Raw genomic sequence first — 144,179 nt, 5'->3', positions numbered from 1 at the left:
GTTATTACAAAAAGAAGGTTAATTTTGGACATCCAATTCCCTTTTCTACCAGTAGGGGTAAAAAGAAAGGGTATGAAAAATGTCCACTCTCTCCTTCTATTGATTGACAGTGGTTTCATGTCTCTGTCACCCTGCTGTAGAAAGTTATTACAAAAAGAAGGTTAAATTTGGACATGCAATTCTATTTTCTACCAGTAAGGGTAAAAAAAAAGGTTGTGAAAAATGTCCACTCTCTCGTTCTATTGATTGACACTGGTTTCATGTCTCTGTCTCACTGCTATAGAAAGTTATTACAAAAAGGAAGTTAATTTTGGACATGCAATTCCCTTTTCTACCAGTAGGGGCAAAAAGCAAGCTTGTGAAAAATGTCCACTGTCCCCCTTTATTGATTGACACAGATTTCATGTCTCTGTCTCACTGCTGTAGAAAGTTATTACAAAAAGAAGGTTAAATTTGAACATGCAATTCCCTTTTCTACCAGTAGGGGTAAAAAGCAAGGTTGTGAAAAATGTCCACTGGTCCCCTTTATAGATTGACACAGGTTTCATGTCTCTGTCTCACTGCTGTAGAAAGTTATTACAAAAAGAAGGTTAAATTGGACATGCGATTCCCTTTTTTACCAGTAGGAGTAAAAAGAAAGGTTGTGAAAAATGTCCACTGTCCCCCTCTATTGATTGACACTAGTTTCATGTCTCTGTCTCCCTGCTGTAGAAAGTTATTACAAAAAGAAAGTTAATTTTGGACATCCAATTCCCCTTTCTACCAGTAGGGGTAAAAAGAAAGGTTGTGAAAAATGTCCACTCTCTCGTTCTATTGATTGACAGTGGTTTCATGTCTCTGTCTCCCTGCTGTAGAAAGTTATTACAAAAAGAAGGTTAATTTTGGACATGCAGTTCCCTTTTGTACCAGCAGGGGTAAAAAGAAAGGTTGTGAAAAATGCCCACTGTCCCCGTCTATTGATTGACACTGGTTTCATGTATCTGTCTTACTGCTGTAGAAAGTTATTACAAAAAGAAGGTTAAATTTGTACATGCAATTCCCTTTTCTACCAGTAGGTGTAAAAAGAAAGGATGTGAAAAATGTCCACTCTCTCCTTTTATTGATTGACAGTGGTTTCATGTCTCTGTCTCCCTGCTATAGAAAGTTATTACAAAAAGAAGGTTAATTTTGGACATGCAGTTCCCTTTTCTACCAGCAGGGGTAAAAAGAAAGGTTGTGAAAAATGTCCACTGTCCCCGTCTATTGATTGACACTGGTTTCATGTATCTGTCTCCCTGCTGTAGAAAGTTATTACAAAAAGAAGGTTAAATTTGGACATGTAATTCCCTTTTCTACCAGTAGGGGTATAAAGAAAGGTTGTGAAAAATGTCCACTGTCCCCCTCTATTGATTGACACTGGTTTCATGTCTCTGACTCACTGCTGTAGAAAGTTATTACAAAAAGAAGGTTAATTTTGGACATGCAGTTCCCTATTCAGCCACTTGGGGTAAAATGAAAGGTTGTGAAAAATGTCCACTGTCTCCCTCTATTGATAGACACTGGTTTCATGTCTCTGTCTCCCTGTTGTAGAAAGTTATTACAAAAAGAAGGTAAATTTTGGACATCCAATTCCCTTTTCTACCAGTAGGTGTAAAAAGAAAGGTTGTGAAAAATGTCCACTCTCTCCTTCTATTGATTGACAGTGGTTTCATGTCTCTGTCTCCCTGCTGTAGGAAGTTATTACAAAAAGAAAGTTAAATTTGGACATGCAATTCTATTTTCTACCAGTAAGGGTAAAAAAAAGGTTGTGAAAAATGTCCACTCTCTCCCTCTATTGATTGACACAGGTTTCATGTCTCTGTCTCCCTGCTGTAGAAAGTTATTACAAAAAGAAGGTTAATTTTGGACATCCAATTCCCTTTTCTACCAGTAGGGGTAAAAAGAAAGGTTGTGAAAAATGTCCACTCTCTCCTTTTATTGATTGACAGTGGTTTCATGTCTCTGTCTCCCTGCTGTAGAAAGTTATTACAAAAAGAAAGTTACAGTTGGACGTGCAATTCCCTTTTCTACCGGTAGGTGTAAAAAAAAGGTTGTGAAAAATGTCCACTGTCCCCCTCTATTGATTCACACTGGTTTCATGTCTCTGTCTCACTGCTATAGAAATTTATTACAAAAAGGAAGTTAATTTTGGACATGCAATTCCCTTTTCTACCAGTAGGGGCAAAAAGCAAGCTTGTGAAAAATGTCCACTGTCCCCCTTTATTGATTGACACAGATTTCATGTCTCTGTCTCACTGCTGTAGAAAGTTATTACAAAAAGAAGGTTAAATTTGAACATGCAATTCCCTTTTCTACCAGTAGGGGTAAAAAGAAAGGTTGTGAAAAATGTCCACTGTCCCCCTCTATTGATTGACACTGGTTTCGAGTCTCTGTCTCCCTGCTGTAGAAAGTTATTACAAAAAGAAGGTTAATTTTGGACATGCAATTCCCTCTTCTAACAGTAGGGGTAAAAAGAAAGGTTGTGAAAAATGTCCTCTCTCTCCCTCTATTGATTTGAACTGGTTTCATGTCTCTGTGTCCTTGCTGTAGAACGTTATTACAAAAAGAAGGTTAATTTTGGACATGCAATTCCCTTTTCTGCCAGTAGGGGTAAAAAGAAAGGTTGTGAAAAGGGTCCACTCTCTCCCTCTATTGATTTGAACTGGTTTCATGTCTCTGTGTCCCTGCTGGAGAATGTTATTACAAAAATAAGGTTAATTTTGGACACTCAATTCCCTTTTCTACCAGTAGGGGTAAAAAGGTTGTGAAAAATGTCCACTCTCTCTCTCCACTGATTTGACTCTGGATTCATGTCTCTGTCTCCCTGCTGTAGAAAGTTATTACAAAAAGGATATTTTGGACATGCAATTCCCTAATCAGCCACTTGGGGTAAAATGAAATGAAGTGAAAAATTTCCACTCTCTCTCTCTACTGATTCGCACTGGTTTCATGTCTCTGTCTCCCTGCTTAAGAAAGTTATTACAAAAAGGCAGTTAATTTTGGACATGCAATTCCCTAATCAGCCACTAGGGGTAAAATTAAAGGTTGTTAAAAATGTCCACTCTCTCCCTTTATTGATTTGAACTGGTTTCATGTCTCTGTGTCCCTGCTGTAGAACGTTATTACAAAAATAAGGTTAATTTTGGACATGGAATTCCCTATTCTACCAGTAGGGGTAAAAGGAAAGGTTCTGAAAAATGTCCACTGTCCCTCACTATTGATTGACACTGGTTTCATGTCTCTGTCTCGCTGCTGTAGAAAGTTATTACAAAAAGAAGGTTAATTTTGGACATGCAGTTCCCTAATCAGCCACTTGGGGTAAAATGAAAGGTTGTGAAAAATGTCCACTCTCTCCCTGTATTGATTGACAGTGGTTTCATGTCTCTGTCTCCCTGCTGTAGAAAGATATTACAAAAAGAAGGTTAAATTTGGACATGCAATTCCATTTTCTACCAGTAGGGGTAAAAAGAAAGGTTGTGAAAAATGTCCACTGTCCCCCTCTATTGATTGACACTGGTTTCATGTCTCTGTCTCACTGCTGTAGAAAGTTATTACAAAAAGAAGGTTAATTTTGGACATGCAGTTCCCTAATCAGCCACTTGGGGTAAAATTAAAGGTTGTGAAAAATTTCCACTCTCTCCCTCTATTGATTGACAGTAGTTTCATATCTCTGTCTCCCTGCTGTAGAAAGTTATTACAAAAAGAAGGTTAAATTTGGACATGCAATTCCCTTTTCTACCAGTAGGGGCAAAAAAGAGGTTGTGAAAAACGTCCACGGTTCCCCACTATTGATTGACACTGTTATCATGTCTATATGCCCTTTAACTAAAAAAACTATTACAAAAACACCGCCTACTGAGCTATAGCAAAAAACGAAGAAAGTTTGCACTTTCCCCACGGTCCCTAACTGAGGGCTCTGCTGAGAGCGTTCTCTCCCGGCTTTCTGCACATTGCGACGGCTTGCACGGGGCCGTGCTTATTATATCGAGGGAAAATATAGAAAAAGAAGGCTGTGAAACGTGATCAGCTTTGCCCTTTTGGCGGTCACACTGTTTAGATTTTTTTAGGGCAATTCGTTTTGGAGTTATTGGCGTTTACCGCTGAATGTGTCACGAATATCGAAAACAAAACCAACTTAACCGCGCTCGGTCGCATGTCATCCAATTTTGTCCCAGTTCAGAAAAGTACCGAATGATTATAACATTGACTGTTATTCCTCGTAAATGATAAATTCTGGCAGCTTATTTATTATTATGGAATGCAATGGTTACTTTTCTGAAATGAGGCAGCCGTAGGCGGCCGATAAGCGACATCTGGAGGGCGCAGCCTTCGAAACGAAACCGAAATCGTTACTTATCTCCACAAAAGTTGGAATAGCCTACTAAAATAGAGTGGTACTCCCCATAGTTTTACCTAGTTGAAACATTAATTGAAACAGTAGCCTAACAACAACAATAGGCTATAGATTTCCTGTATTTTACTGATATGGCTTGCGAAGTCTCGCAGGGTAAGTGACTGTGTTTTTGTCCTCTTAACGTTGTTAGATGTTTGTTACTTATGTTTCTCTTCGCTCTACAGATGACCAGATTGGAGAAGCACTCTTAATCGGGTATGTTTCTTTTTTACATTTATGACGTCGTTTTAGGTTATCTCGTAATTTATATTCATTTTAAACTTAATGTTTCTGTTAGACTATAGTCTATAGTTTAACCCCCAGGCAGTAGGCTCATGACCGTAAATTTAGGTGGGACAGAGTCTGGGTCTTAGCACTAATATATGGAAAACATTTTGTAAACTTTATCTTCTAATCTCTGAACACATGCGGAAGATTTGTTTTTGGCAGAGATGTGCATTATCCTGTGGGTGGCGCTCGGAGAACAGCATAAAATGCTGTATTATAAATGCTTTAAAGGCGTCAAGTCATATGATGTTGTTAAAAATAACATTATTTTGTGTAATACAATGTGTTTATGTGGTTTAATATAATATAACAATCAAAAATTATTTTACACATAATGTACATTGTTGTTTCTCCTCTGTGCTCCGTCTTTCTGAAACTCGTTGATTTTTACAAAGCTCATCGGTCAGAAAAGTGAGGTGTGCTCAGAGCCTTTTCTCAATTGATCTGGATGTGCTCTGATTGGCCTTGGCCAGCTATCCAGTGTGATGTGATTGGCCCAATGCCTCAATCATGTGACGAAAATGTTACGCCCCTTAAACAATTTTAGAAGTCAAACAATTAACATACTGTGTGTCCCAGCCTGTTTTTATAGACAAATTTTAGGTTTGTAAACATTCAGGATGCGCTCGCATCATGGCTGCAGAAAACCCGGGAGCGAATAGCCTTTACGGATAGAGAATTACACGGATAATGTATAAAATTGCTGATTATATTGATTTGATGTAATTTTCAAAATGTTCTCTGCATACTACAAGAGTTTGTCACTCAGCGATAAGCACTGTTATTCACTGAAATTGACGTTAGATAGTCTTACAGATCCGAAACAGGGATGACGTTTTTTTCTGTGTTTGTCAGAATTGACAAACTCAACTCAAACTATTTTTGAGTTAAGTTGAGTTATAAAGTCTGAATTTGAATCTATAAACTTGCATTTGCGAGGAAAAAAAGTCAGAATTGTGAGATAAATTAATGTTATGTAAAAATGTTAATAGTAAGGTTTGTAGGGCTAATACAATACATTATTGAACAGCAAATGTGAATATTATGTAGACCTACTGTTTAAATCAAATGTATGCTTTAAAAGTAGAGTAATCATAGCAGTTTTCATCCAAAATATGTCCATTTAAACTAGGGATGGGCGTTTTCCACAAATATCACATTCGAATATTTTAGCTCACAAAAAACGAATATTCGAATATTCGTTTATTTAAATTAAGTTTAATGAGTCAGACGTTATTTTTCAGCAACATTTGTTTTCGTCATTTTGAACAAGCTTACAATAAGCTTGAACATTACACATCGTGTTTTGTAGCTGAAAACCTTTAACAATGCATGCAAACAAACAAAAGTACAGATTAAAAGCAAAAAAAAAAAAAGTGAACAAAGAAAAAACGTAAAGCAGCCTGCAGCAATTAGGCTATTGTACAGAATGTAGCTTACATTTAACTTTTAAACTGTCAGCAAATCTTTTTTTCTATTGTTTCAAATGTTCTTGTTAAGAAATACGGGCATGTAAACATGATTGGGGGAAAGTCGGCTCCTTAGTCTGTTAACAATAAGGCCGGCCGTGGAGAAAACGCGCTCTGACGACACAGACGTTGGCGGGACTCACAAATAACGGTGTGCTAAGCGAATACTTTTTGTGAAGCGCTTCGTGTTTTCGTTTCACCACTGAATGGGATCCTCATCTGGTGGAATACATGGCTCCAGCAAGAACCGTTTCCACTCGTCTCGGCTGGACTCTCTGTAATCATCGCTGAAGAACTGGCTCAGCCTTTTCCGACAAGTGGGCATTGCATCTTCTTCATCGTGGCGTCTGCATCTGCACCACTCGCATCAAGGAAAATGTTCTGATAATGTTCAAAAAAGTTTTTTTTTCTTACTTCTCTCATGTTTTCATCGAGAAACCTGAGATGTTTGTGCCGAGGGTCTAGGGCAGACGCGAGAAGAGGAGTTTTCACTGCATTCTCCAAGTTAGCGGTGTTTATTCGTTGCTTAAGAGATGCTGCAACAATGTTCTTGGATCACTTTCTGTGATTCTCCACGGCATATTTGAAGTACTGTAGAAGACAGCAGTTCTTTTAGGGGGCGTTCACATATCGCGTCTTTTGCATGCTCAAGTTCGTTATGTCCAATGTAGGCGCGCGTTATGCGCGCTCATAATGGAAGCGACGCGGTGCGACGCGGTCCCGTTTTTTCCAGGCGCGTCCGCACAGCATCGAGTTAAAAACATCTCAACTTTCAGAATGCCACAAGCGCACCGCAGGTCATGTGACAAGAACTAAACATTCAGCTTCATCCTTTCCTGTAACAACGTTGAAAGCTCAGCCAAGATGAAGGAACAGCTGATCATAGCTGTATATGGATTGCCATTTTGAAATAAATTTAGTAGCAGAGCTACTGAAAGCGATTTTTTTTGTGCTGCAAATCCATTTATCCTTTGCTGAAATTTCCGCGTCTTCATGGAGAGAACGCGTCGCCTCAGGAGCGCTTCTGCCCGAGCGCTTTGGAAAGAAGGAGAAAGCGGCGCGCATAGCCTTTTCCACGCCTTATTAGGCACGATATGTGAATGGCCCCTTAATCATTCATTAATTATTTTTTGCTTGCATACACCTTCAAATATGCCGTAGAGAATCACAGAAAGTGACCAAATTAGGTTTTATTGTGAACTTTTTTTTTTTTTTGCGAAATTCGAATATCATTTTTATTTATCGAATAATTAGAGCAGAACGAATATTCGAATGTTCGACTATCCGTGCACATCCCTAATTTAAACATCAGCCTTTAGCTTCAAATGGCGCCTTTGACGACAGTATCCTATAAAATTTATTTGCATTCGATTTTGACATCAAAAGGCACATAAATATATATATTTTTCTCTTATCCATGGATTTTACCCATTTACCTCCACTTGTTCAGTGTTTTTTTGCAACCACTATGCGTGCACGTAACTGTGACGTCTACTCTGAATGGGTCTATACAGTCTACGTTCCCAGCAAGATGAGACAAAACCAATAAAACCCATTACAAAGGGGCTTTTTTGTTGCATCCAGTAGGGCCATCATTACTGATTATAATGACTTATACTGTATTTTTACAAGTTGCGCTGCATGAATTGGGTGCTGTGCGGTGCCGAATGGTTTACGGGCCAGTTACAAATGGAAGTGATCTTCCCGTCCCGTTGGATTGGGGACTTTGGAGTGAGCAGGCTATAGGTAATATATAAAACTTTCCAAAATATAACATTTATATAGTTTTTATGTCTGTGTCCATCAACAAATCTGTTTGACAGACTACGTGTTGCGTTGTCACAGGAACATCTCAGCTGAAGATGAGGAGGAAATTATGTCACTCCTTTTGCCAAGTGCAGTCCTAAGGACTTTATAATGACATGCACGTGCCCTGCGCACTCCAAAGTCCCCACTTTAAGGGGACAGGGATGATCACTTCCATTTGGAATTTGTCCGTGAATCATTCGGTACCGATACTCATACTCGCACACCCCTAGCATTAACATAAAACCATGTCTGCATTTGTGATGGAAGAAACAACAAACAACAAGCTTTACCAGTTACTCTACAATGTAACTTCTCTTTTGGAAGGCCAAACAATGTAGCTTTATTTTCACAACGAAGCACACAGCGATAATAAAAATTATGCCATCTTTCTTTGGGGGAAGATTTTCATAACGGCACCCAAATGTTCACGCAAAGAAAAAAAGCATAACTTTTATTCTCGCTGTGTGTTAGTGATGTAGACATTGGGGTTAAAACCATCCACTTGTTAAGTCTGACGTCACATGTCACCGCTTCCGAGTCCAAGCGCTCTATCAGATACCACGAGAAAACAACAAAAGGTGCTAATATGCACTCACAATGTGATATAATGCTACCAAAAAAATTATAATCCTAACCTTTAACTCCATACTGAAGTCTCAGATATCCAGACAATGAAAATATAAATATTGGAAAAAATTGTGTTTGGGACGCTGTGAGCACGCTGTGAGCATAAGTTTGAAAGTTTTTAGCTTCAATGATTAATATGAATAAACAGTGCTCATAAACGACTGCTGAGGTAGTATTCTCAAGTGAAGCGAGATGAGGCTTGGACCAGGTATTGTGCCCAATTTTGACCCCTGCCAAATTATTACCCCCCCTTGTTCAAATTGCTACCTGATTGCTTAATCCTAACCCCACCCCTAATCCTAACCCCTCCCCCAAACCTACCAATACTAGGGGGATAATAATTTGGCAGGGGTCAGAATTGTGCACAACACCGGAAACAGCGCTTCTTAGCTATGCTATGTTAGCAAAGATGACGTTAACTTGTTTGACACTCTCTCTGTTACACTAATAGTAGTAAGGCTTTCTTCTGTGTAAACTTTTCCTTACAAATACAATTTTAGCTGTATTATTTGTGTCCCGTTCAAAACTTTTATGTTTATTGCTCTTATATCGGTATCTAAGAACTGGCAGATAACATACAATAGTTGACAATAGACCACCACTGAAGAAAATAACATAGCCTGTGATATTGGTCGCATGTTAACTAAACTACATGTAATCTACACTAGTAGGGATGGGACGGTATGAAAATTTAATATCATGATTATAGTGACTAAAATTATCACGATTATCAATATTATCACAGTTTTGTTGAAACGAGATGAAAGTGTTCAAAAATAGTTGATGCTCACACTGAAAACATTTCAGCAAGTTTTATATTTAATAATCAACAAACAACTAATAAAACAAGCAACTCTATGCACTTAATTTAAAGAAAGATTAAATTCTGTGGCATTTCCTTCCTTACAATGAAAAGTGTAGAAGCATAGAAAAGCATAGAAAAGTCACTGACTTTCGCCATTCCTTCTCGAAAAAAAACAAAAAAAACATTGTGCGCTGCGCTTGCGTCAGACTGTTGCTGGCTGGACATGATTTAATAGTGAGTTATTAAAACCGCGATAATCAAACACGGTTTTAATGATAATTCATTTTTAAACGATATTACTAACCTTCAGCACATTTTATCACGGTTATCAATAAAACCGGTTATCGTCCCATCCCTATACACTAGTCAACATATGAAGTGGATCAAAACTTTTCATCAAAGTTTTCCTAAAACCTAAAAACCAAAATGTGTTCTTGTTTTAGGGCTACTTTTAAGGGATTTTATGATCCACTTCAAATGTTGACTACTATATTTTTTTGGTTGCAGGGGTTGTTCCATTAGTAACATATTTGACAGAACTTTTGACAAAATAAGAAAAAAAAAAATAAAATTTTAAGAAAATTGTATTTAAACTCAAGGGTTTCAATTAAAAAACACTTAATAAAAATAATGCTGACTGTAACATTTCTATGTATTCATTATTTAGAACTTGAACCCACTCACTAAAACTGACACTACAAAAACTGTAATTTTTCATGACTAATATGCAGTCAACAAATAAATGTCTTTCAGGGTGGTAAGAGATGAGGTGATGAGGGTAGCAGCCGAGGTACATGCAGCCCCGCCAGGCCTTCCTGAAGCTCGTCCAGTAAGCAACAGCCAGGACCAGAAGCTTGTTGAACAGCTGGCGGAGACCATCAAAGCGATCGGTGATAGACTCGATCAAGATAAAGCATTCAATGAGTCAGTCTGAGATCTGAATCTTTACTAAACATCAGTGTTGCTCTCTATATTGGTTTTAAAACACCAGGTTTCACCTTATGTTTTTCTGACCTCACAGCATGATTGATGGCTTAGTAAAAGTGGCTGATAAGAAAAGTTTCTGGGAACTTGTGGAAAAGGTTTTCACAGATGACCAGATCAACTGGGGGAGAATTATAGTGCTGTTCTATTCAATTGGAAAGCTGTCTGCAAAGGTATTGGATTAGTTAGACCCTGCATGTTTCTGTTGTCTTTTGAAAGGGGTCATGAAATGCCTTTTGTACTGTTCTCTGACATTCACTTAAAATGTTACATCTTTATTGCTTGGTTTCTGTGTAGAGATGCGTTTTTTCTCTCGTCATTTACACTACATGTGTAAATTGGTGGCCATGGCTAAACAGGCAGTGATATAGAAGCAGGCGTTGATCTTCGGTGGAGGCAGAGTTTAGCCACACTATTACATCATAGAGTGGCACATTCCACAGCCTGTCGTTTTGGAAGATCGGCTTCAATATAAGCTGTTTTTAGACTAATGACAAAGTTTTGAGTTCTGAAAATTACAGGATGTCTTTATAGCACAATGACCTCTTATATATCAAAAGATCACAGGAATGTTTTATTTTTTAAGTTCATGACCCCTTTAAAATTTATGTTAATGTGTCTGTTGTTTGTAGACATATAACTTATAGCTCTTTCCTTTCAGATGGTCCTTGCATGCTTACCCACAATTGTTTCAGACATTTTGACCTTAAGTCTGGATTTCTTCAGGAGGACTCTGTTGGAATGGATTCGCAAAATGGGAGGATGGGTAAGAAACAATGAAGACACATTTTTACACTGAGCTACATTGTTATCTCAAATAGCCTACTGGAATATGAAGAAGCATTTGACGTTTGTTTAATCTTGTTCTAATGTTGTTAGGAGATGTGTTGAATAGTATTGATTTCCTTTGTTTGTACTCATTAATACAGATGCACAGTATCCCTGCGCTGGCCTGTTTCTCCTTTGAGCAGTTTTCTGGTTCTTCACTTAGTAAATATTTTTCTTATTTTGGAGTTGCATTGGGCTTCACTGGTGGCCTACTGCTAGGTGGCTTCATCGTCTCGAAATTTCCAAGAAAAAGCTAAGAGGAAGAAAATGAAGATGTTGCAACAGAAGTGTCCATAATGTTGAACTTGAGCAAAACATTGTACTGTATATTACATCTGGATTTAGTAATTTGCCCCCCTTTTTATTGTAATATGCCTTTATTTTATATGTATTTATACTGTTTTGTAGAAAACATATTGTATATGGTCATATTGATTTAAAGAAGGGTACATGTTTATTCAGGATCAGGACATATTGTTGCGATAAATCTGAGCCAGCTTTTTATTGATAATTGACACATTTACACATTTGAATATAATTTAATAATAATAAGTTATCATTTGTATGTCAAAACGTTTATATATATATATATATATATATATATATATATATTAGTGTTGTCACGGTACCAAAATTTCAGTATTCGGTACCGATACCAGTGAAAATCCACGGTTCTCGGTACCAATTTCGGTACCAAAGCAAAACACAAAAATATGCTAATTTAAAAAAAAATAACTTTTTAGCACTTAAAATAAAACCAATGCCATACTTTATACTTATTTACAATTGTGTTTAAAGTTTTTCTACAAGTTATATAATTATGAAAAACGGTAAACAAGTTTCACCCAAATTTAATTTGTCTTTTAATTTATGAAATTTAAACATTTTATTTTTGGTAAATAAAGGGGATTTGCTATTAAAATTAAAACATCGAAGAAATATTGTGATTTATTTCTTTAAAAAATAAAGTTTTATAAATGTTTTCAACAGTAGTAGCAGTATCACATACATTTTACTAAATAATAGTAATATTTCTAGCACAATGCCTTTATGTAAAAATTAACTGCGCTGGCCTGTTTCTCCTTTGAGCAGTTTTTTGGTTCTTCACTTAAATAGTAAATATTTTTCTTATTTTGGAGTTGCATTGGGCTTCACTGGTGGCCTACTGCTAGGTGGCTTCATCGTCTCGAAATTTCCAAGAAAAAGCTGAGGGGAAGAAAATGAAGATGTTGCAACAGAAGTGTCCATAATGTTGAACTTGAGCAAAACATTGTACTGTATTTGTACATCTGGATTTAGTAATTTGCCCCCCTTTTTATTGTAATATGCCTTTATTTTATATGTATTTATACTGTTTTGTAGAAAACATATTGTATATGGTCATATTGATTTAAAGAAGGGTACATGTTTATTCAGGATCAGGACATATTGTTGCAATAAATCTGAGCCAGCTTTTGATAATTGACACATTTACACATTTGAATATAATTTAATAATAATAAGTGATCATTTGTATGTCAAAACGTTTATATATATATATATATATATATATATATATATACATATATATATACATATATATATACATATATATATACATATATATATATATATATATATATATATATACATATATATATATATATATATATATACACACACACACATAAATACACATAGATAGATAGAGAGATGAACATATATTACAGTGCATTTTTACGCCTGACGGTTCTGTAATAAAATATAAAGTAAATTATAGGCATTTGTACAGAGTTTTTTTTTTTTTTTTTTTTGAGAGAGAGAGAGAAATAGTCTTTTTCTGAGCTACATTATAGTTTGAGGATGGCTGCTAATAAATCTAGATTTGTTTTGGGTGGAGAAATGCAAGGGAATTAAGCAAACCAATCTTGTTTGTTTCGCTTTTATTTTCCCTTAGCCTTGTGATCGACTACGCTAGCTGCGAAGATACGGAACTGACAACAGTTTTATTATATCGGATTTGGACAGCAAGATTTATTAAACCTGTTAGGTCTGCGATATATCCATATCATGGCACTGACGTAAAGGCAGAGGCCACACATAGATACAGTTTCAGTGTGGTTTGTGAAGTGGCCATCAAATCAATAGGACCGGAGGAAGAAAAAAAGTGCTCATGGAATTATTAGGTATGACCAGGGCCGTCGCTAGTGGGGTGAAAGGTGGTGACGATTATAGGGGCCCACGGCTGAGGGGGGCCCCCGGCGATCTCAACCGTCTGGATGAGGCCAGCCTAAAAAGACGCTCAGGACAGTTGACAGACCACTGCTGCTTGTGTTCACGAAAGCTTATAATTTTCACGTGTTTTTAAGCCTTGCCACTTGTCGATTTAAACATTCAAAAGAGTTTAAAGCATTAAAACACAAGACGAGGAAAAGCTCAACTGAGAAGCTGTTACTCGCGCGCTCTATTTGGTTGCGCACGCGGAGAGAGAACCGCGTTTTGACAGCAACACTGAATTGGGTCAGGGTATATTCTGGCAAACCGTTTACCAATCACTCAATTGTTCTCAATCGGCAAAGCAATCTGTGGTACACGCCTCTACCAACACACGATGCGAAGCACAATGTTCCTCCGTGTTTTCTCAGCACTATATCATCATAGAAAATACGAGGTTTGAGAAGAAGGTGGGGCAACATTTAAAATATTTCAAAGTTAAAGTTCATGCAAACAGATTTTAAGTTTCAGTCAAATATTTATGATTTATGCCTATAACAAAACCCAGTGTTAAAGCAGAGCGCAAACAATTATATCTGGAACATTATATACTGTAGACCAGAGCCATAGAGAGAGAGAGTTGCGACAACGGAAGTTCGAAATGTTTGGTTGTCACGTGATTCATGTAGACTTCAGATAGTTCCAGGAAGTGCGTTGGCGGCCATTCAAACTGATAAGAGTAGAGTGACAAAACTGCGATTTCTGATAATAAGGAGTCAATAAATGCATTTATTTTATATATTTATACAACACACCGACATATGTATGTAGCATGAATATGTAGTCATAGCGATGTTGTTTTTAAAATATCAAATCAGGTAATTTTTGAGGATTAGTGTTCAATTACCGTTATTTTAAAAAGTTATTTCAGGCTAACGTTAAGTTGTATAAACACGGGTTGCGGTTGCCTTTTTACGTTACATATTGTTCTTTTTTTCACTGATCTCATGTTAACTAATGTCATATTGATGACTTTCAGATAGTACAGAGACAGGCTGGTGACAGTTGATTTTCAGCTTGCACTGCACTATACTGTTAGCAGCAGTAATTAGCATTTTAGGTAAATGTAAAATGAAGCTTATTGTTTACAATTCTTACAATTACATATATTAATATAATTATGTACTTATTCATATACACAATATATTCAGGCATACTCGTATACAAACATGTACACTGCCATTCAAAAGTAATGATGCTGAAAATTCAGCTTGGCATCACATGAGTATATTACATTTTAAAATAGAAAACAGTTATTTTAAATTGTAATTATATATTACGAGATGACTTTTTCTTTGTATTTTTATTGAAATAAATGCAATTAACTATTTACAGCAATTCATTAATACATTTTTAATACATTTAATAGCATTCCAAGCATTTTGTATGTGTCCTTTCTTTCATGTTGTCCTTGCATAGTCTCCACCATGGTTTGCTGTGCTGCATGGGGATGCTCCACTCAGTCAAAGGAAGATGTGCAAATGTATGGCTTCCCCGCTGACATGGAGAGGAGAAAATAATGGTTGGATCAAGTCAGCAGCAGCAATCTAAATATAAATAAAAATTACAACAACAACAAAAAATTGTTAGGTAATTATAATTAAATTTATTTAAACCCAGGGAGCTGAGACATTGCAGGGAGTCATCAGTGTTACCTATAACTGTGCATTTAATATGTGGGTAGACAAAAAAAAAAAAAAAAAGTTGTGTGTTGAAACTAAACTCAAATCACTCTGCAGGCACATTTTGAGGAAAACCAATTTGTCATGACCCAAAAAATGAAAGACTAGGCTGAGACCAGGTGCTATTCCAACAATCTTTGTGGTCAAAAAGAGGAGGGCCCTGCTCCACGATGCACCCCTAAACCTGTAAACATACAGAAAATCGCTGCTGATTACAGCTATATTATTTCAGGTGATACATATATAATAAGTACAAACTCATATTAGTTGAAGTAATATTTCTAATTTTGAAGTGATGTGATATTTTCAATATTTAAAATTAGCAAATCCATGAATTCTGCCTCTATCAGTTTCAAAGGTTGTGGAAAAAATGAATGAGGACACTTAGAAAAGGGAAAGTGACAGTGAAGAAATAGAGGACATGGCTAGAGAGGAGAGACAGGGACAGCTGACACTACTCAGTCAGCCAGCAGCAAGTCAGTCAGCAGCCAGTCAGCATTCCAGTGAACCATCAGCCAGTTACCTGGGTCTATTAAAAAAATTAAAGAGACAAGAAAAGAAAAAAATCAAACAATGCAAAGGCAGCACTAAGAAAAATAAAGAATGAAAATGCAGCTTTAAAAAAAAAAATGGTCCCCTCAGCACTCCTGACCTGCATCATCACTGATGCTCCATCACAGAACAGTCCAGTGGCACCACTAATCCTCCACCTACCAGCACCCACAGAATGTTACAGTATGTTACTTTTATACACTAACAAGTTTAAGTATATGATACAGTAGTATTATAATATAGATAAGTTATATAATATAGACAGGTAATAGTCAATGAATCACAATGACTAAAAACACTCCACCCATGTTTTTGCAACTCAATTCACTCTAAATTTACATCAATAGGGTGCATTTTATTATTAAGGAATTTAATTATTTAATACGTGTAATAAGGAACAAACTTTATAACCTCATTTTACCACTTCCAGTTACTGCTGTCACATGGCTGTCAAACGTTAATATTGAGCTATGTAACTTTAGCTAACTTTCCCCACCCAGCAAAAAAAAAAAATGTTTAGACTCCTTTTCTCTAATTCCAAACACGATGGATGAAACTGAATTAAGAGAACAGATTTTAAAATTAATAGGGTGTTCATTACTAACTTTACTCAGCTACAATCCTAGCCTAATCTGTTAGTTATCTGATAACATCCCTTAAATCTACTCATTTAACGAGTAATAATCTACTAGAAGGTTTTAACTTAAAGTTTATTGTTATTAAGATGTACTAATAATTTACAATCGTATTATTTAAACGTCTTACCTTTTAAAAGTGCGTCGAAAACGGTTTGTTTTGCTTCATCTCCACGGCGCGGCATCGGTTTGCTGCTACTTCCGGGAACTATTTAGAGGCTCCACGAGCCGCCATCGCTGTAAAAAAAGCGTTCCATTGGAGTCAACGGAGTTGTCGCAACTCTCTCTCTATATGGCTCTGCTGTAGACTATTCAATATACGCTCACTTCAGCGTATTCATCGCGGGGATAAAGAACACGTTTTTTTTAACGATCATGCATAGTTACAGTATGTCCAATAACAATACAACACGATATAATAAAACTCAGAGATGGTTTAAATGTCCTTTGAAATCACGCTAACCGTTTTGGTATGTGGGGCATTTTAAGTAGATCAATTATTAAATAGGCTACTATCTATATCTATCTATCTATCTATCTATCTATCTATCTATCTATCTCTCTCTCTCTCTCTCTCTATATATATATATATATAGATATAGATATATACAGTATATATATATATATACACACAGTGGCGTAGCCAGGGGAGGGGCCAGTGCCCCCATGGCCCCTCCCCTGGCTACGCCCCTGTGTGTATATATATATATATATATCCTGAAAACTGATTGGCCCCCCAGTGTGCCCCCACCCTTCTACTTGTCTGTCACTCACAAATTCAAATCATAATCTTTCAGTTTAGTAAATAACTCATGGTTGCGTCGTGATGCTTCTCAACGAGGACCAAGAATAGCGAGCTGCTGTTTTCCAAAAAAGCACACGGTAAGGTGATCTATTTTATATAGTTTATGTTTTTCGATTAGCGAGTTGTTGCAGTGCAAGAAGTGTTTGGTACTAAACGTTAACGTCTTTCGGTGTTAGACAGACCAGGTTCGATGACGATGTTATCTCCTAGAGCAGACCAAGATGCTAATCATTATATTTACTATGCTCCTCTGATGCTAAATGTAAAAGGGGTTTACTGCGTTACGATTTATTTATTTTTCGGCCGAACGCGCCGATATAGGCAACAACGCAATTTAAAGCAATGGTTTAAAAAAAGTATAATTGCAATTCTAATAAAGTCATTATTGAATCATGCAGTCGATTAGCGACTTTTTTCACTTAAGTGAGGTGACGAAACAAATCGTATGATGTTTATCTAACGCTCCACACTTGAGACTTTTTTTTACAGTCTATGGGTGAGACACATGCAAAAACATCGTTTTTTTTACTGGTCAATTTTGAGATTTGGGGCTGTTTGTCTTCAATAACATGTCTTCTTTCATACTTGTGGTGAAAAAAAGTCCAAAATACACATATAGGTCTTTATTTTACTACACCTTTAGTCTATTTGCGTCTGTAGATTTCTCATAAATTCAGCTGGCGTTCTAAATCACCATGGTGCTCCGCGATTTGCTGTCTGCACCCTGGAAAGCTCTCTCTCTAGCTCTCTCTCCCGTACAATGTTCTTGGATCCAAATATGGCCATTTCCTTTTCATCAGCAACCAATTGTGAAAGTACAATGGGGTATTTAACACTAAAAGTGAATCTCATTGGCTGATGCCAATTTCCGACAACGTGATTCGTTCAGACGGCATCACGTAACGTGCTCTGACATTTCCACAGTGTTCCCTTTCATAGGTTTGTTTATTTGTTTGTTTATTTATTTAAAAGGGACAATGCACATTAATGAACATAAGGACAATGTCCAAATGTAAATGAGCCAGATATAGCCGTACAGACTAATTTTCATCTGGAGTCCCTGGCAGGTTGTTATTATAAAACTGTAAAAAAAAACATTGCATACATACTCATTAAAAACTTAAACAGATTACATAGACACAGTCAACATCAAACAAGCACAAATAATGTCGCATAGAATATATCAACCTGTGAGTAAATAACTGCACTACTGCAGATTATGACAACATATTTGATTGTCCAGCAACCACTGTTTTATAGTTTTTGAAAAGGTGGTGAGAGAGGTAATGTTTCTTACTTCTGTAGGTATTGTGTTCCAGGTATGAGCTGCACGGTAGGAAAAGGCTGACTGTCCAAAGGAACTTTTCCTATGTGATATTTTACAATCACCTCTAGAAGTCGCTCTGGTGGATGCGTTAAGATTTTGTTTAACAAATTCATTGAGTGGAGGGGGGCTAAACCATGGAACATTTTATACACAAGCAAGATATCAGCAAATTTGACCATATTTTCCCAGTTTAAAAAACCATGTTTCTTTAAAATATTACAATGATGAAAAGAATTTGACTTATTATCCATTGTTTTCAAAGCCCGTTTATAAACTGTTTCTACTGACTGTAATGCGGTCCTTCCTGTCTGCATCCAGCTGGTCATACAATAGTTCATATGTGACAATATCATGGCATCGATGTACAACTTTGAGGCCTCTGTAGTCAAATTACTTCTAATATGCCTAAAATGTATCAAGTTAAATTTAATTCTGTTTACAACTTTTTTAACTTGTGATTTAAATGTCAGTTGTGTGTCTAGTATTATACCTAAATATTTTAACTCCTGTACAACTGACAACTGACAGTGTTCTTCCTGCTACAGTAACTTCTGGATCGGGATCTTTATTTTCTGATTTCGAAAAGAACATGCATTCAGATTTACTGGTATTAAGATGTAAACAAGAGTTTGTTAGCCAATTAGAAATATTGACCATAGTAGCTGATAGTTCCTTGGCAGCTTGCCTCTTGTTTTTTGCATGTACATATATAACCGTATCATCAGCGTACATCTGACAAGTTACTGCAGAAGGACAAACTTCAGGTAGATCATTAATATACAGGCAGAACAACAGAGGACCCAAAGTTGAACCTTGCGGTACCCCCAAGTCATTATCAGTTACTTGGGAAGTTTTATGGCCTATGCGAACACATTGTTTTCTATCTAAAAGGTAAGATTGTATCCATTTGATGACACTGGATGAAAAATTAAACTTTGATAACTTTGTTATTAAAATCTCATGATCTACTGTTTCAAAAGCTTTCTTCAAATCAAGGAAAACCACCCCAACTACACCTCCTTGGTCAAGTTTAGACTTTATATTTTCCAAAAGAAAACAATTAGCTGTTTCAGTGGAATGGTGTTTCCTAAAGCCAAATTGCATTGGATGTAATGTAAAAGATGTAGCATTTAAATGAAATGTTATCTGTTCAAAGATCCATTTTTCGGCAATTTTTGATACTGATGGAAGAATACTGATGGGTCTATAATTACTAATAGTCATATGATCACCTGATTTATACACTGGTGTAATTGTAGCAGTTTTCCAAGCACATGGAAAAACTCCATCAATGATAGACTGATTAATAATTTTTGTAATAGGAGGAATGAGTGCCTCCTTATGAGTTTTAATAAATATTGTGTCCATTCCGTAAACATCCTTTGCCCTTGAACAATTTAAGGAGGAAATAATCATACACACTTTGGAATTAGTCACTTCTCTAAAAGTTAAAATGGGAGCACTAGTATTCAGAGGAGCAATAGAATAGTTCAATCCCGGGGAATTGTGAGTCAAAGTTTTTATAGAATCAATGAAATAATTATTAAATGCTATGGCCACTCTACTTGGATCATCGATCACATTTTCATCTATATTTAATTCGATTTTTTTTATTAATGGTTTTATATTTCCCGGTTAATTTATTCAAATTCCGCCAGATTTCTTTACTGTTCCCTTTTGTTTCACTTATAGCATTAATAAAAAATGTTGCTTTAGCCTTTTTTTGAGCTCTTTTACAACCTTATTTCTCAGTGTGGTAAATAGACGCTTCTCATGATCCACTTTGTTCCTGAGAGCCATCTTAAGAGCTTGGTCCCTTTGTTTCATGAGTGACCTTATGTTTTCATTTAACCACGGTAGATAATTTTTTTTGCCTGGTTTATATTTCACTTTCCTTATAAAACTTTGTATAGTTGTTTGAAGTTCGCACATCAATCTATTACAGTTATCATCCACATTTGTATTTGCAAGGTACTCATTCCAATTTATTTCTTTAATTGTATTTTCAAGATTAGTTAATTGTCCATTAGGAACTTTATAATGTTCTTGATTAACGTTTGCGGTTATATTAAATCTCTGTTTTGTGAGTTTTCTCAAGATCAATATCATATTGTGGTCAGATAAACCGGTAAACAGATTATAGGATTTCTTTATTCTTTCTGGCCTATTAGTAAAGACCAAATCAATAAGTGTTTCTGAAGAATTAGTAATCCTAGTCGGCCCTTCAACAACCTGTTGAAAATCAAAATTACTCATTACACGTTTTAGATCTTTCCTTTTTGCTTTATCACTCCAGTTTATATTAAAATCTCCTAATAAAATTATCTCTTTGTTAGTATCACACTCTTTAAGGCCTCGGGGTCTGAGGACTTCGCGGCTGACACTAGCTCTCTCCCTCCTAGTGGACAGGAGAAGCGTGTTTCCCCATCCTACAGCGAGCTGTTGGATGTGGTTTCTCGCACGTTGGGTAAATTGGGACTGGATTGGGAGGTTGAGAAGGCCAAGGCCCAACCTTCATCTAAGCTGGACGACCGTTTCTTAACTAGTCGTACACCTGTGCAGCCCCGAAGGCCCTTGCCTTTTTTCCCGGACCTCCACCAAGAAGTTTCGAAGTCCTGGAAACAGCCGTACTCGGCGCGTATCACTAACGCTGCGGCTGCGGATTTTGCCGCCATTTCTGATATGGTGAACCATGGCTATGCGATGCCTCCGGTGGAAGAGACTCTCGCCGAACATCTCGCACCTAATTCGGCCGCGGCATGGAAGTTTCGCCCCCTTCTTCCCTCTAAGGCGTGTCGAGTCACGTCCAGCCTTGTTGGGAAATCCTACATGGTCGCCGGCCAGGCGGCTGCTTCGCTCCACTCTATGGCGGTCCTTCAGGCCTACCAAGCGGAGCTCTTAAAGGAACTCGACGAAGGGGAGGGTATCACACCCGAGGCTATGAAGGAGTTACGACGAACAACGGATTTGGCGCTACGCACTACCAAACATATTGCTCGAGCAGTGGGCCGTTCCATGGCTGGTTTGATTACGGTCGAGCGCCACCTCTGGCTTAATCTCACCGATATCAAAGAAAAAGACAAGTCTTTTCTTATGGACGCCCCCGTTTCTAAGGACGGTTTGTTCGGCGAGGCTGTCACTTCGGTGATGGAAAAATTTAGAGCAGCGAAACAGATGTTGTTGCACAGTCCTGCACAGATGTTGTTGTGCTCTGTGATATTGGTGCTTCTGCTACCAATAATTTGTTGCCTGACTACTTCCTTCAGCTCCGCTGCTGCGTCGAGCTGAAACAAGTTGAAGAGCTCACGTGTTATAGCAAGCTATAACAGTGAGCTGGCGGGTTTTGCTCCCTCTCCCTTATCGACTGCACTGATGCAGACACGTTCATTTGATTTGGCGCTAAGCTTCCAACCCAGGTTCGTGTACTGTTTTTAGACGCAGACTCTGAGGAGTTCCTGCAGCAGATATTTTATTGTGCACCATGGTCTTGGCGCTTCATGCTACCGAGCGTTGGTCTGCCGGAGTAATATAATATTTGTTCAGCTCTGCTGCTGTATTGAGCTGAAATATTAAGCAGCAAGCTGTTGTAACATTAATGTTATAATGGCTCAGGTTGTACAGTTGAGCAGACGGATTTTTCTTATCTCTCTCTCTACTTCTGCGCTGCACTGATGCAGGCACGTGCATTGAATTAGTGCTACACTTCCAGCACTTATTTCGTGTACGTACTGCTTATAGGCGCAGACGCTAAGAATTTTGCAGCCAATGTTTGTCTTGCATTATGGTCTTGGCGCCTCGTGCTACCAAGCATAAGTCTACCCTGCTATTAATTTGTCTTTCAGCTCCGCTGATGCTTGAGCTGGAACAAATCAGTGGGGGAGCTCACATCTGAGTAGATTCTTATGGCAAGCTGTTTTTATAAAAACCTAATGCCATAGTGACTGGAGCTGCAGAGTGAGCAGGGGTTTCTTGTCACTATTCCTGCACTGCATGAATACATTGACACAGCTGACATTGCAGTGCACATTGGTTTTTGGCGCTTCATGCTACCAAACACTAGACTGTCCAGCTAGTAATAATTCTTCAGCTCCACTGCTGTTTGAGCTGGAACAAATAGTAGACTCTGTGCTATGAGCTGTATCTGTGGAGTTTTGCAACACACATTGTCATGCAACATGGTTTTTGGCACTTCAGGCTAGCAAAACTATTTGCTTAACTGGCCTATCATTATTCTTCTCATCCCAACTGAGTTACTCTGAGCTGAGCTACTTTGTGAACAAGTTCATGTGTAAGAGTATCTTTTATGGCAAGCTATTAATGCTCACGATGGTCAGCCTACTTCATGTGATTGATGCAGCGCTTTTGCTACCAACACTCGCTTCACATGAATAGCCACATTATGTACTACAGCATACATTATTGTGCACAAGAGATGTTGGGTGCTTCATGCTACCAAGCAGTGGTTTGCATGATTAATTACTCTGTTCTTTTCAGCTCCGCTTTTGCATTGAGCTGGAACTGTGTATAAATGTGGGCAACCTACAAGTTTGTTGCCTTTATCAGTTTTTCCGCCGCATGTTGCGTTTCGGACTGATTTTTACCATTCTCCGCGCTTTAGCTTGAAGATGGAGAAGATAGCAGGGCCTATGTTGACATCCAAGTTCCCACTCTGTGGTTGGTGCTGGCATGCCTGATTAGTATCCATTCCTGTTCAGAGGTTTTTCCCGCAACTCGGGTGTCTCGGGGCCTCATGAGGGAGGATCAGGCTGTCATATGGTTAAACCATCCAGCTTATTTGGGTTGATTGGATTTGCGTCCTAACCTTGTGCTTGGAGTAAGCAATGTCAAGGACACAGATGCTCATCCTGTCTCTATCTGAACCAGAGATTGGTTTGTGACCATCAGTCTAAGGATGCGTACTTCTGCATCCAGATCGTCAAGAGACACAGGAAGTCCCTCAGGTTTGTTTTTTGAATGAAGTTTGCCAATACTTTATTCCATTAAACTGGCTTTGAACGCCAATTGAGTGGCTGTCGCATTAGGTCAAGGTCTGACAACATGGCTGTGGTCTCATACATTGGTCAGAGAGGATTACACTCTCGCCCCCTGTCAGGTTGGTGAGATGTGTTCCTCTTTGAACGCAGACCAGGTTCCGGTCGATCAGAGCAGTTCATGTCCTGGGTCACCTGACCTCATGAGTGGACTTACTCTTGCACCTTCAGTTGGGTGAGTCTCATATGGCAAGGTTCGGCTGATCGGAAGTGGATTGTTTGCTTGGAGCATGCGCATTGCCCGCTTTGGTTTCCTTGTCTCCTCCGTCGCCTCTGGGTGGGGACGCTCTAGCCAAGAATGGCCCAGGACCAGTCTTCTGCTGGTTGCTTCCAAACAATTCTGTTCAGAGTAAGGTTGGTCTGAGTGAACAGCTCCATTACCCTTAAGGACCTGCCACAGGTTTATGTGGCTGCCATATCTGCTGAGCGTTACCCATAGAGGTGTTTCAGAAGGAGGTCACCCTCTGATTTTCCATTATGCAGGGACGAGACGGCTTAGGCCTTTCCAACCAGCACAGATCCATTTGGGACTTATTACGATTGGAAGGCTTGGCAGGCCATCCATTTGTGCCGTTTAAGTTTGTCAGATAACTTTGAAGTCATCTATTCTCAATTAGAGGAATAGGATCTGCAGGCTCTGTCAGCTCCTCTTGTATGGACTTTTCCCCAAGGTCGGCTAAGTCTTACTGCTTCATAGGCCTAGTATATCCTAAGGCTGCTTCAACACTGTTTGTTTCAGCAAGTGGTTGGAGGTTTTATCCCTTGCTATGCGGGGTCAGATAGTACTATATCTTTAGCCTATGAGGCGTGTGGTGTGACTTCGCCTCTTAAGGTGCGTGCTCGTTTTACAAGAGCAATGGCTTCTTTTCAGGCTCTCTTTTAAGATCTTTGTATGAGATGTCTGTGCTGTGGCAGATTAGTCCTCTCCTAACACTTTCATCAAGTTCTACTTATCTGGATGTTAGGATGGCTCTTGGCTCCCGGGTCTCTTCCGCTTGAGCAGATTCTTTCCTTGGTCTTCCAGCTATCTTAGGTACATCAGGCATTGTGGTATAGCGTTCCCAAGGCAATGACGTCATGGCAGCATCGAAGTGACCTATGAAAGGGAACATCTCGGTTACGTATGTAACCTTGGTTCCCTGAGTAGGGAACGAGATGCTGCGATGCTTGGCCGTTCCGTACCTTCGATAGTGCTTCCTTCGTCATAGTGTAAATCTGATGAAATGGCGCTCAGCACGCATATATAGCATAGGTACATATGTGCGGTGCTAAGCGCTATTGGCCAATAAAATTGGCGTGATGGTATAAGGGCTTCAGACATTCGTCACACCACAGGTGTTCCCCAAGGCGATGGTGTCATCGCAGCATCTCGTTCCCTACTCAGGGAACCAAGGTTACATACATAACCGAGGTGTTACGTCAGTAACCGGAGCATTTTTACTCCATCCATGCAATAAATATGCAGCCTTCGACTGCTCAGATAATGTCGTCGGTATGACCGAGAGTCTTTTAAAAATGACAGAATAGTAAAATAAATTACTTTAGAAGTAATGGTCACATGTAATAAGGAGAGATCACACATTGGCTGTTCAAAAAATGTGTCGGTGAGATGAACGTAGGTTCGAGTCTCAGTGGTGGCAGGAGTCGTAGGTGGAGGGAGTGAATGAACAACGCTCTTCCACCCTCAATACCCATGGCTGAAGTGCCCTTGAGCAAGGCACTTAACCCCCAATTGCTCTTGGGGCACTGGAGCAAATAGCTGCCCACTGCGCTGGGTGTGTGTTCACGGTGTGGGTTCACTGATGTGTGTGTGTGCACTTGGATGGGTTAGAGCACCAATTCCGAGTATGGGTTACCATAATTGGCAAATGTCACGACTTTCACTATAGAAATTGCGACTCATTCGGTTATTAACATTGCAATTAATTAATAGCAAATGCAATTACATTGATTACTGTCCGAAATCGATGATTCACGATTAAAAAAAAAACATGTTTCAATATCGATGCATGTGTATCGTCAGGGTTTGTAATCTATGCATCGAGAAAAGGAGTGAATCGCTACACCCCTAAAGTGTTAAAAAAGGGCAAGCACACTAATTGACATGTAAATGTGCTCTCAGATCTCAGACTAACAATGAGAAATCACAATAAACATTTGAAGAATCACACAGGACACATCTTGAAAATTTTGGCATGAGGTTTAAACATTTTTATTAATTTTATTGAACTTTTTCTTTTTAAATTGGATTTCATTTTTCTAATTGTTTTTATTTTATTTTTTCCCTATCTGTAATGGAGAAGATTTGATCAGGTAGGTTAGCATTCACGTTCAAACGTCCATACTTTTAGTAATATAACATTTTGAAGTCTCAGTGTTCACAAACTCTGTTAAATTATTACAGTTTATTAATTTTTTTCTTTATACATTTCAAAAATATAAAAGGTAAATAATAAACATTCCATTGAAATATATTTTATACAGTTCTTGATATTTTCCCCCCTTTTTTGTATGACAATAAAATTGTATCCAGCATCAATCTCAGTAGCATAGAACTCATCCATTTCATTTAGGAACCTTCTCTTTCTCACTGGCCTCTCTTTCTAACTCTCTCTCTTTTTATCTCTGTCCCCATTTCTTAACTTAGGGGGGTGTATGGTTAGGCTTGCGCTCAGCAGTAGACACAACCACTCCATTAGCTGTGATAGTGCAATGAATTCCCCCTTTAAACAAGCTACATTAAATAACTAAAGTAGAAAAGGACAAGTAGTGCATACTGGGTCAAACTATACAAGAATAAATTAACAGACACATGCAGTGAAAACTGAGTTCCTGCAGGCTGTTTTATCGACATCTGCTGCATCTGTTCAGCTCTGAGTCTGTGGAAGCTCTGATGAATATTCACTACAGATATATATACAGATAAATATCATCTTTAAAACAATATATAAATATATAAATAAAACACAGAGTATTTCGGAATGGCTAGAGTACAGCCATAATTTATATTTGGCATGGCTACATTTTGGAGAAATAGGAATGTGAGGGAAACCTGGAACAACATATGCTCTTTCTTCCTTTCTAATGATCTCAGAAAGAGAAGTTGCAGAGTAGAGAGCCCAGGTGAAAGAGATGATTACCTCATTCTGGCCATTCGAAAATTATTCACAAGTTATGTCCACATTGTATTCCATGCATGCAATACAAGTCAACTCCAAACAATATGATAGAAAACACAAGAACAAGGGATGCAAAAAAAGCTTCTTCCTTAAAAATAGAGGAGAGGGAACAGATGGGGGGGGGGGTGCAAACAGGAAGTTGAGAAAGCGTGAAGACTGATTCTGGCTTTGTTCTGCTCCTCTCTGATATGTTTTACATTTGGGTTTCAAGTAAAGGTATGTTGAGCTGTAAGCCATCTGGAGGGGTTGCAGTCTCATTCAGTCCAAGACAAACTCTCATGGGAAGCATTTGCAGAGAGAGCATCTTCAATTGATTTGGCCGGTTTGTGTACACATTCAGGGAACAGTTTCAGGCACACAGGATTTCTTATTAGGGATGAGATGAACATGTCCTCCAATTCCTAATGACGACAATGAGGAAAAGGTGGCCCTCTATCATTATTGCTCCAAAACAACATCCAATCAGATTTATAAATGACCAGAGAGGTAAACATCATCTTAACCAGTCAGCAAATGCAATCTGGAACTGAGTAGCACATATAAAACAATTCAGGTGTCCTACAAACCCTCTGAGATGATTGTATGCTTACATATAAACGTATATGTTAACTCTAAAAGTGCATGAGTGTCTTCGTGCACCATGAGAAGCATGCAGAAAAGACATCGCGAATAACAAAAAACAGGCCTGATGTATTTATCGAGAAGAGAGAGGGAATTCAGTGCACCACTAAAGAAAGCGACATTGCTACTACAGCTGCACACATCGGTCGCACCTTCAAGCTACTCGGACCAGCTGCTAACATATGAAGTAAAACTACACAGTCAGCAGGATCTTGTGGTGATGGAGCTGCATCTGTGTCATTTTCCCTCCCTGGACACACAGCACCGGTAAACAGACACCAGCCAGCTGGCCTTAGCACATGGCATGTGTGTGTGTGAGCTGCTAAGGTCTTGCTTAGGTGTTGCATAGGTAGTTACTGAACTAAGCTTACATCTGATTCTGAACGATGAGCGCTGAATGAACACAGTCATGGTGTTTCAAGACAGCAAATTACACTTCAACGTAAACAACACCTAACCAGACTAACCAACTTTTGTAAAGTAACCAATGCTTGGTATCTTGTTGAAGACACCGAAAGATTTAAACAGTCAAACAGTTACTCACACGTGTAATCTACGATTTAAAAGCGACACTGGTGGAATCATGGCCTCCTCTCACACAGGCTAATGCTAATATCAGAAGTCTGCTGCTAAGTTAATAAGGAAGTCCATTTTGGTATGGCATGGCTGGTTTTAGTGGGTGCTCAGCATATGCAAATCTTCAAAACTTTCAAAATAAAACAAATATGAAGTGACTGTAACAAAATCTTGTGAAAACCTTGCAATGCTCTGTACCACCAGAAAATGAACTACATAATAAAATGTCAACATTTTCAACAAACTTAAGAACTACAAAACCATGTTCAGGTTTCTGAATAAACACGGTCTCCTGAGCACCTTTGAGCTCATATGGTGGCGCTACTCTCACATTATGGCTTCCTGATTAAATAATAGTGCTTTGCGATGTACAGTAAGTGCTCAGGGTCTCGTGACACAGCAGTTCACACAACGCTAATATTCATTAGACTGATATTAAGTGGATGCAAACTCACTTTCGATGGATAAAGCTTTGATTTACCCGTGGAATGTGGATGAAATAAAAAGCGCAAGCATTGCAAATCAAGCCAAAACTTTCGATCAGGATTAAATTTAAAAAGAAAACTTCACCCACAGTCTTAAAATCCCCTTCCACCTTGCTTTTCAGACCCATAACCATCAAAAGAAAAGAGCCCTATAGGTGTCGGAGGTCTCCAGAGGAGCTGTAGCGCCACTGCTGGAGGCTGCCATGACTGAGGGAGACTGTGAAGGGCAGAGCAGAGAGCCAGGAAAGTTCAAGTAAAGTATGAAATGATGGACAAAGAGAAGGGAAGATGTGTGATTCGAAACCATTGAGGGAGCAGTCGTAGTTGAAGGAGTTCATTCTAGATCACTCAGCTAGACTCAGTGGGGTTTGTTCCTCTTTTACCCAACAAAAATGTGTGAATCTTGCGATCCTATATATTTTTTTTTATTATTCAAAAACAAAATAAAGAGCCTCTCTTTTTTTAAATCTATTGTTTTTTTTTCATAATTTAGTAGCATTTAGCATAAACTTTTATTGTTTCCATTTGATTTCGGCATTTAGTGATTTAAAGCCCTCTAATTTGGGGTTCAGGGCTTGCAAAAGTCATGCAGTTTAGTCATGCTGGTAAACAAAGTGAGAAAAAAAATGCATTTTTTTCCATTTTCTCTTTTTTTCAGCTTTTGTTCAAAGTTCACCCAGTCCACTCAAAAAACCCTATGTCCTTTAACAGGTATCATGCACTTGTTGTATTTTCTGTTCCCCACGTGAAGGTGAAGAAAGTGACCCCATCCACCGATCCAGAGTCACCCATTTTGTACTGTGCAAACAAAGTAGTCCTGTCTAGTTTCCTCTTGTTCCTCTCAGCATGATCTCTACCATCTTTCTCTTTGTTTTTTGTTTTGTTTTTTTTATTCATGCCATGCAGTTCATCTACAGTTGAACAGAAATGCTGAGATGCAGAGAGCTGAACTAAGAGAGAGAGAAAAGAGAGAGGCTAACACTCTTTTCTTCATAGTGGACAAAGTCACCTTTCTGTGAGCCCTGAGAAGGACACTCTGAACAAGATTTCCAATTGGATGAATGGGGAAACTGTACGGTATAGGAATGTGGCAGGCCGATGGCAGCACTGTCTATTTTCATTTAAAGCACGTGCAAGATCTCCAAAAGGTAAAGGAGCGGAAAAAGTTTGGCTGATAAACTGTTCGATTGAAGCGTTTGATGAAACTGACTGTCAATGTGTGTTTGAATTGCATAGCGTTGAAGGGTATGATGGGTGTTTTTCCACACATTATGTGTATCTGAGAATGGATCGACGGTTTTTTGTCCACTTTCAGGTGCAATTATCATGGTGGAATGCCCCACAAAATAGATCACTTCAAAATTGCATCCATTTCCATCAGATCGAGCCAGGACATACTACAGTTTGTATGATGAATCCCACCCGTTTTCCAAGGCCAGTGATCCCTGTAGGAAGAATGTGATCCACATCCTCCCAAAACGTGATATTGACAGTGTATTGCACCTACGTTGGGGGTTAAAATTAGAAATAGAGAGATTAGTGTTACAATGTTTTCTTCAAGTTGGTTTAGCGAAGCACTCCTTTCATCTCTCGTTTTCTCTCTTTCGCCGTCTCTAATCCTGCGGTGACCCTGAGGGTTGCCTCCGGACAGGTTTTGCGGTTGGGGAGCTTTAGAAAAGTGGCAGTTCAGAAGCTTAGCACTGTAGGGAAGAAAAGAGAGAGGCAGAAAGAGAGGGGAATAGGAAAATGGAAGACAGAAAAATCAGTATTGCGTCACCTTAATACAAACGCATAAAAAGCTAGGCTACACACTACTAGAGGCTTTCGCAGATGCCGGTCACTTCAGACCGTGCAACTTCAAGAGCCAAAGATAAAAAAGCCAAACACACTGTTTTTTTTTTTTTTTTGGAGTAATGTCCATAGAACCTTATTTTCATGAAGTCTCCTAAATACAAATGTAAAAAGAAACGAAACGAACCAAAAACCCAAGTGTACTCATAGCAAAGCCCATCGTAACATGCGCTCAAAAACTAACACACAAATGCAAGACTCTAGGTATCACAATCACAAAAACAAACACACAAGAAGCTAAATAAAAGTTCCAGTCGTTGAGGGCCCCAAAATCTTGTTCTAAACCTAGGTCAATAAAATCAACAGAATCAATTTAACAATCATTGATTTTGTCAGCCCTCTAGGATGGACCAGAACAAAGCAAAAGCTCATTGTACATCAGTTAATCCTCTTCACCCAAAGGATGCGTCCAAAGACGACTCCCTATTCCCCATGAAGTGCCCTTATTTTGATATTTTACCAAACAGTGAAGCTGGCATAGGGAATAGAGAGCGAGTGCACCATTTCAGCACAGCCCCAAACATTAGAAGAGCAGGAAAACAAAGTGTCACACAAAGAAAATCAAAACACTAAGCACACAGTCAGGCACATCACATGAAAACACATAGTGTGTGGCACAGAACACCATACGCACATTCTTACACTGAGAAGCGTTCAGCTCCCTTCCTCCTCTCTTTGCTTTTTTCTTTCTTCCTCAAACTGTCCACCATTTCACGATGCCTTTCTTCATTGGTTGACAGTCCTCCCAAAACTGTTCCCCAAACACACAATCTGTGCATTTGACCCTCATGCTTTCATCTCCTGAATTTGGTTGCGTCCTGATTCCATATACAGGTTTTTTTTTTTTTTTTTACAAATCCCTCTTATTTTTCCTGTTTCTCATAATGTCATCCGGGCTTTTTGGTTGTTATTTGGAAGTAGTAAGAGTTGGGAATAAATGAAAGTGATGGATGAAATGACGAAATGAAGGGCGAGAAGGACACTGTGGAAAAGGAATACTTGGAATGAATGCAATGTTAAGATCAAACATGATTATTTCATATTTACACAAATGCACGCGTACAGGGGGTGTTCTCATCTGCCTCTCTCTCTATTTCGAATGACATCATTTTGGAAGCACTGGTATAGACAAACAAAAAGAGATTTACCTGAGTAGTGACATGGCAGCGTAAGTCAGAAACAGAGAGGATTTTGGATAATGTCGCGAAATCGTTTGAACTCGACCTTCCCTCCACATTTCGAATGCCTCATTTGAATCAAACGATAGTTTTTGTGCTGTTAACTCCACATGCAGGGAATTATTTACACTTTCCTCCATGATCACATGCAGCCTCTGCTTTTACCAGGGCATTCGCTAACTAAGCTAACTAGTGGCAGGCCTGTCTCTTTCACATCGAAACCTTAGAACTGAGATAAAGGGATTAAAGTGGAGCCATCCCATCCACTCTGTTCACCCTGACTACACGTTAACAGATAGACTACACACAGCAAAACCACAAAATGCACTAGGGATACTAAGTGCTAGCTATCTTGAATATGTGGAAACATGCATTGCTGCAGCAGGCAGACTTCTTAGCATTAGCTTCTTTCTCTTTGCTCTGATCAGTGTTCAGTGAACAAGAAATCACTCCTTCTGGACTGAGTCTGTTCAAATGAATGCCTAAAGAATATTTTTTTTAATCTTAAATATAAAAGGTAAACATTAAGGGCTAAAATCTGTATTCTTAGCCTCTAAAGTGACAAAGGAGTGCTAATGATCAACAACAGTGAATGCTACGTCATCCCCCGTAAAACCAGCAGAGGGGGATAGAACTAAGGTTAATGCAACAGCAAAGGGGAGAAAAACAACTAATCTGCTCTTTAATAATGCAAAACTAAAATGATTAAATAAGACTGATGATGCCATGAGATGGGAATACAAACTAAAATGCACTTGTACGGGAGCTGATACTGGTTCGGGGGCTCAGGTGTTCGTTTGGGAATGTATTTGTGAAGGAAGAAGTGGATTTTCTGTTCTAGTCTTAGTTCACAGTTACTGCTTCTTTTTGCATATATCTGATAAGCACTGGGCTTTCAGAATAGTTCTCTGTGAAAAGATGAAAAAGAATAAATCATAAAATGACAATCTGCAATGCTTTTGATGTCTAATAAAGAAAAGAAAACTTAAACAGGTTCATAGTTAAAGCACATTCAAAACCCCACATTCGATACAACAGTTGTAATAGTCTCTGCCACCCAATAGCACCTTAGCATGCAAAACTAAGCCCCGCCTCCCACAGCAATAATGTCAGAAATGACTGATTGGTAACAAAACATCAATGGAATTATTTTTTTTTTTAATTTGTTTCATGCAAATCATTAATATGCATGTGCATAATATACACATCCATATGTACACACTCGTATCAACAAACATGTACATAAACCTTTGTTAAAATACTTTTTTTATCAAAACACAGACTTATAATTTCCTTATTGCTTGCAATAGAAATCCATGCATGTGGAAATTACAGTCAAAACTGTACATATCATAAAGTCCTGAACTATACACCCTCATAAAGAGCATTAAAAAACAAGTAAGGAAATGAAAAGAGAGATGAAGAGGAGGAAGAGGACATGGAGGAGACACAAGGTGAGAAATAAAACAGTGTTTTGGCTGGACTTGAATCATAACGTCATTTTAGTCTTCCTCTTTCTCTCCCTCTTAGCATACCAGGTCATTTGTCTGAATTTATGGTTATAAATAATGCATTTTTCATTTGTTTGTTTTACAAGGTACCTTGTTACATAAATTTTTAATATACACCTATTAAAGGAATTAAAAATCTACGTTAGATCGTTTGCCTCACCGCCATGCAAAGACAAAATACAGTAAATGCATATTTACAAAATTAGCAAAATCAACTTTCTTAAGACTATAATCTGTTGTGTGTTGGATGGGTTTGACTAAACTATGCTCAGATTCAACGAAAACCATGTGGTGTAGTTACTGCATTTTGTCTTTAAATGGCTAAATAACTTGCTAGTTCAAAAAAAAAAGTCTCCCTTAAACATTTAAAGGAGACTGAACCCTCCAGTTACACAAAGCACACATGGTGTAGCATACATCCACCAGATGGCCCTCACTCACTGTCCTGAGGCCTTCAATGTATATGAAGCATGTACAGCAGTGCAGCACACATGCAGACGACCAGTGATTTGTGTTTTACTCATTAAAGCACAGTGTCACACATTAGTTTGCTGCTGGCATGCAGATGCTCCATTTAATCAACAACCTCTGTGACTTTCTTCACTCTAGCAGTGAACTTCTTTAAACAGAAAAGAAGAGAGGAGGGGAAGAGGAGTGTAACAAGTAATGTGGCAATAACAAAAAGACATAAAAATAAAAAAACAAATATGCAAATAAATAAATGCTAGAATAAAATATATATTGCTTAATCCATAAGAAAGATTACAGATGATTTGTGGTAAATTAATAAATTATTAAATATGGGTATTTAAAATATTTAAGTTGCAAGACAATAACATCATCTAAATATATAATGCTACTTTGCTTTGTGATCAAGTTTTATAATTTATACCCCAGGTTGTCTGTTGTTCCACATGAAGAAAAAGACAACAAGAAGCTTTGTGAGCTGCTATTGCAGAGATATCTTCACCAGAGGTGTGTATTGCATCTGTGCACTGAAATATGCAATATGCCCCCCATCCCAACAATGAAACATATGGCTCATATATCTGCATTTCAGAGAGTTCATTTTGTCATCTTTTTTTTTCTTCTTTTACTGACCGCTGTCAATCCAGCATCCATTCAATGTTCCCTCCTTTATATTGGAACGAAGGGCAGCATCCAAGAGACAGAGCAGGTAAATAAAAATGTAACAAAATAAATAAAAAGAAACAGAGAGAGAAAAAAAGAAGGGGACCAAAGAGAAAGCAAACTGAACTGATTTTCTACTGCATTCAAATTAGAGGAATAACAGTAATCAGGAAAATGATTATGATGAGGGAGGGTTATGCCAGTGATGATGATGATGGTGATGATGAAAATGTCCAGCTAATTCTTGCCCTTTGTAGGGAAACTTTGAGGCTACTGTCTGGTTCACCACAGCCACAGGATATGCAGATGTGCGCAGTTCAGCTTGATATGTCTTCATATTAACGAGGAAATACCATAATAAAGAAAGGATATATTTTAAAGAGAGTTCCTTCATCCACTAGTATACAAATAAAAAATGGTCCCGAAAAAGTGCAGAAGGTTATAGGCCCTTAATAGGAATGACTCCTTCTTCTTATTATTAATATTTCCACCATTTGTCCAGACCACTGCTCTTTTCATTTTGTGGTACTTGGTGTTGAATATGCAGTCAAAATACAAAAACCAAAATGTTAATCGTAGATCTCCATGCAACAGCATGATATCCTGTCCTCCCATATTGTCAACTCAAAGCCACCAGCGCGCAACTCCAAACCCCGATCCGAATCGCAATATCCAAGTGCTCAGTAAAAAATAGCCTCTTTTAAAATGATCAGTTCTTGGTCTCGCTGTTCGTCATTAAAGTTAATAGTTGCACATAGTAAAGTTCGCTGGATTCATCTCCAGCTTCTCAGGGTCAGAGGTCATCATAATAGTCGATATTGCACAAGAATGGTTTAAGCATTTTTCATAGCTCTAAATATAGAGCATAATTATAATAGCAGTGTGAATTATACGTTAAAATATCAGGTGACAACAAATGTTGCTGTAGGAAATACATAACACTCATCATGTTCTATGGCCTGAATCACCAAAAACTCCTTCATCACAGTCAAATCTGCCAAAAATGATGCATTCATTCTCTACCACAGGGCTTAATTATAAGTTCAAATCAGCATTCGGTGTGTTTATTATCATATCCTCATAACAGTTAAAGAGGATTGGGAGCTGAGTTATATTCTACTTGCCTAACGGACGTCTTTCCTAGCATGCAGTTGAACTACTTGCATGTTGACCTATGACCTTCATCATATAAAGTGGATTTTCAAGACCTATTATGGTGTATTAAAGCTGATCTCAGCGACTAGTACTCAATGAATAAGCCTGCTGGATCACGGTCTCGATTTTTACACAACCAGGCAGTGGATCAGGCAGTGAACATGAGGAAAAGCCAACTACTGTCATTCAACTACAACAGTACATTTCCTACAGGGTGCTCGTCGCTGTCTATGGACCAGTGAGGAGTTTTATCCTATTAATATTCAGTGCTTATTTTTTTATTATTATTTATATTCGATAATAAGGCATAATCTGCTGACGTCACAGCATATAATTGTTTTTAGTTGCCTGTCTGAAGTATATGCGATGAAGTCGTTTTAGTACTTAAAGCTCTAAATCCCTAAACAAATTCATCCCATTCCCTCTGAGGCATGACACATTAAAAGAGTGCTGGGTACCCCCACCCTGTCCAGTCAATGGAGGAGCGGAGATGTGAGTATTTAGCATCGTTATTGTAATTATTAATGCTATTGCGGTATAATGGTGTGTGGGAGTCTTTTTTCTGCTTATTTCAATGATGTTTCCTAAGATGTTCTACAGAATGGAGGGTATGGGGCTGCGGCAGCGGCGCAGGGGGCCGGGGGATTTGTAGGGCTCGTAGGGTGGGTTGTTGATGGGGGTGATGGGGGTCAGCCGCAGGGGGGCCCCCATCATCCCAGAGATGTTATTGAGGCTGCGGGACTTCTCGTAGCCAGCAGCTACAAAACCCCAAAAATCCGGTCATTGAATAGGTTACATACAATAGAGAAAGATGAATGAATGGAATTATCATGGAAGCATTTTACAAACAAAAACATTGGATTCATGAAAAAAAAGTTGAATTTTTTTAAAAGGGGAAAGGAAGGGAAGGGTAAAAAAGGGAATTTAAAGCAAAGAATGACAAAATGAAACCGATGTGAATGACAGACAGAAAGACAGACAGGGACAGACAGAGACAGAGACAGGGACAGGGACAGAGACAAGGACAAAACAGGAAAATGAGAGTTATGAAATGTCATCAAGTTTTCATGTCAATATTTTGTTGTTGTTATGGCACAGCAGTATATATTAAAAAAAACTCCCTTTAGTCGCAGCCACATACAGTTTTCAGGGAGAAATAAGAGCAGATGTGTAAAAGAGCAGGTGGATGAAGCACCTGATGGCTGACTCAGACCAGTAGATAGGTAAAGAGTTTACCATCCAGGTGTTTGACCCAGTCTCAGACGAAACACTCTGCCTTCTGATACTAGCGCTGGAGTCCAAGAGGAGCTCCGTCTAGTCAAAGCAGCCTCTCTCAGCACTGTGGGCCAGGTGAAGCTTGCGCATTTCAGACTAGATGTCTTTCCATTATTAGCAGCAAATTTGTCTTCCTTTTACAAATCTGTGTGTTTCAGTAGATTAATAGGGACTTAAAACAGCTTCACCTGACCCCAAAGTGCCTGAAAGCTTTCCTTCCACATTCATTTCAGGCTACAGTTTTTCTTCTTTTCTCACCCAGTCCAGTGTTGTTTAATTTGGTTACAAATTCCCTTTACGGGTCTTAGTGATATTCGTGGGCTATAATAATAATTTGGGTCAAATTTCAAATGATTTCAGGGGAGTTTAACAAAAATGGTTTACATTTATTTGTGTATTTTCATGCTTAATTCAAAAAAGAGATAATGCAGAATATGCTCACAAAAATATTTGTTGAATGTAATTTTATGACATCAAATGACCATGATCTGTCAGCTACTTAAATCCCGAACGTTTGGTAAATGTCATTCCAAACCTGCGTGAATTTCATTTTTCTGTGGAATACAATGTAAGACATTTTGAAAATGTCTGTGTTTTTGTCTATATGATGAAAGTCTCAGAAGACCAGTGTTTTCTGGACACCATTGACTATCACTGTATGGGCAAAAACATGTTCAAAATGCCTTCTGTTATGCTCCACAGAAGAAATAAAGTCATTCAGATGTGAAACGATGAGGAGAATAAATCATGACCAAATTTGCCAAAGTTTGGGGTGAAATACAAAACTTTTGTTTTGAAAATGAGTTTTTTTTTAAATAGCTGTTCTTAATAATAATGAATGGTTATGATAACAGCTAAACACAGCTTACCTTTGTATAGTCTGTTTGTTTGTTTAAGAAATGGAACTGGACTCAGATTTTGCTGTTTTTTGGAAAAAGCCAACACGAATGGATATGGAAGGAAGAGCTGGCACCTTACACAGTAGACAACCCCCTCCTGACACAGAAGAACTTCTCACACGGACACAAACACACTGAGTTAGAAGTCTTAACATAACACACCAAGAAACAAAAGCTCACAAGGAAGGAAAAACATGGGGTGTTAAGGAGGTCCTACTGTCGTATAGTCAGCAGTCCTATCTCCAGTCCCTTGCGTGATGCAGTTCTGTTGGGAAGTGTGTGTGTGAGTGTGTGTGTGTGTGTGTGTGTGTGTGTGTGTGTGTGTGTGTGAGAGAGAGAGTCTGACTCGGAGGGCTGCTGGGACACTCAGGGTGCTGAACAGCCGCTTGTCATTCAAAATCTACACCAAAGCATCACCTATAAGAGCTGCAAAGAAAGGCAGTGGTAGGTAGATCTGGGTCATCATGTTCCTCACACCAGACCACTTGTGCATGTCAGAAAGTGACTGTTTTTCATCATGAATTTGAGGAAATATACATATTTAACCAAATGATTTGTTGTTTATAATTAATAAAACATATAAGAGTACTCATCTACAGAGAGAAAATAACTTGTGTGTGTGAACGTCATGTTCTGGTTTTGTACACGTGATGCAAACACTGTACAGATAAGAACACACTTCCTATATCGCTGGTTTTGAAAAAGTGTCTTTACCTCCGTATTAGCATTTGCCTTCAATGAATGGAAATAAGTAAGATCAATATGGCTAGGCAGTATGTGTCCAACAGAAATAAGTACACCGCTGGCACTCGCAATCTTTCTTCCTCTTTCTCTCTGAACAATTGCAGTGTAATGTGACGATTAAAAAAGCATTAGTAGCCCATTCTTTATATAAATAGCTGCTTTATGAAAATGCCTACATGAAAATGATTGTGTTTTGGACACAACTATGCTTTTGGATTTCAGTTCAAAGATAAGTAGAACAACAGATATAGATACATAGACTGCCAGTAAAACAAAAAACGAAACAAAATAGAACAAAGCAAAGCAAAGCAAAAAGCAGCCAAACTGAAACAGATCAGAGGGAGAGGGCAGGGAAGAAAAATAAACTTAACTGTTATTCAATTTATTTAAGTTATATTTATAGACATATATTTAAGAATTAAGCTTTCATGGTCATGGAAGAGCAAAAGTCAAATAATGCCAACATTTAGCAATTTTATATATTTACTAACAGTACAATAATGTCGATTAATCTCATTATCGGCCTCATAATAACACAACTCGCACTCACCAGCCTCACACATGCAACACTGAAGAGGTAATGTTTGTGTTGTGGACTGGTGTAATTCAAGTCTTCAGTTTGACAGACTCTGTGCTTCTACAATTCTTTAGCATCTGTGATAGAGATGAGGCTACATCCAGTGGGACTGTCACTTTATGTGCAGTTTCTTAGGATTTGAGTCAGAAGCAAGTTCTCTGAATGCTTGAAATGCAGAGTCTTAACATCGTAGCTTCACAGTTTAGTTTATGAATCTAACAATCATGCTTACAAGCCCAAAGAGGTTATATCCGTATGGCCAGCCCTTGACCTGACATGGATGAAAGTCCCACTCTGGTGAGTTTATGTACCTTATGTCAAACTTTAGTGACACTACGAGGACTGTAATTGAGTGGCCTGGGGATGGGATGGAAGGTGAGGGTTAGTGTGTGGCACAAATATTAACCAGAAACTGTGCAGCAATAAAATAAAGTTTAATATACTGTGTTGAACAATTTACTCAAATTTTGGTCTGTTTGAAGTAAACTGCATGTTAAAGAAAGTCCATCCTTTTTTTTAGTTACATCACAAAGGTCAAGTGCGGAGAATCTGAGTTTTCCGAGAAGATGTCAATGGTTTTTACTAGTGTGAAAATAATATTTTTTATTAATTAATTACATTATAATGTGAATTATAGCATTAGTGCATTATACTCTATAACGCAGCCAAGTTTAGTCTGTCTAAGTTCATACACAGTATATTTGATCTGTGTGAATCTGTCCGGTTTAATATTTGCAATATCCACCAGTGGATATTTGTTCTTCCTTTAAACACAAACACTGGTAGTCACATACATACAAGTTACATCACATCTACATGTATGATTTAGACACAGAACTGCACATAGACACAGCACAACACGACACAACAGTACACAGAACAACACGAAACGACAGCATACAAAGATTACACAAAGACAAACTTTAAGAAAAGATGAACACAGAGACTTATTAAAGGAGGGCAGGAATATGTGATGGATGTGATGACTGCGGTGAGAAGAGAGGGAATAGTTTACATTCAGAAATTAGCACCTGCAAAAACAGTACAAGGATGGACAGAAAAATAAACTTATGACATTTAGCATAGTGAAAAATAAACAATTCATTGCAATGTGCACATACTGTAGGGAAGTTAAGGGTATTAAACATGCCACTGTTGATTGCAAAACAGTAGTTGGAATTACATTAATAAAAAATAATAAACTATTTAATAAAAAAAAAGAAAAAATGCAGCTAGAAACAATAGAAAGAAATATAAGTGTGCAGATGTTGACATTCCATCTAAGACAGTAGGGCACAGAGTGAAACAACAAATGTTGAAATAATATTCACAGAACATTCAGATCTTGTATGATAATAGTGTCATACATGCAATTCACCACCTCTGATGGTGGATAAGACACCCACATGAAAAAAACCTATATAAACATATATGTTTCAATATAGGTTTTGATATAGGTTTTTAATATATGTGACATATAGAAAATTGGCAGTTTTCCTATATTATATGTACATATATACAAACATATATATATATATGTACATATATACACACACATATATATGTACATATATGCACGCATATATTTACACATATATATGTGCATACATATACCTATATAGGTACATATATGTACCTATATGTTCACCTATAATAGTAAAATTAAAATCCATAGCTGCTAGGCAACATAAATAAAAGTCCAAAATGTAGAAATGTACATTATTTATTTACTCAAGATCAATCAAATAGTACAAAACAAAAAATATAGTACAAGAACAAAAAAAAGACAAAAAACCTGCTAGGCAACATAAATAAAAGTCCAAAATATAGAAATGTACATTATGTATTTACAAGAACAATCAAATAGTACAAGAACAAAAATAAGACAAAAAACTGAACAGAAAAAAAATTATCTTTATTATTCTTTGAAGGTCTGTCATGACGCGTCTCATCCTCCTCCTCCTCTTCCTTCCTGCACTATCCAATGACGTTTGATAGGGTGTCCGAGATTTTAATTTTTTCCTCTTTTTTTTCGGCGCACAAATTTTTAAGCGGATTTTTTAGCGTTTTTGAAGAGTGAAACCAATGTTTTGAAACCGGGTCCCAGAGTCGATATATTTGAAAACGCCGCCTTTGCGTTTCGTCTCGATGGCGAATCTGTACATTTTCTGAAAATATGGCATCATCAGCCCACGTCTCGCCCCTAGTCAAACACCACTACATCATGTAACAGCAACAAGAACATGAAAAAAACACTGAACGCTAACATTAACACGGATTAATAAATGTATTGTTCCATGTTCGTTTGTGTACCACGCGCAGGACATCCATGTTTTCTTCTCTGTTTTAAGTGTATCTCTGTGGCAGAATTACAGCGCCACATGCTGGTCTGGCATGTATACTACATCGGTTTCGGGTGGACGCGGATATTTCTTGAGACGAGGGAAAAAAAGATCGGGGGTTCGTCTCCGTGTGGACGGGGCCGAAGATGTAACGGGTACTTACGGTTATGGATAGAAATGTAACGGAGTAAAGAGTACAATATTTGCCTCTCAAATGTAGTTGAGTAAAGTCATGAGTACTCCCCAAAAATGATACTCGAGTAAAGTACAGATCCTCATAATTGTACTTAAGAACTGTACTCAAGTAAATGTACTCTGTTACTGTCCGGCTCTGTATATCATGTTAATATATTGCCATAGTTAAATTCCATAACATGCCAATTACATGTGATACCAATTTCACATGTTTGCACATACATAAGTTCTTGCATAATTTTTTTCGTTAATTCTTAGTTTTTGCCTTGATAATAGAAAATATGTGCTAGGCATCATGTATGACAGTCAAAAATGGGATATGAGCAACAAAATGACCAGATCCTGCCATTAGCTATATACATATAGCTTACATATATCTTGTATGTATAGGGCTTATATGTGGATATGAAGAAGCAATACAGGAGACCCATATTTCCTGTATATGCACATATATGCACCTCAATTTTGCCTATATGTGGCATATATATACGCATATATGCAGCATATATATTATCGTATATGTGCATATACACTGCATATAGGTTTCATATATGCGCATATATCCACATATAGGTTCTTTCCATGTGGGCACGTTCATTCATACACAATACATCCAGTTTGATTTGAAAGACAATAAGATATACTTTAACCATTCACTAACCTTGAATAAAAACCTTGCACTGAGCATAAACTGGTCTTGATTCACCAGAGGATTGGGACATAAATGACCAAAAATCATGCAAACTGTTTTAGTTTCTTTACTTGATCCAGTCAGGTTCAGGCTTCAGTCATACTGAAGTTAAATGCAGTTGATCTGCAGATCTCTGCATTTATGTGCATTACTTGATGGATAATTTAACATCACTTGAATAATTAATAATTTTTAATACAATTAATAATAAATACTGCTGAGACAATGATTGAACCCAGCAGTCTGGTCCATCAAAAACTAAATAATGCAGAGCTTCACTATATGATTAACAAGAGGTATTAAAAAGATATTTGTATACACACACACACACACATACATACATATATATATATATATATATATATATATATATATATATATATATAAAGGGGGAGGTGCCTGTCATGACCTCTCCTGATGATGAGGGTTTTTTCTTTTTTACAACACATCTCTATACTGTATATGAGAAAGCACTGACCCCTTTGGAAGCATTATCGGCCAGGCCAGCAACCTCTCAGCCACATCTCACTGCTCAATTTGTACTGCACTGCAGTCATATTCTCACACCAATGACACCTGGAACTCTGACAGTTGGCTGCAACGTTTGTGGGGAATGATTCAATCATTTAAATCATTCAATCATCATTAAAAAATTATTTTAAACGGACATAAGGCACTGTTTATACACACAGTGATACATGGTATGGTGAAATTGATAATGAATTGGTGTAGCTCATCAAGAGCCCTAAAGAGAGAACCCTCTGGTTCTCTGGTTACAGCAAAGATTCAAAAGTGATGTTAAGTGATGTACAGGGGAAAATCAATCAGTCTGCAGAGAGAGAGAATGGAGAGAAAGAGAGAGAGAGAACGAGAGAGAAAGAGGGGTGTGACTGCAGCGCTGCAGTGCAGTACTATTTCTATGCTTTAAGACAATGGCTAGAGAGGAAGACGACCACAATGCCCCTTAGTCAATGTGCTGTGGCCAGCATCCAGACTCCAGCTCTTACACATTTATCCTTACCACTAGAGTCTGTCAATGACAGGGACCAAGGGTGTGTGTCAAAGCTCTCAGCGTACTCAAAATGTAACACACAAAAACACCAGAACACCAAAAGAGCACTTTAGACTGAATAAACTGAAGTAACAAAAACAACAGGGGCACAACAGCAATAAAATAATCATAATAATCACCTAAGTGCATCTTGGGAGTAAGTGGGCATCTGAACATTAAGGTTGTAACGTCAACCAATTTTGTCAGGTTTTAGAACACCAAAGCTGTACCCAAATGACACATTATACACTATGCACGTATACACTATGCACTGAATTGAATTGTATAAGGTTATTATTGGATTAATAATCAGAGTATGATAGCCACTCCCCCTTCGCTATGTAATTAAAGCTGCGACAGTTGAGTGCATGAAGTGTCCCACATTTCACATTTGGATTTTTTATTTTTGGTTAAGTGCATCATCTGGGTATTTAAAGTTCCCATATTGTCAAAGTTGAAATTTCCTGTTTTTTTTTTCACGATAACTGAGGTCTAGGGACTATTTAACTACCATATGAATTTCAAAACAGTCAGTCCACAGTACAATACACACAGCCTTGTTAAAGTAGCTAAAGTATATCCCCCCCCCAACCCACCCCCCCGAATTACTTCGATTGTAATTGTTTTATTGTATGTAAATATGTACTTTTACTCTCTTTTAGGGTGACTATTACCATCTGTCTAGGGACTGCAGGTGAAAAATAGCCTTATGGCTAACTCTGGCATATTTACAGAAATGTTTATTAATATGCATTGTCCCTGTAATAAAATAAATAAATAAATAAATAAATAAATAGATTCTGGCACCCAACATCAGAACAAGATGATATTTTAAGCCCCTTACGTAGCTGAATCTGCACTGGTTTGAGTGGGCCGCCTCCAGTTTACCCTTTGTTTTGCTGCCTCCAGCTAGCGCTGTGACGTCGGCTGACCCTAGTTACCAGTGGTTGGTCTGGCCGTGCGTCACTCAGAAAACAACAGACCAATCAGAAGAGAGGCTCATGAATAGTAATTAGACAGGCTAAAATCGACTTGTTCTTAGCAGACCTCCTGAGAAAGGAGCTGTAAAAATATAATGAGACAATAAAACTCCAGGAAAGTGTACAATATGGGACCTTTAAAGTGCACTTTTTCTTTTTGGAATTTTCAGTGTGAATGCAGCACTAGCACTATTCATACTAAAAAACATCATAGAATAGTGCACAAGTCAGCAATTTGGGACGCACCTCAACAAATGTCCTTTTTTTTTTTAGTCTGATCCATCTTTAACCCTTTCATTTTATTTTTCATCATGTTTCGCTTAGTCCCAGAATGCTCTCTTCCACTGTTTCCTTGGCAACAGTGGACAGGAAGGAATGAGAGGGCAGAAGGTAGAAACAGAAAGAGGCAGAAGTTCGAGAAGGAAGAAGAAAGAAAAATACATGCTGAGGCGATTGAGAAGGAGAGCGAGGGAATGGAAATTAAAGGCACCCATAAATTGAAGTTCTGTCATCATTTACCCACACTCCTATGACTTTTTTCTTTAAATCACCATAATATTTTAGCAAAATGTCCAAGCTGCTCTTGACTATAGCTGATTTTCAGTGAATACTGAAACTTCACTATGAATGCGTCCTGAATGACGCACTATACACTATGCACTTACACACACTATGTACTTATGCACGAAGTGTATGAATTATATAAGGTACTTATGTACTAAGTGTATGAATTATATAAGGTACTTATGCACTAAGTGTATGAATTAAATAAGGTTATTATGGCATTAATAATCAGAGTCTGATAGCCCCTCCCCCTACGCTATGTAATTAAAGCTGCGACAGTTGAGTGTATCAAATGTTCAACATTATACACATTTTTTTTTTTTAGGTTAAGTACATTTAAAATGTTTTCTTTTTGGAATTTTTACTTTGAACACTAGTATGCAATTTGGGACGCACCTAAGGCTTCAATTGTCTTGAAATATAGAGCATTAAGGTTGGAATACACTACACTACTTTGTCTTAGATCTTACAGTCTAGACAAGTTAAAGCTATAGTTGCCAATAATTAGAATCAGTCTGCAAATTTTGGTGACAGATTTCACAGAAAATAATGTAGTGTATGATGAGCACAATTTTTTTAGTTTCACACTTTTAGAGACAATTTCAGAACACATTTTGTTTACCCATATTGTACTGACAAATGCAGACCAACGCCCACAGACAACCGATTACAGTACGTCACTTTTGTCCTTATTTTAATCTTGACAACCTATTCATAAATGAATATGAAATGTATGAAAGACAATCTTAGACATTTTGATAAAGATATTTTTTTGTGTTCTACTGTAGAAATTCAATCATAAGTGTTTGGGATTGAAATAACAGTGAGTAATTGAATTGTCATTTTGGGGTGAACTATTTTAAAACATCTATACCAGCAGACCACACTGAAAAGCAATGGCACAAATATAAACAGATACAAAACCCCCAGACATGTTCATACGATACATAAAAATATACACAGAGACAGGTTACAATATTATGGAATCTATAAAGAAAAAATGAGAAACGTCCAAAACAAACCTTTTGACCTTTCCTGACCTGTGCTCTTTTGTATTCATTGACATAATTGTGTAAAAGTATAATTGAATAGGCACTGTGGCCACAGTAAAACACATTCTGTCAGACAGGAAAAAAAAGGTAAAAGAGGGAAAGAAGAAAGCAAAAATAGTTCCACATTTACCCCTGATTTTGGTCTGGCATGCATGAAATGCATGAAAACTTTGCATTGTTGATGTGTAACAATTGCATCACAGCCCTTAAAGTGTCCGGTTGCCATTGCAACAGCCCAGGTTTGTCATTACAGTCCTACAAGAACTTAACTGTGTCTGTGGTTATCAGTGTATGTGTTTGCTGAGCTTTTTAGTTTTTCACGTGTCTCTCTCAAATCTATCAGACACATTTGTTTCTGCTCACCTGATGTTTAGTGTATTTGTGAGGCAGAATCGTGTCACTGATAAGTAGACTACAGGACTGTAGCACACATCCTAACAGCGTCAGAGCCCAGTGTTTCAGCACAGCCCTACTGAGAACTTATCTACTCATGGCTAGAATACTGGCGATGACTGTTTCTGGTCCATATAATGAAGGGTTTTCATCTGCTGGCTGTGATGAAACACTGGTCAGTAGACCCCAGAGTGGAGGGCAGTTCCAGGAGAGAGAAGAAACCAGCTTGATTCAAAAAATAAACAGAAAAGGCAAATAAAACTCTGCCCTTCTCAGTGACCGTTCACCAAAACCCATAAAGCATTAAAGGCATTCCTCTTTAGACCTCTTTCTGGCAGGAAATATAATGTTGGATGGCAATTATACAGCCCTACAAAGGCAAAACACAATATCTATACACCAACAATGGAACTGGGGAAGATGGTTTCACTGATTTGATACTCTGAGTTTAAACATAGTTGAGCCAAACCTGCTCATTACAGGAGAACTAAGAGAAGCAAGATTTTGGTCATGATGTGTAGTTGCTGTGTTTGCCTTTGAACGGCAGTATAGTGAGCGCTGAAACTCTTTACAAAGACCTGAGGGGCACTCTACTGAGGTGAAAGGTCACCGCTAGGGAGGAGGAGGAGGAAGAAGTCACAGCAACACTGAATGGATTACAGTGCACACACACGAAAACACACGAACAGGGGAAGACAGTGTAACAGTGAAGCAACAAGAGCTGACATACAAACGCATGACACGACACAACCTGAGGAAGGAGATAACACAACAACAGCTCATCAGACAAGTGCACACATCAGAAAATACAACATCTCCAAACACACACACACACACACACACACATATAAAAATTAACAATTTTTTCATTTCATCAGATGTGTGGGTGTGTGGAAGTAATACAACATCCCCCAAACACACAAACACAAATTAAGCAGGAATCACACAAATAACCTTCTGTCACACAAGAATTAGGATATTCAACACATGTTCAACACATCATATCTGTGGGTGTGTGAAGGTGAGTGTGTGTTCAACTATACTGGCCTGAGGGTTAAAAGTGCAGCATTAACTTGTGTTAAATTCTTAATGTCTGAGCGTATAAGTGCGTGATGTATAAATGGGGGGAGAAAAAATTGAGGAAATAATCAGAGGCAAATACAATTAGAATGATAAAAGTTATTTTGAGGGTAAAATGAGAGAAAGCGAGTGAGAAAGATAGAGATGAGAGAGCTAGTGCTATAATGACATCACTAACATACTGTAACAGCCTTTGAGATATATGTAGATATATAGCAGAGGTTTCTAAGCTAGTCTAAGCAAAAACTCACATTTGAGCCAGAGAGAAAGAAATTAAGCCACTGAAAATGACTGAAATGGTGAATTACTCAATTTTCTAAAATGGAATATGTTTCATAATGTTATACTCCATGTTGGTAAGGTTACTTTGGAAATGTAATAGCTTACAGATGTTACCCTATTTAAAATGTAATACGTAGAGTGACTATTTCAAATACAGTACTTTATTAAAAATCTAAATCAGACTTTAGCACCTCTTTTTACTTTGAGATTGTTCTGAGGTTAACTTCAGATTTAAAAACATAACAAAATATAGTTTAATTGCTATGATACTATTTTTGAAACCAAACAAGCTATGAAACACTGGCATCTAACTATGCCGAATATAAAAATGAAGCATATACTGTACATAAACCCAAATAGGGAATAAAAGAGTTATTAAATAAGTATATGTCCTGTTCCGTGTCCTAAACTCTTAACATGTTGTCTCGTATTTTGGAGCAGTCGATGCATTTTGGCAAAGAAATTAATTCAATCTGTTGGTGTGTAAAAAAATATTCTGATGCAACCCCCTTTGTAATCTGTAACATTTTCATAAGTAACTGTAATTTAGGTATACTTTTTTTTTCTCAGTTACTGTAACAGTTACATTTTGTCATTAAATTATGTAATTCCACTATATGTAACTCCCCAACACTGATTGTGTTCTATGTACATCTTGGGTTTAGTATGTATTAAAATGCATGTATCAATTATTATTTTTATTTTTATTTTAGATTTGATATCATTTAAAATTATAGAACTTTATGCAGCATTTTTTTATTAGGTTACAAATAATATTAAAGGCTAGAATGAATTAATTCAGGGCAAATTGAAAAAAAAAAAAAAAAACGTTGTATTGCCCATTAATTCAAAAGTGACACTTTCATGACTGATCTTACTGTGTGAATTTAGTCTATGCAGATATTAAATACTTAAGTTATATCAGTGTGTAAATTGTCAAACACAGAGACCGAACATATAGAAGATATCATCCCCCTCTGACTCAAAGGCATATTGTTCCTGAGTGTGGCTTAGCTATGTTTGCATTGGTTGTTCTAATGCATGAATGTGCTAAACATATTCCTTGTACAAATTCTTTATATCCTGTTGAAATGTGTGCATATAAAAAATATTTCCCTTTAAAATAGCACTGTGCTGTGTGGAATTAATTAAATATCGAGCTCTGTTCATTCATCTAAATTCTACACTGCATCACGGTTTTTTTTTTTGTTTGTTTTTTTGAGCGTTACCTCTGATTCATTATGGTTTGATCCAAGAGGAGGCAGAATTGGCATTGAGGTCCTGCTGTAGCAGTGGCCCATCCGGCTTGAACCACTCCTCTGCTGGGGGGCAGACTGGGTTGGCGCCTGCAGCTTCTAGTGTTTTTGTGAGTGGGGAGTTGTAGGATTTGGTTGTGTAGAGGAGTGTATTTGGAATATGTGCAGGTTGGTAGAAAGGTGCAGGGAGTAGGAAGGTATAGTATAGAAAAAAAGGCAGAAGATGTCAATCATGCCATTGCAAAAAAAAAAAAGAGCAGATTCAAGAGGATGTGACACAGAGTGCAGAAGATAAGGAGAAAAAGGGCAAGATGAGGGGATGGATGGAGGGAAAGACACATGTGTAGAGACAAGCCAGGGTGGGAGGCCAGGAAGAGAAAGAGAATGAAGTAAAAAAAATCAATGAATGAGAGCAAGAAAGAGCATTGGCAAGCCAGATAGATAGATAGATAGATAGATAGACAGAAAGACAGACAAAGACCGACAGAGAGAGACAGAGAGAGAGAGAGAGAGAGAAAGAGAGAGAGAGAAAGAGAGAGGTAGCTGGTTTTGTGTTAATTGAGTCAGGAATTTTAATTTATTTCCTGAATCTGAATTTAGGTAGAAAACAGAAATCAGATTTGCTATTTGCATTTAAATGTAAGAAAGTAGAGTTAAATGAAAATATTTTAAAAGCCTTGAAATTTCATTAAAATATATGTTATAAATTAAGCAAGATGGAAGAACGGAATGCATTATCTGTATTAAACTCCTCTTCCTGTCATCCCAATTTGAATTCCAGTTTAACTTCCTCTGAGATGAGGCCAATTCAATTCAAACTCTTAAATTGAAAGAAAGACAATTCCTTTAATTCTTTTTTTTGCACAAAACAGAAGATAGACAGATATATCGACAGACAGAACGTTAGACAGACAGAAAGACAGCATTTAAAGAGCTTGTTTGATGTATCTGTTAATAATTTAATTTGTGCTACGATTATTTTCACTGAAAAATCCTGCTTTTATCAAAGATTAAACACATTTAACAAAGATATGAACTGAATTATTACTGCGTGTGTGGTAAGAGCTTTGCTAATGATGAGCGGCCTTCAGAATGATTGATGTGGTGAATTATGAGGATAACATAAGAGGAAAGCAGGGAGCGATGCTGTTAGTATGGATGCTGGAGAGTCTGTTTTAATGCGTATACCTCGGATGTACTTTGTGAAGTGCATGTTTATTTGTGTATAAAATATATATTGCTACAGTGTATGTGGTCTTTGCCCTAATATGCGATAATTAGCATCTGAACATACAACTTACCTTTCCCGAGTCTGTTCTGTGTGATGTACACTGAAAGTATGAGTATGAGAACGTGTTTGTTCATGGGTGCTGCATACCTTTCCTGACATTGCTGTCTGTGGTGCGGAACTCTCCGGTACTGAGAAGGAAGCAGGCCCTATCGTGGGGGTAACGTTCACGCCCCGTGCATGTCCCCAGCCCACCGGTGGCTGGACTCCTGTCATCTGGCCCCAGCACCTGATCTATGGTGGGACAGTCCTCATTAGCCAGAGCTGCGTTTGCAGCATCTCCATTCTGTTTCGAGTCTGAAAGAAAGAAAGAAAGAAAATTACTATTTGTGTTACTGTGTGCATGTGATATTAGAGACAGTCACAGTAACATGAAAAGCCAAGGAAGAGGGAAGAAAAAAAAAAGTCAGGGATGAAATGGGATAAATAAAAAGGAGCAAAAATAGATGTGCTACAAAAAGAGCAGCATCACTTGATTAAAATGGTGCAGGGGACTCAGAACATCACATACACAAACACACACAGCATGAATGAGTGTCTGAAAGAGTGAGATGTGCGCGCACACACACACTCAAACAAAGAAGCTGCAGGGGCACTTGTTCTTATAGCTTCCGACACAGCTGTCAAATCTAATCTGACGTGAGTTACCGCTCAACAATTTACAGAAATAAGCCAGGGGCAAAGCCTGCTAAAGACATGGAGAGAGATGGAAATAAAAGAGAGGATGGGGAGGCGAGGGAGAAGATGACAGAGACCCGTTATGCAGTTGGACCTCATTGGAGGAAATTAAAAATATTTATCAGTGAAATCTGTTAAGATGAACACGTTCACAGTTGAATGGTGACAAAGGGTGATGAATGGATGTCACAAAAGTCATAGCAAAGGTTGTGACATAAGGTTCACTACACCAGATATAACTCACTTTGTATTACAGCCATTACATGACAACCATTGAAGAGATTATAAAAATACTTATAACACAATAAAATAAAATAAACATTTATTCCCCCCTAGTTTCTTTAGAAATCCACATGGATTTATTTGTTCTGTGGAACACTAAAGGAGAAATCTAGAGCAATGTTCAAGCTGCTCTTTTCATACAACTGAAGTAAATGGAAACCATGGCTGGATTTTGAGTAAATAGTGAGTACATTTCTGCCCGTGCCTCACATAAAAGCTATTGTATTGACCCCATTCAATTTGACTGTATGAAATGGAGCAGCTCAAACGAAACATCTCCTTGTGTTTTCCACTGACAAAATGTAATCATATGGGTTTGGAATTTTGGGTGAACCTAGAAACCTCAGAATCAGAATCAGTCACAGAATCAGAGCACCTCTCAAGCAAGCCAAAAACCCACACTCACACATGGGGACGGGTGACAAACAAATGACTTTGTTATACGCTTCATACTTTTAGTTTTACACTACATAATAAAACTTCATTAACGGTACACATGATGGATATGATGCCAGTACTGTAGGTGTCAAGGGCATGTGGAAATGGTTTGAAGCTACAGGAGGGCACATGTGCTAAAGCGTTTCCTCACAGCAAGTGTCTCAGGATGCTCATGCTCCCTTTCATTTCCTTGGGAACTTCCAGCTGTGAGAACTCCATGGAAGAGCAAAACAAGGAGGAGGAGCCGAGAACTACAGCTGTCATCCATCTAAGAGGCTGCTCGTTCCAAAAATGTTACTTTCTAATATAAATGTTCTAAAGTCATCCTATTTATAAGGACGCACTGTCATAATCTGTATCTTTGGTGTTGAAATCATCGAAACATCAGCAGATATGTGCTGGTGATCTGAAACCTTTTGCTTATATTATAGATCAAATATACCATATGCCAATCTGAATTTCATAAAGATCTTAGTTCTTGTTGTACCGTAAAACATCCTTACATCAAGAATAACTTTACTTGAGAAGCTAAATATTTTTTTTACTGGATATATAAAAAATATACTGCTTAGGAAAATGTGTTTCTGCAGTGAGTGTGCAAATAGACTGCACACACAAATAGTACTGTAAGCTCTATGTCAATCATCTACAGAAAGCTGTTTGCTAGTTTCAGGATCATACTCCCTTCTCTTCTGATTGGGTAGGATGTTTTCTGGTTGTCTAAGAAACTCACTGGAACGCATGAAGCGTAATCCTGCTATCACTTTAATAACATTCCTGTTCTCTGTCAAACTCGGCCGTGACAGCACAGTTTTGCATTTTACTACTCTCAAATACTTGTGCGTATTTGTGTGTAGACATTACGCAAGATTCAGTTCAGACCCAGTTAAGGCGCTGACAGTTCATTATAAAAAGCTATAAGTGATGACCACAGGCATTTGAACAAAATGTTCTTGATGGGTGAGATGGAGCTAGTTGACATCACACACAAAAATACACTCACTTGGAAGTATTGTGCATGATGCATCAATAGCATTTTTTTTTTCATAATATACTCATACAACTAATCTTTTTGAGGTGCGGTCACATTAGTGAAATTTAAGGCAAAATGATGTAGAAAGCACAGCTCACACAGCAGTCACTTTCAATCTGTATGATGAATACAAGTGACCAGCTGTGTGCAAAACGCCCAATCATGAGGTCACAATTTCACCCACTAAATTTCACAGAGTGCCTGTAAATGTGACCGCACCTTTATTCTTGGAAATGTAACCTATTAGTGTAAAGAAATGTCACACACACAAACACGTAAACACATGGGGTACACTCACACACACACACACCTGCTCTGTTAATCTCTATGATTTCCTCCTGTGCAAGAGGACAGTCTCCTGCCATGCTTCCAGAGACCACCATACTGCCCAGCACATTACCCAAGATCCTGTGCGGTGAGGCAGTTGCCATGGCCAGGGCGTCTGGCTTGCAGTAGTTGGGCGATCCAGGCTGCGGAGCCCGAGGGATGTGCTTGTTCTTCTTCTTGGGCAGCTTCTGCTTGGCCATGGCCAGAGAGTAGTACATGCCGAAGTTGTTTACAATGACGGGCACAGGCATGGCGATGGTCAGCACGCCCGCCAGGGCACACAAGGCACCCACTAACATACCAGACCATGTCTCTGGATACATGTCACCATAGCCCAGTGTTGTCATTGTGACCACTGCCCACCAGAAGCCGATAGGGATGTTTTTGAAGGTGGTGTGGGCGCTCGCCGTGGGGTCGGCCGGGTCGGCGCCGATGCGCTCGGCGTAGTAGATCATGGTGGCGAAGATGAGCACCCCCAGAGCGAGGAAGATGATGAGGAGCAAGAATTCATTGGTGCTGGCACGGAGCGTGTGACCCAGCACTCTCAGCCCCACGAAATGACGCGTGAGCTTGAAGATTCGCAGGATTCGGACGAATCGCACCACACGCAAAAAGCCCAGCACGTCTTTCGCGGCTTTCGAGGAGAGGCCGCTCAGCCCCACCTCCAGGTAAAAGGGCAGGATGGCTACAAAGTCGATGATGTTCAGCGAGCTCTTGAAGAACTCCGCCTTGTCCGGGCAGAAGATGACGCGGGCGAACACCTCGATGGTGAACCAGATGACGCACATGCCCTCCACGTAGGTCAGCCAGTTGTCAGTCACTACCTCAAACACAATCTCCTCCCGTGTGACGTTCCCCACCGTCACGTTCTCTGTCTTATTGTAGATGGTGTTGAAGGCCTCGTGTGTCTCCAAGCAAAATGTTGAGATGGAGATGAGGATGAACAGGAGCGAGCCGAACGCCACATACTGGAAACAGAGATAGGAAGGCACAGAGAGAGACAGAAAGACACAAAGAGAGATGAGAAGATGAGCACATTAATATTATACAGTGAAATCAGTGAGATCACTATTGGAATAAAGAACTGGTACAGTGCTTAAAGCTGAAGTGTGTAATGTCTGTGGCAGAATTGCAAAAATGATGATAATCTGATCTAAAACATCATTAACATCATGACTTTTTCCTCCTCTGCAATCTGCTGTAGATAAGGAGTCTTCAACAGGGGCTCTGACAAATATCGTTTGATAGTAAACCAAAATTGTGTCCCAAATGACAGAATATACATTATGCCTTTTTTGAAGGTTATTTTCTCATCCAGTGTCTGAAAACTATTCCCCTTCTGCTAAGGAAAGCTGCGACAGTAAAGCGCATGAAACCATTCCACACTGTTTTTTATTTTATAGCTATATTTTAGATATATGTACCTTCTAGGTATTTGAAGTGAACTTTTTCTTGTCGTATTTTCAGTTTGAACACACTTCTCACACTATTATCCAATGGCATAGAAGAGTGCATAAGTACGCATTTTTTGTAAAACATGATCCAAGTAAACATTTCATTCTTCCTGTCACATTAAAACATACCATGTACAATGTTAGTGTACAATAATAGTTATTTTAATGGCTTTACAATTTAAGTACAATAGTCTATGTGAATGTATCAATAAAATAAAACACGTGTTATTATAGACCAGGCTTAAACTGCAATGCTCAATTTCAACAATATGTAACAGAGTCAGTGTTTGGTGTCACAATACAACAAAAGGTCCTTGGCCTGAAAAAGATTGAAAAACCCTTTATTCTATACAGATTTTCTAAATCAAATCGCATGGCAGTCAGTTCTGTGCTTAGAGCCATAATCTGTTGGCATCAGGTACACAAGCGCATGGAAAGAACCTTGAAAATAAAATAGTCTACATGACAGAATAAGCACTTTAACATCCAGAGGCTGCTGTGATGCAATTTGGACCACTGCAGATGTCCTTCACAATCAGGAGGTGTACTACAGATAGAGGGCGCCAAATACTACAACAAAACAGCAAAAGTGCTCTAAGAATAGTGGGAATGGTGTGAATGCAGCAGTCTCATTGACACGCTACACTGAGGAAACACCACAGGGGGAGAAAAGATGGGGAAAAGCAGACTTTGTGAGTAAGACGAGGAGAATGGATGATGGAGGCAGAAAAAATGAGAGTAGATGGTACGTATACAAAGACCTGTAATTGAAGGGGATAAAGGGAGAGAAAAAAGAAATGTAGATTTAGAAATAGAAGAAAAAAAATGGAGAGCATAAGGAAATGGAAAGGATGAGAAAAGAGGAAGGGAGGGCTGGTGAATTATAGCAGTGTGTGCTGTGCGTGGTCACCATTCTGAAAACAGACATGTCATGTTGGCTCTCATGCAGATAGATGTGCATTGATAGAGTGCACGTCTCTTGTTAAAGCCCACAGCCTCTTCTCCTATCACCTGCAATCAATATAATCTGTTTATCTCCATCCACCTTAGTGCCAGCATCCATACTATGATTTTTTTTTACGTAGCCCGACATTACAGCCATTTATTTGGAAGTGTAGGTGTGTGTGTGTGTGTGTGTGAGAAACACTGCTGCTGCTGCTGCCATTCCCCCTCTGCAGTGCTCACATTCTTCTCCCCACTCCCCACTCCTCATTTCTCCCCCTCCTCTCTGTCAATCCACACTTGCCCCTCCTCCCTTTACTGGGGTAAACCAGTCCTTTTGCAGACGAATATCTGTCCACCTCCTTTTCTGGCTCCTCTGCACTGACAGTCCACCTACACAGTTATCATTTTATCCTGTGGCTTTTCTGCCCAGATGTCCCTCACATTTCATAATGACTTGTCAGACATTTACACTACAATTTTTTTTTCATGATCAGTATTTTCTAAATGCATTTCAATGAAAAGCAAAACGATTAACATACACACTTTTTTTTTTTGTAAATAGCACTACATTTTGTTCGATATATGCTTAAAATAAGAACGAAACTTACTAACAGGGTTAAAAAAAATTATCTGAAAAGAATATTATCGTCGTTTCTATTTTATTTGTTAAAGTTTCAATGAAACATCCGAGTGAAATCAATAATGGGAAAAGAAAAAAAATTAGGGGACATTTGAGCTGTGGCTGTTGTGCTAAAATGATTTAAATATTATATTTTTATGAAACATTACAAAGTAAAAAAAAAAAAATACATAGGTGATTTGTACACAAGACCTATAATATGCATTTACAAAAGAGATGAATGAACAGGTGAATTTTCATGTTGACTTTGTGAATTTATCTTATTGGTAAATTTGTCTTATTTCAAAAATGTTTGCATTTGAAAATTTGACGAATATAGGCTACTAATTATGAAAAAAAAAATCAGTCTAGATGCACAGACAAACCACTTTCAGTACCCATAAAAACAATAACACACGAAGAAAACAGACACAGACACAAACAGTTACTTAACTATTTGAATTAAGACACCTAAAAAATTTTTTAAGGACATCTCTCAAATAGCTGCAGTCAGGTCAATCCTCCCATGACGAACGAGGAGCAGTCAAATGAAGGACTGAGGCATCCTGGGAGAATTTACTAATTCCCCAACCCGATTAGCATGAACTAATTTAACGAACCCATCTTGTCGTGCCCTCAAAATCCTGATGAGGGACCCGTTTGTGTGTCAAGCAGACACACTACCACGCACACTGTCACCACTACTCCACACGTTCTGCTCCAGATGGTAAAAATAAGATATCATTCTAATTTGACAAGAAATCCTTTTTTTGTAATATTCTGGAGAGGAAAGTAGGAAAATGTTGGAGCAGAGCAAAGTACATCATACATCATGAATTTAACTCTTTTTATATATAGTTATATTATATATACATACATATATATATATATATATATATATATATATATACACACACATACATACATATATACATATATATATATATATATATATATATATATATATATATATATATACATACATATATATACATATATACATACATATATATATACACATACATATATACACATATATATACTGCATACTGTATATATATATATATATATATATATGTGTGTATATATATATATATATATATATATATATATATATATATGTACTGTAGACACACACACATGTGTAGCCTGAATGCACTGTAAGTCGCTTTGGATAAAAGCCTCTACTAAATGCATAAATGTAAATGTAGAGTTAAATTGATTCATTGATATTCATTTTGCCTATATCTGACAGTTTTCAAGCCAACTGGTGTTCGCGACTCATTTGCATAAAGTTAAAATACTCTCAACTTGGGCAGACACTCAACACACATCATCAAATTTCACTGTTGTGTCTAAAACTGGCCAACTCTTCGTAAATGATAACTTTGGCTGCGTTTACACTTGACATTAACATGCGACCTGTAGGCCTATCCAGATGTAGTACACATACACATTAAAAAGACAAGTGTAAAGGAATCCAAAGTAAAGTTATCCGATCAGCGTGTCCTGGTCCAGAGGTAGAGGACGCATTGTGATCAGATCTCAGTGCAATATAAACACAATCCAGCCATCGTGTCTGCATTCGCAGGTCAACATCACGCAAAAATCTACCCCATCTCTCACGACCTGTCCGCAAAAAAAAGACAGAGAACTTATACACTCCTCTTTGATTTGTAAAATGTCCCGCGACTGAAAATGCTTTTCAAAAGAAAACCCACCACTTCAAGTTGACTTTGCACCGGGCCATTCTATGCAGACTTATTTAAATATTGCATGGCAAGACAGATCCGATCGGTTATAGAAAATTCAGTCGATGTTGCCAAGTGTCGGATCATCAGTCTGATTGACTGATGATCCGATCTGCTTGATCGGCTCACGGTGATCACATGTTAGTGCCAAGTGTAAACGCAGCCATTTAGATCGCTTCCACACTGCAGAGCACTGTATCGAACAGCCCTTTATTCTTAAAGGACACAAAACCTCAGCGCTTATGCAAGAACAGAATTGAGTTTTTCTGAGTCTGGTTCCACAGTTGTGGAACGAAGTCTAAGAGCATCACTGTTTAAAGATTTAGATTTAGACTAGAGGAAGAATAAGGACTCTAGCAGGAGAGACTCTCCTGGAATTAAGTAACTCTTCACCATAATGCCTTAATGCCACTTCTGGGAGTGTGGACACGCTCCTAATGGCTGTTTGCTGCCCACAGTTCTGCTCTTGTTCCTGTATTCCATTACGAGATACTCTGATGCGACGGACATGTTTGTACCCAATCATGACCAGCTTTTTCTGTAAGAAAGGTTGAGTGAAATATGACCCCTTAAGACGGTGCCTGCTGATTCCATGCGGTCAAAATTTCTAAAAACATGCTGAAACATACCAGACAAAAAATAAAGACAGGTGTCTTTATTGCATGCATGCATCTAAACGTCCTAAAACCAGACTCCTGTGTATAAGACAGAATATCAGAACCATAGGAGAATGAGAATGAATTTTATACATTGGAATGAGTGTACAGTATAACCATAACTTTCCCCAGCACACCAGTCAAGACGATCATCTAGGTTTAACATCGAATTTCACACTCTACTGGACCCTACATCAGTTCTGCAAAGACTTTAGATGACTGTCAGAAAATGAATGTGCTAGTGGCTGCCACCATGAACTATACACTCACAACCGGAGTGCTTTCTTTCATATAATTCTCTCACACACACACACACACACACACACACACACACACACACACACTCAGGGTGTACTTATCCAGAGTGAGCAAAAGGGCTGGCAAAATCACTCTGGACCCCTCACATCCAGCACACTCCCTCTTCGAACTGTTGCCATCTGGTCAACGCTACAGAGCACTGAGCACCAGAACGACCAGACACAGGAACAGTTTCTTCCCTCAGGCAATCCATCTAATGAACACGTGATAATAACTGTGGAACACACTACACTATTTATATTTATATACACATACACTTATTTATCTAACACACATACTTAGTGTACACTTAAATTTTGCATATAATATACCTGTACATACATAACTGCTTTTTGTAATATATCTGCCATACATTTTGTATATTGTCATTCCTTACCTACTTATTTCTATTTTTTATTCTTTTATTATGTGTTTTTGTTCTGTCGCTGTCATTCTGTTCACGAAAACAAATTCCCCACAATAAAGCTCATTCTGATTCAGATTTTGACACACACACACACACACACACACACACACACACACACACACACACACACACACACACACACACACACACACACACACACACAAAACGATTTTGCATACAGAAAGCTATTAGGAGCTTTTAATGTATTTTTGTACATATATTATGTAATTATTAATCATTGTGAGATAATTAAAGATATTTCAACCTTAAATTCTCATTTTATTATTATTTTTACTTCAATATTTTTTCCCTTTACCAAGTGAAAGCCCACACTCCATTTAGGATTAGCACAATCTTCATCTTTCCCCAGAAAATTGCAGAAACTTCTCCAGGAAGCTCAGGAGAACCTTCACCATTACTTGGCTTGAGAACGGTCGAGTAAGTAAGTAAAGCGAGCTATTCCAAGAGGAGCATTTAAGTGTTGCTTTTCCCAGAGACACTGTGTCAGCTCTGTGGGAAATGCCTGCTAGATTTCTGGAGGAATTGCCTGCAGAGTAAATACTAAAAAAACATACTCCAGCAAATCAGAAGGCCTGATGAGATCAAAAAACAATGCATCATGTCTTACAAACACAACATTTTGTTGTATGGTGCAGAACACTGTACAGAACACAGCACTGCACCTTCTTTGAAGCACAAAAGGTCAAAGCTTTGGTCTCAGATTCCTCTGAACACTGTTCTCACACCAGTGGTGTTTGCGTGTGCTGCATAGTGTCGTTGAAACAGCTCACACTGAGCCAGTGCATGAATTCCTTCAAAATTCCCTCTAATAATATTCAGAACCTACACTAGTTATGTAATATAGGCTACATGTTGATTCTGATGGACGACAGCACTGGGCAGCCACACTGAGTTTACTGCGCAAGTTAAAACCCTCTACAAGTTACTGTACTGTCTTGGAGTTCAAAGGTCCGAGACCTTCAATATGAATGTCACAAATTTGTACAATTGAGAAGTGACCTAGTAATAGGGGGCTACAGAAGCATAATACAGTTGCCAGTCATGTCTTATGTTCAGTTTAAACAGAACATGCTCTCACAAAATAACTCCTGCCGGTACTGAGAATCGAGCCTGCAACCCTCAGGGGTTACAAGTCCACCTCTCATTTGTTTAAAGTTTACATTTTAAATCCCTGATTTATAATGTGGTCTAATGACTTTTGCATCACACTCACATCAACCTCAAACACTGGAGCACAGCACTCCACGTCTTGTCTTAGTTTGCATGCTGCTGCATTAACACTGCACCACAGATAAGGAAGTAAACAACTGAAATGAAGGGAAAATGGCCTTCTCCATAGAATTCAAAGCTAAAACCACAGCAGAATAATATTTTTTTCTATCATTAATAAATCATCTACAGTTGGTGTTTATGAATATACATAGGCTGTGGGCTAAAAATAGAGGTCTAGATTTGTCTGGAGTATTGGAAACAGAAGGCAGAGTCTCGAGTAAAAGGAGCAATCTGGCCACAAGCACACAATTTTAAAGAGCAGATGACTGGAGAGGAGATAGGAAGTAGATACAATAGACGTGGCAGATGTCGTAGTTTAAAGAACCAGAACCCTATACAGTCTTTCACATCCCTTTTAATATGCATCTACAAAATGATCCGATCTTCTCTGATCTCTAAGGAGAAAATCCCTCCTTTATATTCCAGCCATCTCTGTATCCTCATTCTCTTCACCCGCCGCCTTCATCTTACTGTTTTTTTCTCTGTCCACATCTTTCATTAGACATGGAGTGACCTAATTTTTTATTAGCACTGTGCAGTACACCAAAATATTACAGACCACACTGTCTCACACACATCACAGTTTGTAGGACTCATATTCTCATACTCTTTGTTTTTTGTATCTCTCTTCTCTGTCCATTCCTCTGTTCCTGTCTTCTCTCACCATGAATAATGAACAGAGGTGCAAATATCAATATTAATCACTTAACATTAGTCAAATTCCTGACCTCTTAGGCAAAAGACCGTTCGGCACAGTTTCCAAAAATGGTGTCTTTTTCTTTTTGTCGTCTTGAAAGCACTTTCATCCTTTAATTGTTTTGTATAGATTTTATACTTTATTCTTGTCCCAGAAGCAGTTTTTCAATTTCAACTATGCAATTCTCTCATAAAAATATGAGTGGAATCAACAGACAATTTATACAAAAACACAAATTACTACTAATTACTAAGTAATTATCTACTAGTAACTACTAATTACTACTAGTAAATATCACTTGTGAACAAAGTGCATGTAATTTATGCATCAATTTTGTTAAATTACGCAAAAATTGTAAAAATACTGTTTCATTGTGTAAATGAAGTGAAATTCGGCCAAGTAATTTAACTTTAATGACCCTGTTATTTTTCTCACAGCTTAACTGTGACACTTAAATCAATGGAGTCAGCGATTAATTGTTCGAATATGTGACTCTAGTGAAGTGACATTCAGCCAAGTATGGTGACCCATAATCAGAATTTGTGCTCTGCATTTAACCCATCCGAAATGCACACACACAGAGCAGTGAACACACACACACACACACTGTGAGCACACACCTGGAGCAGTGGGCAGCCATTTATGCTGCGGCGCCCGGGGAGCAGTTGGGGGTTAGGTGCCTTGCTCAAGGGCACCTCAGTCGTGTTATTGAGGGTGGTGAGAGAACTGTACATGCACTCCCCCCACCCACAATTCCTGCCGGCCCGGGACTCGAACCCACAACCCTTCGATTGGGAGTCCGATTCTCTAACCACCAGGCCACGACTTCCCTAACATTTGGATTCCCTAAATTTGGATACATAAAATGCTAGGTGCAAACTAAACCCTAGAAATGGTAAATGGACTGCATTTATATAGCGCTTTCAACAGACCACATGGCCATCCAAAGCGCTTTTTACAAGTTGCCTCACATTCACCCATTCACACACACATTCACACACCGACTGCGGTGTCAGCCATGCAAGGCGCCATCCAGCTCATCGGGAGCAGCTGGGGTTAGGTGTCTTGCTCAAGGACACCTCGACACTTGGTCAGGTGGAGCCTGGGATTGAACCACCAACCTTCCGGTTTGTAGACAACCTACATGAACCACTGAGCCACTGCCGTAGAAAGACAAAAGGAGAGTCTATAATTTTATTCTAAAAATGTCAAATGTCCTTCCACTACCATTTCCACCTCAGAATATGTATGAAAACACCATTGTTAGTACTAAAAATAAAATTCAGATGTAATTTCCACAAAGCCAAAGACTCTCCCTGCTGCATGTGTTTCGCCTCTAAAAATGGTATAGTATACGTCTGAAAAAATACAGCAATCTAAATTGCTAACATAGTTCAATTGTCTGAGAAGTGAAATACAATGTCAAAAAAGTACAAAGAAAGGAGCAAAGCGTGTTTGTCGGTCAAAGATTTAAGTGAATTAACAATAAGACGAATAGGGAAGTGCAAGCGTAATGCAACAGTGCAGAGAAGTACAGTAGGATTAAGAGGAAAAGAAGCAGCATTTCAGACAGAAGATTACAACACACTATTAGCATCAATTAACTGGGATGTATAAAGCCCTACAGACAGGTCCATACTAATCAGAGCCCGGTGATGCATACATGACCTAGCTATGTCACAGAGAGAGTGATACTAAGACAGGAAAAGAGAAAGAGTGTGTGAGAGAAAGAAACTAGCAGAAGCAGGACAGGAAAAGAGGGAGTGAGTACATCAGAATTCACCAGGAATAGATCAGAACAGGGCTAAATAAGAATGTTAATTCAGAAAGGAGAACAAGCAGGGGAAAAAACCTACCTTTATCATGCACACGATGGGAAAAATGAAAGCAGAATTCAGATCCCAAATGTACAAAACACTATTGAGTCAGCTCACCTGCTTTTTCTCGACTTTGTACAAATGAGTGCTCTAGCAGCCATAAAAATAATGTCATTGTTAAATTTTCAGACAACATTGCTATTTTAGGGTTTACTGCACATGGATGCAAGTCCCATTGTGTAATTTTGATGAAATAAGCAATTCTGTACAATCCCAGCTAACAGGAAACAATCCGTGTTAGTTACGAACAAATTTTCTTTCATTAAATTTAAATGGACAGTTCACCAAAAAAATGAACATTTACCCATGATTTACTGACACTCAAGCCACCCAAGGTGTATGTGACCTTCTTCTTTCAGACAAATACAGTCGTCTGAAAGAAGCTTTGTAAGCTTTATAATACCAGTGAATGGGGGTCAAGATTTTGAAGCCCATTAAAGTGCATTCATCCATCCTAAAATGTACTCCACCCGGCTCGAGGGGTGAATAAATGCTTTCTGAAGTGAATCGATGTATTTTTGTAGGAAAAAATATCCATATTTAAAACTTTATAAGCTGTAATCCCTAACTTCTGCTAACTGTTGTACACAATAGAGCGGATGATGAAGGACGTAGGCGGAGCATAAACTCTGGTTAGAAAACCCTTTTTGGGCTTCGAAATCTCTACCCCTATTCACTGCCATTATAAAGCTTGGAAGAGCCAGGAAATATTTTTAATATAACTCTTATTGTAGTTGTCTCAAAGAAGAATGTCTAGGATGGCTTGAGGGTGAGTAAATAATGGAGTATTTGTCATTTTTGGATGAATTATCCCAATAATAGACCATTCGTTCAAAGTTATCTACAGTAAGTACATGTTAGAACAAAAACACTATTTATGTATTGTTCATCGAACCTTTCCCTAAAACATTTGAGTTGAAAGTTCATCCAACATGTTTTTAATGTTATTACTTAAGTTCCCATAATGTTTGCAAAATGATCAAATGAAATGTTCCCTTAATGTTCAGATTATCCAGAAAAGTATTATTTGAACATTATTTTTTAAAAATGACATTGAACATTCAAAAATGATGTTTTCATAACTTAATACAAACATTAGAAAAATACAAATTTTTGTGAGCTGTGGTGATTACTTAATGTTTGATGAAATTAAATGAAGATGAAGTCACCATTATTGGCAGTAGCCTTAAAATGCTGTTGTATATTTACTGAGAAATGAGCCAATTCATATTCCAAAACAATTTTCCATACACTGCTATGTACGTAAATACCCCAACACAGTGAACAAAGAGTAGGATTTTCAAGAAAACAGAGAGAGACAGTAAAACAGGCACAGACAGTTCTGTATGGAACGCATTTAACTCTACAAATGTTTCACTTTCAGTTATATGAATGGGACACCTTATATAGATATAGAAATATAAGAAAATGGAGAAGCTTTATGCATTAAAACTCTAGCATTAAAATGATTAATACACTGTTAGTTCATTTAACACAAATAGCAGATACATATGAAGAAACCATTTTTTATGTCTTTTTTTTAATGACCAAAATAAGCTTTCATGATCTGAAACATCTGTTTGACTCAAAACAGGATCTGTTTTCTTGTGCACCATACAGTAAATAGCATGTAAGTGTGAATATAATCACTGAGTGTAATGGTCCGTACGCTCCCTCAGGTCGCATAGCAGTTGTCTGATTCTGCTCAGTTTCAGCAGAGACTGGGAAGTGTCCAAGATGAGTGTACATGATGCTGCAAGCCACAAGTTCTGCATTAACTGGAGAGATATTAGAGTATCAGAGAGAGAGAGAGAGAGAGAGAGAGAGAGATGGAACTAGATGCTGGCAATGCAGAGGACGCTTGTACGGCAGGGTTCGTATGAAACAGCGCCCTCTTTACGTGAGAGGTGAAAGTGCAGGTCTCTGAGGTCTGGTATGGGAAAACTGAGGCAATGCTGATCTCCCCACACAGTGCTCATGTTTCTGCCTGTGGTTGTTCCCTGCACCCCAGGTCTGTTCTATTCATATCCGGCAGCGCTGTGTGTGAGAGCGAGAGAAAGAAAGAAAGAGAGAGAGAAATCCTGCGCGAACCCAATCTGCTACATGCCAGTGCACTGCAGCATTTGGCTGATGCAACTGCGCATATGAACAAGAATACTGTGGATCACATATACAAAACACAAGAGCACACGAACAGGTGAAGACATATTAGGAATCATTACGGAGCACAGACACCTCTGTCACACAGGGTCATGTCCACCATTATCACAACACCTTGATAGTGGCAGATTCAACAACACCACCAGCTGTGCAACATTCAGCAAGACGGTTAAAAAGCTTAGACCTAGTATACGCTACAGGTGACAGTGTGTGTATTTTTTCATATCAAGATATTGGTACCTTAAATTATGGTTTTCGTGCATGGAATTGTCTGTTAGTATTTGTGACAGAATAAAAAGATGCTTAGTTTTAGAAAATCACTGTTAACCTAAACACATTGACCAATTTGAAATTTCCATTATACACTTCACTGAGAAAATATCACAGCATATAATATTGACTGAATATGTTGCTTTAGGAAACGATGAGACCTTATGGCAAGCAATATGCAACAGAAACGAATAAATGTAAAAACGCAAACGGTAATCTGGAAAGTCTCAAAATCATAGAAGCTTCACAAAACGTCACATTAGAAAAAAAAATACAGTTTTAAAGTATGAAATTATTTAGACTTGCATTTAAAAATCAAAAACAGCAGCATTTGAAATTCTTCAAAACTTCAAATCAAAACTATGTATCAAAGCACCTTTAAATAAACTTGTCTGAGGTTTAATGGACTTGATGTCTATTTATATTACTTGTCTTTAACGTGACAGAAAAGGACACTTACTTTTAGAAATTCGTTGTTCACCTACTAGCACAGTCCTTTCAAAAAAAAATTCCACACCATTCAGTTTATTCAATAAAAAGATGCCAAAACACACACATTTCTGGCTATTTCTGCAGACCCTCTTTCCTTGATGGACTCACGTTTATGATACCTAAACATATGGAAAATCTATTAATAATAAAATGCAAACATGTAAGCATGTATAGTTTGGATAGTAAAATAAATAGACTAAAAAGAGGAGAAAATGCTTAATGTCAAATACAACTCACTTTCACTCGATCAAACAAATACAATATTTATCTTAGTATTTATTTGCTTGGCTGGTAAATCACTCGTCTGTTTTTGCTCAGGCATTTACAAAATGGTTCATTTTGCTATGTAGCCTAAAGGTGCAATTCACATATACTCTGAATATTGCTTGCTCTGTGACAAATTGCTTTTGTTCCTCTACTGTAAGTCGGATTGGTTAAAAGTCCGCGAAATGCAAGTATACATTTGTTGACAATGGACATCTGACCTTTTATACCCCACAAAATTTCCCCCAAAATTTTTAAAATTGTACCTTAAATCGCAATAATATTGTTATATGTGCTGTATATTATTAGGTTCTTATTATTATTTCACTTCTGCATGAATAAATGTACTTCTTTATAATAAACACATTTGCTACGGCGTTGTGTTCTCCAATAAAAAGTCTGGATCCTGAAGCAAAACCTGTCAAGAATCCCTGATCTAATCAAGCACAAACACATCATAAACACGCACACACGCGCCTCTCGGGGGGTAATCGGCACCACTCAGTGCTTGCGGCTGATCACTGCACTGAATCAGCATGAAAAAAATCAATAGGATCATTTAAATGAAAAACAAAGAGTGGTGGAGAGGATTTCATTATAAATCAATTGATAAATCCATCGACTAAAAGCATCTAATTTAATATGTCATAAATGTGCAGCCTTCTGCTATACGCATACCAGAGGACAAGCAGTGGCTTACCAGACAGAATAACATATTTGGCTAAGCAAGCATGTTAGCGAGGCAGAAAGGGAAAGGTAGAAATGGAGGAAGGGGAAAGCATTCTGGAGCGTCACAGTAATGTATCGCCTCGAGCCCTCTCCCTCTTTTGCCTTACTGCACCATAATGACATGAACCAATGGATACCCAAGGTGGAAAACAGATGGAGGAGGGGCCCGAGAAGAGAAATGGGTGGGAGAAAGTGAAAGAGATGGGAGAGTGGGAATGCCGAAATGGTCGCCTGCTAAAGAGAAGCCATCCATAATGCAAAAACAACCTATAACCGGCATCAAACCCACTTGGAGTGTGTGTGTGGAGATGCATAAAGGGGTAAGGGGTTGTGATGATGGAAACAACAGAAGGGGCGCAATGCTGATGAAAGACAGAGGGTGTGAAGTGCAGAGAAGGGAACGGGGGATACGGGAGGAGGGGGAGAAGCGAGTGGCGGCTCGTTCTGCTTTGTAAGGAGCAGCACTGATTGGTTGGGGATTCTGTGCAGTGGCTGGTGCTGGTGGAGCTTTGTAAAAATGACACGGACACCTGCCAGATCCTCCTCCTCATCCTTCTCTTTCCTGCAGCACACAGCCAAGGCCGTATAGCGCTAGGCTGCCAAGCTGAGATCCCCCCTATATCGTCAGCGGGAGGCTCTGGTGCAGGGATGCTGGGAGCACCATCTCACACAACAAGCAGGCACTTACACACACCTACACGGCACGATGATATAACAGCTACTACTGGAGGGATGAGAAAGAGGGTTTAGGGAAATAACTGGCAAGCACGAGGTTGCACCGTAGCATATGTGTGGACTCATACTGTAAATGTTGCTTCAGCTCACCATGAGAGATTATGGCTATGTCAAGCAATTCCATGAAAGATTATGATTATGATAATTGAGCTATATACTGTAAAAAAGTAAAATAAATACTAATCAAAGTAACACCTCTTATCTGTTCTAAAATCACTTGTTTCTTGATACTTAAGGTTATACTGATCTACACTGAATAATAATAATATATGTCCATTATGTAATTATAATACATGTTATGACTATTTGATGTAACCTAATTTGTCAGGTTAAGTAAATTTTTTTATATTTGTTTAGTTATTTATTCATTGAAAAAAACAAAACAATAAATGTATATGTGTGTGTGTGTGTGTGTGTGTGTGTGTGTGTGTGTGTGTGTGTGTGTGTGTGTGTGTGTAATCCCATGAAATCCGTCACAACTCAAAAATATTAATCATTATTATAGGTTTATGAAAGTGTATACAGGTGATGTTTGGAAGATTTTACATAGCTTAAATATAAATAATTTAATATATGATATACAAATATATATTCCAGTCTTTAAGCCATTCTTAACTCAAAATAAAATGTTAATGTATTCATAATTTCCGATTACTGATTACTGATGGTTGCTATGGTCAAGTTGATTTGTTAGGCATTAAACTGTAAAAACATTATGTGGCTACAACATTTATCACATTCTCATGAGTTAATACTATGTGAATCAAACATGTCACTTCCGCTCACCGGTCATTCATACCTAATGAATTAGCTAATGTTAATGAACAAAACCTTATCGTTAAAGAGTTACCAAAAATGTTTTGTCAAAAAGCATCAAGTGTATAAGCATAACAGTTTCAAGTCAAAAACATTTCAGTATTAAAATGACTGAATCAAATAGCCTGCTTTGTTACAAAATAAACGTAATTTTTAAAAGCCATGTAGATATTTATCAGGCAGCTAAATATTGTAGTCCGTATTCACTTCTTCGAGCATTAAGTTTTGTCTGAGTGATTTTCAGAAGCTGATGTAGGGTAAAACTCTATAAGGCATCTCCTGTTAGCACAAAACATGACTGCCTCTCGCTGTGAGGTGTGTATGTGTGTGATGTCATTCTCTACAGAGGCTATTCTCATAACACTGCTCATATTGATCCCTCGCTGTCAGCTGAAATGTGTACATGAATGAGGCTGGGAGATAGCGTGTATGTGTGACAGTGTTTGATTAGAAGGACAATGTGATTGAATGAGGGAAAAAATTAAGACAAGAGAAAAAGTGGACAGAGAGCGAGAGAGTACTGCCACAACAGCCATCTGGGATAAGAGCAGGACAAGCTGTGCTCCACCCTCAACCCACCTCCATGTCACCAGGGTGGGGAGAAGGCCAGAGCCCTGGAACCCCAAGGAATCAGCATCTGGCACCTTAACCAGCCAGAGAAAGAGAGAATATGTTTGAAAGAGAGAGAGAGAGAGAGAGAGAGAAAGAGAGAATATGTTTGAAAGAGAGAGAGAGAAAGAGAGAATATGTTTGAAAGAGAGAGAGAGAGAGAAAGAGAGAATATGTTTGAAAGAGAGAGAGAGAGAGAGAGAGAGAGAGAAAGTAGTTTTCATCTTAAATACATCTACATCTTTCAAATACATTTTAAAGTAGATTTTTTTTTTTTTTAGTAAAACCAGTCAAAATATAGTTCTTCATAACCATTTTGCTCCTTTTTCTCCCGAACTAAAATTTTCCATAATTGGTTTCTAACTGCATCTACCAGGAACAGTATAAAGTTTAACAAACAAGAAAAATGTTACTCTTAAATCATTACTTCTTCTGGTGTTCATCTTTAAAAGTATCGTTCTTCTTCTAGTACCTCACCCTGACTGGATGGGCCATATTTCTGATGGTCCAGTCTGACACCAAAAACGCGATTCAAGTTCAATTTAAGTCTTATTCTGTGTCTTTGTTAACTAAAACTATGTAAAAACAGGAAAAAAAACTCATTTTTAAACTGAAAGGAAGCTGCAATTAAAAATATATTATATGAAGAACTTGACAATTGAAAAAAAATAATAATGACAGAAATGTTGTCTTGGTAAATAATTGAAATAAAGTAAGTTGAAGTACTAAAATTGCTAAATAAAACTGAAAAGTAACAAAAATATCATAATGAAAAAATAAATATATACAAAAAAATAACATAAAACAACATTACTAAAACTTAAAGTAAATAAAACGATTTTATTCTCGATCTTATTTTTCAATTATCATTATGAAGTGAGGCCAGTCTTCTTTATTTATGGTGGGTTTTCAGAGTACATTGATCTCTTTAAGTTCTCAAAACATCAACCAAAATTTGAAGAAATTTGAAGACAGCTTGATGTAGTAGTTAGTGTATGTGCTTCAGACACAGTGTCGTGGCAATTATGCAGAAGATTCATGTCTGATTTCCCCCTTTACTGCTCCACTCTCTACGGTCAAGACAACAACAAAAAAGTTAACAAAATGAAGAAAACTATAGTGACTTTGAGCTTAGAAAAAAAACTATCTGGCATGCCTTATGAGTGCAGGATTCTAGAGTTGGGTCCAGTAACAGACAGTAGTAATCAGCACAGAGGTCACGCTGTGTGTGTATTACTCTGGATTCCCCGATAACCAACACACGGACACAAGTAATGATAGAGGACAGAAGCTAAAGAAAATTTAACAAGACGTTAATGGCAGCATACAGTGACTTGGTAAGTACATATCATTTGGAATAAATAAAGGCTAAAGAGGAGCCCATGGTCCAAGTGAACAGAAAAACAAACAAACTGAAGACCTGAAGACAAATCTTTCAATCAAAGCGCAAACTGCACAGAATCAAGAAAAATAAACACATTTAAAGTATGGTGTTAACATAAAAGTAATCGTCAATCATTGTTAATGTTCTTTTTAATGTTGGGCTTTTTTGTGCTTTTTTCATTTAGTTCTAAATTCTAATACTTTTCTTGTACATATCTTTAATTGTACAGATTAAATGATTCTTGTTTGATTTAAAGCAAATACTGAACTGATCTTCAAAGTGTTTACAAAGAAAAAACCAATCTGATATTCATTATAACACTGGTCAATATAATTCAACCCTCTTATGTTACATTAATATGTATTTTAGCAAACATGCTTCATTCAGCAGAGGCATGGATTAATATTGCATACAGTCAGATGTTATTATGTCTCTCATACACACACACAGCTCAGCACTTTAGATCAATTACAGTCAGTGACTGACAGGATGGAATGAAAAACAGCAGACACAGCGGCTCTTACAGACACAGACGTAATCAAACAATCCACCTGATTACTTCCAGTGAGGTCCAAAAGTCGAAATGCATTTTGTATTCATGCAAAATATGTTATTGCAAATTCTATCAGAATAACAATTTGAGTGAAACTTTCAGAACATCTTAGAGTTTAGTTTGTGCTCCTTCGCAGCACTCGAGCTGCATCAATTCCACAAGTTCCAATAAAACCTGATGATCATGTTCTCCAAAACAAAGATCCAAAGTGCATCTTGTACAAAATCCTTGTATCCGTATAGTATAGAGTGCATGTGTGTGAGTAAACATCCTCACACGTCTGTGGTGTGAGTGTGGATATTGACAGCTCAGCGAGAGTAAATGATGAACCTTTGAGACTGAAGATGAGTATATTGCATAACAGTAGTTGATGTAGTGTGATCGAGGTAGCTAGGGGATACAGACAAAGACAGAGTGAGAGACAATACACTATTGAGTGTTTTGTTTGCCAATGGCGCATTGGATCTCATTGATAAAAACACTGAGGTTCTCGGCCTAATGGAGAACAAGAGAGTGACTCAACCTCCCACCAGATTCACACTTTCTATCTTTCTCTTTCTAATATCCATTCATAACATACATTCCCCAGGACCCTTTAGACATGCTGATGCCACCACATTTAGAGAAGAGAATAGAATAATAATATTTAGAAAAAAAAATGTTTTTTAACTACACACACACACACACACACACACACACACATACATACATGGGTCAAAGACGTTAAGATGTCTGTATCAAGAAAAATGTACAAAAGTGATTTTGTGTCCATAGAAAGCACATTAAATGTAAGTGAAATGTCTACTTTTAAGGTTTTAAATAAGTTTTTGGAGAATAAAATGTCAAAATTTGGTTGAATTAATGTTACATTGTCATTCAGTGTAACACAATATTTATGCCAAAATTCAAACAACATGCTTATTTTGACATGTACATATTAAAATATCTAAATGAATAATTGAGCATGCTAAATTTTATTGTGTTTTAAATTAGTACAAAATTCTTACTGACAAATGGGCAAAACCAAGGATAGTGGCAAATGTTAAAAATGTAAAATTACAACTCATTAGTATTTGGGGTGAAAGTAATTAGTCTTTTAATATGTCATAAATTGATTTTTGTTGTAAATATGCCTGACAAGATTGTTACACTGAATGACATTTTACTGGGTGTCTTCTGTAAATCAGGGCAAAATGTATGATATTTATTTTTTGCTCAGAAAAACAAAAACAAAATTGATATTAAATAAAACAGAAAACTTATTGCATTTTTGGGGGGGGGGGGCTACAACAGTATAAAGCAGTAGTACACTTTATTTTATGCTTAAACACTTTTTTGTCTTTGACCCACATACATATATATAAAAAAAATTATATTTGTATCTCTCTCCCTTTCTCTCTCTCATTTATATTATTAATCTCTCTCAATTAGTGTATTTTATTATTGTATTATTTTTTAATATTTGTTATTCACTTTATTGTGTAAATGACTTGTCTTTGTCATATTAGAAATTTGGCTTAAAGGACCTACAAATAGGCTCTTTGTCTAAAACTGCCCATGTACTACACATCTGAAGTATTGACAAAGAAAGCACACATGCAAAACTCCCTGACATACACATAAAGCACACACTCCTTGCTTCTTTTGCACACAGACTCACTCTATCGAAGTGAAACAGAGGAAATCAGAAGTACAGCATTTTTTCCTCTGCTTGGTATTCGATCCTGATAACTGCAGCACACTACGCACATTTGTCCTTGCAAATTTTCCGTCTCCCTTCCTCTCCATCATTGCGCTCCCCGTAATCACTCCTTCTCGATCTCTCTCCATCGCTCTAACACTCTTTCCTCTCTCCCTGTCTGAGCTGTATTTTGGCAGTGTTCTCCTTCTCTATGTACTCTAGTCTGTGCCGTTAGCTGGGATGACAGAGTGCCTTTCCCTTTGTCCTTAATCCAAGTGAGAGCCCCACTCTGAGAAAATGCTAAAAGCTAGCATGCAGTGGCTAGTGCCAAAAGCACAGAGATGCACAAACTTCTCTTTGCTGTATGCCTACACAACTATGGCTGAAAAACACCCAGATGTAGAAGTGCACATACAAACACCTTTGATTTGCACACACAGCAATTTCAAGTCAAAATGCATTATTTTAGAATTCTTTCACACACCACAAGACATGATTCTCCTACATACCTCAACTTGTCTAAGCTAGTTTGCTGGTATTAGCTTCTGAAGCAGTTTGGGGCATGTTTCAGATGGTCAGACTTCATACTGTGGACATCTTTCCTTAGTTTCATTAAACATCAGCAAGCTGTCTTAAATATGTACTGTTATTGTTATTTGAACCTTATTAAAAAAAGTACTGTTCACCCTTTATATGTTAAAATCATGTCCAGCCACATTAGATGAACTCAAGTGGAGCAATAAAAGATGACATCTTAAGACATGATATCACATGAGCGGCCAAATTCTACTTATTTTATCTTAGTAACTGTTATTGGACATTTTCGCTCATGAGATTTATTATGAAATTCAATTAATGATGGCTCATAGCGAATCGTGCAGTGGTTCTCAAGCTTTCTGGCCCTAAGGCCCTTCGTAAATCAAGGCACTATTCAAATCTTAGCTGATATGCAGCTCCATAGTCTTGCGTAGCCAGACTGACGGCTGAAGGTCTGGAATCCATGGCAGCTTTCTTTGGCCAAGGCTCGCCCATGAAACCATTTGACCGACATCTCAAAAAACCAATCACAGTTTGTTTCGTTCAGCGTCACGTTCCGGGATGTGGAAATGTTGCCATAATAACAGACCGGTGTGTAAAACTCTCGGACGTATTTTAAAGATTCTATTCCCTGAACTTTAAATATTTCACATACTTTTGAGAATCCAGTGTTTAGTTGATCCAGATAAGCGCTCATCGTCACAGTCGTAACATGACGGCTTTCTTCTTTCTTGAAGGAACTTGGCGTTATGGATCTTTGTTTCCAAGTGGAACGTTAAAGAATGCGACGTCTGGTTGGGCTGGTTGAGAACCACTAGAGTAGAGCTTTTCTACAATAGACAATGTTTGCTTGTGTGACATGCTGCATCCTATAGAAGCCAGTTCCACCACTGAATAAAAAATAAAAGGTAAATGCGACTTTTTATCTCACAATTCTGACTTTTTCCCCTCAGAATTGTGGGATATAAATGAGCAATTGTGAGTTATAAAGTCAGAATTGCGGGATATAAACTTGCAATTGCTAAAAATAAAGTCAAAATTGAGAGACTTTTTTCCCCCATCAATCTGCAAATTTATATCTCTCAGTTCTGATTTTTTTTCTCTCAGAATTATGAAATATAAGGTGAAACTTTGAGCTTTGAGTTTGTATCATGAAAAAAGTCAGAACTGAGAGAGACAAAGTCGCAATTCCCTTTTTTACTTTTTTTTTAGTGGCAGATCAGGCATCTATAGCATCCACAACACTAGCTGTCAGTATACATTCAAAGGCAAACAGCCTGTGAAACATGAAAGAAAAAAAAAAACTGCTGCGTGCACCTGTAAAGAACATATTTGATGCATTTCAGCTAACAAACGTCAGCCATCTTTATTCTTTCACTGTCCAGTGCCAGTTTACCCTTTTTCTGTCTTTTCCCTATCATTTCTTTTTCTCTGCTTCTCCAGCAAGAGCTTCGGCTCTCCATTTACCATCTTATCTTTGCTCTCATTCAATCTTACTCCCTCATTTCTCATTTGCAATTCCCCTCTCCCTTTCCTGCTTCTCCATCTAGCATGCTGCAGTATTACCGGCATCAGCATCTTATGAGTGCTGCTCTTTTTCTCCTCGGTTCCAGTGTGCTCACACAGACACACGAGCATGCAATCTAGCCACATCCATGGGGAAAAGGCTTATCTAAAACCGGCAGAAAAAAAAAATAGCTTCATACTAATACATACTGTCTTGTGTGTGTGTGTGTGTGTGTGTGTGTGTGTGTGTGCGCGCACGTGTGTGTGCACGTGCAGTGGAATGGCAGCGTCTTATTGGGATTAACATGACAGAACAAGAATATAGTATATAAAGTAAATATAGTGGCATGATACATAACAGCACCATGGTTTCCCCCTTCCCTCATTCACTTATTCTTTCTTATTCTGAACTGTCTTTCATGTGCTCCTGCTGAGACATCTCTTAACCAACAAGGGTCAGTAAGTGACTTTGGTTTCCTAACATTGCTATAGATTTGTAGATAAATAACAAACAAGATTATTGTCTGAATGGGAAAAAACTGATTACTTGCTTAAGAAGACAAGGAAAAAAGTTTGGTGCATCTAATCGGGCTGCAATGACTGAGCGAGTGAGTGAGTAAGTGTAGTGTGGCCAAGTATGGTGACCCATACTCCGAATTTGTGCTCTGCATTTCACCCATCCAAGTGCACACACACAGCAGTGAACACAAACACTGTGAAAATACGCCCGGGGCATATTGCTGTGGCGGACGGCGAGCAGTTGGGGGTTCCGTGCCTTGCTCATGGGTCTCACCTCAGTCGTGGTATTGAGGGTGGAGAGAGTGCTGGATATTCACTCCCCACACCTACAATTCCCATCGGACCTGAGACTCAAACCCACATCCTACAGGTTACAAGTCTAACTCTCTAACTATTAGGCCACAACTACCCCAATCTGTAAAAAAGTCTCTGAATTCATATGACCTTATTATGCTTATTATCCCAAAATTGGGATCCCAAGTATGGCACCCAGAAAAAGAAAAAAAACCTGCTTTAAGCTTCAGGTCTGGATGTGAGATGGATGTAGAGATTATCAGGTAATTGTGGTGCCAGTCACACACAGGAGTTCTGCTGAGTAAGCATGAAACTGATTCAGTTAAAAGAAAGACCCATGGGAAAAGCAGTAGTTCCCGGGATATCGTGAAGATTCTGTGCTCCCAAAGTGGATAAATACCTAAGTACAAATCGACACCAGTAACTTGCTTTGGTAAGCCAGAATGTTCTCAAATACCATGCATGGTTAAACCTATAGCATTTTAAGGGTCACATGATTTACATGATCAAATATGCAAAATAGCTAAAAAGTTTATTAGCATTAAAACATTCTAACTGTCAGGCACAATTGTTTAAAGCAGGAACAAGTGGGAAACATGTTCTTATAACATAATAAATAAATAAATAAATAAATAAATAAATAAATGGATTCACAGTTTGCAAGGAATTGCAGTTCATAGCCACAGATCAGTATTGCACACCTCAAGGTAAATGCCCAATGACGTTCAGTATCGTCGGGGTCTGCCAGATACCGTTCTGCAGTATGGACAACAGCGATATATATATATATATATATATAGACTGCGCATGCTGAGAGCTCCAGACGCAGTATTCACCGGCAAATAATGCGCGTGGAGACAGTGACAGACAGCGAGACAAAATACTGCATTTATCAGAGAGAGTGACAAAGAAACGCTCCACATTACGAACCCTAGTCTTTTTTCTCTCCGAACACAGCTATCAAACTTTCCAAAAGTTTACAACTTGTGCCAAGTTCGACAGTGATTGGACTATTGCGACTTTCCAAGTAGATCATAAATCCATGTGCACGAGATCTATCCAGTCAAATACTAGCTGAACATGTATCACAAGGTCGATTACGTGAGCTCCAAACTGCTACAGACACGTTTAATAAAGCAGACTAACAAGATGTCGGTGCACTCACTCACTCACCCTGGCGTATTTGGAGGAGTAGGGGTCCTCAAACAGCGCCCAGATGCGGGGCTGCCAGGTACTCCACCAGCTGCGGTTGCGGCCATCCTCCTGCAGACACAACCTCTTCAAATCCCCGTCCGCACCACCCGTGAGCGCCGGGTCGTCCTCTGGCAGCTCCGGTTCGGGCGTCTCGAAGCTGTCCAGCGCTTCCTCGGCGTCCCGATGCTGTCGGTAGTTCATCCAGCAGCAAGCCTCCACGTCCGTCTCGTCGATACCCCAGAACGCGAGCTCCTCCTCGAAGAGAGGACCGCAGACATCGTTGGGACAATGCAACTTCCCTGTGCGGTAATAGTTGAGGATGAAAGCAAAGGTGTTGGGGTGGCGGTCAAAGAAGAACTCGTCTGATTTGGGGTCATAGTCAAAGTTACTGAACGCATCTGGCTCCGTGAGCCAGGACAAGCGCGTCCCAGGCAGCGTCTTCAATGTGCTGCGGTACGTCTCGTGCCGAATCCCCCCGCAGTTTATCACTATTTTCTCGCTGTCTGACGGACAAGTCATGTCTGCGCTGTAACATGCTTTGTTGGACGACTTGTTCCCACCCTTGCGCCCTTTGAAAGAGGAGACACACACCGAACTGAGCATAGAGGAGCAGGGGGAGGGAGATGAGGAGAGAGAACCGAGCGGGGAGGGGGGGAGGAGGAGCCTGCAGTGGAAGAACAGAAGAGAAGAGAAAATTAGTGATGCTCATACTTTTCTACAGTATCAGACTGGTCAAAATAACTAATCTTCATCATCCTTAGTTCTTGCATCGGTTACTAATGGCTCTGTACAACCACAGGAATATTTTTACAAAAGCTGTCTCAGGGGTGGTACCTTTTCAAAAGGTATTATATACTTAGATAGTCTTTATCGGAATCTATAGTTCCATGAAGAATCTTTAACATCCATGGAGATTATTCGAATGTTCTTCAAACTAATAATAAAAAAGGTTATTTTAAGAAATGCTCACTGAAAGGTTATTAGGGGAACCCAAACTGCTCTTCTATGGTCTTACTACAAAACCTCCTTTGGGAACCTTTCCCATTTAGGGGCAAACGTATACAAATGTGTCCCTTTTAAATGGTACTGCCCCAGTTTTATAACTTTTTTAGAGTATATGTGGTGAAACACAAAGTCAATCCAGATTTTTTCTAAAGCCTATTGAAATTTTGAAGAAACTGCAAATATAAGACCATTGTCTGTCGAATATCATAAACTTAAGGTCCTTTATGGTATTGTCTACTCACTGGGCTTGGAAAAGTGAGGGACTGTCCATACAACAGTGTCAAAATGAAGGCCCTAGCCAACAAACAAAATCAGATGAATGATGCAGGTATATGGGATAAACATTTTAATGAAGGAGTGAGTTCAATATACTTCAAGGGTCCCATAATAAACAGGAAAGAGACCCCTCCTCCTCTGCAATGCCCACCCATCTTTCCTTTTCCAGCTTTTGCCATCACTCAGCTCTCATGTCCCTCAATTCACTGAAACACTCTGCTCAATTACAGCGAAGGGAGATGAAAATGACTGAATGTTTCACAGCCACCCCCCTCCCCACACCATACTCTCAACGTATCCAATAGAAAGAGGGAGTGGAAGAAAATGAGAGCGAGATGAAGGGTGGGAGGAAGAAGGAGAAAAGCTAAAGGCAGAACGATTATTTGCTGAGCTACACAAAATAGGGAGAAAAGACTGCAGAGCATTAACTCTTACACCGTCTCTCTCTGGGCAGTTTTAATGTTTTTCAGACCATTCAGTACACTCGGTGTAAAGTATTTACCTTGGTTATAGGCGTAAAATCCATAAAATGTTAATTTTTGAGTGTGCAATCATTAAATTTACCTAAAAAGGGTTAGTTTTGCATAACCTCTCATATGCACATTCATGTTCAATTACACTAAGCAAGAGCTTTAAAATCTGAATATTCCTACTTCATAGCTATAGTGAAACAAATGAGTCCTGGCTCTCTTTTTTTCCAATCAAAATGTCCCATTTTGGAAATATGGAGCAGGGAGGCTATTATCTTTTTCTCTTGGGGTCGCTGTACACTGTGGTAACATGCCATTTGTAGCTGATTTAACCTTTAAAATGACTTTGTTAGTGCGACCTAATGTAGGCAAATTGACTCAGTCATGTTAAAAAAAACAACAAAAAAACTACTTGAAGCACTTTTTTACTATTGCCTAGCAAAACATTTTTTACAGTGGACAAGGGGTCCGATTTCACAGACAAATGTTTTGCTGTGTCGTCTCTTTTAGTTTTCACAATAACTCTCCCATATCTGTTCCTCTTGTTTGGCTGTGCTGCATGGCTGCTCCATATATATCTGTCAAACTGTCTTCCCTCATTACTTATCCACTCTTATCCATTCTCCTCAGCTCACTCTTCCTCCTGCATTCCCTTATGTCCCCCTGTGATTAACTGTTGAAACAAAGATCACAGGAATATGAGAACTGTAAGAAGGAGAGAGGCTGAATCATATGAAACAATGTAATTGAGTTCTGCTTTCAGCACCATGGACAGCACATGGGTTTCAGTTACTCATTTAATTAAAGCAGAATAAGCATTGGAAATGAAAATGAGCAGAACAATGTTTTATAACATAAACTGAAGAGTCATAAATGAAATACATTAAAAAACCTGATAATAATCATAATATAAAGTAATTAAAAATAATAATGTAAAAACTCAGCCCACAACTGTGCTGGTGTTACACTCCTTTTACAATCTATATTCTCAGAGTAGTTCTCATAATTATACATGACTAAATCCTCAAAAGTGGAAACACTTTGCCTCTGCTACATCATCAAAACATCACTATGTTTGTCTGGGCCTCCCAACATATCGATATTAGTTAAACCGGTGCCATTTTATTAAATGTGTCAAACTTGTATAGTCAAGTGAAATAAATAACTATAAAGGAACACTAAAGGAGTAAATAAATAAAATGATGAATAGGAAAAACTGAAAGGAATCTAGGGGTAAAGTTTTGCTGACGGAGCAACAACAAAAAAGGGCTCTCACTGGAAAGGGAAATCATTGTTTAATGTGTGTGCCTGGATGGGGGGGGGGGGGTACATTAAAGTGTGTATGTCCATTGGGATGGGGGTTGGTTGTAAGGACAGATACGCCTATAAAAGACAACAGCACTATATCGACAGAGAGCACAGGGAGAGGAAAAAGGGAGAGAACAGGTTACGGCCACTGAGGGAAATGTGAAGGAGTGACTGCGGTACAGGTAAATGAAGCTCCATTCATAAATTATTCAATTTCCAGAAACAATGCCAAAGATAAATTATATATACATGCATTTTTATGAGAATTAGAACTGAACCATATCTATGCTCTTTTTCTTTTATTGTACAGTATGCTGCTGTAGTGCGTCTGCATTGTACCTTCACTCTAACTCGCTTTCTCTCTGTCTGGTGCAGTGTAGCTTCTTTGGATTTTTCTGCTTCCTATCCCACTGCAGTTGAAGCTCGGCGGTGCTCAAAGGCCACCCAGAGGATTCATTGGGGAACTGCACAGCTCAAAATACTGCAGTACCCCCTCCTCTTCAAGCTTTCTCCCCGACTGAGGTATGGATGCCTCATGCAAACCATCTGTCGATGCACTGCATACAGGTTTGTATCCCTTTTTACACCGTACACCCTTTTAATTAACTAAAATCACTTAACAAATGCAATTCAATCGCTCATTTATATGAACTGACCATGTATTATCTCAGAGCTTTCTGATCTTAGTGATAAAGGCTTTTTGCGATCCTTCCTCGTTCCGTCTCTCCCTTATTTGTGTGCACTAAGCTACTCTCAGCCGAGCTGCTCATATCAACCTCTCTTGTAGAATATCACTACAAGAAAACAAATCAACAGAGCAAGGATGCACACACAAAGACACCTTAAAAAATGTCACATCACAATTAATCACCTTTAAATTAAATTAAGCTGTGCAAAGACAAACTACAAAGCATTGGCACATATAATATATCCTCAGAAGGTCATCAGTCAGACTTTGACCTCTGCTTTGAAACTAATCATAGCTCTGTTCTCAGCCCTTCTCAAAAGGCCCATTCTTTATTTTCAGTCAAGAGAGTGAGAAAGAGATTCAGAATGGGGCTTAGAGGACTCATCTTACAGTGACAGCATTGAGACGTGCATGACTATATTCCCATATCTAGCACTAACAGTGTTCTTAAGATAGTTATAACCCCACTCCTTCCTCCAGCCTCAGCTCTCTTTAAAACCTAATTAATAAAAGTGCCCTCTCTGGTTAATTACCATCCCTTTATAGTCCCACATTAAGTACTCAGGGAATGAAGCCGGAGAGAGATGGGATATAATTGTGTTAAGCCAAATCACACATGAACTTGATGGAAACTATTCTTAGCAGTGGGAAAGAATGGAGTAGGGTGACAAAAAAAAAGACAAAAAAAAGAGGGCAGAAGAGGTCAAAACGGGGTCATCTCTGGTGAGGTGTAAGGGTCGTACTGTTCATGGAAAGGCATCAGCAGGAGGAAGAGTAAATGGTTTGAAATAAGGCGCTGCCAATGGGATGTGAGTGGGCAAAGGAGGGAGGGGGAAAGGGAGGAACCAAAAGCTGAGAGAAACAAACAGAAAAAGTTTAACCGGTGTATGTGATAAGAAGAGGAAGTGTAAAGGAAGAGGAAAACAAGTTAACAAAAGTATTGATTATAGATCAGTAGACTAGTTCTTAACAAGTTCATGGCCGATTGCATAAACTGCTTAGTCTAGTCTTAGTAAGTCATGTAATGTTTTTTTCTTCTAGACTAGTCATAACTTTTTAAAATTAGTTACAAATAAGTAGACTGCTATAATTTGAATTGAAAAGTAAGATTGGTTCCCCCTTGGCTACCTGCTAGTTGGTCAAACTAGTTCTTAAGAAACAGTCTTAACATAGTGACTATGCTTATGCAACTGCGCTCTCAGATTATATATTAGACAGTCAGAAGTAAACAATTTGGTTATCCAACCTACACTTTCTATTATCTATGTTTAGCCTTGTTTTATGTTATTATTCACGACCCTACTGGAACTCATTTTTTGGAGATCCCCTTGTTTTTAGAGTATTAGCAAGAGATAGGGGTCATGGTATGATAAAAAAGAGCCCTATCTACAGTCAACACAAACTTTCTAGAGTTTTGTTGACATTTTATTGTAGAAAACCTTGCCATTGGGTAGGAAGTGATAAAAAAAGAAAAAGAAACTCATTCAGTGCATGGAACGAGAACACTGAGTTCTCTATAACATGGGCATACACTTGGCTACTCTGTTTCAGGGTCGCCGTGATTTTTCCAAGTAAGACATGTTCCTGGATCAACATCTTTTGATGACCCTGGATCGACATTATTGTCCAAAAATATAGATTTAACCCAATCCAAACCTCTATACCTAACCTTACCCATAATTTAATCCCAAAATCATTGGGAAATGATAGCTGATTAACAAGGGTGTAGAAGCACCTAACTCTGGTTGTAAGCCTAAAACAGATATTTTCTGAAAAGTTATATCTCAGTTCTGATTGGTTGATTGGAATGTTCTTCCAGGATCAACAAGGATGTTGATCAAGGAACATCTTGTCCTTGGTGAAATCATGCTTGCCCTGTTTCAGATGGGGGAAAATAGTGGGCAGACAAGCATAAGTGAGATTTGATATTTATGTTAACACTGAGAAAAGACACATTTCATCACCTGTCAAGGTGATGTGACTGTAAAGAAAAAATCAGACAACAATTAATTGTGGGACATAAAACGTCCATGTATTTGTTGGACTGACAACTCAAAATAATAGAACACACCAGAAATACCTTATGTTACAAATAAAATTATGAAGAGGTTTAAGTTGTGTGAGAATTACTGATTGACCTTTAGGGGGTCTACTTTTTCAGTAATTAACGTCTCGCACCTCTATCAGTCAGCTAATTGTCAACTAATAGACAGTTTGAACAAAACACAAGGTTGGTGTGACCGATTTATAACAGTGTAAATGTATGATTATGTGACAAGTAATTTTGTTTTGACTGGTAGGCTACCGTCCGATAATAATCTAAAGCGCTCGATGAGCGAACCGGTGCCATAGTTACATCCCCAGAATTCTATTTGCGAACGTCTATTTAGCATATTCTGACTACAATTTGTAATGTGACTTTTATTCTTAGCAAAACGCTGTAATACAGTACAAATGCTTATATGTGAAAAATGAACACCCCTCTTCCCTTTCCCAAATCTTAATTATGGGGCTTAGACTAAATCCCTCCCATAATTCGCACACGGGTTTAAGTGGCAAAAACAAAGTAGACCTTACTACTACTTGTTGAGTTCGTTGACTGGCAGAGGCAGAGGGTAGGCAGGCCTGCTTTGCATCAGTACACCCGGCACAGTCAGAAACACTCAGAACATACGTGATATTTTGTCACTTGTACACAAAATCACGACACAGACACAGCACAGACACCTATATCACATACTTACTCGCTTTGGGTCTGGCTCTGTTCGCGTGCGTGCAGTGTGCGTGTCAATGAACACACAAACTGCACAAAAACGCTACGTGCAATTGTCTGTTTTCTGACTGAACTGAGGGATCCTCTTGGCGTAGGTCCAAGTGACTGTGCAGAAACCTAATATTTATTTTTTATAAAATGGCTACAGTTATGAATAATGCAATATAGGCTATTCTCGCTACAACACCTGCTAGTTCAAAACAACGCAACTGTGCTATAGTGCGTAGTTCAGTTCCTCTGGTGATACAGAAGACTAGCCTACGAAAAGCAGAATAAATCACCTAAGTTGCACCTCTGATATCCTTGTTCCTCAAATAAATTATTCTCGTTATGTACACAGATGTTACAGGTCTGATATCAAAAAATATTTGCCTGGTAAATAAGCATTTCTATTACTTATGCTCGTGTTAACCTTTTACTTTTATTCTCTACACGAAACAAGTCTATTCATCCAAGCGAAACGTGCAGCGGGGAAACACCTCTCCCTCTCTCTCTCTATGTCTAAATCTTCATGCACTCACTCCATTAACAGTCTATCCCTTTCTTCTCAGTTTTAGCATCCTTTCTTCCGTATCATCACCCGTTCCCGTTGTCCAGGGTTAAGAAGACCGAAACCAGGTCTTTAGTTGCAGACTGAGATGTCTGTTTGAAATGATTTATGCCGAACAAGCAGCTTGCCGGGCACGACTAGAAATGTTATTCCTTGAGCTGCCTCTCTTATTTCTTCCGTTCGTTTGTTCCCCTCCCTTTTTTTCTGTCGATGTTTTTGTTTGGTAAATCTGTATTTCCATGCAATTTATTCCTTAATCTAATGGTGACATGGGATCCCTCGGTGTTGTTCCCTCCCTTCAGCTCTTTAAAGGAAAGGTGGCAGCTGGTGCCCCCTCCCCAAACCCCACCCTGTGTCATTTAACCATATACACGCCAAGAAACAAACCTGTCGCTATTTCCGGCATTCATACATGATTTTTAAAAAGTTCTTAAAACAAAAAAAACCCAAACACATTCATTAACCCATCACTTAGTAATGCAGAATTATATTCTACAATTAAATAAACGATTAAATAGGGCTATTAATAGCTAGATGTATATTTCAAATATTATACAAGAAATTATACAGAAAGTGAAATAAATGGCACAAAGATTAGCTCTACTTACATGTTGACCAGTTGGCCAGCAGGAATGTTTCTTTTACCTCGGTCATTGTGTGTTCCCAGGGGCCATAAATTACCAGTGTAAATCTATAACCCTGATCTCAGTCCATACTGATACGTGTCTCCTTCTTATGGGTGTTCCGAAACAAGACGGCGGGATTTGTGTCTGTGTGAAAACGGCAACAACAATACACCAATTAGGATAAGCACCAGGTCAGGTCCCAGAATTCTGCATAAGCAGACTCAACATCCAAAGGAAACCAGATAATGCAAGCTGGGCAAAAGTAGGCAGATATCGAAAAAAAATATCCTGAAGGGACACGCCTAAAAATGGAAACATTTTTTGCCTGCATTAAAAATTGCAGGCTAGATTGTAGAATGTTCTAATCAAATTACACCACAAGAAAACCTGAAGACCATAAGAGGTCATAGATGTCTAGACATGGTCAATAATGATTATTCTTTCTGATCTTTTATCTATCCCTTACCTATATTTGATTTGCTTTTAATAGTTCTCTAAAAGATAAATCTAGCCTTCTCTGTTTCATAATCTTTGCCTTCACCTGTTAACTTAAATTTTATTCATCCAGCTCCCATATATGGCCTTAAATCGGTCTTGCTTGCTCTCTCGCTCTCTCTTTGGCAAGCTGCCGGAGGAAGAGCTGGGGGAGGAGAGTCGCAAGAGCAAGTAGGTGGAGGAAACTGGCTGGGACAAAATTCAGACTATATTGCAACATTCTTATTTATTCTCTATATTTTACCCATTACCCCACCCTCTCTGTTTTGTTTTAGGCTCTCTTTATGAGATCACGAGCAGAGAAAGGTATGCTTAAGCACACACTACTGTGCAACCCTCTTGAGTTGTCTAGGTGTGCAGCCAACTGCCTCCTCAGCAATATTTCTGTCTCTTCCTGGTCTTCCCTCTTTACTTGCAGCATTTGTTTCCCTGGGATTTTAAGCACACTTCCTGTAATCTTCAGAATAAAATGCACTAAATAATTTCATATGTAGTCAATTACAGCACACTGGGAAAAATTACTGACCTTCATGTTGTGCCAAACCTTTATGACTTTTTTTCTTCTGTGGAACATAAGACACTATTTTTAATACAAGGTCAACAACTTCAGTATATGGCCAAAAACCTGAATGATCTTCAAAATATCTCCACTTGTGTTCCACAGAATAAAGTCAGTCATACAAATTTCAAATGACATGAGCATGAGATAAGCAAAGAATTTTCATTTTTGAATGAACTAACCATTTAAGGATAAAGAAAACATACATACAGGAACACACTCCAGATTAATAAATCAATGCTTCCACCAATAACTTCTAACATATTTTTGTTCTCCATTTATTACGTAGTGACAAAAGAAAAGCATGGAAATTAAGCAATATTGACTAAAACATTTTTTTAAGTTTAGATCAATTATAGCAAAACTGAAAATCAAACCATCCACCCTAGTTTGTCTATTTTCTTATACCATAGACATCTTATTTCCTCCATATGTCTGATTCTCAGTACTAGTAACACACCCCTACCACAATCTTCTTGCCATTTCCCCCTACTCTGTGCAACACCAGTGGCTTGCGATGTTGGGGGAGGCACAGGTATGGTAAAACTACATATACAGACTAAGTTTACCCCTGTGGGGCACAGGCAGAGGTGTGTGAGGCAGTCGAGGTTGACATGATAGAGTGGATGGAGCTTTGTGAGCAGGAAGTCGACTGTGAGCTCCGCTCTTGGTAAGGGTTCTATTAAAGGTAGCTGAATCCAGGACAGAGCGAGGAGACAAATCTGACCTGGAAGAGAAAAAAAGGGTTATCAATAACAGAGGAAAATAAAATGATTTAGTGTGACAAGAAAAAGCACAAGACTCTCAGACTAGTTTTAATACATTGCATGCACATACTAGTGCTCTGAAGTCTATTAACTTCTTGCCTTATCTCTATGCTGACCATCCACTTAGCTCATATATTACTTTGTCAATAGAAAACACATTTGGTGGGTCCTCTGAGACTAAAGCTCTTCATTCCATAGCATAAGGAAATGCCTTTGTATATTCCATACCATTGCTGTGTCAGTAAAAGAGCTAAAACACAGGAAGAAGGTTTAAGTGCTCTTAAAACAATCTCACCAGGCCAGAAGGTGAGATGAGCGATGCTTCACTAAATCATTTTAATAAGGCCTACAGCAGGCCAACATGTAAAACAAAGCATATGTCTAATGCTGCAAATTCAAAGTTGGATGAACCTTAAGCTTAATGATCAAAAAAGGGATAGTTCATTCAAAAATGTAAATTCTGTCATCATTTCTTGCCGTCATGTTGTTCCAAACTTATGACTTTCTTCTAGTATGGAACATAAAAGAAGAGTGTTTTAACAGGATTGTTTACAGAATGAAAGAAGATGGGGCCCAAAACAATACTGTATGCACAAATAATAAAATTTTTGAGTTCAGTGAAGAAAGAACATCATGCAGGTTGGGAATGATATAAAATTAAAGAATTATCTTCTTTTTTAACTATTCTTTTACATCATCTCAAAAAATGGTTTGCAATCAGTTCTAAACCCTAAACATACTGTTTGTTAAAGTGTCCGTTTGCAAAGACATTTTTTGTTAAGTTAGATTCTGTGTAGAGTGTGTTACATGCACTATAATTCTAAATAATCAAGCAATGCAAGATATCCATTCTGCTGCTATACACCGTTAAAAGTCAGGAACTACTTGGAGCTGCACATTATTCACTATAGGCCAGATTTCAGATTTACATCACCCCTGATGTTCTGGTGATTTCTGGAACTAAATGCCTAACTAAATGCTTTGCTCTAATGGCATCTAGAAGTAGATTGCTCAAATAGTACATTACCCTCGACTTACATCTTGGGACGGAATCACGTCAGTAAACCCTTTGATCTCCCTCGTCACTTTTGAGAATCCGCCACAGCTTACCTCAGATCTCAGAATTCACATTTAACCCATCAGTGCATTCACAGCGCCCTCTGGTGGTGGAGAGTTACCTGTTAAAGTGCTTGAAGTCGGCCGTGGTTGTTACGGTAACGTTACTTGTTCCCGCACAAACGCCATTTGAGCCGTTTCGAGCTTTCTGTTCAGTGCCTGATTAAAATCAAGAGAAGTGCGAGTCATTCCATCAGCCTAGAAGCTCCAGTGGAAATAAAACTACAGTCAGTCGAGCGCTAATGAATCCTCATGGCTAGAGCTATCCATTAAGATACTTTGCATGAATTAGCATTTTTTTTATATTGATGAAGTTACTGCACGTTGCCTAACATTTAAAAAAAATATATATATTCCCCCCTTTGATTAATAAATGGTTAGTAAACATGTGTGAATAGGATAAATTCAGGTCTTTCGGGACACTTTTTGCCCGAGATGACTCCTCATAAAGTTACAAATGATTAATAAACGTTTAAGATGTAATGTAATGTTTACAGACTGTTCCATGTCACTTTCATTGAAATGGTCTCAGATTTTATTTATTTATTTTTCTAAAGAAAAGGATGGACAAGTAGACATTTTTCCTGAGCCTCAGCCTCTTTATCTCACCTGCATAATGCTAAAGTGTTCAGCCGGAGGTTCACGTGCTGCTAACTGACCTGTCCTGCATTTCACTGATAAGATAAGAGACCACTCTCACTGTTGGCCAGTCTCTGAGCTGCAGAGGATCAAATCGACACATATGAATGATATACAAAAAGGCATTAAGTTCCAAATACCTAGCAAAATCTCCAAAGACACACACACACACACCTCACCCTCTGGGCCAGCTCGCTGAGGAAGTGTGTGGTCTAGTGCCCAGGGGCTTTAGAGATTTTTTTTTCAGTACAGAGATCCGTTCAGTGGCTTTCTGTCATGCTCAGTGTGTGAGGTGAGGTGAGGTGAGGTCCTTGGCGTCCTTCAAACAGACCAAACTCTTTGTTAAGTTATTTTGTTCAGTTTCGTTTTCAGTCAAATAAGTGGCTAGAATAGCAAGCTGCCAGCTTAACTGTAGTAACAACTCCTCTTGTAACTAGGGTTTACCATGATTTTTGTAAAAGTTTAATAAAACAAACTTGCTTGGCAACCAAGTTTGATGTTTCTCGTGTCTACCTTACCTTGCAAGTTTTAAAGTGAAAACGGAAAAGGCGTATGTCCAATGGTTGGGCTGGTTTGGACATTTCGTCCCTGGTTTGCAAGTCCTAGACCAGTCAAATTTAACTCCAAAAATCAAAGGAAAGTACATTGTGATATTTTCATGACAACGAATCCCAATTTTCAAAATTAAATTCTAATAAACCATAATGCAAAACAAATGATCTCTCTCATTATTACAAAAAGAATACAAATAAAAGGTATATGGTAATTATTATTAAAATAACTATGATATTTTGTCAAAGCTTTGGTTATCATGGTAAATGTTTATAATCTGTGGGCATAAATTAACTCACAAGACTATTAAATTAATTGCTGGTTTTAATGTATGAATAAATTTATAAATACTCAAAAATTCAAGCATTGAACACAGGCACTGTGGCTGGCAGCACAAAGCCACTCATAGTGATGACCGTATTAGAGTATGGCATGCTTTGTACAGAGCAATCCGTTCATTCAGGAAGTGTCTTCTGCAATTACAGTGTTTGTGTCTCCTGATGTAGCTCACACAGAGTAGAACACGTAATACAAGAATACTTACAGAACTGGAATGCATAGCTTTAACGCTGTTGTCAATGCATGTTTTCTGAAAACACAGACTCGATACAGGAATGAATGAATAATGTTCTAAGTAGGAGCCATCATACCATTCAGTTCAGCAATAATCCTACGGGAAAAGACACAAAGTCCTAGAAGTACACACACTGTGTATTTGCACTAGCCAACCCATTTTTAAAGTTCTCTTCTTTGCTAACAGACACACACAACCCCCGAGAACATCACAGGGTGCAGGGTCCACATAAGAACACAGATGCACTATACTGTCTCTCCCCCTGCATGGCCAGGGAAAATAGTAAATTTGAGGTCTACAGGTTTTGAGATCGTTCCACTAACATAAATAGCTAAGGGTAGTCTACAGTGATCTCCTCTGGGTCTTCTTTCATCCTATAGGAGTAGAGAGGGTGGGAGAATGGATCGGACGGTCAGAGGTTGAGACTGGTTAACCCCTGGACTCCAAAGACCTGTCGGTGAAAATACAACAGACAAAATTTCAAACACAGATTGGCTACTAATGCATTTAGTAGAATATTCCATATTTCATTAAAGACATTTAAAGGAATAGTTCACCCAAAAATGACAAATCTGTCATTAATTACTCACCCTCATGTCATTCAAACCTGTAAGACCTTCGTTTTTCTTCGTGACACAAATTAAGATATTTTTGATGAAATCTGAGAGCTTTCTGACCCATCATAGACAGCGATTCAGCTACTACATTCAAGGCTTAGAAATGTAGAAAGGACATTCATATAATAGTCCATGTGACATCAGTGGTTCAACTGTAATTTAATGAAGCTACGAGAATACTTCAACAATAAACTTTAATCTACACTTTCTTCTCTTCCATGTTAGTCGACACACGTTCACGAGAGTACCACGATGTATAAGTGCACGTTCTCGTAGCTTCATAACTTTACAGTTGAACCACTGATGTCACATGGACTATTATATCTATGTCTTACTACGTTTCTGGGCCATAAAATGTTTCTGTTGTGTTGCTGTTTATGCATGGTCAGAAAGCTCTCGGATTTCATCAAAAATATCTTAATTTGTGTTAAAAAAATAAACGAAGGTCTTAGAGGTTTGGAACGACATGAGGGTGAGTAATTAATGACAGAATTTTCATTTTTTGGTGAACTATCCCTTTAAAATGAAAATTACATTTTTATTTTTTAATTTTAACAGTCTGTTGTACACACTGTCTACTGTGATAAACACAATAGATGTGGTGAGATACACTACCATTCAGTAAGATCTGAGGGAAATGAGTGCTTTTATTCAGCGAGGATATATTAAATTTAAAACGGATCAAACGTGACAAAAGACATCCATGTTACAAAATGTTATTTTGTACTATTCATCAAAGAATCCTAAAACTGTATCACATTTTATGCAAAAAAACATTAAATATCACACTTGTTTTCAAAACTGTTGAAACAAAACTAAAATGTCTTCTGATTAATGATGGGCTGAGAGAGATGATGAGAAAAGGAAAGAACAACAGAGAAAAGGTATGAAAGGAAAAGAACGTAAGAGCCACACTCACGAGTAGCTGGTATGTTGCTGGCGTCTCCTGGCACTTCTCATCTTCTCAAATCTGGCTTCCATCTCCTCGAGGACCTTAGGGGTGTAACGCACCACCAGCTTCACCGAACCCTGCGCATCCTTTAGCAGCTCTACAGCTTTCTCATGATGTTCTCCCTCCACACTCTACACACAATGAAGAAATAAAGGATGTTTTGGCATCTGTTATTCTGGCAAAACACAGCTCCTCAAAGCAAGGTCACGGTCACACACAGAAACCAAAATCGTAATGTCCCCACATACCACTCCATTAACAGAGAGCAGCTGGTCTCCTCTCTTCAGACCACCCTGTCGGTCGGCAACACCCCCTGGGATGACCCTGGAGACGTAGATGGGAGAGTTTTGTTCTTTTCCACCCATGATGTTGAACCCGAGCCCCTCGTCTGTTTTAGGGAGTTCGACCACTCTTGGGTGTGCATGGCCTTCACTGGCTGCGAACGCTGCTACTGTGGCCTGGAAAAAAACAACCAAGTGTTTTCTTCAGTATATAATTATTCTCGATCAATACAGTTGCAATTTGTTTGGTAAAAAGTTACCTTTGCAGTGGCTTGTGCTCGGACCTCTGGCCCACCTACAATGTCCAGTGTATCATAAAGCTGCTCATAGACCTTAAAAAAGGGACAGTTATTTCAAATGTTTGTACTTTACAGTTAGTAAGATTAACAAATATTATCACATTACACAATGCTTTGCAGATCATTGATTAATATACATTCAAATACATTCAAATGCCATGAAACTTTGATTCATATTTTCAAGTGCATACATAACTCCGTTAACAAACTGCTGATGTCTTTTAACAATATAAAATTGTTCATTGTTGACTTCATATGAAATGATAATGTACAATCTGTTGGTTATTATTGCAAAATAAAGCCCAGTAGTATCACACAATAACTTGGCGCTATGGGTTTATTTTGTGACAATGACTGTGAATGTCCATTATCTTGCTTCTTACACAGCAGTTGATTACCAAATAAATATATAAAATAAATGGGCATGATATATTGATTTTAGTGAAAATAATTTATATGCATTCTATATAAGAGGAAAGATACCTAATCCTATATTTAAGCTCTCATACAAAAACCAAGTGTGTAATAAAAGTTATTGTGCAAGTTTTATCAGTAAATCCTATGTAAGCTTTGTGAAGTAGAAGGCACTTTTAAGTGGAATAAATCATAAAGTAGACATACTGATCAAAATCTTGTCTTCCTATAATATGTTATCTCTCAGCTATGAAAAAGAGCAGGGCATCTGAAGGACATGTGAAAGCTGAATGAGTCTGACAAGAATATCTGTGTAAGCTGTGAACAGACTGGACTCTGCCATTGAAACCCATTACTACAAATCAAGGAGTGAGTTATGGAGACTGAAGTGGGATGCTGTCTCAAGAGACAAGAAAGTGAGTCATCCAGGAGGAACAGTGCAGCACAATTCAGTCTACGAGAAAAGACCAAACACGTGTGGTAGGAGGCAGACGACAAATGCTGTCTGATGTGCTGACACATTTCACTTCAAACCTTAATTTTATACCTAGCTATTTATGTTCCATTAGTGTTCTGTGAAATCAGTACAAAAGTACATCAAATGAATGCAATACGTTCCAAATGAACAGAATCCAGCAAACCGTTTTAACAGAAACAAAGTCACAAGCGTCCTTGTGTTTTAAAGGGCTGTGGCAGCCTTTACCTCTCGGATGGCAGCACAGAACTTGCTCTGTAAAACTCTCTGTAGAGCCTGGAGTTTGGGAGGAGGAAGTTCACCGCTTCTCTGAAGCCTGTCCAGCAATTCTATCACTCGACAAACATCTGACAGAATATAAAACATTACAGAAATATACATTCAAAAAAAATTAAGAGTATGGACCGATGGACGAATGGATGGATAGGTTAGTGGATAGATAGATGATAGAAAGATAAATAGATGAATGGACGTACGGACAGATGGATGAAAGCAGGCACATGCACACATAGACATGAAAGGGGGCTTGAGCACCTGCCCTTTTTATTCCTGGAGAGAAAGTGCCCTTTTTTCTGGGATGCTTTTTTTTTTTTTTTGAAAAATAATATATATTTCTGTTTGTACACAGCTTCCCTGTCAAACAAATATATTTATTGAAATATAGTATCTAAATATCAGGTCAGGAGTTCTGAAGCTCTCCCTCTCCCCCGATTGTTAAACCCGATTGTATTGCTTCCGCTAAAGAAAATAGTCCGCTCCGTCTCTACGGTTAGAATCCTGTGAGTCCATAGCAACGCTCTGTTTTTCATGGCAACGGTCTGTTATACTGATTATAACAGACCGCATTCTACATTGGAATTCAACCAAGCCATGTAATAAAATAAGTTAATAAAATAAGCATATATCACCACCAGGTGATATGCTTTAGTTATTTTGTTTATCCTATTTACCTGCATTTCCCTGTCAATTAGATGCAAATGTGCGCATTTTAACTAGTTGACGCCTAATTTGCATACAGAACGTCCCCAGTTATTGACTTACATCAAGAGTCTTTCCCCCTGAAATTTAGAAATCTAAATTGGTGAATTTAGAAGAAATCTACAGATGCAAACAGATGGAGGATACACTCTAAAAAATGTAGTAAATCTGAGTAACTGCATCTGGTACATTAATAAATAAAACTGAGTAGAAATAAGTTAACATTAAACTTTAAAAATAACAATATTTATAAATTAACTATTTAAGTAATTTAACTTTTTTTTATTTCCTCGAAACCTTTATGAAGAGTTCAGATGAAAAATCCTCTAAGTGCCATCTGAAATTTCCTTCAATAATGATCATTTTTATCAAGCTTGTATGTATGTTCACTTATTTCACATTACTGGCAATGAAAATTACCTATTAATTGCCATTTAAGTTAAATTACTGAACTTAAATACGAGCTTGAAAAAAAAAGCTCATAAGAAAATTTCAGATGGCACTTAGAGGCTTTTGCATCTGAACTCTTCATATATACTTGAAACTAGTAGCATAGAAAATGTGTTCAAAACATGCACATTGTGGAATGGTTTCCTTTGCTGCTCTATAAACTATAAACCTAGTGAATACTAAGGAGACCATGGTTTCTGTGAACTGATTATTTTGTAGACATCTTTTGAAAATGAAACAATTGCGTGTGTTTGAGGAAGATAAATTAATTAACTTTTTTAATTATTTTTTTTTTTAAAAAGAAGTCGCAACTCTGACTTTTAAAAAAAAAATATTTAAAAAGTTAATTAATATATATATATATAATTAATATATATATACTTTTTTGTTAAAAAAAAAAAAACTAATTATGAGAAGTGCCCTTTATTTCACTTGAGCCCCTGCCCCTAAAAATGTCTGTGCACGTCCCTGGATGAAAGTATGGATAAAGTTCTGGAATTATTTATTTTTTGAAGCCAAGTTGTATTTTTAATTACGGTTTTATTTTTAAATACTTTCCTTGAAAAGTATCAAAATTACATTTGTCTAATTCAATAAAGTAGATCATCTGGTTTTCTCAAGCCAAATAAAAGGGACTACGTAATATTATCAGCAGCGCTGCCGATGAAGAAATCTAAAGTAGGACAAAATAACAGAAAAATAGGCAATGCATTTCAAGCGTAATACAAACACAAGCACTCTCTACTGGGGACATCCATTCACTCACATCGTGGACACTCAGTGCTGGTGAAGACACAAAAACAACCTGTCAGCTCATTGGTAAGGCTATATCTGCCAGAGTATTTCCGAACAGCACTCGCGTCTGTTGGGACAGAATTTAGTAAATGAACGTTACCTCTTTCCAAGCAGAGCGGTTCCGTCAACGCCGCCATCTCCAGCTCTTTCCCCGTGTGATAATACGAGGACATCATGAAGACTGTCTGCTGCAGTGCAGGACTGAACCGCTTCCAACCTTCTTTTACCAGAGGTAGAAGTGTAATATAGAAGATATAGGTTTGAAGCCGAACGAGTTTTTTTTTTTTTTTTGTAAAATCAATCGCTTTCGGCAGGTTCGCAGTGAAAGAGAAGCTATGGTGGCGAGATGCGCGAGCCGCTTACTGAATGAAGCCTGGTTTATACTAGAGTTGTGACGTTCGCGAACGAACCGATTCTTTTGAACGGCTCATAAACATGAACGATGGGGGCCGAGTCGCGGCTGGAGGGGAGCCGTTCTTTCTGTCGTTCTTTTTTCCTATGCGTGTTTCACACAGATGCACACAAATGAGCTCCTCCGCGAGACAGAACAGTTATAGGGGGAGGGGCGCACCCAGCGCAGGCCAACCCTTTATAGCGTTATGTTATTAGTTATTAGTTGTGCATGTTCATTGCAGCCCACTTTGTTATTGTTCATTGACTTGAAGGGGCTGATGTCCTATTTGCAAAGTTTACAGTAGTAATAGTATGTAGTATGTAGACATTTCCATTTTATTTATTCTAATTTTATCTACTTTAAATATTTTTTGTTTTCTATCAAAATGTTCTTGTGTGATAACAATGTTCTTGTGTGAAAGTGTTTGTAGTAAAAGCTGTTTTGCACAGAAATTCATTGCAGCCGGCTTTGTTTTTGATGTTTATTTGAGTAGGTATTGTATGAATAACATAAGTCAACGTAGCTTTACACACACACACACACACACACACACACACACACACACACACACACACACTTTGTACTAAAGGTAAATCCAAAATAGTGATGTCACTGTCTAAGCAGAGGGATTTGTGCAACCCTATGGAATATAGTCCACACATGACAAATGAGGTAATAATCAATATTTCAGATAATTCAAACTCAGATATTGGTGTGTGATATCTGAGTTTTAATTATTTGACTACAAATCTCACCTCATTTTTCCTCCCAGTAATTATTTCCAGGATAAACTGAGATGCCCCCAAGCTGGCTTCTTAAAACTGACTAAATATTTAAAAAGAGCCAAAAGAGCCGTTCTTTTGAACGGCTCTTTGAAAGGAACGGATCGCGAAGATCCGGATCCCCTCAAAGAGCCATAAATCCCATCACTAGTTTATACTCGACGCGTCCACAGGAGCGCGAAGGTGCGCGCGGCAAAAATGACGTCATTGCGGTGTGGGCGGTCCTGCGCGTTGGGTTCGCAAGACCCAATTTCGCCTGGCGGTGTGCGCGACATTTTTTGTAACAACGCGCGCGGCGCCGCATCCGAAGATGAACGACTTCGAAGCGACTTTGTCCGAGCTGGTTCGTCTGTACCAGCATATTTATGATCCCTCCATGCTGCATTAATAAACTTCTTTTATATTACTTTCAGCAATTAATAATACAAACTCAGTTACTGTGAACTAATATTAACAAACTATAAAAATTGTATTTTCATTAACATTGCCAAAGAATAAAAGGTAACACATGTCTACAGTGGTCAACATTTGAAATGGATCTGAAGTTGATCAAAGTTGTCCAAAGACAACAACAGGTATTGGTCATAATTCATGTATAACTTTGATGAAAGGTTTTGCTCCACTTCAAATGTTGTCTACTGTACACTAAATGACATTACATTTACGAGATGCTAAATATCAAAAGAGTTCTATGTATATCTTCTCAACATCATATTGATTCCGGCAAACTACTTCTTCGCCGCCGATTCCAGGTGGTTTAGAGGAGAATTACTCAGAGTCGCCCCCTGTCGGTTAAAAAAATAGTACAACGGCGAGCGCGTCAAGTATAAACGCCTCGTCCGTTTGCGGAGGTGCGCGCGCAGTCTGCGGACACTCGCGCTGCGGAGCCAGGCGAAAGTATAAACAAGGCTTGACGCAATCCAGTACGTCAGAGGCGCGAGCTCAATCAGAGACTGTCAGCTCGCTATTACAACCTAGTGGCGTATCTATCATCGTTTATAAGGCAAGACTTCAGAAATAAGCAATAAGTGATCAAGACAATTTGGCAATAAAAAGCGTTTATTCAAGAATGAAAAGCAGAACCAATACGACCAGAGTTACAAGCTCAAAAAAAAAAAACAACCTAAGAGCGATTTTTCTGAACCCCTTGCAGACATTCCCATTTAAACAAATTTGTGTCAATGTTGGCTGCCTTGGTTACTTCAGTAAAATTAGGGGTCACTGTACAATTTGCAAACGATCCATATATTGAACCAAATATAAAACAAAATGTACAAGACAAAATATAGAAAAAAAAGTTACAGAGAAATGGGGCAGATATAAATGTATCATTATACGAAAAACGTTTAAAACCATCAGGCAAATAACTCCTGTAACCAACAAACATCTATGAAAATGGACATAACTGTACTAAACAACCCCTATCATCTGACAGTTACCCATCTCTTACAAAATAAACTACATTGTAATAAACAGTGCCTTGGATAAAGAATTGATGTCAGACAGGGAAATCAAATGTTTCATAAGGCTGGTTATTTAGTGAAGTTTAGGCAAACAAAGCCCCAGAAATAAAATAACAGGGCTCAGAAAAAAGAAAAGAAAAGAGGCTCACAGTTCAACTACATGATTTTTTTTTTTATTTTAACAAAAGGATGCTTCTTACCAGGGAGACACTAAGATCTCACTGTGATAGCTGTTGGTAGTACAGTATAATACTTACACACTGTGGACATAGTGCAAGCAAACGGTGGAGGCATTAAATAATGGTAGAGGATATTTGTGAATCCAATCAACATTACAACTGTACGACCTCTGATGATTCACACAATGGTGGCACGTTTAGTATTCATCGCCCTGGGGCTCCATCTTGTATCCATTCTCATTGGAGGCATAGCCCTCTCCTGATTGCATGGAATCCTGATCCATCATCCTCATCCCATCCTGTGAACCCTCTTCTGACTGTGGCGGCAGCTGATCTTCACCCTCTTCACCTCTGTTACCCAAACCCTCCTGATCTCCTGAGGACGACACGTGTCTGTCTTCCCTACGGTCCCCACGGTCCCGATCGCCTCGGTCCCGCTTGTGCTCACGATCTCTATCCCTGTCTCGCCTTCTTTCCCGATCTCGGTCTCTATCTTTATCTCTGTGGCTGCGCTTTCTGTCACGGTCTCTCTCCCTGTCTTTGTCTCGATCCCGTCCTCTCTCCTCTCCTTCAGGCCCTCCGTCCTCCCCTCGTCCTGGCTCACCACCCAAGGCGTCCTCCATACCCCGATCTCCTCCTTCGGGCATCATGCCATCACCTAGCCCTCCCATGCCTTCCTCTCCTCCATCCACACCCTTCCCTCTCTCACGGTCTCTCTTTCTATCCCTGCTCCTGCTTCTCCTCTTGCGGTCTCTTTCTCTGTCTCGGTCTTTACTCTTCTCTCGGCTGTCTCCGGAAACACCTCGGTCTCTTTCCCTTTCTCGGCGCCGACTACCACCGCCTGCCTCCTCCACTGGAGTCGCGAGGACCCTTTCGCGTTCACGAGATCTGGTACGTCTCCGTCTCTCTCGGGATCGAGTACGACGGCGCTCACCGCGGTCCCGGTCTCGTTCCCGACTACGATCCCTGCGTTCACGATCCCGATCACTGAGGGATAAGAGACAACAGAGGTCAGGATTGGAAGACTGAAATGTACCTAGTTAAAGGGATAGTTCACCCAAAAATTTCAATTCTGCCATTACTCATCCTTTTGTCATTCCTAACCCGTTCATCTTCGGAACTCAAATTAAGATTTTTTTTTTAATCTGAGAGCTTTCGGACCCTGGAAGGACAGCAATACAATTCAAACATTCAAGACCCAAAAAGGTAGTAAAGACATGGTTAAAAAAGTGTGACATCAGTGGTTCAACTGTAATGTTATGAAGCTACAAGAATACTTTTGGTGAATGCACAATAGAGACTAACACAGAAGAAAAGAAATAGTTGAACAAAGTCGTTAATTTTAATTTTGTTTGCCCACAAAAAGTATTTTCATTGCTTCATTACATTACGTTTGAACCACTGATGTCACATGGACTATTTGAATGATGTCCTTATCTTTCTGGGCCTTGAACGTGGTAGTAGCTTTTGTAGTTTTTCTGAACTAGCCCTTTAAAATCAGTCATGTCCAACTCAACTTACCTTCCAATTGGTCGGTCATCATAGCGGGAGGTGTCGTCTCTGCCAGAGTGCTTTATGTTGACATCTGCCCCTCCTCGCCTTGTACCACCAAGACCTCCGCCTGTACAGTGAAATAAAAGTACAATGAAGACTTCCCATCTTTGGGTAATTCTGGCACTGGAGAGCCACTGTCCTTCAGAGCTTTGCTCTAGAACAGGAATGTCCAATCCTGCTCCTGGAGGGCCACTATCCTGAAAAACCAGCTAATAAGAATCTTCTGGATTAACAGAAACTTCATTAAAATCTGGGTAGGCTGGAGTCAAACTCTACAGGACAATGGGCCCCCCAGGAGCAGAACTGGAAAAACCAAGCCTTGAAAAGAGCACTTGTTTAGAAGAGAACAAGAAATGCTCACCAAGTCTCCGGGGGTGCCATCCTTTGACCGTTCGTCCTCTTTCAACATCAACAAGTACTCTACGTCCATCAATCTTTTTGCCATCTGCGTGCTTATAGGCAGCTAGGGGAGTTGATAGACAAGCAGTAGAAAAGAAGAGATTGAGGGATAAAGGGAATAAGGAGAATACAGAGAAAGAAAGAGGTGGACAATGAGAAACAAGAATACACAAAACAGTATTTCCTGCTACATACCTTGAATTTGGGAAGAACTCCTTTCAAACATGTTAAGCTATTTAAAGGCACACGCTTACCTCTGAATGGATAAGCCACCAGTAATGAGATAAATAGACAATGTTGCCATCCATTAAAAAAAAATGTACAAAAAAAAAAGCAAAAAAAAAAAAAAAACTTCTACATCACGTTCAGTTAATGATTACACTTGGATTTAGACACCAACAAATATGACAAAAACAGCTTTATTAAAAAGCTGGACAGTAGTGACTAATGTTCATTGATTATAAATTGAATAAAGACTGCATACCTTGGAATAATTTCAAAGCACAATGCTTTGGAAAAATCCTAACCTTATTAATGTTCTAAATTTAAGGAATATTGCAAGTATCTTAATTCTTTAAATTGAAGTATAACGCATTGGGAAAAAGCGAGAATGCTCTAAATTCCAAATCCAGACATCAATTGACAAAGTCCAAAGAAACTAAAGCATGTGCTACAAAAAGCTTTGTGAAATACAGGGGTAAAAAGCCATTTCTCTGATATTCAAAATGAATTAAGGATTGTCTGAGTATTACAGAACTTAAGTGATGCAAATAAAAATCGAGGCAGTTCAAGGTAGATCACAAAAACTAGGAAGCATTGTAATCAACAGCTTTGAGCACACAAGTCATCTCCAAATTTAGGGTGATCCTCATTAACTACCCATTAATGCCATTTCACTCTCATTAAATCTTGAAAAAAGGCACTTAGTGAACACAGTTAAGCTAAAAGCCACACTCTCCATTCTCCAAAATCTTTCAGGAACATTCATTCACACTTAGCCTACACAATTTCTATGAGCAGTTACCATTCACACGCACATCATGACAAACTAAAGGGGAAAAAAGAAAACATTCTGGTAGAGCTTTACTTTTAGATTCTATATTATAAATAATGGATTTGCTATAATTACCACTTTTAAATAGGTTACAAAATTCTCACAATTCAATATGGCCAATACCTTTGGTCCCTTTCCTTCTGCTGGTCCAAGATAAAAGTCTAAGCCCATAAGAATTTAGTCATCTTAGTGTTACCACATTACCTGGAGATGCTATCTTACCATAACACCTGGCCAAGGATGGAAGTCCTTGATGGAAAACCCCACGGAAACGTAGCCTGGTGATTCCAGCTGCCTTGAATCAAAACGTCCTTCAGTACATTTGATACTCTTTTTTTTTTTTTTACCACAACTGGACAACCTTGAACCAAGGAATTGATCCAATCCTTCAACAAGTGATACGATGAAATCCACGAAGCTACTCTGGTCTGCACTGTCGATGACGTTCAGTTGAAACCCATTATGAGGGCCTTACCATCAAACCCTCAAGTTCTTTCACACACATCTCCTTACATCTCAACTAGAGGGCCTTACCAACAACCCTCAGACTACCATACCAGACTAGAGGGGCTTACCAAACACCCTCAAGGCACCTACCCAACGAGGGCCTTACCATCCACCCTCATTTTTAGCAGTTAACAGAGGGCCTTACCAGAACCCTCACCTGCCTAACCAATTAGAGGGGCTTACCAACCACCCTCATATCCATAACAAAATCTCTCATAGTCTTGATGAAATCTACTTCGCAAGTGACATTTAAAAAGATCTCCCAATATGCTTACAATTTTTTAAATCTAAAAATTACAAGAATATGAATAAATAAATAGTATGAACCCTTAGCCTTTCTGTTAAGGGAAGTAAAATTTTAATTCTAATATTTTATTGGTTGCACCCATTTTTAGCCCACTTGGGAGTTGTATAGATAAAGCTTATTTGTACACATAGGAAAGGTTACTCTCCATGCAGCTCCTCGCTTCTCAACCTAAATGGGAATTTTAGATTTATGGAATAAGTATCTCACAGAAGAATTCTGGGACAGAATTTAACCACTGAAGCGGTACAAGGTGAATCCATGACAACAAGAATCTTTAAATGTAATTGGGTTCCATGCAGTGATCTGAATATCCAATGCCCTTGGTTAATCTATTCTATTAAAGCAAATTCCAAACATTCTTTTTGCCTATACACAATCATCAATACCAATTAAGTGTCAACTGTGAAATCATTTACGTAATAAAAGAGTTATGGTTTTGGCCTATAATATTTTAACGCTTAGCGATATAAAAACAGCTGTAGTAATGTGAAATATTAATTCACATTATTAATGTGCAACACAAATGTAGATCAATTTTGTCGTTGCAGAGTGTGTTATGGTGCAGTCACAATTTCTTGGTAAAAAAAAAAAAAACATTGTGTATTGTCAATAGCTATACATGAACGACAGGTCACACAGAAGTCACTTTCAAACTAACCAGCTTTCTGCTGGTCAACGTGCAAATTTGCGAGACCAACTTGAACCGGTAGTGAACTCTGCAGGGAAATCTTTCGCCTTCCTGAAATGCAAAATTCCTGATTCGATTCCTTTTAAAATGACAAGCTTGCTAAAACTGCCTTAACCAAACAGCAAATGTGACTGCACCTTTGTGTCAGGTATTACGTATTAAGCAAATAAATTTGCTTTATAAAAACAAAATCTATTCTGCATGCTTAAAAAAAAAAAAAAAAAAAAATCAAGATCAGCTTTTCAATTTAACATAACTCTAATGCATCGTTGCAATACATCCAAAAGGTTCTCTTTACTGCACCACTCTGTTTCAAATGCAAGTTCCTACAGTCTAAATCTCACAGAGTACAACCACATTAGTAGTAGTACGATGGCTTTAATAGAAGAGATTAATGGTAGGCTCAAACTCACTACAACGGGCCCAAGCCACACTCAATGACATCTGGAGGCCCTATGTTTTAGCCATAAAAATGGGGCAGTGATTTGGTAACACCTAACCTAGAATTAGGTGAGGGGTGTAAAGAAATCTTACCCATCATACAAACCCATCATACCAACCATATACTGAGCTGTGGTAGTAGGGTGTAGATGTATCAAAACCATCATCAAGATCTGCAAGCCAGCTCTGGCCAATAGCCATCAGAGATAGGCGGCTGCAGTAGCAATGAGAACAACACACAATTAATAGAAAGCATTGACTCGCTCCGCAACACTTCAGTCATGAACGCCCCTGTGTGTGAACGGAGTTATACTAAAGCCTTGATATTAATGACTGATTGTGCACCAGACATGAACAGGTGTGTAAGTATATGGGTCACCTTTTTCACAAGAGACGGCCTTAGCCTTTAGCTTACCATCACCGCTCCGGTCGGAAACACACTGCTGTGTCACACTGCCTAAACATTACAGAGATGCCATAAAGTGGCAACATTCATCAGAATGTGTGTTGGGCTAATGCACAGCCACACGCCACTCTCCCCCCCCCCACATGTGCTGCACTGTCACACTCACACCAAATGCAACACACATACACACGGGGGGGAAAAACAGGAATATACTACGAACACAGACATAATAGGGTTGACAAGCGATCATACAAGCACACAAACACGCACACAAATGGAGTTTTATAACTTGCCAGAGTTACACATGCTCATATGCAAGTTTTAAATATTGAGTGGTTGGCTACACCTAAATATGTGGTCATTGCAGGAAAAAAAAAAAACTAGAACAGACTATACTATACTTTTTCAGCCTATACAACATACTTTGTTGCTTCAAAATAAAAAAAATTAACAGTTTTCATGGGAAGAAAAGAATGAATGATTCCTTGTATTAACAGATGGCGTAGCTGGTCTGAACACTGTTTTTAGTCTTTTAAGGAATTTAAAGAATGAGAAGTCTTGGTCACTCACAGTGCATGTCTCTCTCGTGTTCGTATTCAATGAACGCATAGCCTCTTGGTTTTCCCGTTTTCTTGTTGTACACAATATAGATCTAATAAAACCAAATAAATTCAGGAATGAGTCTGCAGGATTACAAATGGACAGTAGCATACTATGGAATTGGGCTAAAGTTTAGTATAACTTACACGTTTGATAGGACCATAAACTTCAAACTCACGGCGTAGTTTGGATTCTGTGGTGTCATAATTCTGCATGAACCGGAAAAAAATGGTAAGATGTGCATTTTCAAGACAATTTCTAAACATTTGGATTCTTGTCAGTCAACAAAAGCACTCACAACTCGAGCCACAAACAAGGTCTTAAACGCATCTCCTTGAGCATTAGGATCGTTGTGTGGGTCCCCTGTGGGAACACAAGAAACAGTTTTTAGGGTTTTATAATAGTGTGTTGTATTGGTTCTCTTAGTAGTGGGTTCAGATACATACATAGCTTCAGTTCTCCTTCCACCACAACTTGCCTCCTTTCCATCTTCTCCCTTCTCTAGAATTCAAATCAATGGACCATATTACACAAAAAAATTCCAATGAAAAGTGTACTATATAAAGTATACTACTCACAATCACTTGTGAACACAATGGCAAATGTATTAATAAATCTTAAAAATACTGTTCTGTCGTCTTGAACTCAAAGTCCCTGAAAAAAAAGCCTGTCAACAAGCTTTACTCCATTCAGCATTAGAAACCATGAGTAAACTTTCCATAAAAACTCAATTCAGTCAAAACTTGCTCACCTTTCTCTCCATCCTCTCCTCCCGCGTCTCTGCTCTCGTAGGTGGAGGAGCATCTCTGGGGTCCTGACCAACAGTGGGCAAAAAAACATCATTATATAACAATACTACACAATAATGATCAAAATATATTTTATAATTCGCATTATACATGCAACACTTTTTATCAAAGACTTGAAATCTGATCTGTAATATTCTTTAAAAAAAAAATCTATAAAATAATCGTTTAGATAAAATACGACTAAAAGCACCTCAAAATGCCGGATGAAGGGTGCGATACCGCAGTATGGCTGGTTGTGATGCTTCTCATGGGGCAGTTTCTCCAGCTGGGGCAGGAACGGGATCGGGTCCCGCGGGGCAAACAATGCCAGCAGGTTCGGGGGGAGAAACTGAGTCATTGTTCACCTGGGAACGAGAAGTGGACATGAATTAACTCAGAACCTGGAACAACCTTTAACATTTACCCCAAACACCATATTTGTGCAGTTACAGCTGGGTAAATTATTAATAAGAGGAGATTCCAAGAAAAAAAAAGCAGCAGTGATATATTTACGTTGGTAAACTTAACCCGAGAAGGGAACTTACTGTTTTTCAGTAAGTTCTAACGTTAATCTAACGTTAAGCATTTCCAGTATCTGTATCATTAAAGTTACTCCCCCTAACTTAAACGATTTTCGGGAAGTTAAGTTAGCAGCTAGCAGTGTCTGCTACCTCGATTAGCTTCTTTCAACCAAACAACACCATAATCGCACTACATTATTGATTAAATAATCCGCGTTTTCACTATTCTGTTTATTATAGTAAACAAATCGAAACGCTTCACACAAATGATGGAAGTGCACTCTCTGTAACACACGTGTAAACACAGACTCATCACTGGTGAGGGTCAGTTGCAAGTAGTTCACGGTTTCTGCTGATCAGATCAGAGATGAGCGGCCTCCTGAAGTCAGTTACCTCAGCTTCTCACTCGGTTCCGACGAAACCTCCGAGTTCAGCGCAGAAACTCCTCTGCGGCTGTCTGTAGAAACTCTTCGTGCGGGAACTTCTTAAATACCTTTAATATTTTTGTGTGTTTTCGGTCCACACAATACCCAGCGTGTATCCTCACCGAGCTTAACGAGCCGTTTCTTTCTTAAAATGGCGCGAGGCCGCAAACCACGCTGGTATTTTACGACGCTTGTACTCGTCTGGTGAAGGTTTACGTTAGGGGCGTGGTTACGTATGACAAAATAAAAGCTTTGACTAGAAGTTGACCATCTTCCGTTCCTGTTTGTTTTGCATCCTATGTATGTTAAATTATTTTGGATTGATGTTGAATCTAAAATTAATATAAAGCAAAGAGATGTTATATTTTATTTTGAGCTTTTTCTTTGTTTTCCTTTCTTTCACAAAATGTGAATGTAATTATGAATGCAAATGTAATATTCATTGGTTTATCTCTTTCGTACCAGTACACATGTATTTATTACATATTATTTGGTTTTATACAACATGTAGATACACATTTGTTTTCCATTTTCATGTCTTCACTACATAAATCTGTGTTATATGCAACTGCATTATTTGCAATATTTGCATTGGGCAAATGTCCAATGAAATTGTTCATTGTTATTAATTTTTGTTGCTTTGGCGTACAATGTTCAGCGTCCTTGAGCTCGGGAAAGGCGCTAATAAATTAAACATATTATTATTATTATTATTATTATTAAGAATGCCTGAAACCCCAATACAAATATAGAAGCATAAAAATGTATATATGTGTGTTTATGTGTGTGTGAGAAAGAGAGAGACTGTAAGAGTTCGAGTTTTGTGTTTCTGCCCCTGCCATTCCTGCACAAGATTGTGGCACTTTAATTCATGAATGTGATCTAACAAAGGTAAATGACACATTTTGACCATATGTGCTGTTTATCTATCTTATAATTGGGATGAAGTAAACATCTGTTGAGTACTTTAACATAATTGTTCATTGTTGATTTAAAGGGATACTCCATCCCCAAAATGAAAATTTGTCATTAATCACTTACCTCCATGTCGTTCCAAACCCGTAAAAGCTTTGTTCGTCATCGGAACACAATTTAAGATATTTTGGATAAAAACTGGGAGGCTTGTAAATGTCCCATTGACTGCCAAGTAAATAAAAGTGTCAAGGTCCAGAAAAGTATGACAGCATCATCAGAATAGTCCATCTGCCATCAGTGGTTCAACCGTAATGTTATGAAGAGATAAGAATACTCTTCCTTTCAAGTGTTTCAAGTCTCTCATAAATAAATCCTTTGACATTGTGTTTGCATGTCATAGCCACATATTTGACTGTGGAACTAGTATGTCATTGTCTGTTCAGAAGTATAATTATAAGTTTTCTGCGAGGCCTGTGCTCTCCAGCACTACCGCGAATCGAAGCGCTGCTATGTTTGCAACCAGCAGACCAATGATGTCTTCAACCCTGCCACAGGTGCTCATCTATTTATCCTTGAATTGAACAAAGGTTTGGGGTCAGTCAGATTTTTGGTTTTGAAAGAAATGTATACTTTTATTTAGCAATGATCTTACATAATATTTCCAAACAATCCTGAAAAAATGTGTCAGTTTCCACAAATTTTTTTCAAAACCACAAATAAAAAAGATCTTACTGACCCCAAACTTTTGGAGAAAATTTAGCATTAATCACAAATAAGGTGTGGTCACCAAAATTGGCAGATCTCTGATTTTTCACTCACCAATAGTCTATATTATTTGAAATTAAGAATAAGAAGCATTTTTTTTTTCTTTTTCTCAGAGCTCATGGCTAAGATGCAGAAACAACAGGCAGCTGATGACCAGCCTCCCTCAGATGAAGATGGCTAGCACCTCACAACTTCCCCTTCTGTATTTTACTTTTGTTAGTCAGATTCCCTCCAAGTTCTACACTTTCAAAACCTTTGAAATTAACATACTTTTCTAGAAGGTTTTTCATGAATTTTTTTTTTTTTTTTTTAGTAATCAATCGTTCTATGAGAACAGGAAAGACCACACAAAAACTATTATGTTAATGACACAAAGCAACAATATCATTGTAAATTAAGCTGATGAAGGCTAAAAATCTTGACAGCCAATCAGAATCCACCTGGCATTAACCTTGCTGATTGTTGTTAGATGCTGGAAAACTTAAAGTTGATCTTAAAAAACTATTTTTTTTTTTACATTGTTAAATATAATCTTATCCAGATATGAAAAATATTTTATATTGTAAGTATATACCTAGAATTTAAAATTATCATTTTTTTTTTAAACTTTTGTGTTTGTTCATTTAGGTAAATAAGTATAGAATTTGAATATCTGCCATTTATTAGTTGTTGGCCATAACATGAATAGAATTATCAGCTTAAATCTAAAACGTATCAGTGCATTCCCTATTATAAACTGAATATTATCTTGAGAAACCATCATTGCAGAAGCTGTATTTCAAAATGGGTTGTGATGTAACAAACAGCATTGGAAAAACAACAAACAAGGGCTGACTTTTGTGCAGTTGCAACATTTATTCAATTTGACCAAGAGGTAAATATGCTGAAAATACACAAACGGTCCACTGAAGTACTTCCTCCCGGTAATGCATGCCAAGAACAGAAATGAATCTCAGCAGAACTGCAGCTGATATAAAACTAATAACTACACCAGATAGCAGGCAAAAACTAAACCTTGTCCTCTAGCTTATTTCTGGTGGCATCAACATTTGTGCTGGGAGAAGAAACCTGATAGTTTAAATCCCCACAGTCCATCCATAACTTGAACACTTCTATGTTTAGGTTGACTTTACTGACAGCTCTTTATGCTTCATTGGACAAATATACTATGAGACATGGGAATTCAATTGTGAACCTGTTTTGCTGTAAGCTGGTAGACATTCATAGAGTGTCATTAGTTCAGGTGAAACACACAGAACAGGCTTCAGTAGCCTGAAGTGATCAACATTGTCACATGGCCAGTCAGTAAGTGTGTGTGCAGTGTGTGCCTCAGGTTTCAGTTCATGCTTCTGAATGCATTAGCAAGGCTATGGTGGCTGCTGGTTTTTCATTTCTCTTTTCATAGTCTGTCCTTATAGTTTCAGCGATCTACACAAATCACAAAAGACAACAAGAAACATCCCAGAGTCTCTTGTAACATCTTTGAAGCTCTTTGTAATGTCTATATCACATTCACATAGCACCAGCCTTCCCCTTTTCTCCCTTAAAACACGACAAAAACAATCAATTCTCATTAAGAGTCCTACAGTATCTCCTCCCTTTCTGTCCAATCCATCGGCCCTTCATTTCTCATCTGTTTAATGTCAAAAGTCCCAGTCATCCACATCCAGCTGGCTGAGATCAGACTCCAGACTGGCCAATCCAGTGGGAGAATCCTGAGGCTGCATGCAGTCTAGGCTGCTGATTGGAGAAACTGGATGCAGGAGCTCAGGAAGAGCCTCGGATGGTCTGCGCTTGATCTACGATATTATAATGTTATATAGACCACAACAATACACTGAGTCAAGTCGCATTTATTATTGTAGCTCTTATAAAATACAGATCAGCTTCACATCAATAAACAGGAAAATAAATGTTAATGTTGTAAAATCAATCATTTTTTAAACATTCAATTTCAACAGCTATTTCATAAAATAGTTCTTTATTCATCACACCCCATTAAATATTAATGTAAGTGAACTTTACCTTGTTGTCATTATCTGGATGATCAACAAATGTTGTTTAGAACAAACAAGGAACTCATGAATCTAATCAAAGATTACAATTGTTTGTGTTGTTAGCTTAAGCAAATTATATTTGTCTGTACTGATTTTGATGAAGACCAGATGACATTTTATGATTTTGTTTAGTGTTTTTTGACACTGATCACTTGTCAGATATTTCCTCTGAAGAAGGCAAGACTCACCTGTTTGAAGAAGGAATGTCCTATCAGAGAGCTGGCAGAGGGTCTGTGGGAAGACACGACACCACAAAAGTATACATTAATTTTGTTAAGCTTTTTATGCTACTGTTAGGAGCATGGATCACTTTCATTATAAAGTTACGAGTGGTCAGTCCATTCCTTTGGCTCATTGTGTTCCACAAAACAATGGCAATCATTTGGACAGAATGTGTTATTTACCTTTTCTCAGGATCTCTCTGTAGACAAAGTTTCACAAAGGCATGAAAGTGAGGACTGAATGTTCTGCTGTATGGGTTTCCTCCGGAGGAGGATGAGGGCTCTCCATTAGTGTGGCGAGCTCCACCGGCGCCGGGGCCCTCGCAGATCCCAGAGTCTGCCCCGGAGCGGGACGGTTTCATGCTCAGTTCTTCAGGGGGGATGGTGGTGGTGTCCAGCAAGCAGGGGACTGTACCGTTCAACTTCTCCAACAACATCTGACACAGGCAAAGAGACCGTTTATCAAGGTAAATGTAAGATAAAAAGGAGGGAAAGCAAAAAATAAAATAAAACAGGCGTTTCCCTTACCTGTGTAGCAGGCATGTCTTTAAAGGGCACGTGTCCATTAGCTAGCTCACATGCAGTGATGCCCAAACTGTAAATGTCTGAGTGGAAGTCATATCCCTGAAGATTCTGTAGTACACACATATATAATATAATATAATATAATATAATATGTGTTATATAGACAGTATACAGTACTGTTTAAAAGTCTGTAAGATTTAAGAAGTCTTTTATGTTCATTAACGTTGCACTTATTTTATTAAAAATATTATTAAATTTTGCTAATTGAACATATTTTAAAATGTGATTTATTCCTGCGATAACAAAGCTGAATTTTCAGCGTCATTGCTCCAGTCTTCAGTGTCACATGATCCTTCAGAAATCATTCTAATATGCTAAAGAAGGTGCTCAAGAAACACTTTATTACACACAGTTCTAGTTTTATTAAAAAAATCTTACTGACCCAAATTTGAGATGGGAGGTATATATTAATCGTACCTGCTGCAAGACCTCTGGACTGAGCCAAGGTAATACTTTAACACTGTACGGGGGGAAATCGTGTACAACTCGTGCTCTCTGACCGTGCCGGATCAAGCTGAAGATACTCCTGAGACCGGACAGATACACCTGTCCATCGGCTGAAATCAGGACGTGGCTTGCCTTCACACTACTATAGACACATATTGAGATGATCAATCATCTACATTACAGACATCAGGCTGGCAGTCTGGAGAGGTTGTTGATTTATTAACCTGTTTGACTAATAAGAAGAACTAATCATAATTTGTCATCATATGTGTTCCTCACCGGTGAACGTAGCCCATCTGATGTATGTACTCCAGTGCTCTCAGCACTCCCAGCAGGATGTAGGCTATCGTCTGCTCACTCAAACCATCAGTAAAATGTGTACTGATCAAGTCTCGTGCAGATCCTGATGAAGCAGAGAAACACATATGAACGGTAAGCAAAACACGGCGGTCTAGACTTGACTGATGCAGAACGTCTCCGCTAACCGTAGGCCATGAAGGGTGTGATCACCCACAGCTCGTTCTCAGCAATGAAGACGCTCTTGTACGGGAGGATACAGGGGTGGTGGAACAGCTTAGACACATGGAGCTCTCCCTTCAGAAAAACACACAAACTGGTTTCAATGCATATGTGACAACATGCAGGACAAGTATTTGTTCTGCACCAATACACTTAACCTCTCAAAACACAAATTGGAATACACGTTCACACTGACTCAGTGTTATTATTGTTAACTAAATCTGTAACTATTTCAAATTGTTTTTGTTAATTGAAATACAAATAAAACACGACAAAATATAAATATTAGTTTCAAAATGAAAATTTGAAATGTTGCCTTGGAATTAAAAAAAATAAGTTAAAATAAGTAAAATTGCTAAAAATGAAATCAAAATAAGTTATATTTAAACACATTTACATTAAAACTAGGGCTGTGAATCTTTGGTAAGGCAGCGATTCGATTCGATTACGATTCATAGGTTTTCGATTCGATTCAAGAACGATTTTTGCAAATTTAGAACGATTCGATTCGATTCGATTCACAATTAAATTCGATTCGATTCGATTAGAACGATTCGATTCTGCATTCTTTAAGTGCATTCACGGGATTATTTAAATGCTTCTACTAAATTATTTAAATGCTTAGTCAGGGGGCAAATTACAGTAGCATTTATGGTTAGAGAACCATAGGTTAAAAAAAAATAAAATAAATAAAAAACCTTTTGTCCATTGTTAAATGCTAGTTTAATGATGCGACATGGCATACGTAAAAATGTATGTAAGCCAAGTTTTTAAAAAAGAGCTTAAAGAGTATTATGTATAAGCTAACATTTTGTCACACCAGGGGCATAGCCATAATTTCAGAAGTGACAGAAATGTCAAATACAATCATTTTATGTATGTAGCCTATATAATAATAATAATAATTATTATTATTATTATTATTTTTTATTTTATTTTTTACAAGGAATTATTTTTTACAAGGAACTTTTTAAATTACTTTTAATTAGCTGTAATAAATCAAAATACACTGCTGGACAATAATCAATCATTTGTAATATATATTTCTTTCCTAATGGCAATTTTATGATTGTTTTATATACTAGGCTACATTTAATTAGCAATTATTTAAATTTTCTGCACAGAATAAGGTAGAAAATATACTTTATAGTTTCTGTACTGTAATAAATGTCAATTAGCACTGCATCATTCATAAATTGTTTGTGGGTTTTTTTTAGTTTCATCAGTTCATTCTGCTTTTATTCAGTTTAGCTGCAGATATAGCCTGGCACGTCTATGAGAGCGAGATCGCTTCTCTTTCATTGTGAAAACGTCTTCATCTCTATTTAACTTTTCCTCTCTATCAGCGAATGATTCTGAGAGAAAACGTGCCAGATGTCTGTTTGCTAATGAAACAAACGCTACTTTCATGCATCTGATTATCAGATAAATCTCGTGCTCTTATTTCAAGGTCGTTGTTAATGCTGTGGTTAATTTTAAAAGTTTCCTTCGTATATTCGGTTCATCCGCATTGTTTAAACACACTTATTCAGTGGAACTGTGCGTATGATTTAGACACTTACATTTCTGCTCCGTCCATGCAATAAACACAGCTGTCGACGGCTCCGGTAACTCCGTCGGTAAGATGCAGAGAGCCATTGACAAACTGAGCCATTGCGTCAGAGACGAACGGAGCGCGAGCGCAATCCTGTGACAGTCTCAGGCGGTAAACAGTGGAGCGCGTGAAGGACAGATAAGAGGATTCACGAACACTCTTCAAGGTCTCCATTAATTCGTGCGTGTAGTAATTTAATGTGTATACATTTTGAAAGCATTCAATCGCTATAGAAATCGCGATTCATTCGATTCTTAGCATTTTGAATCGATTGCTGTCCAAGATCGGCGATTCACGATTCAAAAATAATGTTTCAAGATCGATGCATATGAATCCACAGGGTTTGTAATCGATGCATCGAGAAAACGAGTGAATCGTTACATCCCTAATTAAAACCACTAAAAAAGCCAAAAATGACCCCAAAAAAATGGAAGCTGAAAATATAAAATTTCAAGCTAATTAAAATGCTATAATAGTATAATATGCTAGTGTATATAAATAATACTAAATAACAGTAATTTTATTGTACTAAATCTCTCTCTCTATATATATATATAAATTATCAATGATCTTATTAATGTATATTGCCTGTTTCAGTCGTGTCTAAACCCTTTACATTTTACTATATTAACTATTATAATTATTTGAATTATTCTGATAAATATAATAAAAATAAAATAAAATGACAAAATTTTTAATATATAATCAAATGACATTTTATTATGAATGGTCCATCTCCGATAAATGGTGAGAGAAGGCCTGCTGTCACCGGTACTGACCTGTACGTAACTGACCATGTCATTGGTGCAGGAATCCAGGTCAATGCGGCGGATGGCCACATACTCCCCTGTGGGTTTATACCTGGCCAGATTCACTGCCATCAAGTCCTCCAAACCTCGACCTTCACAAGCAGAGACAGACACAGATCACCATCAGCTGGAGGAGTGGCAGACGCTCCTCACAGAGATCTAGAGCTGTTCTAGTGCTGGTCTCACCGATGACCGCACGCAGCTCATAGGCGCTGTTGTCTCGGAGGAAGCTTCCCATGGTGTCTCTGGGTGGGAGAGGGCTCAGAGACTCTTGACTGTCCTCATGGGCCTAAGCCAAAGAACAGTGTCATTAGTCAAAATGACCACAACTGCATCTCAATCCACTTCCTGATGTCAGAGAGTAGATTTTAAACTTAAACTCAGGCATTACAATGGGTCGTAATCTACCAAATGGTGAACGTGATTTCACCAAGTATGACATGTTCCTGGATCAACATCCTTGTTCATCCTGGAACAACATTCCAATCAACCAATCAGAATTGAGATATAACTTTTCAGGAAATATCTGTTTTAGGCTTACAATCAGGATTAGGTGCTTCTACACCCTTGTTAATCAGCTATAATTTCCAACTGATTTTATAATAAGTTATGGGTAAGATTAGGTTTAAGGGTGGGGATTGGGTTAAGTCTATATTTTTGGACAATAATGTTGATCCAGGATCATCAAAAGTGTCATGGTTTCGGTTTTCCTTCTCTTCCTCCCCCTCCTCTGCTGGTTATTTTGCCACACTCACTCACCTCTTCAGCTGTTCCTCATTATCTCTCCTCTGTCTCGCTAATAGATTCACACCTGTTCTCTCTTTTCCTTAATCATCCTGGCTATTTCTTGTTCCCCGTGTTTGTGCTCTCTGCTTGATTATTTCGTTTGCTGTACATGCAGAAGCTTCACAACCATCTCGTTCCTGTCCTGTCGGATCCTACCCTGCCCCTCGTGCTCCAGTCATAGGTCGCTAGACGCCAATCTCCGCTCTCAGCCCGAGCGCCGGCCCGCCCCCTCTGTTTGCTGATTATTGTAAAGACTTTATGTTTACCTTTTGGGTACCGGTTCATCGGCTGCTTTTGTTGGTTTTACCGAAGGCTGGTTATTTTGATACGCTACTCAATTAAAGCTGTATCCTTTTGCATAATCGCTCTTGGGTCCTCATCTTTCCACACCACAAAAAGATGTTGATCCAGGAACATGTCTTACTTGGCAAAATCACGGCGACCCTACCAAATACTGAGACACTAGAGAGCAGATTGGAAAACAATTAACACCTTTTAACATTCTTTGTTTAACACTTCAATTATTAGGTTGTGAATCCTGTAATTTTTAAGAAGGTGCATTTGTGAAAGTGGTTTGTGGGTACAGTGAGCCAACAAAGTATTTCAACACTTGATTCACCCTTACAAATGTATGAAATGACCAAATGTCATCTAAAAGAAATGTGGTTATTCACCTTTCCAAACAACACACTTCATTAAAAGATGCTTGTTAGTTTCTAAAAGATAAAACAATATATAAACTGTTCAAAATTAAGACAAAGCATACTTGGACAGTTTTCTAGGGGTCAGACATTAGTAGAATGCGATGAATTATCTGATCAATGGGTAATGAACTACACTACTGTTCAAAAGGGCCAAAAAAAAAAAGGAAAAAGAAATGAATAGTTTTTATTATCAAGGATGTATTAACATTGATCAACAGTGACATTAAAGACCTTTTTAATTTTACAAAATATTTTTTTTGTAAATAAATGCTGAAAATTCTGTTTTGCTATCAGTTTTAAAATAAAATAAAAATATATAAGTATAATTTTCCACAATAATACTCTTTTTTTCCTCTTTTGATCAAATAAATGCTTTTGATATTTTCTTTCTAATGCACATATTTTAAGCATAACGTGAGTGTCCAAATACTTTTTTGACTCACTGTACATAGATATCATAGGGAGTTACAATATAGTGAAACATAAAATGTTAGATTTGTCAATTGAATGTGACAGTGTGTTTGTGGCAGGATTGATGTCACTGTGTAGTGTTCGGGTTTCCTTCAAATGCATCATAGTATTTTGGGATATCAACCAAATATACTACGACCATCAATGTCAGTTTGAGTGAATTAGGAAACATTTCAAGATTACACACACGTACAATCACAGACACTGATGCCACTGTTGTGATAACAGCACAAACCAATCTGGTTTTGAAGAGGGGAAGGGTTTTTATAGCGCATACACTGATAAATCCCAGCCATTGCAAAGCTCTTCAGAGAATCATACAGATCAAGTACTGAGGATCGGCAGATTATGGCTAATTAAAGATTCGGTCCAACTGTTCTGAGACTCAGTACGAGACCGAGAAGCCGAAAACTGCAGCAGGAATGGCTTCACAAAACTGCGTATTTGCAAAAGCATGTTATAAGCATCAAATAAACTACAATCCACTATGTTGCATTTGGTTATAGATATGCATGATCCCATAAAAATAACTTTTTTTTTTTTTTTTTACTCGCATCAAAGCATCCATTCGCTCTGCCATTGAACTTAAGGATAAGAATATTAATTCCTCACACATACGATGAGAGCATCTGTCAGTGGAGATCATGCAGGTCTGTGGCAAATCATAAACCACGTCATTTTATGCCCTTTGAAATGTAGGCAGAACTACTTCAGTGAGCCGTGCAGCAAGCCCAGGCTTTGACAGGATGACTCCATGTGTTGCATTAACACCGTGAGCAACTCCACGTGCTTAGGTGACCAATGACAACATCACCTTTATTCCTGGTATTGGTTTGTTCTTTTTGACATCTCTTATGAGGCAATTTCATAAGAGAGATGTCCTAATATTGCATCAATGACGGGTAGTGCAGAATTAATCTCACTCTGCATATCTCTTGTACCTGCTCTTTAAAATGAATGTTTCATTCAGGCTTAATACTTAATTATGATACAAGTATTACATTACTGGGAAACTGAACCCCAAGTTTTCATTTCCCTTTGGTTTATCAAGCACAATAATAAAGCACTGTACCCGGAGAGTTTTATGAGACCTCACGCATTCAGGCAAACACAGGGCCACGAGGGATGTATACATCTGAGCACACACACACGAACCATTAAGCTTATGCTTTCACACTCACACAAGCACACACCATCTCACATGCTCGCTCTCTCACTCTCTCTCTCTCTCTCTCACACACACACACACACACAACTATCACACACCAACAGGTGGATGGAAAAGCTGTAAGATATTCCGCACTTACTTTCCTTAGTGGGCTTGCCTGAGCTTGCTCTGGCGTAGAGAAATGACGTAAATGACGCAAAAGACACACATACAAACAAACAATCTGCCTTTAAAGTGGTTCTCACAAATGTAACAAATAGATACTTTGTATAAAATACAAATATATATCATTGATACCCATTTATAATTGTATTTTCTGTTCCCTTAAAAAAAAAACAATAATGAACCATAATGCAAGAAAAACTCTAACATAAGAATCCGTTTTTTATTGTCTAGTCAAAATTTATTTCATGTATATTATAATCTATATCATAGCATACTGCATATACTAAATGATAAAAATCATTTGAGCAAGAAGAAATTATATTTATATTAATTGAGCATTCAATTCAACAACAAAATGACAAGCCATCAGAAAAACTTTTTTTTTATTTACTTTTATTTTATATAGTTTTTTTTTTTTATTGAACAAACTTGGTTATCAACTCTTGACTGAGTTGACTCATTGCCATGGAACACATGACAGCCAATAGCAAACATAAATTAGCATCACTATAGCAGACAAGGAGCAGTGATTATGGACAACAGCAAAATGAGTGAAAGCAGATATACAAAAAGCAAGTTGCAACACCTAAAAAAATAAATCCCTTAATGCATTATACACCATCTTATACACAGGAACCACTAAAACCCTATTGATATTAGGAAATATGTAACACTCAGACTATCATGATACTGGCTATACACTTAAAAAAAAAATAATAATAATAATAATTTATATATATATCAAAGCCAAAACTACATGGCATTAAATTAGAACAAGACCCATGTCAGCAAGATCATGCAAACTAGAGAATTGCACAAAACAATGCTTTTCATATTTACATGAAAGTTTGCATGACTGCAGTTTATATGGGATCAGTAAAAAATTTTTTTTTGCGTTTTTGAACAAAGTCTCTTATACTTGTCAAGGTTGCATTTATTTAATCAAAAATACAGTAAGAACAGTAATATTGTTAAATATGATTACAATTTAGAATAGCCTAGCTTTTTTCAATTTAAATATAATCTAAAAAAAAAAAAATTCGATGTTGACAAAGTTTTCAGTGGCAAATACTCTAGTCTACAGGGTCAAGTGATCCTTCAGAAATCATTTTAATATGCTTCCAATACTTGTTGCTTAAGAAACATTTCGTAATATTATCAAAGTTGAAAACAGTTGTGCTTAATATTTTGTGGAACCCTTGATACTTTTTAAAGATTCTTTGATGGACAAAGTTGAAAAGAACAACATTTACTGAAATATAAATATTTTGTAACATTAATGTCCTTACAATCAATTTACTGCACCTTTACTTGCTGAATACAAGTATTAATTTCTTTATTTAAAAAAGAATAAAAAAATCTTACTAATCCCACACTTTTGAACAGCAGTGTTCAATATTGACTAATGCATTGCAACTCAATAGGTTAAAAATCTGGATAAAATAAATACTGATGCACACCAAATACTATCCAAAAGAACTGGCATCAAAAGCTTTCACATTTGATATCTGGATTTCCCTGTAAACTAGTATAAGTATAAGCCCACAATCCACAAATACATGCGGTATTATTCTAATATACAGATTTCAGCAGATTTTTATACAGCTTCAGCAGAGTTAGACCTGCCCTACAGATCAGTCCACCCCTTGTTAGGCTGCAGTGACTCAGCTGTCAGTTCACCACAGAAGCAATCCATCAACACCTAGCAATAACACTACATCACAGCCAGCCTTACATACAGATACATCACCACAGGAAGAGATGAAAGCCTCACAGACACAAGGACACACAGACTCTGCTGTCACCACCATCATTAGTCACCAGGACACAAACGCTGCACTTTTATTAAAGAGCAGTGTCACCCCACACACCGCAGAACACATTTACGACAAAAACTCAAAGAGACTGACTGACAATATTAAATTCACAAAACCTTTCATAAAGCACACGCAAAACAAATAGCGAACCAAAAGCAGCATTTTTGCTTTTGCAAAAGTACTGATTGGTTGTGATCATGGGTAATCTGCATGTGTAGAGCTCCTCTTTTGTTATAGGCCTGCAAAGCTGACTATGAGGGGGATTTGTGTCCAAAAAATGCGTATTATTCCATTTGACGAGTTCAAGATAGGCCAATTGTTCCTTTAAATTTTGCCGAGGAATCTTTGAAAATATGAGTGTGTAATAGAAACCAAATGTTCCTGGTTTTCCCATTCACATTCACCTGGCTAATGTGGGATAAAGTTCAGGCGAGATGAGGTTTGCTGATAAAGGTACGAGAAGCACAGCGACATGAGACGCTGCAAGACTGAACTCACCTCCAAATAACTCCAGATCCCTCAGGCTTTCCACACTGAGTTTCTCTGACACCCAGCGCTGAGAGAAAGTGAGAAAACATGGTGATTTAATGTACATGCAAATTATAAAAAAATCAATCACTTTGACAACCAATCAAGTTCACTCACCAAAAAAGACATGGATCCTGGAGATGGTGATTACAGGTAGCAATACTTTCCCAAACAAATAAAGAATACAAATCTGTAAGAAAATAAAAAAATAAAAATAATAAGATTCATGAAACTAGAAGCAGATTACAACTTATTTTTTTCTGCCCTGATACTGTATGAATTGTTCTATACCATAGTTTTCAGCAGACACTTACACAGAACAGTGCTCGGATATAAAAGAGATTGTTTGTATAACTGCATGCGTTTGTAAATAAAATATAACACCATGGCGTTGTTCGTTTAGTGTGCAGCATTAAAGACGTGCATTTACTAATACAACACTGATATTTTTAATAAGCAGTTATTATTGTACAAACAAATGTGGCATGCCACTTTACAGGTCGGTAACAGTTACCTTTTAGTTAGCCACGGAGCGACATGATTAGCTCTCAATTATGATAAACAGAGCACAGAGCCCCAGTGTGCTTGTGTAAGTTATACAATATAAATGTTGAACTTACCCTGTGCTAAAAAATTGTATGGGTCTCACTTTTCTATATCGTCAAATTTCCAGCTATCATCAAGACTGCAGGACGTAACGCATTTCTTCTTCTCGTCTCGCAGTGGGCTGGCTCGAGTCAGGCAACGACGCGGCGTCCTCGTGCTCCTATTGGACCAAAGGTTGGACGCGTGTCTTCTTATTGGTCTAAACTCGTGAGCGAATAAAGGTCAAAACAAAGACGGATTTATTATTACATTTGCCGATATTTATTATTATTAGTAGTTTCATTATTTGCTATAATTAAAAGATTATTATAAAACGGATATTTCCAGTCCTTGATTCTGATTTGTCTGATTTCTGTTGTTTGTTCTAAATTACTCTACAAACATTTCACATTTGTTTACTTCTGTGTGTTGCTCGACAACCACTTTGTTGGAACCTCAACTGTTTCTGAGAAACTACATTGCTTGATGGAAGAATAACGTACCGTTTATATTTAAATCACTACACTTTATTTGCTCTGTTTTATTCTGTGAAACCTTAATACGTATGTGGAATAACAAGCCCCGTGAAGCTGTGGTTTACAGTGAATTTATAACAGCTAAGGGGGTTCTTGGGTCTTATTGCTTTAATTTTTTATTTATTATTATTATTATTATTATTATTATTGCAACAGTTCTTTTTAATCAGTGGCTTCTGTATATTTTTCATGCAGATCAACGAAAGTCCTGACTTCTGACAAAGGTTTCTATTATTTAAAATAATAAACTAAGGAGGAGATTAATTCAAAACTGAAACAAAACATTTGTACCATACTTTACATAGACAGTATCATTAACTGAAAAAGATGAGGATCTGGCAACACGACAATCACGTTCTCCACCAAACGCGTCGCGCTAATTTTACCAAACACAAAACTAGTCCATTGTAAATGACGTAATACCCAATCTCCAAGAAGTGTGCTAGATAGCCTGAATTGGTAAATACGTTGTGGATAAATAAGGTGTCCACCCACCCACTTTAGAAGATCGGTTTTTTCACGTCATCTGAAACAGGTAAATAAACAAAATGTAAATAAATCCAGCTTTTACGCTTCGATGCATGCAATGTGAAAATAATCGAAGCATAATCCGTATAACGTTACACAAAAACATTAGCTCGAGGCCTCTCCACGGCCATCAGCGCAGCATTACGAGACACCCGTCTCCTACTTGCTGTTTGGCCCCCAAATATTGAGATATTAGCTATGGCAAAAGACAGTAAAGCTGCTGAGAAATATCTGTAAGCAGCGCGCGAGCAATAAGACTTTGTACTTGTTATGCTTCAGTAAATTAGCCTGATGGGGGATATACACATTATACACTCTGGATTTAGCTCACGGGTTTTAACCCCAAATCTGCCGCTGTGTTTGCAGCCCAACAGCCATGAACTGGAGCAAGGGAGGCCCGAGTGGCAAGCGAGGCTTTGGATTCGGGGGGTTCTCTCTTGCGAGTGGGAAGAAAGAAGAACCTCGCGCTCCCCCGAAGGCCCACTCTGCTTTTGGAACTCCAGGACCATCGGGTGGATATGGCAAGAATCAGCAGCTTTCGTCTTTTTACAAAATAGGAACAAAACGAGCCAATTTCGACGAGGAGAATGCGTAAGTACTTAAAACGCGACCACTTCTACACTGAAACACTGCTAAAGGGACAGTTCATGCCAGAATGATAACTGTAAAATAATTTCAATCTAAAAAAAAATCTCATTATTATGTGTATGTGTTTCAGTCACATTCGTTCACTTCTATTGCTGAAAGCAAAAGGTGCCAGAGAAGACTGTCATTATATCTAATATCTCTATTTAAGTTTGAGTAAATGAGTTTTAGGTGAATGAAAGAGGCTTTTACAATTATTGCTTGAAATGTATTTATCCCGTAGTTATTTCGAGGATGATGAAGAGGAGTCTAGCAGTACAGATCTGCCATATATACCGGCCGAGAACTCTCCCACTAGACAGCAGTTCCAGTCTGGAGGAGGAGGAGGAGGAGGAGGCTCAGACAGCGAGGATGACCCTCTTGATGCTTTTATGGCTGAGGTGGAGGTGAGGGCTCCTGAAGTGATCTCTTTTGAGAAGAGGCACTGGACATTGCATTAATTCTTGTTTTTGACTTCTTTCAGGACCAAGCAGCGAAAGACATGAAGAAACTCGAAGAAAAGGAAAAAGAGAAAAAGTTAGCCAAGTAAGATTCTGATATTATCACAGCATTTTTCTCAGACCGTTCATCCAAATAATACATTTATAGCAGAGAAGATTGGAATGGAAGGGGGTTTATGGGTAGAATATGGGCTTCTTTGGGTGATTGAGCGAGTCGCAGGGAAGTTTTTTTTTTCTCCGCTTGTTTCTTCCAGGGGTATACGGGATGACATCGAAGAGGAGGATGACCAAGTGAGTGACCCTCTTGAAGTTACTGCCACCACCGTAGCCTTTCCACAGTGATGACTGTGCTTAACCCCTCTTTCTATTTTTCTTTCTTATACTCTCTATATATCTACATCAGTTTACAGACTGAGCCATTCAAAAGTACTTTTGGTGATGGAGTAGGTGTTGTTTTTAAGCTTTTTTTTAATGCAGTCTTCAGACATGTTTTCTGAACCAGTTAATTGGTTCTCAGTTATTATCTATTGTCTTTAAATGTTTACAGAAAAAGTGATTATTTTGTTATTTGAGTCAGTGCTATGTGTTAAAACAGCAGTGATCAATTAAAATTTTATAATTTTAATGTCATGGACACCACCTCAGTGCTCAGTAAATTGTTGGTTTCATTCGAAATATTTGTATTTTTAACATGCCATGTTTTATTAGACAAGCTGATTTCGATGCACTCTAAGACCACATTTAGATGACTTTTTTTATGTTCAGCAGTGAAGACCTGCTGCCTCTGCCTGTCTTGATCTAAATAATTTTTTGCATTCTTTGCAGGAAGCATATTTTCGTTACATGGCTGAAAACCCAACAGCTGGGCTGACCCAAGAGGAAGATGAGGAAGAAGTGGACTATGACAGCGATGGCAACCCCATTGCTCCTACTACCAAAAAGATTATCATGCCTCTGCCCCCAATAGACCACTCGGAGGTAGTTACTGCGTTTCCCTACAGCGATTGTTGCATCAGTGTCCTTAATTAAATAGACTGCTGCAGGAATGGCATATTGTTGTAGGTCTGCTCAGAAGTTTTTATGATAAAAAGCTAATAGTATTTTTTGGATTATTGCCAAAAATAAGCTCTGTGAACATTAAAGATATGATCCTTACACGTTTGTGCATTAAGATAATCTTCACAAATGAACACCACTTTTGAAGCTTAAATGCAGTTGTCAAAGACAGACAACCCTTTAATCTTCATTTAAAATCTACAAAGTTTGAGTTTAACTAGTTTCAAATAATGTATCTATAAAAAATTAAGGCTATTAAAAGCGAACTTGAGTGTTCCTGTAAAATGGAAAAGTTTTCCTGTGACGCTGTAAAATGTTCCCAAAAGCTTCTGTAGTCCTATTTAGCTAATTTTGAGCAACCACCACTTTCAAGACACTGAAAAAGCTCAAAAATCAACAGTGGTGTTTTACTTTTGTATGTTATGTTTTAGAATAAAAAGTGAAAATATCTTCAGCTTGTGCTAACAACGAAGCTTGTTGCAGGCATTTGCTCCATTTAAACAAACTTACTTAAGAGGTTTCCCAACTTCTGCTAACTTGTTTCCATGTTTTGGGAACCATTCCTGCAGCTCTATTGATGAGCAAGTACATTTATTAGATTGCTCATATCAAGAAGACCTATGTATATACATAAAAAAGTATATGTAAGCAAGTGCAAATCTTGAATAGTGTTCTGTCTGTAGATTGACTATCCTCCCTTTGAGAAGAACTTCTTTATTGAGCATGAGGAACTCAGCAGTCTGACTGAGGCCGGAGTGGTGGAACTGAGAAATAAACTCAATCTGAAGGTCACTGGCAGCACATACAAGCACATACACAAATGATCGTTCTCTTTCTTTCAACCCACATTAACCCATATTCAAAATGAACAGGTTTCAGGTGCAGCCCCTCCTAAACCAGCCACCAGTTTTGCCCACTTTGGATTTGATGAGCAGCTCATGCACCAGATCCGTAAATCTGAGTACACTCAACCCACACCCATCCAGTGCCAGGTGAGCTACCAGACCCTCCCACAAATTTACCTTTGTTTGTTAGGTATCGTTTTTTTTTTCTTTCTTTTTTTCTACAGTAATGCGTGTTGTTTCACTAGGGTGTTCCAATAGCTTTGGGTGGCAGAGACATGATTGGCATTGCCAAAACTGGCAGTGGAAAGACCGCTGCTTTCATTTGGCCAATGCTGGTGCACATCATGGACCAGAAGGAGCTGGAGCAGGGAGAGGGACCCATTGCTGTGATCGTCTGCCCCACCAGAGAGCTCTGTCAACAGGTTTAGAGAGAAGGACAAAAATACTCTTTTATATGAGGGAAAGGTGTAAAAGATGGAAGGAGATGAAAAATAATTGTTGGGCAAAAGGATCAACTGTTTTTCTCATGTAATATTGGTCATGAATGAAGTTTTTGTAGTGTGTTTTGGGTTTTAGTCACTTTAAAAGTGCTTTTCTGTGTGGTTCAGATCCATTCTGAATGCAAGCGCTTTGGGAAAGTGTATGGTCTCCGCTCGGTGGCAGTATATGGAGGCGGCAGTATGTGGGAACAAGCCAAAGCTCTACAGGAAGGAGCTGAAATTGTTGTCTGCACCCCAGTAAGAACATCTTATCTTTTGATACCCAACCCCGTTTGACATCTTTCTGTTTACTCGTGAGGGGGTTCCTTCCTTGGGTGTACTGTTAAAGGCTCTTCTCACATAGGGTCGCCTGATCGATCACGTGAAGAAGAAGGCTACATCTCTGCAGCGAGTGACCTACCTGGTGTTTGACGAAGCTGATCGCATGTTCGATATGGGCTTTGGTATGTGTAAAATGTCACTTTTTTGGTTTAATCCCACTAATTTGTGCTCAGTCAGTGCATTTCTCAACTGAGATTTCATTTCCAAAGTATTGCATTAAAGAAGTCTTTTACTCACCCTAGTATTTGATCAAACCCACAAGACTTTCATTCAGTGTTTCATTTGGAATAATGAGGGTGGGTAAATACAGAATTTGACAGATTTCTTTTTTTAGGTGACCTATTCCTTGATGAAATATAAGCACAGTTGTGATGCATTTCATTTAAGCTTGATTTTCAATTACACAGAATACCAAGTGAGATCCATTGCTAGCCATGTCAGACCTGATCGCCAGAGTAAGTATCTCTAATTTTTATATTAATGTGCTACTTTAAAGCACTTCTACATTCTTGCATTAACCCAATCCAATGCATTTATTGTACTTACTAGCTCTTCATGACCTCTGATCTCTCACAGCTTTGTTATTCAGTGCAACATTTCGGAAGAAAATTGAAAAGCTGGCGCGAGATATTTTGGTTGACCCCATTCGTGTTGTGCAGGGAGATATAGGAGAGGTGCATACTCAATTTATTATGCAAGTATTTAAAAATGTACACTGCATTATCTATTTAACCTCTATTTACACCTCTTTTCTCCTACTCCCAGGCTAATGAAGATGTCACTCAGATAGTGGAGGTGCTGCATTCTGGGCAGGAAAAGTGGGGTTGGCTGACACGCAGGCTGGTTGAGTTCACCTCAGCTGGCTCTGTGCTCATCTTTGTCACTAAAAAGACGAACTGTGAGGAACTGGCTACAAATCTCAATCAGGAAGGTTACAGCCTAGGGCTGCTGCATGGAGACATGGATCAGAGTGAGAGGAACAAAGTCATCGCTGACTTTAAGAAAAAGAATCTGCCCGTATTAGTAGCTACTGATGTTGCCGGTTAGTTGGTCTTACTTTATCTATCTAGTTTTATCTGTTCAGAATAAATGAACTATTTCCATTTGTCACCTTTTATGTATTAATTCAAATTTGTCTTGCAATTCTCAGCTCGTGGGTTGGATATCCCATCTATCCGTACAGTTGTGAACTATGATGTAGCAAGAGACATTGACACACATACACATCGAATTGGTAGAACAGGTCGTGCGGGAGAGAAGGGTTTAGCTTACACTCTGCTCACCACTAAAGACACTTCATTTGCTGGTGACCTGGTTCGAAATTTAGAGGGAGCAAATCAGAGTGTTTCAAAGGAGCTGATGGACCTGGCAATGCAGGTAAAACAATGACCTGAATACAACATGTTTCACAGACTTGCTCATCATCTTTACATTATTGTTGTTGTTTTTTCTTTTTCTCTAGAATCCCTGGTTCAGGAAGTCCCGCTTTAAGGGAGGGAAAGGGAAGAAGCCAAATATTGGAGGTGGAGGCCTGGGTTACAGAGAGAGACCAGGCCTTGGATCTGAATCCACTGTTAGTTTGACTTTACTTTTGCTTGCTTGCTTGCTTTATGTATTTATAAAAAAAAAAAGTGTTATTTATATAATATTTTCTTCTGCCCATTCCCCATGTTTTTTTGTTTCCAATTATTTTTTGTAATTACAGACAGAAACCACAGCTAATTAATAACTTATGTTTTTATTATATTTCAAAAATCTTAAATTTATTCATACAGGAGCGCAGTAGTAGTGGTGGTTCTGCTCTTGGTAACTATGAAGCCTACAAACCCTCCACTGGGGCCATGGGAGAGCGTATGTCTGCCCTGAAGCAAGCATTTCAGGTACATTTTATTATTATTATTTATTTTATTTTGTCTTGTTAACATCTTTCACTGAATTTCTTTTGCCAACCACTCTTAAAGAAGTGGTTTATCAGCTTGATTGTGTTTTTGGGGTGCAATGTAACACTTGTTTATGTTTAGTTGTTAAAAAAAGCACATCATTTTTTACATTTTTTCCTTTAATCTACTCCGCTGTTTCTGTTCTCATTAGAACCTTCTTAGGGCTTCTCCGATCTCGATCGGCCGATCGTTATTCGCATCTCATCTGTAAAGCCGGTTCTCTAATCAGCGGTAAATTACCTCAGGTGCGTGATTTCACATAGAGCAGCTGTTACTACACAGAGCCATTGTTAACTGAGAAGCTGCGCAAATCCACGTTCATTTTCAGTGTTTATTTGTGCATCTTCTCAGTTAACAACGGCTCTGTGTAGTAACAGCTGCTCTGTGTGAAATCACGCACCTGATGGAATTTACCGCTGATTAGAGAACGTCTCCGGTTACTCACGTAACCTTAGTTCCCTGAGAGGAGGGAACGAGACATTACGTATGGGGAAATCCATTTCCTCGAAATTATGAAGTCTGATTGAATAACTCTTTTGCTTGCAAATAGCCAATGGCGCCCTCGCCCTCACCTGATTGGCTGACAGCCATCAATATAGGTGACGGCGGACGCCAAAAACCTCAGAATCTTCGACTGAACGAGAGTTATGAGGCTGGAAGGTTTTCCACACGGCAGGTTATGTAATGTCTCGTTCCCTCCTCTCAGGGAACTAAGGTTACGTGAGTAACCGGAGACGTTCCCTTATCGAGTCGGTCTCTCGACATTACGTATGGGGAGCAATAAAACCCCCGCCGTGTGGGAAATACTGTCCGGCCCAGCTCACATCGAACCACAGAAGAGCATACACTAGTTCTTACAGCGCATTAGCTCTAGGTCCTAGGACCTGGTTGAAACCCCTTTTGGCACAGAGCCAAATCAGCTCTTACACCATTGTAACCCAATGCACCCAGATAAGCAACACTGGTGTGATATGGGGAAAATGCAGCAATATGTTGGTGCTTGGGAATACACTGCCGGCTTATAATGCGGGCATAATAAAGGGGCCACACTATATAGTGACTGAATACCTTAACCGCAGCTATTACTAAAATAACTGACGCTGTCTATATGACCTGGTCGTTGTCGCACAGCCTCCTCTATCCAGTGTGATAACCTCTGCTTCGACAGCGCGCTGCCCTTCTTGGCACCCGCGTAGCAGACGAAAAGCTGCTCTGAAGTTCGAAACTGGCTAGTTCTGTTCACATAAGCACGCAGGGCACGCACGGGGCACAAAGCGCACTTCTGAGACACTGAATTACTGTCCTCCTCGGGGCAAAATGCTTGAATTGTAACTATCTGAGCTCTGAACGGCGTTGAGAGTACTTTAGACGAATAGCCGCGTTTGGGTAAAAGTCTGACCATACAATCGTCCGGTCCAAACTGCATACACGCGCTGTTCACTGACAGGGCATGCAAGTCTCCCACTTGTTTCCCGCAAGCTAGCGCGAGCAGTAGCGCCGTCTTAAATGAGAGCACTTTAAGGTCGCTAAACTCGGCTGGTTCAAAAGGTGGGTCGGACAGCGCACTAAGCACTAACGACAGGTCCCAGACCGGCATCTGACGAAGGCGGGGTGGATTAAGCCGCCTAGCTCCCCGAAGAAAACTCGTTATCAGGGGGTGCCTCCCCACTGAATGACCGTCTAGCAAGTCACGAAAAACGGCGATAGCGGCCACGTAGACTTTCACTGTAGATGGGGTACTGCCAGCATCCAGACGTTCCTGTAGGAAGGTCAGAATAATGGAGATATCGCAACTGCTGGGGTCCTCATTTTTGTCAACACACCAGTTAGCAAATACTTTCCACTTCAGAGTGTATAAACGCCTCGTGGAAGGGACTCTAGCCTCTGCTATTGTCTGCAGCACTCGCTGATATACTCCACGCTGATCTGCCACACATGCAGGTCCCAAAGCTCTGGGTTGGGGTACCATATGGTGCCCCTCGCCTGGGATAAGAGGTCCCTTCTCGGCGGGATCCGCCACGGGGGAAGCCGCGACATGTTCACCAGTTCCGGGAACCACGGCTGGTTGGGCCATTTGGGTGCTACCAGGATCAACGCACATCTCTCCTCCCTGATCTTTTGCAGTACCAGCGGCATTAACTTGACTGGGGGAAAACCATACTTCCGTCCCTTGGGCCAGCGGCTCGACAGCGCGTCTCCCCCCAGGGGGGATGCTGTCAGCGAGAAGTGCAGAGGGCAGTGGGCGTTCTCTTGCGACGCAAAGAGGTCGATCTCCGCTTTGCCAAACAGATTCCAGATCATATTTATCGTTTGCGGATGGAGCCTCCATTCTCAGTGTACAATGCCGTCCCTGGACAGCATGTCGGCGCCGCAATTCAAACTGCCCGGTATGTGCACTGCTCGAATCGACAGAAGTACCCTGTCCATCCATAACAGCAGCTGTCTCGCTAATCCCTGCAGGGATCGCAAACGTAAACCTCCCTGGCGATTGATGTACGCCACCACCGCCGTGTTGTCCGTTCTGATGAGAACATGACGGTGTTTCAAAAACGGAAGGAAACTCTGCAGCGCTAGATGAACCACTTCCATCTCCAAGCAGTTTATATGCCAACGCGTCTGGTCCCCTGTCCACATACCAAATGCTGGTCTGCCATCGCATAGGGCTCCCCAGTCTGATAGTGAAGCATCCGTGGTGACCACTACACGTCTGACCACTCTGCCCATAGCAGCACCCTGCTCGAATATGGTCGTGCCGAACCAAGGCGCCAGAGTCTCGAGACATGAACACGTTATGATAAGGTGTTCTGTTCCCGCTCTCCACGCCCGCGGCTTCACTCGGCTCTGTAACCAGTGTTGAAGCGGTCTCATGTGCAACAAGCCCAGTCTGCAGATGGAGGCTGCGGCCGCCATCAGACCGAGCAGCCTCTGAAACGTTCTTAAGGGGATAGCTCTGCCTTGAACGAAGAGGGCTAGTGTATTGTGAATCTACTGGATTCTCGGCTCTGACAGCTTCGCGATCATAGTGCGCCAGTCCAGTATCATACCAAGGAATGCGATATATTGGCGCGGCTGCAGCGTGAATGTTCACAGACAGCCCCAAACCTGTCAGATGGGCGAGGAGTCTGTGTTTGTGTTCCTCGAGAGCGCTTCTCGACCGTGCGATGACTAACCAGTCGTCGAGATAGTTCAGTATGCGCATTCCACTGAGCTTCAGGGGAGCGAGCGCTGTGTTCATGCACATTGTAAATACGCGGGGAGCCAAAGCGAGCCCAAACGGCAACACTTTGAACTGGTATGCCACCCCCTCGAATGCAAAACGCAGGAAGCGCCTGTGATGTGGGGCTATCTGGATGTGGAAGTATGCATCCTTTAGATCCACTGCAATGAAGTAATCGTCGGGCTGAATGTGCGCGAGGATCTGCTTCACAGTTATCATCTTGAACGTGCATTTCGCGAGCGCTTTGTTCAGTAATCTCAGGTCTAAGATGGGGCGCATACCTCCGTCCTTTTTCGGAACTAGAAAATAACGGCTGTAGAACCCTGAATTTCTCCGTTCCTCGGGCACTATCTCTACTGCTTGTTTGGCCAGGAGAGAGGATATTTCTGCTCGTAGCAGCGGGGCGCTCTGTTCTGATACTTCTGTCATAATCACACCGCCGAAGCGGGGTGGTCTGTGAGCGAACTGGAGCGTATAGCCGCGTTTTATCGTGTTGATCACCCAATAAGATGCCATGGGGAGCGTGGCCCACGCGCTCAGATGACTCGTTACAGATGATATTAATGTATGCTGCGGCGGGGGCTGCGCGCCAGCCACCGGGGAAGCATTGACCGCTATATGAATGGGAGGTGACTCGTCCGCGGCTTCTTGCACGGGAGCATACAAAGCCACCTCCTCGGGTTTCCCCGAGCTTCCGCTTTGCGAAACGTCTCTCGGGGGAGAGGCTTCGCTTATGTAGCGGGTAATAGTAGAGGGAGGAAGAAAGCTCTTTTGCTGAGGCATGTAATGCATGTTTATTGAAACAGAACACAGCGGTTTCATTCTCACAACATTCACATCATTGACGAACTCTGGGCGGGAACACGCCCTCTTCGCTGCGGGTCCGACGAACACGTCCCGCGCTCTCTTCCCCCTGGCACGAGCATCAGGAATGCTGCTCCTTCTTGCCCGCCGTGCGCCCTTGGCTTCTAGAGGCCGGTTTAGCACCAAAACGGGGCTTCCTGGGCTGCCTCTGGCGGAACGGTGGCTCTGGCTCACGACGCTCTACCGCGCTCGGGAATGCGCGCCTGGTATTTCCCGCCGGGCGCTGCGCTGAAGAAGACCTGGACCTCGCTGCAGGGGGGGCTTGAGACCGTTTCGGCAGGAGATGAGGCTTGACGGTCTCGGCATATTTCTCCGACAGAGATTCCAGCGCGACACCGAAAAGACCGGTGGGGCTCACCGGCACATCCAGGAACTGCCTCTTTTCGGCATCGCGCATGCCAGACAGCGTCAGCCACAGATGGCAATGCAGGACCACAAGGCTGCTCATATTGCGGCCGATTCCCTGCGCGACCTTCTTCGACGCCGCGAGAGCTAGATCCGCTGCCGTGCGCAGCTTCCTGAGCGACTCTGGGTCCGGGCTTCCCTCGTCCAGGGACCCCAGGAGCCGAGTTTGGAAGACCTGCAGGATTGCCATCGTGTGGAGGGCAGATGCTGCATGTCCAGCCAATATGTATGCCTTCTCGGCGATGTGAGCAGTAGCTCGACATGGCCTAGAAGGCAAAGAGGCGGTTTTCCAGCCGGGAGAAGACGCCAGGGGGCCGTGATAGCATCCTCGACGGGAAACGGTCGCGCATATCCCAATTTCTCCGCCCCTTCCACCGTCGTCATAAGCTGGGTCCCCTGTGCATGGGCTCGGGCTGAGTAAGGGGAGCGCCATGACCGGGTGAGTTCCTCGTGGACCTCAGAGAAAAAAGGCGCGGGTCTCTGCGGGGCTTCAGCCTGGCGGCCCGCGCCGAGGAAGGAATCTCTTAGACGGCAGCTCCTTGGGGGCTGTCCACTCCAATTCCATATCTGCCACCGCCTCCGTGAGGATCGCCATAAGCTCGGCATCCAGCAATGTGGGGGCGGCTTCAGATGGGGCCTCGGACCACGCTCCTGGGTCTGAGGCATTAGTAGACATGGCGTCGTCCTCGTCATATCCAAACGAGACCATTTCCCGCGCTTCAAGTGGAGGGCGGTAACTGGCCTCAGAGTATGAGAGGGGATCTTCCACGTGAGGGTGGCGTGGGCGTTGGGCCGACGCCAGTACCTCGACAGAATCCGTCGACGGAGCTCTCTGCAGTCTCCCGGTTCGCGGCTCGACGGCGGCGGACGGGGGAGAGGCAGGAGATACAGGGCCACCGTTGCGGGTAACGGCCAGCCTTGCACGAAGGACCTTGATGGGAAGCTCCTCACAGGCACGACATCCCGAACCTTCGAATGCCGCCTCTGCGTGAGCCCGACCCAGGCACAGCACACACTGCTCGTGTGCGTCCGGGAAATCAATGGGCCCACCACACATGCGGCAAAGAGACATTATAAGAGTAAAATCACCAGAACGCGAGAGGGGATAATTTTCCAAAATTTTCCGCTCTGTATGCGTGAATCCACGGCGAAACCAGACTCAAGTGAAGAAAAAAGATTCTGAGGTTTTTGGCGCCCGCCGTCACCTATATTGATGGCTGTCAGCCAATCAGGTGAGGGCGAGGGCGCCATTGGCTATTTGCAAGCAAAAGAGTTATTCAATCAGACTTCATAATTTCGAGGAAATGGATTTCCCCATACGTAATGTCGAGAGACCGACTCGATAAGGGAACCGGCTTTACTGACGAGATGTGCATTAACGATCGGCCGATCGTGATCGGAGCACCCCTAAACCTTCTGTTGAGTTCCTGGTTCTATGAAGCCACTCCCTCTACATAATACATAATTGTGCTCAGATTGGTTAGCTTTGCACTTTGTCCGGAAACATCACGCACCCTTGCCTGCCATTACCATCCCATGGGCAGCAGAGCCGCACAATTAATCAAATTTCTAATCACAAACACAATTATGGATGCCACAATTACATAATTGTTGAAAGTGGCAATTAATCGTTCAAAGTCCACTTATGTTATTCTGAATGCTTAAGATGCATTTTTTTCTACATGTTAGAAAGGGTTTTTCCATTGTTTTAGTATGAGTATAACATTATAATAGAATTCCTATTTTTATAAAATTTAAAGAAGAAACCAATCCCATGTATATTTGACATTTGATGCTTAATACTATAGAAAAGCACATCTTATTTCATATCAAAATATGGCTTGCAGTTGCATCAAACAATGGCATAAACATCATTCAATGTAAATTGTGATAATCGTAATGAATAATCGCTATTATAATTTCAAGGGAATAAACCACAATTATGATTTTTGTCATAATCGTGCAGCCCTAATGGGCAGGTTGACGTAAGCACCGTGGTTAGTGATGTCTCAATCCTGGGAAGAGGCTTGTTGTGGTCCCTACCAGTCTTTTTATAGTCCTTAAACAGTAATTTCTTTGCATTGAACTTTGAGAATTATTTATGCTCTGACTTATTTTAAAAAAGTGAAATCATACTCAACCACCCCTTTAAATTCCTCAGTAAAGATATATAGTTGTATGTACCAATTTCTGGATTTTGTTTGACTGCTCTTGCTTTCCCTCAGGCTCAGTATAAAAACCACTTTGTGGCAGCATCTGGTGTTCCTCCAAAACTCACCACAAAGTCCAGCAGCTCCTCTGGGTGGACCAGTGCGGGAAGTCTAAGTTCTTTGCCTTCAGGAACACCAGAGGGGCCTGACGGAACCCACATCTCCTACTTGCCATCGTCCTCTTCCTCATTTCCTTCCATGCAGCCACCCCCTCCCTCCATGCAGCCACCCCCTCCCCTCAGCTCGGGTGCCAAAATGAGCGGCTTCAGCAGTGCAGGCTCCCTGAGCTCAGTTTCAGACTCTTACTCTAGCTCTTCTTCAAAAGAGGGATCCTGTAGCGATAGGAGTGCTGACGACAGGGGTCATCGTGGAGATAGTCATTATCGTCACAGTGGCAGGCAAAGTGGTGGAGACCGTGATCGCTACGCAGAGAGGGACCGTCATAGTGACAGAGATCGTCATAGCGATAGCCGAAACGGTGAAGGGAGCCATAGGGACAGAGAGGGACGGTCAGAAAGAGATGGCGGCGAGAGGTCAGCGACTCATAAAGACAGCTTTGCAGTTCCTGATCCCCCTAAACGTAAGAAAAGCAGATGGGACAATTAAAGTGTACAGGAAAGCAGCCGTCAACTGTTCTTTGATCAGAATACACAGCTGACCCAGTCTCCCTAGCAGTGTCTTTAGCTGTCTGCTTGTCTTTTTTTCGTCTGTATGTAAGATGTAGCTGTTTTATTGGTGCCTAGGAGACTGCCACGCCATCACCCTTGTCATTTACTAGAAATGCAAGTTAGAACTGAATTGGCAAGATGAAAAGAATGCACCATGAGCCTATGTGTTGTGTTAAAGTAGATGTGTCTGTTCAGTTGCACGCTAGTTGTTTCTTTCTGAAGAAACTAATCGAATGAGAAATGTTAGCTGTGTAACAGAAGAAAAAAAAAAAAAAATCAAAACCTCTTTGTTAATAGTTGCCAACCTTTTTGTGTGTGTGTGCGCTGCTTCACAAACTATTTGTCAACGATATATTTAGTTTAAGACTTTTCCAGACATTTTCCAGTGTGTTTTAATGTGTGTTGTTCTTAATATCCATTACTGGGTTTCTTTCACTCATACTTGTTCATATTTGGAATTCAAATGCTTTATAGTCATCTGTTCAGGTTATATTTCTGTGCTGCCCAGCAGGCAGTAGTTCAAGCTGAAGGAAGGAAGTCTACCGTAAATCCACACACACTGATTAACCTAGTCATAAAACAATGGGAAGGAGGAGAAAACATATTAGTGAATCTACAATAAAATCTACGTACTATACTATGATCTTGCATTCCCTCGCTCAATTTCCATCTCTTGTGAAGATTGATGTGCCGCAATTCTGTCACAATCCAAACCTGACTGTGTAGAAACACGATGATCTTTATTATTTTGAATACTCTAGAGAACAATTCTGTCTGTGATCATGTTTGTGAATAAATAAAAAGAGGACACAAAAAGGCTTAGATGTTGGTTGTGTTTCAGAGAATTTATATAATTTTTATATTTAAAATAAAACATTATTTGGTATAGCTTCTAATACAACATGTCCTTTAATGGGGCATAGTTTATTTTGAGTAAAGAGAAATTAATGGTTTTCACCTGTGACAAATTAATTGAGTAAATTAGCTGGTATAGAGGAAAATGATGCTTGTCACGAGAGAGGTGGAGCCATCCTGATTTTCAGCTGTATAAATTTGGATGTTAGAGCACTAATGTATTATTGAACTGCAAACTTAACAACAATGGGGTTTGGGCAAGTTGGATTTGTGATCCTTTTTGTGCTGGGATTTTCTGAAGCACAATGGAGTCCCAGTGAAAGAAATGATTGGACCCCAGGTGTCTTTATGCCTAGGGCAAAAGTTCAGAAGACCGACTCTAGGATGCCTCCAATTCCCAAGAAATATGGCCCCAGTAAACCTGCATCTGCCCCACAAAGATTTCCTGTCCAAACACCAGCCAAGAGTGACTTTAGGAGGCCTTCTCAAGATGTTTTTGGTGTTCAGTCAAAAGAACAGATGCTGGGTCCAGTGACAAAACTGACATGGCAGTTTCCAAGCCTGCCAGAAGAACCACGGCAGCCAGTCATCCCTTTTGATCCGCGTCACTTTGTCCCTCCCAACAGTGTAGAGAGGGTTCCATATATGTGGAAGTCAAGAAAGACTTCTTTGGGATTGGGAAGCCAGTGAGCTCCTCTTCTGTTACACTGGGAAGCTGTAGTGCAACTGGAGAAGACCCTTCTGCTCAAGTGCTTGTCTTTGAGTCTGGATTGCATGGATGTGGCAGTGTAGTGATGGTGAGGTTTCAATGTTCCATTTCAGTGGCTTGGCGTGTTTTGTGACTAACAGGACTCCTCTATCTCCAGGTGACTAACGATGAGCTTGTCTACACCTTCAAACTTCTCCACACCCCACAAGAGGCTTCATATGGTGTTCCTATTGTTCGGAGCGTTAGTGCAGTGGTTGGAATCGAGTGTCACTATTCAAGGTGAGGTCAGGGCTCAAGGTTGCTGATGTACTGAAGGCAGGGTAAGGTGATAGTTTGACTTCCTTGCAGAAAGCATAATGTGAGCAGCGATTCCTTAGTGCCCAGTTGGGTCCCATATACCTCTACTGAAGCTGCAGAGGAGGTCTTCGACTTCTCCCTCAAGCTCATGAACGGTTGGTGTACCAAATGCTCTTGTAACTATCCAGTGCTCGTGAACCTGTCCTAAAAGTTGTCTTTGTAGATGACTGGAGATTTGAGAGGCCTTCTAACCAATACTTCCTGGGTGATCTCATAAATCTTGAAGCATCTGTGCTTCCATACAGCCATGTTCCCATCCGTGTGTTTGTGGACAGCTGTGTGGCTACAATAGTCCCTGATGTCACATCTGTCCCCAGATACTCCTTTATTGAAAACAATGGGTAAGTGGTGCCCCTCATGTGTCCCACACTAGGTGTACTGAAGTTTAACTTGGTTCCTTTCCCAGGTGCCTGGTTGATGCCAAGCTCACAGGCTCCAGGTCTCAATTTATGCCCCGAACTCGAGGTGACAAGTTGCAGCTTCAGCTAGAGGCTTTCAGGTTCCAGCAACCAGACAGTGGACTGGTATGTGACTTGTGCAATGCTTTATATGGTGTGCTTTCATGATCTACAAACGATGGTCTCTGCAGGTTTACATCACATGCATGGTGAAGGTGGCTGTAGCAACAACGACTCCAAATCCTGAACAGAAAGCTTGTTCCTTCTCTGCTAATGGGTATGATCCCCACCTCCTAAAGTGTACAGGTGACTGAGGAATTGCTTTTAACTTAAGGGTGTCTTGTCAGTTGGGTGTCTGCAGATGGTTCTGACCAGGTGTGTGGCTGCTGTGACTCCACATGTAGTACCAGAAGAGGAAGTGACCAGCCCCATAAAGGTCTGAATAGTTTAGGTTGACCTTATTTTTATGCACCGCTTTTTCTAACTGCTTGTTTGTTCCCCAGATCGGTGGTGGGTTAAAACCTCTGTTGGGCCCTTAAGTGTTAAGGAATCTGGTTATGGCCAAAAATAACTGGAAGTGCTGTGACTTCAAAAAAAAATAAAAATCGTAATGGGCGTAATGTGTGTGTAGTGGTTTTTTTTTTTTTTTTTTTTTTTCTTTCTCAAATCTACAATTTGAATCCTGTTATGTGGGTCTGCTGGCACTCTCGTATGAGCCAAACTGCTCGTGACCACTGTCAAGTTTTCCATCTTGAGTGTCTTCTAAGGGGGTCCTATTAAGGGGGAGGCAGAAAGTGACTTGACATTCAGCCAAGTATGATGACCCATACTCTGTATTCATGCATTTCATCCAAAGCGTACACCCCCGGCGCAGTGGGCAGCCATTTATGGTGCAGCGCCTGGGGGGCATTTGGGGGTTCCGTGCCTTGCTCAAGGGCACCTAAGTCGTGGTATTGCAGGCCTGAGATGTGAACCCACCTCACTGGGATTAGGAGTCAAAATCTCTAAACACTAGGCCATGACTTGCTCTATTATGCTCCCTTACATAGTCTTGATTTTGTTTTGAGGTTTACTGTACTGAGCTTTTTTTTACAAAGCAAATAAAACCTCCAATAAGATGTTTGGTGTAACATTTTTAAATGTGATTTAAGAATTAACAGAAGAAAACAATGGGCTTCTTGAGTATGAAGGGTTTTTAAACTGTACCTGGAGCCTCCCCAGTGGTATATTTCCTTTATAAGACACTCACAGATTAAGTTATTGTGTACTCCACTAATCACCTAATGAGTTCATTCAGCTGGGATATCTCAAAATGAGAGATACTCAAAAAATAAATCCTCAAAAAAAAAAAACTTCAGTATGTTGGTGATTTAAAAAAAAAACGGCTATAGGGTTGAGGCAAGCAGTATTCGGAAAGTTATTGGTGTTTACTGGTTCATCTGAAGCACAATGGCAAGATCGATCAATGCAAAACAATGTTATGCTTAAGCTTCAACTGCATCAAACCAACAAAATATGCTAATAACAGTCCTGTATTAGCACCACAAAGGTTTCCTATCCAGAGACAAGCCAGGGGTGACTGGAAAGCCTTCTTAACATCTTTTTGGTGTTCGGTCAAAAGAACTGCTGCTGGATCCAGTGGCAAAAGTGACATGGTGCTTTCCAAGCCTTCCAGAAGAACCACAGTAGCAACACACTCCATTTGAGTTGTGCCATCCTGTCCCTGCTAACAGTGAAGCAGCTCGGTGTGGAGGAGAATTCAATATCTGGAGGTGATGGAAGACTTCTTTGGGACCACATGACCGCTAACGCCCTCTGCTTTTAGACTGGGAGGCTGTACTGCAACTGGAGAAGATCCTTCTACTCAAGTGCTCATCTTCGAGTCTAAACTGCATGGATGTGACAGCACACCAACAGTGATGCTATGTTGTTCTTGTTTTCTGGGTGTTTGTAGGTTTCTCTGAGCAATACCTAACCCCTATAGGTGACTGAAAATGAGCTTGTCTTTACATTTTCCATCATCTACACTGAGGCTTCATATGGTGGTCCTATTATCAGGAGCAGTGGGGGAGTAGTTAGTATTGTGTGTCACTCTACAAGGTAAGGACTAAATTCAGGATTGTTAGGTTTCCTAATGACTGGTTGCTAGAATGCAACTTTCACTAGTGCCATCTTTGTGTGAACCTTAAATAATATCATTTCTCAGCAGATGACTGAAGATTTGAGAGGCCTCCTAATCAGTACTTCTTGAGGGACATCAACTTTGAAGCCTCTGTAAGGTCATACATTCATTTTCCTTTCTGTGCGTTTGTGGACAGCTATGTTGCTATGGCAGTCCCTAATGTGAATGCTGCCCTTTTTCACGTCGTGTGTGTGTGCGTGAGAGAGAGAGTGAGAGACGGTCACACAGTGGAGTCAGCTGTCTTAACTGTCCGTGTCTTGTGTACTGCAAACACATACGAGCTTCATCACTGTCTCTGTCACACAACTCTGTTCCCCTTTCAGGCTTGAACTGATGGTAAAACTAAGTACATGATTAACTGATTACATTTATTTTGAAAGATGAAGCTCACGATTATGGAAAGGGGTGTTACATTTCCAACGAGTGCCGATCGACAGAGTAAGTATCTCTCATATTTATAATAATTTGCTACTTTAAAGCACTTATGTAATGATTGTTCAAGAAGTTGAGGAAGCAAGTGCGAGTTTAGAACATTTAAAGAATAATAACACAAACAACGAACACGAAGACAGGTGGTACTGGGAATCTTGAGGGTACAGGCGAAGTCCAGGAAGAGGCAGAGCTCACGGGTGATCCGAGGTGCGATGGCAGCAGGACAGTGTGAAACAGGAACTGCAGTGGAAGAGCCTTGAAGGTGAGTGGTGAGGTCCGGGGATGAGGTGGAGTGGACGGGGTTCCGGAGACAGGACAATTCAACAACGAGAATAACAAAAACAAGAACATGAGATGAGATCAACAAACAACAAACACAAGACGCCAGACAGGGCAATGTATAGGGAAGGGTAATGAGTAGCAGCTGGTGATCATGAACAATGCATTTATTGTACTTACTAGCTCTTCATGACCTCTGATCTCTCACAGCTTTGTTATTCAGTGCAACATTTCAGAAGAAAAGTGAAAAGCAAATTCAAATTTGTCTTGCACTTCTCAGCTCGATGGTCGGATATCCCATCTATCCGTACAGTTGTGAACTATGATGTAGCACGAGACATTGACACACATACACATCGAATTGGTAGAACAGGTCGTGCGGGAGAGAAGGGTTTAGCTTACACTCTGCTCACCACTAAAGACACTTCATTTGCTGTTGACCTGGTTCAAAATTTAGAGGGAGCAAATCAGAGTGTTTCAAAGGAGCTGATGGACCTGGCAATGCAGGTAAAACAATGACCTGAAGTCAAGTCAAGTCAAGTCTGTTTTATTATTCTTCCACATGTACAGTACATACATTCAGTATGGGGCGCCGTTTGTAAAGCGGCTCACGCTAAAAATAACAGCAACATTTTGTCACATTTAGCTTCAAACAATGTTAAAAAAACTGACTTGACGGTCAATTTTTAGCACATTTACAACAATATTTGTCAATTAAAAAATAAATAAAGCTTACGCCAGGCTACTGTTTATTGATTTTAGCTCTGCTTTTAACACTATCCAACCTCAACTGTTAATGGAGAAAATGAAGCAGCTGTGTGTTAACCCACTTATTACCAATTGGTATTATTCTTTTTTAACAGATAGAACCCCCGGGGGGGCGCGCAAGATGGCGGCTTGGAAGTAGCAGCAGTTTAAGGTTGCTCCTGTCACGCTTATTTATTTTCTATTAATAAGGTACGCAAACTCTGGATTTCAATTATAAATCTTCTGTAGTATGTCGCTAGAGACTTTCTGGCCGCAATCTTTGCCGAAAATGCCAAGACCTGCTAAGAAAACGGCGAAAAAAGACTCGGCCGTTGAGGGATCGGCCGACGAGCCCGAACAGAGTCAGGCAGATGCGGGCAGCGAGACTGACCTTAGCCCGGCGCTTGCAAAAGCACTTCAAATTATGACTGAGAAGATCTCTAATGCAATAGATGAAAAACTTGGCCCGTTGGCAGAAACAGTGCATAATCATACCCAGCAGCTGGAAAGTGTTAATGGTCGATTGGATGAGGCGGAGCGGAGAATCATGGCGGTTGAGGCATTTTCGGAGGACGCGCAATCTCGCATTTTCACTCTTGAAAAACAAGTTGCCATGCTTACCGAACATATCGACGACCTGGAAAATAGAGGCCGGCGCAGAAATATCCGAATCCTGGGCCTTCGCGAAGAGGTAGAGGGTACCAATGCAGTTACCTTTCTTGAATCGTGGATCCCCGAATTTCTTGGCCTGCATACTAAGAGTGGTCGCATCAAGATTGAAAGGGCGCATCGTACGCTGGCTCCAAAACCGGGTGCTAAGGATAGGCCACGGCCACTGATTGTCCGGTTCCACAACTATGGTGACAAGCAGAGGGTTCTCGATGCCTGCAGGAAACGTTCAGCGGATGGGGATTTGCAGTATGAGGACAGAAAAATATCATGCTACCAGGATTTTTCGGCTTCAGTGATACGGAAGCGCAAGGATTTCAACGCGGTCAAGCAGCGACTCCGAGATATGGGTGCTCGCTATGCGATGCTGTATCCAGCCAAGCTACGAGTCAACATAGGAAGTACCCTTAAAGTATTCGAGACGGCGGCTGCTGTCTCGCAGTACCTGGATAAGAGTGATACAAATTCCAGCACGAGCACCTGATCCGTGTTGGGATTTCGACCAGACGAGTGCCTGGCGGACCTAGCTTCTTGAGTTCTAATAGCGACGTGAGTTTTAGTTTGCGTACTTTATTTTCTATTTCTCTCTTTTTTTTTTGAGTGACGGGGGCTATCTCGATAACTTTTTTTTTTGTATTTTGAGTGTACTTTTTTGTACCGTTGCTACTGGAGAAGTAACTGACTGTTTTTGGGATGAAGAATGTTCCCCTTGACGTGGGGAAACAGCCCCTTTTTTCCTATTTTTTTATTTCCGTACCGTGCTTTCTTTTTTTGCTTTTCTTTTTTCCTTTCATGTTGCCAGTTTGGCTTGTTCTGATTTATGTTATTGTTTACTGTAATGCCCTGACACACGCATATCTGTTTACTGGACCTAATGACAATATGGAAATTTCACTTTTAAACATATATTGTCCCCCAAATTACTCCTCAGAATTTCTTACAAAAACTTTTCTTGAATTTAAAGAACGCGCATCTGGATTGTGTATTATTGGAGGAGACTTTAATTGTTTATTGAATTCATTATTAGACCGCTTTCCCCCCAGGGACTCTCTCTACACCAAACAGTCCAAAGCTCTTGCTGCACTGTGTGATGACTTAGAATACTTGGATGTTTGGCGCACTCTCAACCCGCATCAAAATAAATTCACTTTTTTTTCTCACCCACATAAGTGTCACTCTCGGATCGACTACTTTTTTGCGCCTAAGACTATAATGCATACAATTACACGCTGCAACATAGGAGATATTGTTATATCGGATCACGCTATAGTGGTGCTAGATATTTGTGTGAGGGGGTTTCTTAGACCTGTTAGACGTTGGAGATTTAATAATTTATTACTCAAAGATGATACATTTCTCTCATACTTTAATTCAGAGTTGAAGATATTTTTATCTATTAACTCAGAATCTACAAACAATCCCTCACTTCTCTGGGAGACGACTAAAGCATACATCAGAGGCCTTGCCATTTCATACTTTGCAACCAAAAAAAGAAAGCAGTTAGAGAAAGAGAAACACCTGGAGTCAGAATTAAATACTGCCACTAGTAGCTACTTGAACGATCCCTCCCCAACTTTGTTAGAAAAAATAAGTGCTGTGCGAACCTCTTTAAATTCATTGCTAACTTATCAGTCTCATTCAAATACATGTTATTCAAAGCAAAAATGATATGAATGGGGTAATAAACCTAGTAAATATCTAGCATATTTAACAAAGTCCAATTCTGACTCACAATTTATTACTTCTATAGTAGACCCCATGGGAGTGCGTTATTTTGATCCTATTATTATTAACAATATTTTTAAACAGTTCTACTCTGTTCTTTATCAGTCTCATCATTCTTCCCAAAAACATGACTACATGATATCTTTCTTTGACTGCCTAACCCTCCCTGTCGTTTCAGAAGAACAGAGGGAACTTCTCAATGCACCTATTTCAAGGGAGGAAGCTATAGTCGCACTCCATAGCTTGAAGTCTGGTAAATCTCCTGGGCCTGATGGCCTTGCATGCGAACTCTATAAAGAATTTGAGTATGTGCTTCTAGACCCTCTTTTAGCTATGCTCAATCATTCATTCTTGACTGACAGGTTACCCCCCTCACTCCGCGAAGCAAATATTTCTCTCATTTTAAAAAAAGGAAAGGACCCAGAAAATTGTGGCTCCTATAGGCCAATTGCTTTACTTAATTCAGATTTAAAATTGTTATCTAAGATTTTAGCGTTAAGATTGGAAAAGGTTCTGCCATATATCATTCATGAAGACCAGACAGGGTTTATTAAAGGCAGAAGCTCCACCCATAATGTCAGGAGGCTTTTAAACATTATTGAGCTTTCCCATAACCTCAGCTCTAGCTCTTGTATTTTATCCCTAGATGCGGAAAAAGCTTTCGATTCTGTGGAGTGGCCGTATCTGTTTTACACACTGGAAAAATTTGGCATTGGTGAATATTTCATTAAGTGGGTGAGAATACTCTATAAAGATCCCCTTTCCGCGGTTATTACCAATGGTCATAGATCTGTTAATTTTTCCTTATCCCGGGGTACAAGACAGGGCTGTCCCCTCTCTCCGTTGCTCTTTGCGATAGCAATGGAGCCATTTGCTCAGAGGATAAGAGAGAGTGCAGCTGTGTTGGGGGTGTCTCTGGGGGGTAGGCGGCACAAAATCTCCTTATATGCAGATGACGTGTTACTCTTTCTTTCGGACCCCAAGACCTCTGTACCAGCGGTTGTTGACCTCATTCAGGAATTTGGACAATTTTCCGGGTACAAGATAAATTTTTCTAAATCAGTTGCCCTATTTATAGGGAATAAGAAATCCCAAAATCAACCTTCCTCTTTTCCTTTTAAATATTCCGAGGAAGGTTTTATTTATTTAGGTATTAATATAACCCCTACTTTTAGGAAATTATACAAAGCTAATTTTACACCAGTGCTCGAAAAAATCAGAGATGATTTGACCAGGTGGATGACTCTCCCTCTGTCTTGGCTGGGACGGGTTGCCATGATAAAGATGAATGTCCTACCTCGGCTACTATACCCTATGCAGATGATTCCTATTTTACTGTCTAATAAGGTTATAAAAGAGCTTAATGGGTGGTTAAGTTCATTTATCTGGAGCAAAAGAAAACCCAGGTTGAAATTATCAAAGCTTCAGCTCCCTGGTGCAAAGGGTGGTTTGGATCTCCCAAATTTTAAACTGTATCAGTTGGCTTGCCAGCTTCGATTCATTGTTGAGTGGCTTAATGAAGATCCTAAATCAGGTTGGCTTGATCTTGAATCTTCACAGTCTAAATGCCCTTTGCAAAACTTACTATTTATCCGTGATTCTAAGCTGAGGAGAGCCATGTGTGATAACCCTTTAGTATGTAATACTCTTAAGGCATGGCGTGCTATTCAAAGATTAGAAGACAAGATCGACACAACCTCTCCTCTGTTGCCAATCCTGAACAATCCAGAGTTTCTGCCAAGTACTATGGACCTTGGTTTTAACCTTTGGCTGGCTAATGGTATACGTAGGATTTGTGATTTATTTGAGGAGGGATTACTATTGTCTTTCGATATTTTAGCCTCAAAATATAATTTACCTAGGCAACATTTTTTTAGATTCTTGCAAATTAGAGATTACATATTCAAAAATACTACACTCACTTCCAAATATTCACTTTCAGTAATTGAGAGGATGCTTTTAAACCCTCCTACAAAAAAGTTGATCTCCTTCTTCTATAAAGCCCTATGCTCCTATTCTACAGTTAATACCTCGCACCTCAGATTAACATGGGAAAGAGATCTTGGGGTGGTTATCTCGGAGAATGATTGGGAGATGGTTTGGTCTCTAGCCAATAGGCTTTCAGTTTGCAATAGAGTAAGAGCCATTCAGCTTAGGATTCTCCACAGAATACACATTACGCCTCTTCTTAGACACAAGTTCAACTCCGCTCACTCACCACTCTGCCCCAAATGTAAATCTAACATAGGAGATTATATTCACTGTATATGGGATTGTCATGTTATCCAGACCTACTGGTCCAGAATCATAGCTCAATTGAATAATATCTTAGGTTTGGCCTTGGATCCTGACCCTTTGTCTCTTCTCCTGGGTTTCCCATGTAAGCTTATTTCTAATAAGCATAAAAGACGTCTTTTTGACCTGTTAACTTTTGCTGCCAGGAAGAATTTACTTTTGTCGTGGATCAGCGATAAACCCCCCTCTATAAAGGGATGGCATTCAGTTATTAGAGAGACTATTCCTCTGGAACTCCTAACATCTTTTATTCACTCTACGACTGATACTTTTACTCGCACTTGGACACCTTATTTGGACAGCATAAATGCCTCTATTTCTGATATTCTGAGGTTTGGTATGATATAGTGCCTTCAGATGATCTATTACTCTTCTGGTCCTGTTGCACATTTCTGTTCACTGTAGAATGCCTTATGTTATGTATACTTTTGTGTTTATATTTGTTGTATGTCGGGCGATTTGTTACTTTGTTTGTTTAATAAAAAAAAAAAAAAAAAAAAAAAACAGATAGAACCCAATGTGTAAAAGTAAATGGTTGCATTTCACAGCTAAAGAGTAGTGGTACTGGGGTTCCTCAAGGCTGTGTCAGTTCACCTATTCTTTTTACACTTTTCACAAACGAATGCTCAAACTGGCATTCACAGAATTATTTTT

The 144,179-nt window shown here is 39.1% G+C and overlaps 6 protein-coding genes, 1 long non-coding RNA gene and 1 pseudogene across 14 annotated transcripts; 4 read left to right on the top strand and 4 right to left on the bottom strand.

Annotated features, from left to right (window-relative positions):
* The first annotated feature begins 4,375 nt into the window (after positions 1–4,375).
* LOC132118327 (apoptosis regulator BAX-like) lies at positions 4,376–11,759 on the top strand. The gene is made up of 6 exons (XM_059528148.1): positions 4,376–4,525; positions 4,597–4,627; positions 10,163–10,333; positions 10,431–10,566; positions 11,055–11,159; positions 11,323–11,759. Exons 1-6 carry the CDS (start codon positions 4,504–4,506, stop codon positions 11,476–11,478), a joined length of 621 nt encoding a protein of 206 aa, XP_059384131.1. The 5' UTR covers positions 4,376–4,503; the 3' UTR covers positions 11,479–11,759.
* A 13,948-nt stretch (positions 11,760–25,707) lies between these two features.
* On the bottom strand, positions 25,708–83,801 carry LOC132145467 (potassium voltage-gated channel subfamily C member 1-like). Of its 7 annotated transcripts, XR_009434468.1 has the most exons (8): positions 82,891–83,801; positions 76,379–77,063; positions 52,624–53,608; positions 49,973–50,179; positions 48,568–48,693; positions 31,387–32,324; positions 30,873–31,220; positions 25,708–30,087 (listed from the first exon to the last, which is right to left on the bottom strand). XR_009434468.1 is itself a non-coding variant. In XM_059556565.1 (5 exons), the coding sequence occupies exons 2-5, from the start codon at positions 77,000–77,002 to the stop codon at positions 30,074–30,076; spliced, it is 1,830 nt and encodes a 609-aa protein (XP_059412548.1). In that variant the 5' UTR covers positions 77,003–77,063; positions 82,891–83,799; the 3' UTR covers positions 25,708–30,073. The 7 variants fall into 7 exon arrangements, 3 of the variants coding, with proteins under 3 accessions (XP_059412548.1, XP_059412515.1, XP_059412535.1); XR_009434466.1 differs by having other exon boundaries at positions 30,873–32,324; XR_009434467.1 differs by having other exon boundaries at positions 30,881–32,324.
* A 4,728-nt stretch (positions 83,802–88,529) lies between these two features.
* Positions 88,530–94,425, bottom strand: LOC132145459 (protein lin-7 homolog B-like). Its single transcript, XM_059556519.1, has 6 exons — positions 94,159–94,425; positions 92,064–92,182; positions 90,908–90,979; positions 90,615–90,824; positions 90,334–90,497; positions 88,530–89,248 (listed from the first exon to the last, which is right to left on the bottom strand). Exons 1-6 carry the CDS (start codon positions 94,232–94,234, stop codon positions 89,227–89,229), a joined length of 663 nt encoding a protein of 220 aa, XP_059412502.1. The 5' UTR covers positions 94,235–94,425; the 3' UTR covers positions 88,530–89,226.
* A 1,850-nt stretch (positions 94,426–96,275) lies between these two features.
* LOC132145449 (U1 small nuclear ribonucleoprotein 70 kDa-like) lies at positions 96,276–104,731 on the bottom strand. Its single transcript, XM_059556496.1, has 10 exons — positions 104,535–104,731; positions 103,832–103,985; positions 103,584–103,646; positions 103,279–103,333; positions 103,131–103,195; positions 102,979–103,041; positions 102,803–102,884; positions 98,792–98,893; positions 98,398–98,497; positions 96,276–97,863 (listed from the first exon to the last, which is right to left on the bottom strand). The coding sequence occupies exons 2-10, from the start codon at positions 103,976–103,978 to the stop codon at positions 97,074–97,076; spliced, it is 1,467 nt and encodes a 488-aa protein (XP_059412479.1). The 5' UTR covers positions 103,979–103,985; positions 104,535–104,731; the 3' UTR covers positions 96,276–97,073.
* LOC132145457 (uncharacterized) lies at positions 102,415–102,756 on the top strand. The gene is made up of 2 exons (XR_009434465.1): positions 102,415–102,550; positions 102,622–102,756. It is a non-coding gene; the product is annotated as an uncharacterized LOC132145457 (long non-coding RNA).
* Positions 104,732–107,077: 2,346 nt separating the features above from the next.
* Positions 107,078–118,878, bottom strand: LOC132145435 (STE20-related kinase adapter protein alpha-like). Of its 2 annotated transcripts, XM_059556478.1 has the most exons (13): positions 118,738–118,878; positions 118,235–118,307; positions 118,088–118,145; positions 115,747–115,775; positions 112,665–112,767; positions 112,449–112,570; positions 110,042–110,150; positions 109,836–109,959; positions 109,527–109,698; positions 109,053–109,157; positions 108,708–108,961; positions 108,492–108,534; positions 107,078–108,045 (listed from the first exon to the last, which is right to left on the bottom strand). In XM_059556478.1, the coding sequence occupies exons 2-13, from the start codon at positions 118,244–118,246 to the stop codon at positions 107,890–107,892; spliced, it is 1,287 nt and encodes a 428-aa protein (XP_059412461.1). In that variant the 5' UTR covers positions 118,247–118,307; positions 118,738–118,878; the 3' UTR covers positions 107,078–107,889. The 2 variants fall into 2 exon arrangements, with proteins under 2 accessions (XP_059412461.1, XP_059412467.1); XM_059556484.1 differs by lacking the exons at positions 115,747–115,775; positions 118,738–118,878 and having other exon boundaries at positions 118,235–118,309.
* Positions 118,879–120,132: 1,254 nt separating this feature from the next.
* LOC132145491 (ATP-dependent RNA helicase DDX42-like) lies at positions 120,133–132,988 on the top strand. Its single transcript, XM_059556577.1, has 17 exons — positions 120,133–120,357; positions 120,635–120,797; positions 120,875–120,936; positions 121,106–121,142; positions 121,677–121,829; positions 122,591–122,695; positions 122,780–122,899; positions 122,998–123,174; positions 123,361–123,489; positions 123,596–123,695; positions 123,981–124,028; positions 124,150–124,247; positions 124,339–124,615; positions 124,724–124,950; positions 125,036–125,146; positions 125,349–125,453; positions 132,225–132,988. Exons 1-17 carry the CDS (start codon positions 120,143–120,145, stop codon positions 132,813–132,815), a joined length of 2,718 nt encoding a protein of 905 aa, XP_059412560.1. The 5' UTR covers positions 120,133–120,142; the 3' UTR covers positions 132,816–132,988.
* Positions 132,989–133,949: 961 nt separating this feature from the next.
* LOC132145430 (zona pellucida sperm-binding protein 3-like) lies at positions 133,950–135,693 on the top strand (annotated as a pseudogene).
* Positions 135,694–144,179: the final 8,486 nt, after the last annotated feature.

Source organism: Carassius carassius, chromosome 1 (assembly GCF_963082965.1).
Source record: "Carassius carassius chromosome 1, fCarCar2.1, whole genome shotgun sequence".
Lineage (NCBI taxonomy): Eukaryota > Metazoa > Chordata > Actinopteri > Cypriniformes > Cyprinidae > Carassius > Carassius carassius.
This window is presented reverse-complemented; position numbering and strand designations above follow the sequence as displayed.

Bases quoted from the DNA above. Each gene is read 5' to 3' on its own strand.
- LOC132145435 (XM_059556478.1), bottom strand. The intron at 112,768-115,746 runs GTAAGTGCGGAA...TCTTTGGCTTAG, and splicing joins AGGCAAGCCCACTAAGGAAA to GCCCATGAGGACAGTCAAGA. The intron at 109,699-109,835 runs GTGAGGAACACA...ATGTGTCTATAG, and splicing joins CAGATGGGCTACGTTCACCG to TAGTGTGAAGGCAAGCCACG.
- LOC132145467 (XM_059556532.1), bottom strand. From the start codon at position 77,002: ATGCTCAGTTCGGTGTGTGTCTCCTCTTTCAAAGGGCGCAAGGGTGGG. The intron at 50,180-52,623 runs GTGTGTGTGTGT...TCTTTCTTTCAG, and splicing joins CATAGAGATTAACAGAGCAG to ACTCGAAACAGAATGGAGAT. The intron at 35,972-49,972 runs GTATGCAGCACC...GGGGTTTTGTAG, and splicing joins AGACAGCAATGTCAGGAAAG to CTGCTGGCTACGAGAAGTCC.
- LOC132145491 (XM_059556577.1), top strand. From the start codon at position 120,143: ATGAACTGGAGCAAGGGAGGCCCGAGTGGCAAGCGAGGCTTTGGATTC. The intron at 120,798-120,874 runs GTGAGGGCTCCT...GACTTCTTTCAG, and splicing joins CTTTTATGGCTGAGGTGGAG to GACCAAGCAGCGAAAGACAT. The intron at 121,830-122,590 runs GTAGTTACTGCG...TTCTGTCTGTAG, and splicing joins CCCCAATAGACCACTCGGAG to ATTGACTATCCTCCCTTTGA.
- LOC132145459 (XM_059556519.1), bottom strand. From the start codon at position 94,234: ATGATGTCCTCGTATTATCACACGGGGAAAGAGCTGGAGATGGCGGCG. The intron at 90,980-92,063 runs GTAAAGGCTGCC...CCCTTTTTTAAG, and splicing joins TCTGTGCTGCCATCCGAGAG to GTCTATGAGCAGCTTTATGA. The intron at 89,249-90,333 runs GTGAGTGTGGCT...TTTCACCGACAG, and splicing joins CAGCAACATACCAGCTACTC to GTCTTTGGAGTCCAGGGGTT.
- LOC132118327 (XM_059528148.1), top strand. From the start codon at position 4,504: ATGGCTTGCGAAGTCTCGCAGG. The intron at 4,526-4,596 runs GTAAGTGACTGT...TTCGCTCTACAG, and splicing joins GGCTTGCGAAGTCTCGCAGG to ATGACCAGATTGGAGAAGCA. The intron at 4,628-10,162 runs GTATGTTTCTTT...AATGTCTTTCAG, and splicing joins GGAGAAGCACTCTTAATCGG to GGTGGTAAGAGATGAGGTGA.
- LOC132145449 (XM_059556496.1), bottom strand. From the start codon at position 103,978: ATGACTCAGTTTCTCCCCCCGAACCTGCTGGCATTGTTTGCCCCGCGG. The intron at 103,334-103,583 runs GTGAGCAAGTTT...TTTGAATTCTAG, and splicing joins AGGAGAGGATGGAGAGAAAG to AGAAGGGAGAAGATGGAAAG. The intron at 97,864-98,397 runs GTAAGTTGAGTT...CTTATCCCTCAG, and splicing joins GATGACCGACCAATTGGAAG to TGATCGGGATCGTGAACGCA.